This window comes from Ursus arctos, unplaced genomic scaffold (genome assembly GCF_023065955.2).
Source record: "Ursus arctos isolate Adak ecotype North America unplaced genomic scaffold, UrsArc2.0 scaffold_7, whole genome shotgun sequence".
Taxonomy (NCBI): Eukaryota; Metazoa; Chordata; class Mammalia; order Carnivora; family Ursidae; genus Ursus; species Ursus arctos.
In genome coordinates, this window is record NW_026623089.1 from 66,242,894 (window position 1) to 66,387,072 (window position 144,179).

The window sequence follows — 144,179 nt, forward strand, 5'->3', positions numbered from 1 at the left end:
AAAAACCCTGAATTTCTTTTTTAAACTGCTCAGGGGCATAGGATACTAAAAACAGTTCAAGATCACATGTACTAGATGAGAGAATAAGAAGTGGAGTCTTGAAATAGTAGCCCGTACTTTTGTCCCCGACGTTGGAAAGAAATTCACATGTTAACAAAGAATCAGCATCTAAATAGACTTTTATTTTTTCTTTTACTTATTTGGACAGAAAAGAAAATTCATCAGCTTTCATCAGAGTCTCCCCAAGTGTTGGAAACACATTAGACTCAGAAAGAGTGGACCTCGTAGAAAAGCGTCACAAATTAAAAATATATTTCTCCATGTGGTAAAAGTGCTTTCAATCCAATTAAAGGACACGGCGAAGGTGTTCTGAAACACAATTGAAAATGTGGCCTACAATCCGTGGCATCGAATTCAAACCACAGGGCGAGGGGGAGCCTCATGAACCTAGGGTACGGAAATGACGCGGAGGCGGGGAGCATGCTGCCAGCAACGCTTGGAATTAACTGAGTGTGAACAAGGAAGAAAGTCCCAAAGCCTGAGTAGAATAGATTTTGCACTTGTAAAAAAATGAGGGGGCTACATAAATTGGGGTGCAGGGGGATCGTGTAACTCCAGAAATCACTGTTTCTTGTCTGTGGGGGATGGTCAGACCAGTGGGCGAGCCGGGCCTCCCATCGAGACACGCAGACCTGGGTTCCCCAGGAGCCCTGGTGGGAAGTCAGCGGAGCCCTTGCTGCAGGCTGCTAGGGGCTCAGCCCTCTCAGTCCCCGGCTGAGCGAGCCCCCAACCCGCGGGACATCACACCCCACAGAGCTGGGGGGCCCTGTCCCATTGCAGGGCTGAGTGCTGTCCACAGGGCTCTGAGGGCAGACACCAGGACACCACTAAGTCACCGCACACGGGGGTAGGGAGGGTGCGGGGACAAGCAGCATGTGTCCTCCCCAGACCTTTTGTTGTTTGCTTCAGCGAAGCTACCGTTTTTTCGAAACAAGGAATTCTGCCAATGGTACCGTCTACGACAAAGCGTAAGGCCCACAGGCACCCCACCACCCCCGTGATCCTCGGAGGAGTGGAACCATGTGTGTTCTGGAAGCCAGCTGCCCCCTCTGGCCCTGGTACAGCCACAGGGCCCGAACGCCAAACTGCGCTCATGCAAGGAGTCATGGAGGGGCGGGGGGGGGGGTGCGGAAAAGAAGGGGGACATTTTCCTTTTACAGACGATCCTAAGCAACAGTAAGAAAATAACCTGAAGATATATTTAAAAATAAAAAATAGCATCACACATCATTGCGGTTCTGTTGGCATTTCCCCTTCCCCCCCACCCCCCGGGCCACCAGCCAGAGAAATGAAATGAGTAGGGACGCCTCATTTATTCACCAAAACGGGCAACCGCTCCCCCATTTCATCCCTGTGTTTTCACGGCACCCAGTCTGGGTTTCTTGTTCTAGGAGACCCGTTCTAAGCTGCTCGCACGCAGCAAGCCCAGGAGAACACGCTGGTCTCCTGCATGCGCCTGACCGCCTTAGCACGACCTGCTCGCCTCCAGTCACCTGTAGGCACGGCACGAGGTGGAACCAGGTCACAACTGTCTTTACGTTCTTACAGAGCAGGCCTTTCTGGCAGAACACGCTACGGCTCGTCCCATCCCCGGCGCCTCTGGTGGCTCCGCAGGTGTCACGACGACGTGGCGCCCCACGGGGCAAAGGCCACCGACAGCGCCTGGGCCCGCGTGCGGAGTCTGGGGGCGGCGGTGGCTTCTGGAGGGAGGATGTGCTCTTCTTGGAAGGGGAACGGGGATGGCAGCCCTCATCTGACCAGGTCCCCTGGGGCCCTGCAGAGGCCTGGGGCACCGCTCGGGGCTGGGCCCACCCCCCGGGGCCGCCCCGGGGGTCTGGCTGAGCAGGTCCGGACAGCAGGCTCTCCCCCGCCTCCGCCTCCCGGACCCGGTCCTCACCTAAGCCTGGCGGCGGTGGCATCAGTGGGCCGGGGAGGCCTCCTCCAGGCCCAGCAGCTCCCTCACCAGTCTCTCGCCGAACTGCGCCCGGCTGTACCTCTTTACGTGGTAGGCGTCGGACAGCTTGTAGAGAATGTAGGCGTTGTTGACGGCGATGCTGACGGCGAACCAGAACACCTGCTGCCAGGTCTTGTTTGGTTTGTGAGAAATGAAATACCTACGAGGACAGAGGAATAGGAGAGGCTGACCCAGGGGTTCACGGGCGCCCGGGTCAGGGGAGATGGTCCCAAAGGGCCTCCTCACGGTCGGTGCTACCGAGGAGCCGCAGGGCTGGGAAGCAGGCTGGGGGCCGGCCCCCGCTGGGGCTCTGTCACGGTGAACTGGACCCAAGACTAGGAAGACGAAAACCACTGCTATCAGAGGCCTGAGCAGGAGGGGGGTCGCTGGAGATGCTGGAACGGGGAGCCAGGCCTTCCAAGGCGAGGCTCAGAAGCTCCAAGGGAACAGGGCCCGAGGGGCGGCCCTCTAGGCCATGAGCCCTCCTCAGATGCTGTGTCCCGGGCACACTGAACTGCTTCCACGTCCCAAGGGCAAGTTCACCCTCAGCTGCAGGCGTCTGCAATGTGTCCCTGTCTCCTGAGTGCATGTCTCTTTGCCACCCCTGCCTTCCCTTCAGATCCAGGATGGCTGTCACCTCAGGGAGGCCCTTCCAGGGCCAAGCTAACTTAGGACTCATCCCTGCACTGTGTCCTCCATCGCACCCTTGTCTCTGCACCTAAGGGGTGTTTGAGGGTCGGTATCCTCACCACCACCAGCCCAGAGGGGTCCCTACGGTGTCTATTAAATCAGTGCGCATGTCTTTGTAGTAACCGCACGGAGCCGGGCAATAAACATTTGCTCAAGGACGCCCTATAGAGTGCGGCTCCCCTCCAAACCTAGGCTGAGTTTTCCAGGGAGATCTGGGTCCTCGGTTTTCTCTTTGCCACGAAGAAGCCCAGCAGATTCCCCTTGAAGCGGGCTGAGTAACGCCCACCTGTCTTTGGGGTTACTCCAACTCTGTTCTAGGTTGTGGGGCTCTACCCTAGCAATTAATGGGCACACTCAGGTTCATGAGCAATCGCTTCCTGAGTTCCCGCTACGGCGCTGCGGGCGTGCACCTGCTACGGGCATCTGGGGTGGAAAGAATTACGTAACCTGCACTGGAAAACAGAGCTCAGTGTGATGGGCCGCAACTGTGGGGGACGCAGGACGGGCAATCTGGCTGGGAGATGAGGGTGCAGGCTCAGGGCCCGATACTAAGAGACGGCTAGACCCAAGCGAGTGCAGGGAAGGGCACCTCAGGGCACGGGTGGTGGGGAAGGAGGCAGGGCGCCCGGGCAGGAGGGGGCCGAGCAGGCAAGCCCAGGCGGCCAGGACAAGGGCTCGGGATTTTGTCTCACAGGGCCTTGCTCCATTCGCTCTGCAACTGGGGGACTCCAGCAACCTGTATTCCGCGCTGGTGACACGGCAGGAGCCCTCCCATGGCTGCGAGCGGCCCGCTCACTCACTTGCTGTACTTGTCGTCATATTTGCAGATGTAGCTAAGGTGAGCAGCAAATGCCTCCACGGCCAACGGGCAGGGCGTCGCCCCACTCCTCCTCTTGATGATCACCCCTGCAGAGAAGAGAGAAGGTCACACCCCCTTCCGAACTGTCTCCTGCCTATCTCCACCATGCCTGGCCATCCTGCCATAGAACAGGGAGCTGAGGGGGAGGGGAGCTGGGGCGGGGGGGGGGGAGACGAAACAGAGGACACCAGTCCCTAAAACCTTCCAAGGACCTGAGGAGAACATAAAGTCAGGTGATGTGCAGGGGTGCTGTGGGCACACGGGGCAATGAGGGGCCCAAAGTGGCTTTGGGGAGGGCGCTGCATCCGACCTGGCTGGGCCTTCAGAGAGCAAAGGGGAGATGCAGAACTCACTCCCCCCACTCCCCGACAAGAAGGCCGCCAAGGTCAGGGAGCACTGGAGTCCTTTCCACCTGTCTGCCTGCCTCCATCACAGCACAAGGGTGGAGTTACAGAGCCAGAAGAACGAGGAGCCGCGCCCCCAATACACACCCCAGGTTCCTCCTTTCATGCACCCCGGGACTTCCGGGGGGCCCTGTGGACTAAGGGAGGGAAAGCACCTTTTGCATCTGGCCACTCCTGAAACTCTGCCCCACCCCCCACCCCCATGCCTTCAAACACCTTTCCTCTACTAAATGCAAATGGGCCTGTGTTCAGGGGCACTGCCCACAGATGGGCAGGTGTGAGGAGCAGAAAGAGATCAGTGAGCCCTCCCCATCCTGCTGCCCAAACCGCTGTAGGACAACCTCGTCTCCAAGACCTGCCCCGTGGGCCCGCAGCTGCCCTCCGGAGATGATGCAGAAGACGTGGAAGAACGTTCTTCTGAGGAGCCGCGTGCGCTCAGGTGTGCCGGGATTTGCTACCATGTCTTCTGACCACAGCATCACGTGATTATGAGAACAAGGCCATTTGGGTGTGTGTGTGTGGGGGGGGTGTGTGTGTGTATTAAAGGGGTCAGCCTAAAGGACTGTGAGGTTTCGGTGCTACCTGAATGGATACGGTTGACGTACAAGAGGGGTGTCCCCTGCAGGCACAAGGGGCTCCACCTAGCGCACCTCCTGCCCTCTCACCGAGGAACCTGCCGGAGACAGGAGTGCAGGGATCCATTTGCACAGACTGAGCCCTGAGCCGGGATCTTTCTGTTTCTTTTGGTCCCTGTCCCCCAGCCATGCCCCCAGATACTGGTTTTTCATACCAAGAATTCCCTGGAGAACTTGAGGTTGGCAGGACCCCACCCCTAGAGATGTGGTCTCGGGAGGCCTGGAGTGGAGTCCAGGCAATGTATTTCCTAAAGCTCTTTGAGAGTCAGAGGACCCCGAGGCCCAGGCTGGGGGCTTTCTCCTGTCTAGAGGGTTCTGGGGCCCTGCTTACAAATCCCCTCTCCACAGAGATGCTCTGTTGTCTGGTCCAGCCACACAGGTGTGGTGGGCACGTCCTGCAGCTTCCAAGGAGGGCTGTCCCTCTCCAACGGTCCCCCTGAGCATGCCTGTTGCCGGTCCCTTATCTCAGCCACCCCCACCCCCGCCCAAGACTGATCAGGGGAGCATTCTAGTCTCACACAGGCCTGGGCAGGTGTCCCAGCTCCATTTTAATTTGTCCGAAATTACAGCTTCTTGTGAGTCTAAAGAGGCTTGGGCCCCATTAGGGCTCCAGGGAGTGCACGTGGATATGGGCACATCCGATCATCCCTATACAGAAACCGAGTCGCCTCCATTCTTTCCCCAGAGGCAGAGGTGACTTGCTCTGAGTCACCGGGTTTCCAGTGAGTCGGGCTCACGCGCCAAGGACCTCGGGGTCGACCTCATCCCTGGAGCTCCAGCAGCCTGCAGCTCTGGCCTTCTGGGGAACTGCCAGGGCCACAGTTCCTGGACTGCCCTGTCCCCGTCTCCCCCACCACAGGGGACCTGCTCCAGCCCTTGCTTCCCTTCCCATCCTCCTCAGAGTTGTCAACTTACACCGACGCTTTCTGCTGGAAATCTCAGCGGAGCGGCTTCAAACCCCAGGTCTGCGCTCACCTGCTTGAACACTGCCCCCATTTTTATAAATCACCCTCGTCCCTGGTGATATTTTGGATTTTGAGATACTATTCTGGCTAGAAAGGGTACGTGTGTGTGTGTGTGTGTAATATCCTTTTCTGAGGACCAAAAAGCTGGGACATTGGGCATGTTGACAAGAGGCTGTCTGACATCTACTGGCTTTGCTGACGTCGCCGGTCCGCGGCCCACAGGCGCCCTGGGCGGACCCTACGCATGCACAGCCACGTGCGAATCTCCGTGCACGGCTGTGCTCTGTGTACGCACCCCTGCGGCACCACGGGATCGATATGACCCGGCTGGGGGAAACACGCGAGCTCACGCGCAGCGGCAGTCCTGCCCACCGGCTCCCTAGGCTATTCGCGGTGGGGCTGACGTTCTTTCCGCCGTTCCCTGAGGCTGAACGAATGAGTCAAGCCCTGACTCAGTCCTACATGCATACATTCTGTATGCACGTCGGTCCCATGAAGCCTGAACCCCGAGTGGGCAAAGACTCTGGTAGGGAGAGGTCAGATCCAGAAGGGATTTCAGAAGGAAAGCAGAAGGGCTGGATGTCCCTGGATATGTGACTTTTAAGAAGCCTGTGCACATGCTCACGATCTCTCAAAGAAGGGACGTTTTTCCTTAGAATCCAAAAGAAATAATACACCGATGCCTCAAATGTTCCTAGCTAGTTATATATTTTCTAAAATTGGAACTTCTGCTCAACTTTTAGAAGAGCGTGTGTATATATATACATACATATATATATATATATATATATATATATATATATAATCACAGCAGGAGAGACTATAAAGCTGAAAGGCAGTCTTTACAATATTTGAGACCTCATCCTCTGTGTGATATTTTCAAAAAGTAGAAAACGAGAGTTTTTCTATAAACGGTTCAGGCACAGAGGCAGGGCTGCTTGGTCAGCCAACCCTTGCCACTTAATTAAAAAAATAGTAAGAACCCAACTGATGCCAGGGGGTTACTGTAAAGAGCACACAATCGCACTATAAAAACAACCAGGTGCTCTTACACTCACCCGGCCTTGGCGCGGGGCAGGGACTTTCCAAGCTCTTGTAAGAACAAAGAACGTGATCAACAGATCTGCCCGTGCAGAAGAAAAAACGATTTTAGGTTAAAAAATACTAATCATAAAAAAAGCAAAAGTAAAACAAATGCAGAAAAGTACTTGGCTGTACATAAAATTCGCTTTCAACAAGACAAGCGCCTCAAAGGACACACTGAAGAGAACACGAAGAAATCACTGAACATTGGCCAACAAGTACACAAAGAGATGGTGAACCTCACCGGTAGCCATGCAAGTCGGATTTTCACCCCCAGACTGACAAATTCAGGGGAAAAATGTGCTGGTACACTCAGGATGAGTGTCGGTCCCCTCACAGCCCGTCACAGTGCTAAGTACGGTCTTTCGGTGACACGTCATCAAAAGCCCTCAAAACGTTCAGGCCCTCTGAGCCAGCTATTTATTTTGAGAAAATGATCAGAGATGTACCCAAATGAATGGAGATATTCACTACATCATTATTCATATTTTAAAAATGGACCATTAATGGGGGGAGGCAGAAAAATGATGACGTCTAAAAAAAATGAAAAACCAAGTGGTTTTTTTAAATCATGCTTTTCAAGTACATTGAAAGGATAATATCTCCCTTCATTAAAAAACAAAACAAAACAAAAAACCCAAACACTCTAAGGTGTGGACTAGTAGAAGGATTTCCCGTGGGGAGGAGGGGCGGGCCACCCACCTGGGCTCTCCACGCCGCCTCCCTGCCTCTGGGTGCTCCTGTTCCCGAGCAGGCCTGGCTCACGGGCACCCACGCCACCCACCCTGGGGGTGCTGCCAGAGCGCCCAGAGCATACTTGCTGGCATTTTTAAGGGAGTCTAAGATTTGGGAATTTGTGATTTTTTTTTTTTAAAGATTTTATTTATTTGAGAGAGCATGAGAGAGAAAGAGAGCATGAGGCGAGGGCGAGGGAGGAGGGAGAAGCAGACTCCCCGCTGAGCAGATAGCCCGATGTGGGGCTCCATCCCAGGACCCCGGGATCACGACCTGAGCCCAAGGCAGACGCTTCCGACTGAGCCACCCAGGCGCCCCAGGACTTTGTGCTGTAGAGTACTTTAGAAATGGAGACTAACTGGAGGAAACACAAATACTAAATTTTGGCATATTTAAAAACCAACCCTACTGATTTTCTCTTCTTCCCCAACAATATTCTCTTTGCTGGTTCCCATGGTGACAGATTTAAGTCTCCCAACCCTTGAGATTGGGGTTTCAAGGTTTTGTCATCTTAAATCCTACTGCATAATTTATAATTTGTTATGCATAATTTGCTGGGAGGCCGCTCCTACACCCTCTGCCCGAACATTTTCCCCGTGAACACTCTTGCCCCATCAGGAGAGTATAGAAGTCCAATTCAAAGTCTCACCTCCGGCCTGCAAGGTCCATTCCAAACATTTCCTCTAAGTGCCCTTCACACAACCCTGAAGAAACTGGCAGCTTTCCACTGCTCTCTACGCGTAAGTCCCACAGGCTTGCGTCCCCGGATTCTAATCTCCACCGAAAGGTAACGTGACAGGTGTGTGTGCAGGGGCGAAGGATGGGACTAAATGAACGGCAGTTAACTAAGCACGGTCCCCCACAAACGTACACATCACACAGATACACGCCACACACACACACACATCATAGATACACACCACACACACATATCACACACACACACGTACACACCACACCCACACATCACACAGATACACACCACACACACACATCACAATCACACACGTACACACCACACACATCACACAGATACACACCACACACACACACACACATCATAGATACACACCACACACACATATCACACACACAATCACACACGTACACACCACACCCACACATCACACAGATACACACCACACACACATCACACACACAATCACACACGTACACACCACACACACATCACACAGATACACGCCACACACATCACACAGATACACACCACACACACAATCACACAATCACACACGTACACACCACACACATCATACACAATCACACACGTACACACCACATACACACACATCACATACACACCATGCACACACATCACACACACAATCACACATGTACACACCACACACACAATCACACAATCACACACGTACACACCACACACACACATCACACAGATACACACCACACAGATACACACCACACACACACACACACAATCACACACGTACACACCACACACACATCACACAGATACACACCACACACATCACACAGATACACACCACACACACACATATCACACACACAATCACACGTACACACCACACACACATCACACACAATCACACACGTACACACCATACATCACACAGATACACACCACACACACACATCACACAATCACACACGTACACACCACACACACATCACACAGATACACACCACACACACCACACAGATACACACCACACACACACATATCACACACACGTACACACCACACACACATCACACACACAATCACACACGTACACACCACACACACACATCACACAGATACACACCACACACACCACAGATACACACCACACACACATATCACACGCACAATCACACACGTACACATTACACACACATCACACACAATCACACACGTACACACCACACACACATCACACAGATACACACCACACACATCACACAGATACACACCACACACACAATCACACAATCACACACGTACACACCACACACATCATACACAATCACACACGTACACACCACACACACATCACACAGATACACACCACATACACACACATCACATACACACCATGCACACACATCACACACACAATCACACATGTACACACCACACACACAATCACACAATCACACATGTACACACCACACACACACATCATACATACCACACACACATATCACACACACAATCACACACGTACACACCACACCCACACATCACACAGAAACACACCACACACACATCACACACACAATCACACATGTACACACACACCACACAGATACACACCACACACACATCACACATACATATCACACACACAGTTACACATGTACACACCACACACACACATCACACACGTACACACCACACATCAGATACACACACACACATCACAGATACACACCACACAGACATCACATACACAATCACACATGTACACACCACACACACAATCACACCTGTATACACCACTCACACACACATCAATTACACATGTACACACCACACACACACATCATAGATACATACCACACACACACACACCACACAGTTACACACATACACACCACACACACATCACACAGATACACACCACATACACATCACATACACACCATGCACACACATCACACACATAATCACACACGTACACACCACTCACACATCACAGATACACACACCACACAGATACACACCACACACGCACCACATACATATGTATCTCTCTCTCACACACACGCGCACACACACACGTGCCCCACGTACATGCCCCCCACGCCCCTCCCACACAACTGAGCTCCCTGCGGAGTTCCTTCAGAAGTAAAGAGGAAAGACGTCTCAATATAAAGGAATATAAGAGATTTTCAAATACACTATGTAACAGGAAATATTTTTGTAAAGCGCCCCGCTGTCATTTCCAGTTCCCTTTCCAGCAGTTTAAGTGTTTTGGCTGTAGGTACTTTAACTACAGACTCCTTGTTAAATAAATCCCTTTGTTACGAATGGATTTTAAAGCCCAAGGAAAACTAACGACAGAACGTCCCAAAAAACCGGCGGTCAACCTCTAAAGAAGACACTGAAGCGACAGAACAGTTGATATTCTCCCCTCGCATCAGAGCAGATTTTTCACAGAATCCTAGATGGTCAAGTGATCGGGTAAATGCCTTTCGAACACGGCCACTCTCTGTGGCCACGCACAAGCCGGGGGACCCGCGTGTCCCGCCCTCGTGGCTTCTCTCCAGCTGACGAGCCCCGGCGAGCGGGGGCCTGAGGGCCCAGGTAGCTCTTGTCCCCATCCCCCCACAGTCAGACGCAGCGTGGTTAGTGCCGGGCCCAGTCGCTGCTGGGGACCGGGGCTCCCCCACCCCAGAGCCGCAGAGCCCCCGCGGGCCCACCTTGCTGCACTGGCGAGTAGGCGTTGGTCAGGAAGCGGAAGTGCCCTTTGTTGTACCAGCAAATCAGAGACATGTTCCCCTTCATCTTGATGCGGTGCTGGCCCCGGGCTGGAGGGGTGGCCGGGTTGGTCAGCATGGACGGGGGCAGGCCGGTGCAGTCACTCTTCCTGGAGCTGAGCAGGCCGCAGCAGTAAATCTCTGTGGGGAGAGGGACACAAAACCACGTCCACGTGACCACGGACAACCCGCACACATTGGCGCGAAGGACAGGACTGCCCTGTTCTGAGCTGACGCTTGGGAGACAGGTCCCTAGGAGTCCTTGTAGAAGAGACCGCCAGCATTCGGGGACTTCTATCCCAGAGGTACTGTCTCTCCCAGGACTTCTGTAAGTACCTCTAAGATGACACGTGAGACAATCGCGTGAACAGTGAGTGGGCAGTACCAACAGGAGTCCCGTCGTTACAGTGCTCACTATGCACCAGGCACGGGGCTGAACGCGTGCTCAGCATGTGCACCTGTCATCGCTTCTAGAAACTTCTGGTTATCATACCCGCATTACAGAAGAGGAACTGCAGCTCCAAGAGGCCCCCAGGCTCCCAGCTGGGAGGGCGAAGGCAGGGATTAAGCACAGGTCCGTCTGCTGTCCAAGCCTGACCATACTTATGACCCCCAACACTCTGGCCAAGACTCGACCAGCCACGGGCCCAGCCCTGTGCTTGTCTGCACGGCACCCAGAGGCAGCGTGCAGGACGGAGCTCCCGTCCCCTTGCAGTTAAGTTAAATGCAGAGAAAAGAATCATCAAGCAATACACACCAAGGCAGAGTCCTGCCTCTGAACATAGAGCCTCTCAAAGGAGGAGCGACACTGTGGCCTTCAATGTACAGAAGGTTCCACAGGAGCAGGAGGGATTGTGAGCACAGGCCAGTGTGGACAAGGAGGCCTTGCTAAATTCCGCCCTGGGCTCAAGGCCTTTCCTGGCCCTCCCCATGCACGGGCCTGCCCCACACCATAGGGAGCCCGCTCCTTCCTGCAGCCAGCTCCCGTCTGGATGTCTGCAGGGGGCGTGAAGCGGCCCTTTGGACGGAGATCACTGGGGAAGTGTTCCAGGTACCCCAGGGCCATGCACACACCCTGGGACTGGAGCGAGCAGGTGACCGGGGGAGCAGCCCTGGCTCTCACCACACCCTCTAACATGGGAAGGAACCCATCATTCTTCCAATGTGGCTGGTAACATGCATGAGGGCCGATTTTCTCCAACTTCACACAGTCTGACCGGAGTTCCCCCCACAGGTAAACCCCGAGCCCTGTCAGGGACTGGGCCTTGCACAGGAGGAAGACCCAGCAGGGCCAGCAGAGCACAGAGTTGAGGGGCCGCGTGGGCATCGCCGTGGCTGAGGTCAAAGTCGCAGGCCGCTGGCTCCCCCTGACTTGAGAGGATTTGTTTTAAGGCCAGAAGTCTGATCCGTTGCTAAGCAATAGGTCTGCAATTCCCGTGGCCGCCATAGCAGAACAGAGGCTTTTTATGTTTCTCCCGAGTGGACTAGATAGAAATCCCCAAAATGTGGGACAAAGCAAAGGAGAAGCAGCTTGCTCTCGGGCTCCCTGACTCGGTCCAGATCTTTTTCTACAGCCCTCACTCTGCCAGAGCCACGAAGGCTTCCCAATCTTTCAGCCGATGAACAAAGCATCTCAGCACCAAGGGACAGGAAGACTGTTCTCAGGTCCACTGCCCGGCAGCCCGTATTAATCTACATAATTCTCTGCGACATCCTTGTCAATCAGAGGGCCCACACTGTGGGGGGGGGGGGAGCCCAGACTTCAGAGCCTTCGTAGGAGCAGATCTACGCTACAGAGGCAATGTGTGTGTTCCCCCCAAATTCCTCTGCGGAAAGCCTAATGCCCAAGGGGAGGGTGTTAGGAGGTGGGCTTCTGGGAGGGGCCTGGGTCATGAGGGTGGAGCCGTCGTGAATGGGAGGAGTGCCTTTACGAAAAGGGACCCCAGAGAGCTTCCTTGTCGCTTCTGTCATGTGAGGTCTGCCACCTGGAAGAGGCCCCCACCTGGGCGCGCCCTGATCTCGGACTTCCAGCCTCTAGAACTGCAAGGAATGAGCCGTCCCACCTGAGCTGTTTTGCTGGAGCAGCCCGAATGGACTAGGACACCCCTTGAATGGCCACGGTCTCACAAGAAAGGACACAAACGTGCCCTGGACAGACCACGAGCCTGTGGCAGGTGCCCCTTCAGATCCCCGGTGCCCGCCCGGGTCGCAGCAGGCCGAAGCCCGTGCTCCCTCCTGGCCGGAGCGGCCTATGGGCTGTGCTGGTCGCTACGCACCTGCACCCCCAGGCCTCCCCACCACTCCTCCAGGCAGCAGGGGCCTCCCTGGGACCGGCTCGTCGCACAACAAACCTTGCTTTTCCAGCTCCTCGAACAAGGTCAGGCTGGTGATGCTGGGCCCTGTGAAGATGATGTAGTTCTTGCCGGCCGCGTTCCGGCACAGGCTTCGGGCCACCGTGCCGTGCAGCTGCGGCTTGTTCTTCAGCGCGTCCAGCCCGTCGGGGCCGCCGCCTTCCTTCAGGTGGACGTAGATCTTGAACGGAAACACACAGGCGTCAGCGAGCTCACAGAGTGTCAGGCGGGGGCCCGAAGCTTCGGGAAGCACAAACCGCCCTCCCTGGGCCCAAAATGGGTGGGAAAGCCACCTCTCCCTTGAGCCCCTGGTTCCGCAGGCCCTACCACCCCGTCACCTCCTCAGCCTGCAGAGGCCCCAGGTCACTCCCAAGGCCACCCCATGGCCTAGGCAGCTGGTGGCTCCGCCCAGGACTGTTGGTTTGGAAATGTCAAGGTGGAGAAGAAAAGGGTCAAACTATTACAAGTAATGAGGTCAATGCAAACACATCCCCCAGTTCGGAAGCACGGGAGGGACTTCAGTTTACAATAAATAAAAGTTTAAGACTACCTCACCTGTAAGGATAAACTTGTCCGTGTACTTTCCATTTGAATACAGTTGGGTTTTTTGGGGGGGGGGGCGGGGCAGGGGGAGAGGGAGAGAGAGAATCTTAACCAGGCTCCAAGCTCAGCACAGAGCCGGACAGGGCTCAATCCCATGACCCTGGGATCACGACCTGAGCTGAAACCAAGAGTCAGGTGCTTAACCGACTAAGCCACGCAGATGCCCCTGAATACAGTTTTGTAAATCACAAAGCACGTCTGTATTTACTGTTGGCTTATTCTTTACAGTAGCCACCGCACAGGCAGAAGAGGAGTCGGGATCAGGGATTAAAAACTCACTTGAGGTGCCAGGACCAGCAAAGAGGACGTGCAAGGATTAGCAAGCAATATTTACACTCTCTGTCCTGTGCACATCTTCCAGGAACATCACCAAAGGGGAAATCCCAGGAAATGGGAATGGATTCAAAAAGGGTATGGTCCACCCAATGATAGACCAAGTCATGAAGAGTTTATCATACAGGTACCAACTACTGTTCTCCTTAAGGGAAAAGAGTTCTTGTGGAATGTTCTAGGTGCCTTTACTGGCAGCACCCCAAGAGCTAATGGTGCTCGCCTGTGTCTGTCAGGTGCCCTGGGGACAAGACACTCGGCCAGCAATGAGGCTAGCCCTGACCGTCCCCTGAGACACAGAAGTGCCCAGTGCAGGCCTGTCCCTGCAGACAGCCAATGATGCTCTACTGTGAAAAACCAACATGGCCCCAGGGAGGAGCCAGGCCTGTCCACAATACCCGGCCTCGGTCAGATGACTCGGATCACATGCAGAATACAGGGTCTGATGATCCTGAGGCAGATGAAGGGCTGGTGGATGTCAGTCTAATTCCAAAACTAGCCCATCTCCTGAGGGCGAACCCTGTCCCCTACACTCCCCCCGAAGATGTCCCCAGGGACGACCCTACTTTCCTGCAGCTTGATGACACAGAACATCTTTTTAGATAACTCGGCAGGACTCCGACATTTCATTTTGGGATCTCTATGCCTTTCCCACCTCAATTCCCATTAGAAATCTCTTTGATAGAGAAGAAAACACAGGGACAGGGAAGCCAAGCTCTGCCTCTGTCACACGTCACCTGTTACTCTGGCTGAGCCAGGACATTCCTCAGAACCTGTCTTCCCTCCTCCAGCAAAGCCCAATTCTTGTGGCCACTACCATGGGTTTCTGCACCTAAGGCTCGGATTCCTACCTCTCTCTCCCAGATATCCTATCTGAAGTCCCATGGCACCCACGCCGGGCACTGTGTATCCTGAAAGCTGCCTTATAGGGACACTTAGTTTTGTCCCATGTGTCATTCCAAAGGAAATCCTTTCTCTAAACCCTGGATTCTCACCTGGAATGGGATGCGTATTGTAGGGACCTCTGAGGCCCAACCCTGAGGACACCCCACATGGTTTCCTTTGGACATATGGGAGGCAGTCACCGGCTCCCTCAGCACAGGTCAGGCAAAGTTTAACAGAACTACATGTAAAAGCCTACAACCAAGTTCAAAAAACAACTGCACTGAGTACAGGATGCAAAACACATGAGTAAGAACAGTTTTAGAAAACCAGCACGAAAGCCTTTGGAGATGGTCACTGGGTACCAGGACCAGCCACGTTCATGGGATCTTGGCTTGTTAATAACGTGCGTGCTGACCATCTTCTTCCTCTCTGGCCAAATCAGAACCAGTTCTTCTGGATGCCACTCCTTCCAAGGCGTAAGGAGGGGGTGGTGGGCTGCTGGATTAGTTTGCCGGGCGGCCGTCACAAAGTACCAGAGACCACACAGCTTGAACAACAGAAACGCACCTTCTCCCAGTGCTGGAGGCTGGAAGTCTGCGATCAAGGTGCTGGCAGAGGCCTGTCTCCTTGGCTTGCGGATGGCCGTCTTCTCCCCATGTCTTCACATGTCTGTGTCCTAATCTCCCCTTCTTGGAAGGACACCAGTCATGTTAGATGAGGGCCCATCCCCAATGACATCTTTTTAACATTAATTAGTTACCTCTTTAAAGGCCCTATCTCCAAATATGGTTACATTCTGCAGGACTAAGGGTTAGGACTAAAACACGGATTTGAGGGGCACGACGGATTTGAGGGGCACAATTTGGCCCATAACAGAGGGGGCGGCACTAAACTTGGAGAAGGAACCCAGAAGTCCAAGAACCACTTCTGGCCAGAGAGCTGTCTTGTAAAGTGACGATTAAGATCTAAGGCAGAACCTGGGTGACGACATACAAATGGCTAGAAAACACTCCGTTCAAGCATCAGAGCCCCCACGAACCCTCAGAGCTACCCACACACTGAACGGGCGGCTCAGAGAGGCTCCAGGCCAGGCCAGGCGGGAGGCTGGCACAGCGCACTGGGGCTGGGCTCGAGAACTGCCGAGGTCCCTCCCAACACCGAGATTTTGAGATTTCCTTCACACCCTTAGCGTTTAGCTGGGTCTGAGCTTCAGATGCACGGAAACGTGTCGGCATCAGAGAGAACAGAGCCACACACATGCCGACCTCAGGCGCCCCCACAAAGCTGCACAGCAGACAAGGGCCTCCCCTCATAAACACCAGCCCTTCATTCGTGACAGGATGAAAGACTGGCATGAGAAGGTCTGAACCCCACGTCAGAACAACACTGCCCTGCTTGAGACCTGACGGCAAAGAAAACACTGATTCTATCCTGGGTCTTTTTTTTTTTTTTTTTAAGATTTTATTTATTTATTTATTTATTTATTTATTTATTTATTTGACAGATATAGAGACAGCCAGCGAGAGGGGGAACACAAGCAGGGGAGTGGGAGAGGAAGAAGCAGGCTCATAGCGGAGGAACCTGATGTGGGGCTCGATCCCATAACGCCGGGATCACGCCCTGAGCCGAAGGCAGACGCTTAACCGCTGTGCCACCCAGGCGCCCCTCTATCCTGGGTCTTATGATCACCTGGAGAGGACCACATCTTCCTAATGGCTTCTTGTGGGGCACTGACCTGGCTGGGGCACTGGGGGAGCCCGAGACTCAGCTATGCATTTGCAGCTCGAAGGTCAGCCCTTTGGAACATTATCATCCGGTGCCTGGCTTACAGGCTTCAAAGCGTGGTGCCCCTTCCAAATGTCATCTCTTTGACTCCCAGACTAGATTCGCTTGCTCAGACTGCTGTGCTCTCCCTTGCTCTCTGCATTCTGGAAGCGTGCACATCCTTGGCGTGAGGCAGTGGGGTGGCACACAGGGGCTGCATAGACCTGCCCCAGTCCCGCCCGGGGTGATGCTCGGAACGGAACCGGAGGGCCTGACCAGGGAACAGAGAATCACTCACACACGCTCAAGGAACTGGCCACTTCTACTCATCACAAGACAGGTATGGAAGTACGAGGCACGTCGCTGAAGGCGGGGGAGATGCTTCCCAGCTCAGCCCAGGCCAAGGCGGCCAAGGCAGCTGCTCCGAATCCCCAGCAGTTTGCAAGCCTTCCCAGTAACCAAAGCTGGAAGCCATCCATCCATTGAGATCACGTCAAAAAGCACCTCCCCCCACTATGGACCCTGGGAAACAAACTGAGGGCTTCCGAGGGGAGGCGGGTGGGGGGATGGGCTAGCCCGGTGATGGGTATTAAGGAGGGCACGTATTGCATGGAGCACTGGGTGTTATATGCAAACAATGAATCATTGAACACTACATCAAAAACTAAGGATGTACTGTATGGTGACTAACAGAATAAAAAATTTTAAAAAAGGAAAAAAAGCACCTCCCCACTTCCAGGGCCGCGGGTAAGGTGACACGTGCCCCCGTTGGTACAGACGCCCACTTGTCTAGCAACAAGGCTGTGTCGCGGCTCTGCTGTGACTTTCCTGGGCCCTCTGCTTCCGTGGGCCCCTCTGCCTCCATACGAATGTTGCATTTTATGGCTGCACTGGTGTAAAGACAAGTACATTGATAGGATATGTTAAAGCACTTTCCTCAGCTTGAAAGGTTGTCTTTTTTCCTTTCTGATTTGAGGGAAGCAGAAACGCTTTCACGTTTTCCCTGGAAGTGTTCCGGAAGTAACTGGGGGAAGGTGTGTGCGTACCAGGGACGGGAATCCTTGGAGTGTTCTAGAGTCCTGCCTGCTACCCACGTGCTGCTTCCACGGCAGCCATTCTCCGGACCTGAAGGACTCCCGCACCACAGCTGACGGACGGAGTGCCGCTCCCCCTCATTCGGCCAGCGCAGTGGTGATGTCAGCGGTATTCCCTGGAAGCAGCCTGATTTCAACGTACAGTGCGTGTGGACCAACGGCAGCCCCATCTTCCCTACACCCGAACCCCCCGTATTGGTGAGAGACCACTCGCCACCGCTGGTACAAGCCTTCTGTAGGGCAATTCTGTAGTACAAACGAAAAACCTGAAACACACTCATGCTATTTCACTGATAAGTCCCACTTCAGGGATTAAAGCGCAGGTAACAATCAGAAATGCGCCCAAGGCCTCGTACATATATATAACCGTGTATCTCTGAGTTTTGTATAACGGCAAAAAAATTAGCAACAACCTGGGGCGCCTCGGTGGCTTAGTCGGTTAAGGGTCTGACTCTTGATTTTGGCTCAAGTCATGATGTCAGGGTCGTGAGATCGAGCCCTGCGTTGGGCTCTGTGCTTAGTGGACTCTGCTTCTCTCCTTCTCCCTCTGTCCCTCCCTGTGCTGCTTTTTTTTTTCTTTCTCTCAAATAAATGAATCAATCTTTAAAAAAATTAGCAATAACCTAACTACCTCACCTGAAAAGGAGGCCGATTGAAATTATTATACATAGGTATAACGGAATACAGTGCAATTTTTTAAAAATCATGATCTAGAAAAATTATTTAATAACATAAAAGGTTCACAATATCCTCCTAAGCAAAGTAACGAGATTATAAAATGGGGTGTGTATGTGTGGGGGTGTTATATAGATATATTGACTCTATCTCAAGTGGCTGTCTCTCTACGTTGGAATTATAGATATTTTGAAAAGTTTTATGTTTTTAGATGCTAAACATATAATACAATTTCATCACAAAATGACCAAACATAATTAAAAAGGAACTTTCCTATCAGGATTACTCAAGCACAGGTGCATTTGAGAGTATTTGTTCCCCAAGACCACCCCGACCGAAGTTACTGGCTGTTAACAGACCCTGTGCTAAGCACACGCGTGCAGAGGGTGACCGCTCTCAGTCGGGGCCAGCCTCTTGCTCTCCTGGGAGATACATGCTTCCCCAAAAGCCAGGGACACGCAGTCCCATCATGGGGCCATCCTGGAGTTGCGGAACTTAGTCTGTGCACACAGGCCCATCTGGACCCTGGCATTTCCCCACGTTCTGGCCAGTCTTCTCCCAAGGAGCAGGCGCTCGGCCGTTCCGTCACAGGGGCAGGGGAGAGGTATGGAATCAAAGGTCTTTGCGTTCCTATCAGGAAATCTGCAGGAAGACTGAGGCCCCCAAGTGACAGTCCCAAATTTGGGGCACTCACTGCTATAAAATAATGAGATTTATTTGTTTGCTAGGTGTAATTTCTTAAAATATTTAATTGAAGTATAGTTGGCATATAATACTATAATATTATATATGTAACATACAATATATATGTATATGTGTTACATATATCATTATATATAGTAAGTTACATAATTATATATATAATATTACATGTAACATACTATACATAATAATATGTTAATTTCAGGTGTAATGACCATCACAAGAAGTGTAGTCACCACCTGTCACCACACACAGTTCTTACAGTATCTCTGACTATATTCCCTACACTGTACTTTTTTCATCCCCACGACTTACTTATTTTATATCTGGAAGTTTGTACCTTTTAATCCCCCTCACCTATTGCTCCTATCCCCCCACCCTCCTCCCCACTGGTGTGAGTTTATTTTTAAAGTGAATAAAAAATAGGATCTACATTTAAATAAGTAACATAAAAAGTTGTAGCTTCCAAAGTCCCCATCAAGGGGCATAACGCAGAAGGAACGGTTAGCTGGACAGTCCAAACCTGGCCACGAAAGGGCTAAGCTGGACAGGTGCAGCTCGTCTGATGGTCCCTCTGGCCCAGCATCCCACTGGTCTGGGTGTGCTTTGACTGAATTCCTTCAGCTGGTTGAAGATGTCAATTTGCACTCCTTAGCTGAATGAATAAATCTCTAATTCTATGTAAAAACCATCGCCTTCAACGGAATCTTACCCCAACTCCACCATCGCTACAACTGCCGCAGACACACAAATGAATCGTGTCCGGGTTTGGAAGTCTGCCCTAAAGACCAGTAACGGGAGCTTCGCTGGACATCCACACACGTGCTCAGACACCGTGCTGGCCGCTCTCTGTAAGAGCCTCCGAAAGTGCTGAAGGAAACACCCCTCCCTGAGACGTGTCATTGCTGGCTGGCACCTCCCCGAAAGTCCTGTCTCACCTCACACGCATCTGGAGAGAGCATCCTTACGCTAAAACAGTCCCACCGGCCGGAGAGGCAGAGGGCATCATCCACCCCCGGGGAACACGGAATTTGCTGCTGAAACTTTACTATCCGAGCCATGAGCTTGTTTGACAAGGGTCTTCAGGGCAGAAAAATTTATCTTTCAATCGCCAAGCTTTTCCTTTAAAAAGGTTTTTCTTGCTCCAATGGTTTATTAACTTTTAGATATATAGATTTATTTTTTAAAAAAAAGGAAAGAAAATTAATATGCAGCATTACTCTTTGCCCCAGAACGTTACTACTAATGTCGCATATTTATAGAGACATCACAACAGAAAGGATCTTAGGAAATATGGATTGTAGTAGTAACACCTGGGGGGACACAGGCAACACAGGACTATCTCAGCCCACTTCTGTGATGCTCCAAGACCTAGAGAGGTGGGGCCTAGTTCCTGTACCCCTCCCCCACCCTGCCCTCTCAAGGGAACACTGGTGACAGCTGCAGAAACTGATGGATTGAGAGCTCATTAACATGCATCCATGGAGCTGTCACGGGGGTTTCGGCACTCTCCCCGTCTCAGGGAAAACCTGGTTTAGCGATGCTGGTCTTAACCATCAGAACAGAAGAGAACCCGGTTTCCCTGTGGGTGTTGTGCACCGGTCGGAGCAGGGCACACCTGGGGATGGGGAAGTCGCTCATCATGAGGGCCTGTGATCGTTTGTTCCAACCTTTTATTCTCTAGCTGAGCAGGAAGCAGGTGGAGGGGGGCATCCTCACAGTGGGGAAGCAAGGTGGGCGTGCACGGTCTGTGCTCCCTGAAATTGGGTAGAATGAGCTCCTGGTGACGTGGGAGGCTGTCGACTGGGGCATCTCGGGGGCGGCCACTTGTGAGAGCTGTAAGATGTTAAGTAATGTTCACTCGCCATGAGAGGAATGGAGTCTGCCACGAGGAGACAGGGAAGGCATCAGCGCTGGGCTCCGTGGGCACGGGTTCTGCTGTCGCTGGCTTGTGGGATTTGGGACACGTTACTTAATTGCTCTGAGCCATGGTTTCCTCGTTTGGAAGGATCATTTATACTCTCTGAACCTCACAAGGCCACTGTCTGTAAGTGAAAGCTGTGTGTGTAAAGGTGATTTTTTTTTTAAAGAGCAAAGTTCTATACCCACGCTGTCACTTCTAGACACGCATGTGGCTGTTTTATCGTAACCAAAATTAAGTAAAACGAAAAACCTAACTCCTCAGTCATACGAGTTACATATCAAGTACTCGCCAGTCACATGGGTTGGTTATTGCTATAATGGAAAGTTCTACTGGACAGTACCGCTTTATGCCACCCTTGGTTTATTAGCCTGGTTATTTTCCAGCAAAGTCTGCAAACCGCCACCTGATCGCTGACTCCTGCCACCAATTTTCTCTCACGTTGCCTCTTACCTTGACCATGGCCAAGGCTGTCCTCTTGTCTAGCTGGACTGACCCTTGCAAGAACCTTGCTTGGTTTCATTCCAAAGCTCAAACCTTGGTGAGGCGTGGAGGAGGGATGGGTGCTAGCATTCTGTGGGCTCTCTGCACCCACTCACGTCAGCGCCATCGTAGAGTCTAGGTTCTGGGCAGAAGGCCAGGGTTCGATCTGGTCCAATCAGCGCCTGACCCACTACTACAGGCACTTAATGCTTTATCATCACCTCTGAATCCTGGCATGGTGCGTGTGCAGAGGGCTGGGCAAAGGAACCCCACCCAAAAGACTAAAGAAGAAATAAATTCTCAGCTACTTGCTCCAGGACACACAGAGATGATACGACAGATGTCTTGTTCCCCAGCCAACTCCCTCCCGATTAAACAGATGGACGAACGCCCCATCCCGCCCAGTTTTTCATTCCCTAAGCAAAATCCACTCTGGTTAATTAACTCCACTCTGATCCTCCTTGCATTTCAAGCTAATCCAGTTAGTGATAGGTCAGAAGCAAAAGATTTCATTCACTTAGAACATAAAAAAGATTAAAAATCAAATAAGGACAAAAACCAGTACAAATTCCTCAAGTTCTTTCCCTATAAAAAGTAGGTCTCAAAATAAGGGGCATCGGTGACAGCTGATGCTAAGACGTCAATCAAACGACAATCAAGTTGGGTAAGAAACAGATGCACGGTTTTTGTCTACGGCGAGGACAATTCTCTCAAACAGCCTGGTGCTTAAGAGGGTGGGCTCTGGGGCTGGAAAGGCTGCGTTTAATGCTAGCTCTACAGCTTTACGGCTGGCACTTCGGCAAGGCAGCCGCCCTCTCTGTGCCTCAGTTCCTCGCTGCGGGCCGGCCAGGCGCGCTACCTGCATCGCAAGCGTCTGGTGAGGAGAAGATGAGTAATGCACAGAAAGCCGCTGAGCAGAGCCCGGCACGTAGCAGGCACCCCACCGATGCCAACCATCCTCTTCTGGACCCCAGAAGAGGCTGTCGGGACTCCACAGATGAGGCTGAAAGGAAGAGAGAGGCTTCCAGATCAGCTAGCCCCCCACAACACGGGGTGCAGGGACCTCATCTACAGCACCCTCCCAGATGCACATCTGGGCTCTGCCTGGACGTGGTGTGTGACACGCAGGGGGTGGGAATGGGGGTCCTTTGGCCTGGGAGTTTCCATCTTGAATTTTGGCCTCTGAAGCCCAACCACCTCCAGTGAATGTGAGTTCACTGAGCAGGAAAGCACGGCTTTTCATTTAGAATAGCTCTGTCCCTGCTCAACACGGCAGCCACTCAAAGCCCTAGAGACTGCGCAGGCTGTCTGTTTTGGGGGGCAGAGCTCAAACGTCCCTTAAAGCCCAGGCACAGGGCACTCACTCGGCACGTGCTCCTCTGTCACCCCCTTCTTGGGGCTCTGCCACTTGCCAGCATCCCTCGCTGGGAACCCTGGGTCTCACTGCAGAGGCAGGTGGCCTAGTTTAACACATTCAAAGAGGAGAAATCTGCTTTTTTTTACTTTACTAGTTTGGTTTTTTTTCCCTCAAAGAATCTCAGGGCTCTATAGTCACTGTGGGTCAATATAACATTAATCAAACCGTTGGCCAATTTTTCTCCACTGGATTCTTAATTTTTCTGACATAGTAGAGACAGAACAAAAGTCTCTGCAGAGATAGTCTCCTTCTGACCCCACAGAAAGGTCACAAGGCTTTCAAGATGAGCAAACTTAAGGTCTCAGACTAAGGAATTCCAACTTGTCAATGACAGGACTTTCCCTTGAAACTGAAAGTCTCGTCTTCTGTATAAATCTCTCCTTTCAGCCCTCCCCAGCTCCCAAGGGAGGCTGCGCACGAGGGGCCAGGCGAGGCTGTCCCCTTGGCGAGCTCCCTTTCTCAGAGACCCTCTGCAAACGGCATGAACTGGAGGGTTTGTTGGGGCTGGGGACGGTTCTCGGCAGACCTGTGACACGGGACCCAGAGGGTACACTCTACAGCACACCGTAAGTCTCTAATCTGGAAATGGCAGTGGTTCTACCAAAAAAGAAGACATTAGCTCTGGTCTCACAGGGTACAGAGAGTTTAGAACCCAAGGAGCGACGACGTCTCAGGATTTTCAGAGCCTCCACTATGTGACTCCCTGCCTGCTCATTCCACCACTATGAAAGCCTGGAGTCAAAAAGCCTAAAGCTCTTCCATGAGTCTACACCAGGGTGTGGGCACGGGAGGGATAAAAGGGGCCTCCATTAGCCGGGATGGTTTTCTACCGTAGATATAAATATGCCACAGATCCCCCTGACTCTCCCTAAATGGACATTTGAAAGGTGAGTGACAGAAACACGTTCCATGTGGACACCCAAGTCTGAGAGAAGAGAATGCGCGGAGCCGGGTTATTTCTTCCTCCCTTCCTGAGAGGGCCCTGGCGAGCAGGACGTGGGCTGCACAGAGACCGCAGAACAGGGAGCCCGCCAGCCCTTTGGCTTCTGTTTCTGCTCCACGGCCTCTCAGCCTTGAGTCTTGGGGTGAGTGACTAACTCTCGGGGAGCGTCCACCTTCCCTGGTGTAAAGTAAGGACGGCAGTACGCTGCCTCCGCGCCGGGCCTGCAGGGGCCCCACAGAGCAACGTGAATGACCCGAGCACCGCAGGCCGGCGTCTCCACATGCGGGTTCACGGTCAAGTGTGTGGCGCGTGGCGGAACACCAAGATCCGTCCGTTTTGGATGGAAGGACTTTCAAGGTAAGTGGACCTGCAGGACAGCCCCACAGATGCCAGGCGGGAGCCCGGGGCCAGCAGTGTGAGCCAGGCCTGTAAGAGCTGCCGGAGGAAGGCTCGGGAGAGAGCTCCGGGGGCAAATTCGCCATTGTACAGCACGGGATGCCGCAGACACGAGGGTCCCACTCGCTCTCTGCAGCTCCCAGAGCTCGGCGGCCTCAACTGCTGCTTCTTCCTCCTGAAGACTTTTTACCCCCTCCTCCTGCGCTCTCAGAAATGAAGAATATGAACCCCTTAACTTCCAGAGTGAGTCCATTTATGCTCCCCTTCTACCTCCCTCCTATCACATCCCTCCCGACAGTCCTTTCCTGGGAAAATACTGAAAAATAACAGAGTTCTTCTAAACATCCATCACCGTTAGGGTTATTATTATTATTTTTAAAGATTTTATTTATTTTAGAGATGGAGAGAAAGTGAGCACACAAGTGGGAGTGACAGAGGGAAAGAGAATCTCAAGCAAATTCCCTGCTGAAGGTGGAGCCCAACCAGGGGCTCGATCCCACGACCCTGAGATCCCAACCTGAGCGGAAACCAAGAGTCGGATGCTCAAACGACTGTCCCACCCAGGTGGCCCAGTATTATTATTTTTGTCTAGCTGTTGGCTCCCCTCCTCAGCCAGATGCCCCTGTGGGGAGAAACAGCCCACACATGAGGCAGGATGAGCTGGCTGCACTGAGCTCCTGATTCTTTCCGACTAACCCTTCCTGAGCCACCAGAGAAATCATTAACCAACGTGGGACTTTCTTCCCCTCACTTATCCCTTTACCTAGAACGTTTCAAGCAGAGCTAATCCTCAGCCTGACCGTGCTTCAGAAGGGTGCAGTCCAGCCAGCGAAAGCTGAGTTTTGGCAGAATGAAACAGCAAAGCCGAAGCAAGACCTTGGTTTCTCCTAGAAACCCACCTCTACGTCCACTGGGCCCTGGGTCATTTACGTCAACGTGTGATCAACCACCAGGGAAGCCACAGCATGTGGAAAAGTCCCACAGCTCGTGCGTTTCAGACCTCAGGGATGTAGCCTGGACACTCTCACGGGCAGAGCAGAGAACCCGAGGAGAATCACGCACAGGTCTGCTCTGATTTCTTTCTGCATCTACCCCAGCTTGCATCCCACCGGCCGCAGCAAAACATGCAGCCAACCTCAGAAAGGCATGGGTGGGTAGACTGCTACCGAGGGAAAGCAGCAGAACGGCAAAGGGCCTTTCACGCCAGAGGCTGGCCTCGGTCTCCCGAAGGCTCAGCAACTGGACTTCTCTGCTGTAAAGTCACGTAGGAGAAGAACGTATTTGACAAACGAAATGAAGACAGCCTTCTTGTGCATACAACCCCACACGACGTTCACCAGGAGGGGACCCACAGGATCCTGCAGCAGCAGGGGCCTCGCTAATTAGTGACCCCACCCCGTCCCTCTGTGGGGAGGACACTGGGATCCAGAGCCATGCTGGGAACTGGCTGAGTTCCTTCTGGAACCAGGAGGGCAGAGGGAGCCTCGGATCACAGGAGAGAAGCAGCAGAAAGTGCCGGCTCTGCTCAGACCAGCATGAACCTCAGCGGACACCCCGTCTGGGCACCAGGGATGAGGCCCCCCGGCCCTCCGGCCCTCTGCAGCGCACAGGCACAGGCTGTCGGGAGACGCGGGGGGATGGAGGCGTGCACACTCTTCCGGGAAAGGTGACTTCCACAACTCATCAAACCAGGCTTAGGATGTGGAGAACCACGGAAAGGGGAACTCAAGAGAAACCTGAAACTAAAGAGAACTGTCCCCAGGCCACACGGCTCCTCCTCCCTGAGCTCCGGCTCCTCACAGGCAAGGTGTCCCTTCCCCGCCTTGCTGCCTCCCCAGGCCCCTTAACCTGGACCCAGAAACAGAGAGAGGCACTGGGGAGGCTGAGAAAGTTCTCGCTCCAACGTGTCACAGGACAGCCTGTGGCTGAAGGGTGACCACTCGTGTTGCCCCGGCCACGGCGCAAAGCCCAACCGCTGCCCCAGTTCTGGCTTCTAAATACAGCCCCTCGCACACCAGCAACACCACCTAGGATCACAGAGCTCTAGAAACAAAGGAAACTTCAAGGTACACACCCAGTCATTTTATAGATGGGGATTTTACAGATTATACAGTTGGGAAGTTGGGAAGAACCTGTCCCGAGGGAGAGATCCGTGGCCTTGCCAGGTAACGGGCGTGATTTCTAGGCACGGAGTGCTTCCAGTCAAAAGGCAGTGGTGTAGGTGCACACAGAACCCACGTCTATTCACAAGCTACACAGGCAGATGTCCGAGGAGGCAGGACTGCTTCCGTGTCCCAGTGCCTGGCACAGCGCTGCGGGGGACAGGTGCTCGGAAAGTACTTACTCGAAGGAGGACTGATGCCTTAGGAGGGGTTATGTAAAGTGAACCTCACTCCCCTGTCTCCAGTGTCACTGCAAAGGACACTACTGAGGTGGCAAGAGCCGCTGGAGGCTGTGCAGGGACAAAAGGACCCAGGCTGCGAATCCAGAATGGTAGTCCTGCTCTGGGACAGGTCCGCTGTGGCAAGTGCCAGAAGCCTGTGCTCGAGCTGCCGCAAGTCTGGGGTCCAGCTGGGGACCTGGCCCCAGCCCAAGCCGAAGGTGCCCCGGGCCTGCAGGGGGACAATGGGATCGTCCTTCTTGGCAGACACGTTTCCCTGGAGCACATGCACTTTCCTTACTGTGGTGAGGAGACCCCCAACTGCATCTTCCCACGACTCCTTCTCTGGCTCACGGGAGAAGTGAGTGCGAAAGCCCTGTGCCTCGGGTCTGCGGCAGCAGCCAGGCCAGGGCGGTGAGGTGGGGCCGGCTGTGACCGCAGGGCTGGCACGCCTGACAGATGGGAGGGGGCGTCCCTCGCGGCATGGCAGGAGAAGCAGCCCGGGGCCAGGAGCTGTCACTGAGGTGCCGCATTCTGGTGTCGGCCAGCCCCCACCTTCTCCTTGTGTGCACACCGCACCCCGGCTGATCCCGGCAGCCGGACATCTGACACCTTCCCTGCAGGGGAGCTTGGCCCCCTCTCCTGTAAGCCATGGCCACGTCTGCCTGGAGCAGAGCAGAGCCCGTGAGCAGGTGGCCATGCCGGCTCAGAGGCCGTGCTCTTGGCAGAGGCTAACTTAACCAGCTGGCTGTCAGTGGCTTGTGAAGAAGGCTTCCTCAGTATAGGATGGGGGGACAGAGACCTGGCAGGTCAGGGATCCGGGGCCACCACACAGCATGTTCTCAAGAGAGATGGTAGTCACCTCTCGTGACAGACTCTTTTGGGGAAGCCTCTGGCCAACACGGTTAGGGCCTAAGCTTTGATCAGTGTTTACTGTTGTTATTGAACCAGAAGGGTCGGACAGGATGGGAAGTACAGGCGGGACAGTGTCGGCTGCCCCAGCGCCCCCATGAGGAGCTCCCAGCCTCAGTCTCCACGGCAGCTCCTGGGGAAAGCCCGGGAAAAGGGTGAGTAAGCCAGCTCATCAGTTACGGAATGAGTCCCCTCGACGGGCCTCCCTGGTCCCATCCCCAGGCCTCCCTGGACCCATCCCTGGGCTCACCTGGATAATGAAGCCAGTGGAAGAACACTGCCTGACCCAGAGACTGAATTTCCGCTTTTTCCTCTTCCGGAGTTCCCGCTCCGTGCATGTGGCAATGAACACAGGGTCCTCGTCAATCAGGGGTTCGTGTAGCACCTGTCAGGAATGAAACAGCAGAGATGCCCACGGAAGGTGGAGTGAGCTCAGGGGGGTCATCAGATCTGTGTTCAAATCGAGTCTGTGCCTTTGACCAGCTGGGTGACCTAAGTCACCTTACCTCTCTGATCCGGAGTCTCCTTATCGGTAAAAGGGTAACATCTACACCAGTGTTTCGGGGAGGACAAAGTAAGAAACCGTATGCAAGGGACTCAGACGGGCCCTGACTTACAGCAAGCATTTAGTAAATGGAAATTTAAAAAGTAATTTTGTTTTTATTTTACATATTTATAAAACAATACATACTTAATGTATATATTTATATATTTTTAACATATTTATAATTATTGTATTACAATTTATAATAATTATTAGTGGCCTAAGGTCCCCCATGCAAACTCTTACTTGCTAGAGGGATCTCCAGGGGTCCTGACTCCTAGCTGGGCATGCCCCACATAACCTTCCTGCTGGACATCTCCAACTGTTAAAGTCCTTTCCCTCAGAGATTCAAAATTAATCTACATTTAATCTGAGCCTATTGATCTGACTTCTGTCCCTGTAGGAAACAAAGAAAAATACATACTCTTTCTTTAGGTATTCAAGACCGCTCACACACTGGCCCACAACCTTATTTTTTTTTAAATAATATTTTTTATTATATTATGTTAGTCACCATACAGTACATCCCTAGTTTTTTATGTAAAGTTCCACAACCTCTTTTTTCCCCTGGGGCTGAACCATCTCTTCTTAAAACCTGCCCTGAAATGAACTTGGTGTCTTGTGGCCTTGTCTCCATGACCCAGGCTCTGGCTTTCCTCCATCCACACTGTTGTGTCCTTCTGGACACGGCATTTCCAAGACAATTTTTAAACTTATTTCACCTATTTCCATTTCTTTATAACATGGTTATAAGATGTTTTCAGTGGCAAGACTATAAAGTAAAAAGAAATGGCCTAACAAAACCAGGCACCACAGGGTGGTCAAAGTTTTGTTTCTTCAAGCTAAAGCTTTTCTGGGGAGACTTTTGGGTAAATTTAGGAATCTGCTACACTTCTTCCCTCAGTCTTATTTCAAGCTCAATTAGAATTGGCATGTGTGTCTGAATTTCACTGAAATGAAGACCATGGGAAATGATAGGATTCCAAGACCTCTACCCCATACCCTAGATCGGGGGCCAGCAAACTATGGTAGAGTCTAGCTCACCGCCTGCTGTAAATAAAGTTTTATTGGGATCTGACGTATTGTCAATGGCTATTCCTGGACTACAGCAGCAAATTGGACAAGACACAGCAGAGACCATCTGGCCATTGACAGAAAAACTACCAACCCCTGCTCTCCCCCAGTGCTTTTGGAACTTTAATGAACAAACTAGTCACCCAGGGTCTCCCTAAAGGGGGAATTCTGATCTAGTCGGTTTGGGGCAGGGCCCGAGCTTCTGCATTCCCGACAAGCTCCCAGGTGATATCAGAACGCACTCTGACAAGGGCAGACTGGAGGACAATACTTACCAACTGAGACTCGGACAGTACCCTCCCACCCTTCCATTAAGGCTCCCCTGAATTCCTTCCAACAACAGACCTGCTGTGTTCAGTCTGGCCCCAGACTGTTCTGTTGCTGGAAGCATGCAGACGTAAAACCTGGCCTCCCTGTCTTGTGCTCACGAAGGGGAGGGCTGGAGAAGCTCCCCAGCCACAGTGCCTTCCCAGGCCCTCACGCCTTGCCGACTCCATGGGCTCATAAAACATTCAAAGCCCCATCTGGAACCACTGTAGCAAAATGGACAAGTCCCATACACTGTGAGGACACAGAATGGGGGGGGAGGGGCAGGGGAGATGGCAGAAAGAAGTCCTTTGGCTGCCTGCCTGTTCCCTACTCAACTACCCCAGCTCAAGAAGCAGGTCCTACTCATCCCTCCGCGAGGCCACAGTACCTAAAACTGCCCTCACTCCCACCTCTGGTCCGTGTGCATTTACACAAAATCAGCCGCGCATTTATGTCTCATCATATCCCTCAGCAAACACGCTGCATGAAAGATGCACGTGCCAGAAACCACTGCCTCCTCCTCCGGGCTGCTGGCCGGCCTGCAGCTCTGCCACCCAGCTATTGAGTCCCCTGCTCTGTGGGACAAGCTCATTCTGGGGAGTAGAGTGGTTACGGCAGACGAAAGACAAAGCATCCATTTACCTACTTGCATAATTGCTCCCCGAAAATGTTCTTCTAACGAATGTGTCCCCAGTTTTGAGGAAATGCAGCATCTCCCCTGCATCTGTGTATAAACATGCGTGTGGGCACGCGTGCACATGCACACAAACGCACGCACACACACACAACACATGGCCACGTGGGCTCCTGTTAGACCCTGAGAAGCATCGGATTTCTGAAGGCTCCATGAAAGGTCTAAACTCATCCCAGAGGGTCACATTTGCTGGAACAGAAAGGCTGCAGAGATGACAGGACAGAGGCCGTGTGTGGTTTGCGAGGTGAGTGTGCCTTCAAGGGTGGAGTGTGTGTGAGGGAGCGGGATGCGGAGCAATGTCCGGGAGCAGATCGACCCACACGTCTGATGGAGAACCGGGCCAACGGCCCTCGCCAGGCAGCGTGCAGACCCTCCACCGGGGCCCCGAGGCTCCAGGGCGGCAGAAGGCTACTCTCAACCAAACGCACTGCTCGGTCCCCTTCTACCTGAGCAAACGTTCCAGAGCCTAAACAGGCACTTTTCAGGGGAGAAAAAGTGGAAAACCAGGAAACCTTTAGAATTTCCAATCAAGGATCAGAACAGGAACCTTTTCTACGAGGCAGGGGCGTCTCTGAGAAGAGAGTGAGCGCAGGAACCAAGCCCAGTGTGGCCAATGCCAGGGGCTGAAGGAAAGCGCCCCATCCCTGGGGTAGCTCATGGGAGGCTACGGTCCTGTTCCACACAGAGAGGCTAGTGCTTTCAGGTTCACATGGGGTCAAGCTGCTTACCTCCAACGGAAGGGGTACAAGGACTTGTAGGAACCCCCGGCTAACAGGAAGGCCCAATCACGTTCAAACTCCATCACACACCGCAGCTCATGAGTGCATCTCATTGACCCCGCTCCTGCCTGTTCATCCAGGGCTGGCTCAGCGGGCCCACAGTCAGGGGGCAGACGGAAAAGGAGAATTCCACCTGATTATCAGCCCACTAGAAAACTGGTCCAAGGGATCTTTGCCTTTCCTGCTGCCTCGTGTTACTGTCTGTGGGGCGGAGTGTCCCGGGTATTCTATTTGCCCCCAAGATGCACTTTCCATCCTTCCCACCCTGTACTGCAGCCCGGAGGCCAACCTCTTATAAGCCACACCATCCAGGCCCCTGGCCCAGCGCTGGGTTTGTTTGGCCAAGTTGGAGGCAGGAGCAAGACCTAGGCCCCTGCCTGCCGGCGCCGTCACTTCTGTGTTCCTCTCTCCCCACTGGCCCACAGCTGATCTCGGAGTCCCACTGTTGCTACCAGCCTGGTCATGTCCCCGCACCCTGACCACATGGTGTCCATAGTCCCCACATCTAATCCTCTTCAACTGCCTGTCTAGAACACAGGATTTGCTTCCTGCTGAGGTCCTGACCAACAGAGCGCACTGAATACAAAATGGTAGCAAAAAGAAAACATAACTTCACAAATACAAAGGTAAAAATAAAAATCAAATACAAAGTCTATTAAAAAAAAAAAGAAGAAAAGTCTTTAGGAAAAAAAAAACCTAACATGACCAGGGACCACTTCTCCGAACTGAGACTTATCTTAGGACCTTTTCTCAGCCTTGTCAATTGGATGGAAAGAAAAGATGCAAGGGCAAGAATAAAGCAAGTGTGTCTCCAGGCTCTTGGTGGCTGTGGCCTCCTCGCGGTGCATCTGAGCCATCCAAGGGAGAGGGCAGAGCTGCCCATGGGAGCTGCAGTCCAGCTACTGCTGGCTTGGGAACGTGCTGGGCCCCCTGAGGGCTCCCATGTCTGGGGTGGGAAGGGACGGGCCCTTTTTTTTGCTAGCGGGCACTGCCGTGTGCCCACAAGCTACTCCAGGCTCCAGAGACACACACACACGCGTGGTGATCGCCCTGGGTAGGGGTCTCAGGTATCTGACACTGCAGTTTCCAAAGGCAGACAGCACGAGACCAGCTCACAGTAGCACACCACAAACAGGAGTATAACCCTGGATAAGCCTGGCCTAGTCTAGGGGCTAGAAGGGTCCCCAGCAACCTCATCTTTATGCTGTTAAGTATCAATCATCCAAGCAGCTGGTTGGTTGCTTCTTGAGAGATACTCAGCCAGAGCGAGCCCACAGCCTCTTCTAGTAGCTGTTCAAAAGTCTGGCCCCAAGGATGGTCAGAATATTGTCTTTTCCCATTGCATCCAGCACGCATGTCTCTGGTCTGGTTCATTTTCAACCAAGCGAAATAAAAAATAACGTGCCCAGCCCTGTATCTGGTCCTGCGGGGCCCGGGTAAGGCAGGACTTGTGTCCCCGAAAGATCCCACCTCCTGTTTGGAAGGTAAGAGGCACCACTGGGGATAAGAAAGAATGGCACTCAGCTGCCGTATAAATACTGCGGGAATTCAGGAAACCAGCATGGGAAGGTGGGCCTCGCACTGGGTCCTGGAGACTGGGTAAATCTGCTAAGGCAGAGAGAAGAGGGAAAAGCTTCCGGGAGTCAGAAAGAGCAGCGCCAACACCTGGAAATCATAACGAGCCCAGCATATTCACAGAACAGCAGGGGGAGTGCTTCCAGAGACTGTTAAAAGCTCCCACAGACCTGAAATAGGGCGACATCTTCCCCCACAAAAACCCTGTGATTTTCAGCTGTGCAGGGAAAAAGGCAAGATAGTCGGGGAAAGAGAGAAGATCAAAAAGAATTTGAGGTTTATGAAGAAGGCCCTTAAAGGAAAAGCACGAGGAAAAGTAGGTGGACCAATGGCTCTTTAAACGCACAAATAAAAATGATGTCGATTTTTATTTCCGCACTGAAGGGGTCAAATGGAATTGGGCTCCCGTGGGCCAAAAACTTCCCAAAGTTTTGGTTAGAGGCATCCCAGAAATAAGCCACCTCCTCGGTCTGCTAGACCACGACAGCAGTTTTGAGCACGTTTCTGAACCTGGTATCTCCCCGCAGCCAAGGGTAGTGGCCTCACGTCAACACCAGAAGGCAGGGGCTCAGGAGCTGAGAGCAAACAGAGCCTTCTAGAACCAGGGAGGGAAGCTGGGGAGGGGGGCCATAACAGCTAGGTGGGGGGCTCTATCAAACGCTGGCCCAAGGGCTCCGCCTGTGCCACGTGGACCCCAGCACCTGAGACTCCTGGTTACCTGAAGAGGGCGGGACATCCTGGCCTTCCCTTAGCCACCTACAAGGCTTCAGCCCCTTTCACTGCTAACAGGGGGTACGTACTCAGAGAACACAGGACAGTTACAATTAGAGGTTCTTCTCAATAGAAGAAAATTAACATTAGCCTGGAAACACGGAATCTGGAAAGCCAGCATCGTTAAGGGGAGGGAGGAGGATGCGGGGGAGGAGGAGGGAAACCGGGTCAGAGCAAATCCCTGCTTTCTGACCTCTCTGTGCCTCGGAGCTGCGAGTCTGGGGTTTGGGGGGAGAGCAAGGGCGCCCTGCGGCTAAAAGCGGGCTGGGGGGCTACCCTCCAGGAGGCCCAGGGGCAGTGGAGACCGGGCCACCCGCCCGCAGGCCTCACCTGGGTTTGGGAAGGCCTGAAGGCAGAGTCGAAGCCGTTCTGCAGGGAGTCGAGGAAGGGCTGGACCTTGTAGAGGCCGTGCGTGGTCTGGCTGGAGCGGAAGGCCACCACGTGGAAGTACTTGAGGATCTTCTCGAAGCGGGCCTGGCTCATGACGAGGGCGAGACTCCTGTTGCTGTAGAAGCCGCCGCTCCAGATGCTGAGGACCGACTCGCAGTGGGAGATGCTGGTGGAGATCATGTAGCCCAGGAACGCCTTCATCTCCGTCAGCGTCACCTCGGCCCAGGCGCCGTCGCTGCCGAAGCGCTCCTGGAACTTCTTGGCGTACATGTTCGTCTGCACCACCATGTTCTTGAGCACGTTGTCCGGGACAAAGAGCTGGAAGAAGTCCATGGCGCTAGCGCCGGGGGGCATCTTTCGCGTTGGACCTGAAACAGAGGCGGCCGGAGCGGGGGTTGGCGGCGGCAGGCACTGCACGCGGCCGGGCGGGCGCCGGGGCTCCGCGAGGTGCCCTTCCCCGGCCGCGCCCCCCTGCGAGCCCGGGTCCCGGGTCCTCCCCGCACCGCGCCCCCAGCGTTCTCGCCCAGCCCGCACGAACGCCGCCCCGCAGGAAAAGGGACGCGCGCGGCGGAAGGCCACCCACGCAAGACGCACCGAACCAGCCCCGAGGCCTGACCGTGACTTTCAAGCTTCACCTTTCTTGTAAAGGAAGGTGACTTCTCTAAGAATACTTTCACCCCTCGGGGCCCGAAATGCCCACCCAGGGGAGACTGCAATCTTTCTGTCCTGGAACTCCCCACGTGGCAACTTGAAATTTATTGCTGAATCACTCTGAAGGGGCATAAAAACCTCACAATTCTTGAGAATGCAGGGACAGCCACTTGAAATACACACACACACACACCCTTAAGAGATATGGCTTTCAATTCCATATAGTGACTTAAGCCAGGCTAACAGTATGTAGAGATTTGTAAGAAAAAAAATTTTTTTAATGATTTATTATATTATGTTAGTCACCATACAGTACATCCCCGGTTTCCGATGTAAAGTTCGATAATTCATTAGTTGCGTATAACACCCAGTGCACCATGCAATACGTGCCCTCCTTACTACCCATCACCGGTCTATCCCACCCCCCCCCCCAGGCCCTCAGTTTGTTTCTCATAGTCCATAGTCTCTCATGGTTCATTCCCCCTTCTGATTACCCCCCCTTTCTTTATCCCTTTCTTCCCCTACCGATCATCCTAGTTCTTATGTTCCATAGATGAGAGAAATCATATGATAATTGTCTTTCTCTGCTTGACTTATTTCACTTAGCATTATCTCCTCCAGTGCCGTCCATGTTGCAGCAAATGTTGAGAATTCATTCTTTCTGATAGCTGAGTAATTTTCCATTGTATATATGGACCACAACTTCTTAATCCAGTCATCTGTTGAAGGGCATCTCGGCTCCTTCCACGATTTAGCTATTGTGGACAATGCTGCTATGAACATTGGGGTGCATATGGCCCTTCTCTTCACTACGTCTGTATCTTTGGGGTAAACACCCAGTAGTGCAATGGCTGGGTCATGGGGTAGCTCAATTTTTAACTTTTTAAGGGACCTCCACACTGTTTTCCAGAGTGGCTGTACCAACTTGCATTCCTACCAACAATGTAGGAGAGATCCCCTTTCCCCACATCCTCTCCAACAATTGTTTCTTGCCTTGTCAATTTTTGCCATTCTAACTGGCGTAAGGTGGTATCTCAGTGTGGTTTTGATTTGAATTTCCCTGATGGCTAATGATTTTGAACATTTTTTCATGTGTCTGTTAGCCATTTGTATGTCTTCATTGGAAAAGTGTCTGTTCATATCTTCTGCCCATTTTTTGATTTATTTTTTTTTAATCTTTTTTAAGTAATCTCTATACCCAACTTGGGCCTCGAACTCACGACCCGAGACCCAGAGTGGCATGTTCCACCGACTGAGCCAGCCAGAGATAACTCTTCAGGAGACAGGCTTTGCAATTTCTTTCTTTTTTTTTTTTTTTTAATGATTTTTTATTATATTATGTTAGTCACCATACAGTACATCCCCGGTTTCCGATGTAAAGCTCGATGATTCATTAAGGCTTTGCAATTTCAAATAAAAGCTATGCACATTCTTCAAAATTTTAAACCCCCCCCTTTCTCTACTACTGATTTAGGCAGTCTCTGAAAAACAGGTTCACAGCAAAGTAAGACAATGACAAGACAGCCCACGTCTTAAATCAGATAGATTCAGGAGCCGAAACCCTGAATTTACTTGTAGCTAACTGCACAGTCTTAGAGAAGTATCTTCGTCTGCCCCACGTGGAAGATGGAACACCTGCTTTGCAAGGCTGCTGGGGAAATTTGGAAACCTTCACTGAGACATTATCAACAGAAATCCTGTGACTTGGGCTGAGGGCTTTCGATGCTCTGCCCTCATTTTACAGAAGAAAAAACTGAGGCCAGAGAGCCAAGTGGCCACCATAGTCACGGTCACAAACAATTTCCTGGTGCCACTGGCACCTAACTGCTCTTGGCCACGAGCTGCCGTGACACCGAGGCCCAGAGTCAGAGGGGCCCCGGGTAGCAAGGACAGCCTGCAGCCCCACACCCACTCTTAGTGGAAATCACTGTATTTCAGCGAAGACTTACAGACTCTGGTGGGTGAAGCCATAAATTATTCAGGGGTAGCTCTCCAAGAGGAGGAAAACCAGCATTTTAATTGCTCCATCATGCTGAGTAAGCAGAATGAAATTTTCTCTTCCAAAAGTTATCTTTCAAGTAATTTTGCCTCCCAGGCTATTGCAAAACGAATTCTCACAGCAAACTCTGCCCTGGCCAACTGCTCCAGGAAGCAAGTGGGAAGTAGCCGGCTCCCTCTCTTCTGTTTAGTTTGGACTTACAAACATCCTTCGCAGCCTCCTTCAGCTGCGTGATGCTGCATGTCTGAGAAGTGCTGGCACAGGCCAGTCACTGGGAAGGAAGGAGAGAGGAGGAGACGGAGGGGAGAGGGGGAGAAAATGCCATTCAGAAGATTCAATCCATATCACCAACTTTCTAATATGACCATTTCATGATACGGCCCTGGGGGTGGGCAGCACCCCCAGCCAAGATAAGCCTCTCTTACATTTGATTCATTTATAGGAGCTTTTGCAGATATTACCCCATGTGATCCTCCCGACATCCTCGTGAAGCATCATCCCCTTCTGCAGGTGAGGAACGAGATGCTCAGAAGTCTAGGGACACAGCCCCAGGTCACTCACTTCTAAGCGCCTTACAGTTAGGGTGACCTTCGTCCCAGCTGGCCCAGAGCCAGTCCAAGAGCACCAGCTGCCTGCTGTAATTATTCAACAGCGTCCCTTCTGCTCTCACCAGTGGGCAAGGAGGAATGTGGCTGTTCTTTGCACACACAACTTAAGCCAGGTGCGTGGTTTCAAACCCCACCAGCTCCCTCCCCCTCTGCCTTGCACACATTTCACAGTGGGTGATGTAGGTCTACAGTGCACAGCCAGAGGAACTCTGAAGGGAAAGGGGTACCTGCATTGCAAAAAATGCGAAGGCGGCATGGGACCGGGGGTGGGGATGGGGGCAGGGTGGTAGGGAGGACCCGGAGGAGGAAGAGCAGGTGTGCGTGCCCTTGGCGTCTGGGCTGGGGGTACAGGGCTCTGGAAGTTGATGGTGTCGATGATGCATTGCCAGGTCATAAACTCCTGTAATCGTCTCCCTCCTCTCCCCCTCTTCACTCCCCTCCCCACCCCACCACGTCACCTCTCAAAGCCCCATCACCATCGCCCGTCTGGATCCCTCAGCCTACAGGGGATCACCTGTCCCCTCACCCCCAGGATGCCCCAGCAGGCCCGCAGACCCAGAGTAGCATTAAGAATGGCTCAGTAAGGGGCGCCTGGGTGGCTCAGTTGGTTGAGCGTCAGGCTCTTGGTTTCAGCTCAGGTCATGATCTCAGGGTGGTGGGATGGAGCCCTCCATCGGGCTCTGTGCTCAATAGGGAGTCTGCTGGAGATTCTCTTTCTCCCTCTGCCTCCCCAGTCTCTCTCTCTCAAATAAATAAATAAATAAATAAAAACAACAACAACAAAAGAATGGTTCACTTATGCTCAGATCCCCCAAAGAGATTCCCCCATCACCCCAAGCTAGGAACTGACACCTCTTTTCAGGAGTGACTACAAAAGATGTCCTGTTTAGAAAGGGGACTGTAACACAAGGGCAGGTGAACAGTGAACACTCGAGTGTCGTATGATCCTGGGAACAGAAAGCAATAAGACCCGATACTTTCTCCCTGGGAGTTCTCAGTGTAATGACAGCAGCAGACAGCAGAGAGTGACCCAGTGACCACCCCCCCCCAAAAAGGGACCTGAATCCAGATCCTGGGGAGGTGAGGTCTGAGAGGCCCCCTGGAAGAGCCGCATAAGGTGGCTTTAAAGACTGGTGGCTGCACCACTCTGGAAAACCGTGTGGAGGTCCCTTAAAAAGTTAAAAATTGAGCTACCCTATGATCCAGCCATTGCACTACTGGGTGTTTACCCCAAAGATACAGACGTAGTGAAGAGAAGGGCCATATGCACCCCAATGTTCATAGCAGCAATGTCCACAATAGCTAAATCGTGGAAGGAGCCGAGATGCCCTTCAACAGATGACTGGATTAAGAAGTTGTGGTCCATATATACAATGGAATATTACTCAGCAATCAGAAAGAATGAGTTCTCAACATTTGCTACAACATGGACGGCACTGGAGGAGATAATGCTTAGTGAAATAAGTCAAGCAGAGAAAGACAACTATCATATGATTTCTCTCATCTATGGAACATAAGAACTAGAATGATCAGTAGGGGAAGAAAGGGATAAAGAAAGGGGGGGTAATCAGAAGGGGGAATGAAACATGAGAGACTATGGACTATGAGAAACAAACTGAGGGCTACAGAGGGGAGGGGGGTGGGGGAATGGGATAGACCGGTGATGGGTAGTAAGGAGGGCACATATTGCATGGTGCACTGGGTGTTATACACAACTAATGAATCATCGAGCCTTACATCGAAAACCGGGGATGTACTGTATGGTGACTAACATAATATAATAAAAAATCATTATTAATAAAAAAAAAAAAAAAAAAAAAAAAAAATAAAGACTGGTGGCTGCAAAGTCCTCAGCCCCCCCGTGGAGTGGGGGCAGGGAGATTACGGAGTATCTCAGGCAGTGAACATCTCCTGCAAAGGCTGTGTGACCACAGCAAACGTCCCGCATTTAGCGGACCGCACAAAAGAGAAGCCTGGCTGCAGACACGGAGGGGCACAGGACCAGGACCCCCACCCCCTCACAGGAGTGTGCAGGGCTGTAAGTGCCACAGATCACGCTCATGCTTTAGGAGGAACCGCCTGGACTGTTCCCGAAGCCACTGAGCTCAGGCAGGGACCTAACTGAGGGGTGACCACAGCAGCTTTCTCCTCCGGCTCCCTCAATCCCTAGGGCCAGAGCCTCCACCAGCCAGCGGCCTCATCGATGTATCGTTTCCATTTGTACCAGGACATGAGCTAGGCTGGTATCTTAAACCACACATGTCCAGACTGAAACTCCAGATCCCTCACTGTCCTCTCCCTTTTGGCTCCTCTCCACCAACCCCCTCCAGTTACTTCAGCCAAAAACCTGAACCACCATGGATTCCTCTCCTCCCCGCACCCCCACATCCGGCCCGCCAGCACGTCCCACCACCTCCACCTCTACAGTGCGTCATCAGCCACCCACTGCACCGCTCTGGCCCAGGCGGCCACTACCTCTGGCCTAGAAGACAAAAACGGCCTCCCCCAAATGATTCATAGCAACGAGAAAAAATTTTTTTAAAGAATATAAACCAGATCACAACACTCCCTGCTTAATTAAAACCCTCCTGTGACTTCCCACTGCGCTTAAGGCAAAGCACATTCCTTATCAAGGGCTCAGGGCCCTGCGTGCCAGGCCACTCTCCAAGGCCAGGCAAGCAGGTGTGCAGACAGAGCTGGGGGCAGGCCCGGGCCCTGGCAAGCCCCTTCCTCCCCAGGGCCTGCATCCATGCAGACCCATCTGTGGGATGCAAGCCGTCCTGGGGCTCCAGCTTCCCCCAGTGATGAAGCCCACCCAACCACAAGCAGACACCACTGCTGGTTCGTCACTCTCCATCCCAAGTAGGCTTCCTTCCTTGCATTTATCAGAGTCTTGGACAGTTTCATTAGGGACTTAAATACTTGTTCGGGTCTGCCTCCGCTATCCCACCCTCTGACCCAGCTGAAGTGTGATGGCCAAGGTAAAGGCTGTCATGTTGCTCCTAGCCCAGCTCACGGCATGTTGGACACACGCACTGTTAAGGTGAATAGAGAGTGGGTGAGTGGCAAGGGCAGATGCCACAGCCCATTCAGAAGGGCATCTTTGCTGAGCCCCATAGGAAGGATCTGGTTTCTGGGACAGCAGTCCATGTTAATGCCTGGTTAAAAAAAAAAAAAAAAAAAAAAGACAGCTAGAAACATCTGTGTGGAAGAGGAAGCTGATAGGGCTGGGGTGGGTGAGGCCAGAAGGAGTACAATACAGTGCAGCAGGGTTCACCTCTGCTAGCTGGGCAGGGAGCCCGGGCAGGTGCGGCAGGGGAAGGCAGGGGACCTGCCCACGCCCCTCTGAGAACACACGTGAGGTCTAGGGAGCCAAGAAGGGGCAGCACGGTAAGTCCTGGGGAGGGAGCCCACCTGGGAATTTGGAACACTTGATCAGTGGGCAGGACGTGGGAGGGAGAGCATCACAGAGACTTCCAGGTCCCCAGCTCAGGTGGGCTGGCTCTGGGTCTTGTTTTGTTCAATTTCCTCCCTCCCTGAACTGGTGGAAACCACTTCAGGACTTTTTCTGGACCTCCCTCTCTGTCCACAGCTGCTGGTTATGAGATCTTGGGCAGACCACACAACCTCTTTGCACCTTGGTTTCCTTGCCCATCAAATGGCAGTAAGAAGCATCGCGGAGTGAGTGAAAGCCACAGGACCTCAAACACAGGCCACGGCCCGTCCTGGCCGGTCCGCCATGAGTCCCGCTGGGTATGAGTAGGGTCCCGAGGGAGCGGCCCCCAACTGCCCTCCCTGTGCCCACTTCATGACCAAAGCCGCCCAGGGCCCTGATCCCCACCTTCATGCTCTCTGGGAAAAAAAGTGTGTCTTTCTAGAGTCCAACCCTCTAGACACAAAAGCATTCACTTTGAGAGGAGAATGGCATCTTGCATAAAATGGCATCTTAGGCCATCAGTTATCTGCAGTTTTGTGACATAGATAAGGATTGCTTAATATTCTGAATTCGGGATTTAAAATAATGAAATAATTATCTCCAGGCAAAATCAAGCAAATATAAAAATATAAAAGAACATCCCGCATTATCACAAAAATATTCCTCTCAGCTGAGACATACAAAAAAAAATGAGACGTTACATTCTATAAAAGGGTAACACGGAACATAGTCAAGCCATTGTCCTCAGTGCCGGCCGCAGCTGGGCTCTATCTTCCGCTAAATGAATCCTCATTTCTCTCCATTTCTTTCCTTCCCCACCCCACGGCTGACGGACGTGCAGGGTGAGCGGTCTGTCTGACGAACTGCGGAGGCCCTCCCTGGTCTCCGCTGCACAATCCAGCCACACGGCCACCTCAGAACTCCAAGGTTCCTTTCCTCGCTTAACCTCGTGCCCCACAGCTAGGGGACCAGTAACAAGTTCGATTCACAGCCAAATCAAGGAGTCTGCACACAGGGGTGGGAGCCTAGGGCCTGGGTCCTGGCCGTGCTCCTGACCTCCCTAGAGCTCAGCCCCTCATCTGCGTGGCCCGATGGGGCAGCCCACACCTGTCTCACTGGGCAGCTGTGAGCAGCCCAGCGCCCCATGCCCCTTCCTATTTCGGTCTGACCTGCAATGCTTACCAACCAACCAATGTAGGCTCAGATTACGGTCAGTCCTCTACACGGTGCCTTCCCATGGAAGACATATGAAGCTCTGAACCACTCTCGGGAGCCCTTAGAAAATGCGAGAAACTCGGCCAGAGAACCCCAAGGGCAGCACCAGGTGTGTGCCTGGTTGCAGGGCCTCCCTGTCGGGGACACAGAAGAGTACACTCTGTGAGTGCCCCTGTGTGGTCTTCCTCAAGGAACACAGCACAGTCGCTGGCGAGCTGGCAACCCAAAGAAACAATTCTGGAATCAGACCCCCCGAGTTGATGCTGTTCACAGGAAACATGGGCCCTAGAATGGTGGTATGCGGCTCTTCCAGAAGACGGCTATTTTGTTGGCTAATGCAGACAGCAAATCTACAACCTTGACTAGATGTCACGTGAAAAAGAGCTACTTTACAGAGAAGGGGTGACAGACACCTAAGCCTGACACGTGAAAACCTCCCAAGACAGCTCAGCTTCAAAACCATTCCCACACAAGGCACCTATACACGTACCAGAAATAGTCTATAACTTACATGAAACATACAATTCCATTCACGTGCGACAGCCAACTCAAGTACCTGCCACCTGTCGCTGACCACTCTAAAGCGTCTGGGGGGGTGCTCTGCTGGGCAGAGGTGACCCTGAGCACCCCCACATGCCATGAGCTAACGGGGAGCAGCTGAAACAGAAAGGGTGAGCTCTCACCGCCACACTCCTGGGCCCAAGGACCCTCCAGTGTCCTTTCTGTCTGGAGCAGTGGTACTCGACGTTCCAGACCAGGACTTTGTTAGTGAACAGAGATCAGCTCCCACGTGCTTAGACAGAACAAGGAACTTTCACCCCTCCCACCAGATCAGTTTCCATTTAAGTAGCAATCACAGACATAGCTACAGAGCGACAGCTCAGATGTCGAGTGAATGAATGCGGGCAGGTACAGAGCTTCATTGTGACTCTGACCCCCTTAGTGGCAGGAGCCTAAAGGCCAGGTGACAAGGCTATCCCATGAGCATTCATGAGTTTGTGAGTCTTCCCACAGCTAAGTGTGCCATAGTCTTCTTCAGTACTTGTGGCCTGAGAGAATGGCTGGTCTAGGCTCCGGCCTCATGCCCGGGACCACACTCATCCCCTGTGCCCTGGACCAGGCTCAGCCCCTCCACCTAAGACCACACTCACCCCTGTGCCCTGGACCAGCCCCTCTACCTAGAACCACACTCACCCCTGTGCCCTGGACCAGCCCCTCCACCTAGAACCACACTCACCCCTGTGCCCTGGACCAGCCCCTCCACCTAGAACCACACTCACCCCTGTGCCCTGGACCAGGCTCAGCCCCTCCACCTAAGACCACACTCACCCCTGTGCCCTGGACCAGCCCCTCCACCTAGGACCAGGCTTATCCACTGGGACGCTTCCCCCCTCAAATCACAGATTTCACTTTTCCTTAGAGCTAACAAAAACACAGTTGGGAGAGGTATCTATTAAAGATGAGAGGTGGAGTCACCTGCTGCTGGGGGTGAGGGTGGGGAGGGGCCGGAGCTTGTTCTGTTCCTGGTTTGTTCACTGTCTAATTGAACCACTGTGAAATTTAAGTTTCTCTGGGTTTTAGTTTTTCATTGATAACCTGCCTCATCTCCCTCCCAAGACTGATGAAACAGTAAAGACAATGACGAGAGTATTCTGAGGAATGTAAAGAATTATATGCAGGTCTCCTATCACCATGTTGAAATAGTTGCTGTCCAACAAAGTCAAGGACCTGGACTGGGCTCCCACTCCATAACTCATGAGGTGAGGGACCGGGGGCAAATTAATCTCCTAATCTTCATGTGTACGGGATGCCACAACAGAATGGCACAGGCTGGGAAGCTTGAACAACAGAAATTTATTACCCACAGTCCTGGAGATGAAGTCCAAGATCAAGGTGTTGACAGACTTGGTGTCTGGTGAAGGCCACTCTCTGGTTCACAAAGAGCTGTCTTCTTGCTGTGTTTCTACACAGAGGAGGGTCCAGGGAGATTCTGTCTTCTCTAAGACACTAATCCCATCAGGAGACCCCTACCCTCATAATGTAAGCACCTGCCGAAGGCCCAGCTCCTAATACTACCACCTTGGGGATTAGGTTGGAGCACATTAACTCTAGGGGGGACACAAACATTCACTCTCTAGGACTCGCTGAGCCACAGCATCCATGTTGCTAAAGCAAAGCTAACAATACCACAACATTCACAGTCCGGGTGCGGATGAAGTGGGAGGTGCCTCACACAGCGCCTGCTTCCAGGCGGGTGCCCAGTAACGGGGGTGAATCACATGCACACCAGCATCCGCCGGTCCAGTACCCCAGGCTCCTGTCCTACCTCCCAGAGCCGACTTAGCAGATGGCTATTACAGAACAGCAGCCTTAGCAACCACGGTTTATGTTGCATTTAGACACTCTGTCTCTTTCTCACAGGAGGCTGGATTTTTAAAGCCTCTGCTCAGACACAGGAAGGGCAGCAGGAACGTGCTTCCCACTTGGGAAGAAGATGATTGGGAAGGGATGCAGTGCTGAGGGGCTATTGGGCCACTGTCTGGGGCGAACCCACCCAAAGGTCCCATTTCGTGCACAGTGGCCAGTGGGGAGGGGCCACACAGATAATTTGCTCATTTCCCCCATGACTTCATAGCTTTTTCTCGCTTCCTTCTTGCTGCACCAAGCACGCCCACTGCAGCTCTTCATCCCTAACTAAACCAGGTTCATGTGCAGTTTCTATCTGGGGTGCTCCTTCTTCCTCAGGCTCCTCCCCCAGACCTACCTCCTCCTGAGCATTGGGCCTTAGCTGAGCCCACTGACTGAGCCCAACCCCAACTTGCTGCCAGCTCTGGCCAGTTCCACGTGGCATGGTGCTTGTTCCCCAGGACCACCCTACTCCGTCCTCCAAGAAAGGCAATGGAGAAAGGGACCATGTCCCAGGCACGCAGGGAGAGTGTGAACAATGAAAAGGATGGGCCGTCAACCTAGGCTTTAAGAGGTGCATTCCAAATATGCACCTGACCGAATAGAAAACTCTGGTGTGCCTGATGGAGGGTCGTCTTTGCATCAAGCACCACAACCAGCAATTAGCTGACCGCATTTAATTCTCACAGCAGCCAACCGAAGAGGTGCTGGGACACCCGCTTTGCAGCTGTGGAAGCACGTGCTCATGAAAACCTGCTCAAGGTCGCACGAGCTGGTGAATGGAGGAGCTGACATTCTCCTTCCCCCGCCAGGTGCATCCCACGCATGCAGGCATAAAGACTCCCCGGATGGCTGAGTCTTTCTAGCTTTGTGGTTGCTTCAGATTTTCCACGCGTGTGATGAAGGTCTGACCATCAGAACGGCTGTGAAGGAAGGCAGAGGGGAAGCATCAGAAGGAGGAGAGAGGCTTAAGGAGAGAAGACAAAAGTTGAAAACTGACTATTTAAATATATATGGACTTGGGAGTGTTTTCTTGACTGAAATAAATTCTTAGAAAGAATTCGGAGCTGAAGCACAATGGCGCTCCCTGAAAACGAGTCGGGATGGGGACCACGGGGGCCCACCAATAGGTCTGGCTGCTGGAGTGCAAATGGGAAATCCTGGATGATTCTGGAGGAAGTCAGTAGGGGCTTTTACCATTTATGGCGAATCCCTAGGAAGAGGTTACCAGAAGGGGTGCATGTGATTTTGTCTGTTGAGTTCCCTACTGTATCTTTACCACCTAGAACAGTGTCTGGCCCATTGAGGTGCTCGCAGAGGTATCTTGCTGAGTGGGTGAAAAGGGAAATGTATTCAAAGGCTAATGACTCTTCAGATTTCAGGGTCACTGACAGCATCCTGCAGCTCACGGAGGTGAGAGCACTGAGGGGCTCAGAGGAAAACCATGAGGGAGAGACAAAGAGACTGACAGGATCAGGTCCATGACGCCTGCACAGGGTCTGGGTCTAGGGACCCCTGCTGGCAGCCCAAGGCACCAGCAGGACCACACGGTGTGCACGTGCGCATGCATTGGGGGGGGGGGGGCATACGCATGCGCGCATGCGTGTGAGGGAGGGGTGCATGCGTATGCCTGAAGAAGGGACAGGGGTGTGGGTGGGACCCGCGCACCTACACTTCACATTCTTCGAGACCCTGGATTTAGACCTCTGTGTTTATCTACACGAGATTAAACACAGAGTTACAGAGATGCACAGGCAGGGTTGGGCATATAAAATGTGCCATTTTTGTAATCCAGTCTTAGCACTGAAAAAATACTAGCAGCCCAAGGAAGCAGACAGAAGGCAACTGGCACTGGCCCGTCGTGACCTCCACAACGCCTGGGCCCCAGGCCAGAGAGAATGACAGGGTCTGTGGAGAAGCCAGAAGGCTCTATGAGGCCCCAGGAGGAAAGGACTTGGCCCTTTCCAACCTGAAAGAGAATGTACAGGTCACACCGCCACCTGAACCCAGCTGGTGGCATCAGAAGGGCAAGCCTGGACTTCTGCTCCGGGGCCAAAGGCACCCTGCCGGAGAAAGGGCTCCTGTGTAGCGATGGCCAGTGTCTGTGCTGACGTGACGGTGGTTAGCTCAGCGATGCACAGGAGATCAAAGACGACTGCATGGAATTGGGCCTACGGGAGTGCGAGTAGGGACAGCTCCTCCTCCGCCGCCGGCCCCTGCAGTCCAGGGCGGCCGGGCTCCTGGGCTCTCCTCCCCACGCAGACAGCTGGTTCTGCCGGGTCGTGCGTGGAGGCAGGGGGATGGTACCGGACTCCCTCCCCAGAAAAACCTATTAGGACTTGGGTGGTGGCACCTCCCCTCGTGGTTGGCATCACCAGCACAGCCACTCCCGCCTTTCACGGCCCAGCCCTGGTCTGTGGACCCCACACCGTGCTCCTTCCCTCTGTTCATCAGGCCGTCGTATTTGCTGCGCGTCTGTGTGTGTGCTGGGGGCACCGGAAGAAGGGCACTGCAGGATCACCAAGGTCAGCAGGGAGAGCAAAGGGCGTGGCTTCCAGGGGAGTTCCCATTCCCCCTTCTACTGCCCTGAGCCACCCATGGCACCCTGTGCAGGGACAGATGGTACCAGGCCCTGAAGGCAAGCTGGAGGGGCTTTATCCCTGCACGCTAATTATATCCCTCTAATTCCCTGCACAGCCACCCACACCCTGGGAAAGGGAATGCGGAATGAGAGGAGGAGAAGTTAAGACAAAGGGGAGCTGGGATGGAGAAACAGATACCAGGGTGACAGGAAGAAAGAAGCGCATCCCGGTAATGACTGTCCCCAAGTGAGTGAGCAAGAAGCAGCCTAGGCGTTGATGTCATCGTAAAATGAAGGTAGGGCCGATGCCAGATAGGGCAAAGGACGAGGACAGAGCTGGCCAGTTAGCAAGAGAGTCTGCATTCACGCTACAACTCACGGAGTTAAGCCGGTGGGGGGAGCACTGGAGGCTGACCCCGTCCCACCAGTTACCCTGCAGCCTCCAGGACAGGTGGTACCTGCAGCCTCACCTTCCCAGGAGGAAATAAATCGGATGGGAGAGGGTCAATGCTATGGTGACTGAGTGGAGGCAATTCTGGCCTCCAGGCTCCTACCATCCCCTCCTTCCAGGAGCCTTTCCTTTCTCAGGGTCACACGTCCCAAGTCCAGCTCCACACGGGTTGCTGAGGTGGGGATTTCATTTATTTGTCAGTAAATACGGAAAAACGTTTATTTTATTTAGCATACACGTATACATCACTTATGTTTTATGTGTGTGCTGCTTTATAAATGATAACTTGGTTCACTTATTCCTTGATGACAGCTCTGAGAGATCTGTACCATCACTGACCCCCACTAATCCAAAGAGGAAACTGAGTCACCGACAGGTTAAGGGACTTGCCTGAAGTCACACAACTAGCAAGGGGCAGAACCAGAATCCACGCCCGATGGCCCAGCCTGAGTCCACGCCCTTGACCACCACGCTGTGGCCCATTTTCCTGGAAGATTCTCCCAGTTCCAATGCCCCCTACAACACGACCCAACACACATAGCTAACAGCAGTGGAGGCCTCTACAGAAATGAGGTAGAGGAAGCCAAGAGCCTCCCCCCAAACTGCCCATCTGCGATCTGACCCCATGTATTAGCGGGAATGCAAGCCCCACAGACACAGGGGTTCATTTTACTTCTTTTCCAGAATAGGTACTCCATAAATGCGGGCTGGCAGAATAACACTTGCTGGTGTATCACGGGGACCTCCTTTCCCTGTCTGGGTATGGATGGGACCAGGCGCTCAGAGACACTGTCCAGAGTCACAGCCCAGCTCAGATCAGCAAGACCGTCGGCTGTCTCAACAGCACATGCTCTGAGGCTCGCCGGTGTGTCTTCTGAACTGCGGCTGATACTTGGTAACACAAAAGCCATTCTATCTAATTGCCCTATCTCGTGGCAATGTTATTTTTCCTAAACTTCAAAGAATGCAGCTTCAGCATGAGGGTCTTACAAAAATGCAAGCATCAACAGAGAAAAATACCCCTGGATGAGACCCAACTCCAGGCCGAGAGCGGCAGCTTTCATTCGGGCCAATCAGGATGTCACTGAATCAGTCCTGGGGGCCTGCTTCTGGCCACTGGAAAGAACCGACTGGGACTCGAATTCTAAATAATTCAGGGGTGTTTAAGAAACACCTGCTCTTTGAGGATGACAGAGGTGACTGCCACCTAGCCCCGGGCCACTGCATCAAAGAACTTGAGAGCAGAAACCCAGCGTGCGTTGTGCCGTACCCAACAGATTTGTTCGAGCTGGACAAAAGGCAGATTATTCCTTCAGGAAGGAAGCCTCTGAGGTACATTCTTTAATTCCACGAGGTACTGAAGTTTGAGGTGTCCAGTGTGGGGAAAGGACTCTAACCTTAATTCAGAGGGGATGATGTGCCTATAGGGATTTATGTACATTGACACCACATTTCTAAGGGAAGTTTTGCAGATGTGAAAACAGGCACAGAGCTTGGGCCATTCGTTCAAGGTCTGAGCTTGGGTCCGAATCCAAGCTGCTTCCTTCCCCCATGTGGCTGCCTTGCTCTGGACGCACACCACCCAGTGCAGTTCCCCACGTGCCGATCACAGCTCCACACCGGCTGCCGAAGCACGGAGGATGAGGAGGGTGACAGGGTGGGGCAGGGAGGAGAGGTAAACGCTTCCTACTGGGAGGCAACCCTACCCCGCCAAGGCACAGGCACACGGACAGCAAGGAGGAGAACTGCCCACGAAACACAGGCAACTGCATTTCCAAGGTCGTAAGTCAGGAAAGAACAAGCTGAAGGCATTTATGATGGAACGAGCAGGGTCCTCAGCTGCTCAGCGCTCGCCTTCTGACAAATCAGATTACCCACATTAGATCACACTGTGACCGCGGTTAGACAGCAGTTTTGTAGCGCTTGGGTTTCTCCACATTCCCTTCCTGGGCAAGGCGACCCCACACCAGAAAGGTCAATTGCAAAGCACATACACGCCTGTTCCTAATCTTCATGCATAAAGACAAAAAAACTAGAGTGACTAATCAGAAGTGAAAGCTGTAAGGAGACACGGAACACTACACCGTACCTGGCAAATGGCGTAACATCTTCCCCGCCATCAGCCCACAAATGTGCTCTTAGTTGATAAAGAGGTTGCTCCTGGAGAGTAACCCATGGAAACGCTAATACCACCAAATTCTCCTCTCAACTGCAACCCCTCAGATCAGGGTGGATGCGGGAAGGCGGGCATGCTTCCATATAAACCCTAATTTCACATCTTCCCTAAAGAGGGATGCTCTCTGCAACGGACTGTTAGTGAAGTGGTGATGGAGACAAAGTTACCATCCCACCTCCCTCCGCTCGTACCACATTTGCTGGATGGGAGCCGATCAGCACACGTGATATGCGGGTCCCTTCCACAGAGCCTCATTGTGGCCAAACGGGGTGTCAACTGAGGTGGGGGCAAGGAGGTTTCAGGGCCCTGGAGGTGGCTTTGGTCCTCCTGCCACCTCCTGCTGGCCCACGCTTTCTCCAGGGTGCACCCCTGCCCAAGTGCTCCCTATGACCCAAACTGTGCAGCACTGCCAGGATCTTGACTGAGAACTGAAGTACCAGTGGGTCTGCCTTCACGTAGGACCCTTCCCAAGGGAGTTTTCATTTTAATAAAGGCATCAATGAATATCAAAGGCTTCAATTTCCTAAATCACTCCAGTGGTAGAGAGCAGGGTGGCTACCGAATGACAGTGACTGGGGTGAAGACTGGTAGATTTCGGTCTCGTCCAGATGCCTTTGGAAATATCACCCGTGGTGCTTCCCCACCCCCAGCTCCTGCACACACCCATGCACCTCTCCAAGAATGAGTAAAACCCAGGACCATGCACACCTCTTCAGAACAGGTGTCAATCCCTGATTCAGAGATGCCAAATAGGTATTGGCTCTGGTGTCGACTTGAATAGTCAGTAGCCACCTGTATACATGTTAAGGAGGACTGTGAAGTCTGTGGCCAGGGAAAGGATGGTGCTGGGGCTGATGAGCTGGGGCTGTGGGTGGCGGTGACCAGGGTGCAAGGGGCCACGTATCTGCCATGCTTAGTGGGGAAGGGCAAAACAAGATGACACCCTCTCCCCCAAACATTTGAGCATACTTCAAAGACCAGCCCCCAGTATTATTTAGAGCTCACAGAAACATACTGCTTATGCAAGTATAAAAAAGCATAACATTTTATTTATGTATTTATGTATCTGAGAGAGAGCGCATGCACACGCGTGCACACGTGCACAAGCAGGAGGGAGGGGCAGGAGGACAGGGAGAGAATCCTCAAGCAGACTTCCTACGGAGCGTGGAGTCCGACATGGGGCACAATTCCAGGACCCTGAGATCATGACCTGAGCCGAAATCAAGAGTCATCCAGGGCACTTCAAAGGCATAAAATTTCTAAGAAGAAATGTGCCTTTACAAAGCATTCACAAGCTTTGATGTTATTCTAAGGACATATTCAGAGACGTACGTGTGTTTTATAAAGGAAAAACAGTCCAGATAAACTAAATGTCCCCAAACAGGGAACATTCATGATATGCCATTCTCTAGACATTAAAAAAGGAATGTTCTTGAGGAATATTTAAGGGCATAAGAAAACTGTCATGAGACCATCTTTAAAAAGATTAGAAAGCAGTACAAATGGTATAGTCCAAACTCAAAAAAGTGTCTGTAAACTCTAAATGACTGAAAAGATTTCAGTCAAAGGTTCCCATGATCATCTTGGAGTATTAAGATTATAAGTAATTTCCATTTTTTTCTTTACGTTTTCCTGAATATGATTTCTGGAAACAAATGATGTAATTCAACATTATGGCCTTTAGACGTAGAGAAAGAACAGTGGGTGAGATCGTAAAGACGGGTACCCGAGGTCCTGATGTCCTTCTAACCACCCTTTCGACATCAAGGGAGGTTTCATTTGCAAAACTAGAAAGAAGGCCTCTTTCCAGAACCCTTCCTAGCAGTGATATCCTGTGTGCTGTGGCCTCGTTGGCTCAAGCATCACTCTCCAATCCTTACACAGGAGGCCACAAAAGTCCATGAGAAGAAGGAGGGATCTCCAGTCCCAGGTCACTCTTCCAGAGCCTGCAGCCCCAGTCCCATGCTCCCTGTTCAAGCCCCCGTGCTGAGGGGCCTGCAGTGAATTCTCTCCAGACAATTCCAAAGGCTTCCAGCCCCTTTTTCTTCTTTGGGATTTCCTCCTCCCCCTACGTACAATTTTAAGAAGGCCTAAGAGCAAACAGGCAAAAACACCCCAAACTTATGGTGACTGAAAGCAGTACAGACTTGGGGATGAATTTTTAATGAGGCTACAAAAAATAAAAGAATCCCCAAAATGTTAATATGGCAGTCAAATACATGTTTGTGCTTTCCACTGGTTATAAATACTCCTCTTTGTGACCAGGGGTATTGTTTGTCAAGACTCTGGAAGGAAATGCAGCTGTTAGCAGCTGCTGGCAAAAGGCAAGGAGAGGCCTGCCTGGAGGGCTGTGGGTGCTAATGAGCCAGCGGAAGGGAGGAGGGGGCAGCTGAATGCCAAAGAGGCAGAGACGCTCCTCCCACACTCTGTGCCAACTGTGAGTTGGTCCTAAACGCAGAGAGCAGGTGGGCAGGCTGAGATCTCCTCCCCGGATGCTTGAGATGTACCAAGGAAGATAACTCCCCCTCTTCTTAGTCCCTCACATGTGAGATAAATAGATGGCCAGGCCAGACTTCGAGTTTTCAAAGACACAAGCTCATCTGAGCTTTCTCTCTCTCTCTCAATAGAAGGAAGAACCTCACAATGACAGAAAAACATCCAGGAGGACGTGGGCAGATAGCAGGAAGGAGCGTCTCTCTTCCCTCCCCAAACATGTACCCGTGTTGGGAGCTGCTGTGGACACTTTCATATCACGTGTTTTGTTTGTTTGAATCCTGCCATCCTCCCATGACAGCTGGTCGTTGAGAGTGCGGATTCCAGCACCAAGAGCCTGGTTGTGAATCTGCTGCTTGTGAGCTGTGTGACCTTGAGCCTTGGGCTCCCTGCCTGGGAGCGCGGCTGGGAGGGCTGAGCGAGCTAGGGCACATCGGAGCGCACTCGGGGACGACGGGTATCCCTACTGCTTCCGCTCTTACTATTTCGTTGTTATGCACAGCCTTCTGGATTGACGTGGAATCAACGGAGCAGAGCGTGCGCAGAGCGCCACGAGCCGTCCAACCTGAGACGTGCAGATTCCTTCCTTTCTATACAGTCACCGTTCCAGAGGAACTTCAGAGAGGAGCAGCTTTGGGTCATTTTATTAGCACACTTCACTAAGGAGAGAATTCCAACTGCCCAGGAGGCGCTCCCTGTCTCCCACCAAACCTGGAGCGTGTCCAAAGTGTCCCCCTGGACTCTGCTTGCCTTACCTACTCAATCCACACTCTGGGGTTCTTCCAGAGAGGTCCAAAATGACTACAGAACACAGAGGGATCAGAAACCATGGACAAGTGGGCCAGCAGAGGCTCTGCCCCTGGTTTCCCCTGGGTGGCCCCTGCCCCCTGTGGAGCTGCCCCTGGGGCTGGCATGGTCCTCATTTAATCTGTTCACATGACCACGACTCAGATGTTGCATGCCAGCCCCGAGGATCCCTGTGAACACACACCGCAGGGCCAGGACCTGATACCGTGCCTGCAGCCGTGCTGCCCAGGTGGGGGCCAGAGGCGTGTGCGGACACCAGCGGGGCGGGGGAGGGGGGATGGAGACAGAAAGGCACCAGCCGGACTTCACCATGAATGAGCAGCCCAACGCAGGGCAAATGGCTTTCTCCCTGGTGGGCAGAATGAAGGGGGTTGGACTAAGGCCATCTAAGGTTCTTTCTTGCTCTTTAAAATACACAACAGTCCCCAGTCAAGAAACCAGCCCTAAGTTCACTGACTGCCACTGCCCTAAGAAGGGGCTAAAGCTCTCCTGCTCACAGGACGGTCAGATGAGGACTATGATGGCATCTGTGCAGTTCTTGTGAGCACCCTGCCTGGCGCACAGGAAGTGCCCAGTAACAGCAGCTGCAAGGACCAGCAGGTAGGAGGGAGAAGAGCCCTTAGCCGAAGGAAATCTCATTCCTTCGAAGTGAGGCGAAGAGCTGCCCTGCCTTTGGTGTGAAAGGGAAACCCCTTCATGACTCCAAGTGCAACCACCCCACAATGGGACAGAACCCTAAATGCACAGGGGCAAGGGGCTGGGTTTGATCCCCTTGCAGCAAATGCCTTGAGGCAACGGTGGGAATGGTGCTTTATCTGCAAAGGTACAGAGGGACAGAAGTCCCACAGATGACTCAGTCTTGATCCCGATGCTGGGCGCTGCTGGGGCTGCAGAATCAGAGAGGAGGGCGGAGACTGCAACAGGCACAAAGAAGAAACGGCATTCCAGTGGCATGCTGATGCCGCTCACACCAGGCATGTGATAAGAAGCCCAGCGGGGATGACAATGACGCCAACAACACAATGAACAGGACCTGGTTCCTGGACATGCAAGGGCCCCTCCGAGACAGCTCTGCCCAGGAACGCATCACTGGACCACAGAGCCCAGCTGGGCACGAAGCTGAGCCACGGCAAAGTCTCTAGAATGCTCTGCTCGAGGGAGCATGGGGGAGGCAGTCGGGCAGATCTGACCCATCCCACAGGTGCCCTGGACAAGGTCCACAACCCCAGGAAGCCTTGGTTGCCCCATCTGTAAATCAAAGAGCAACCCTGAGGATGAAATGAAACGCTGCACATGAAGCAGCGCGCAGCGCCCGTTCCCATTGTCGAGGCCGCCTGCCAGACGCCCACGCTCGCCATGTGCCGCCCAAAACAAACGCACTGATCAGACTTACAGCCTCTTCCTAAAGCCCGGCGAGGCCACGTCAGGGTGCACCTCTGGCTTGATTCTGAGTCTGAGGAGGGCGGAAGCTACACTGATAGAGACGAATAATAAAAAATGTAGCATCTTCATTCAGATCACTGTCTGGCTACTTCCCAAGTCCAAGTTCAAGGAGCACAGTCGGCTTAGCAAGACAGCACAGCACAGGTTAACAAACACCAAATGCACTTTTACTTTTGGAATTAAGACGGAGAGAATTATTTGGGGGACATGTTGTTCATGCACCTCCCACTTTTTTTTTTTTATTTGCGGGGAGGGGAGAGGGAGAGAGTGGAGGTGAGGGGCGGAGGGAGAAGGACAGAGAGAATCTGAAACAGACTCCCTGCTGAGTGCGGAGCCTGACGGGGCTCGATCTCACAACCCTGAGATCATGACCTGAGTCGAAATCACGAATTGGATGCTTAACCAACTGAACCACCCAGGGGCTCTGCGCCTCCCACTTCTGATTATGACTTCAATCCACCACATGGGACATGGCATTGCCTTCTGCTCCCGCCTTCCATTGCCTCTCTGTAGAGATAGGATCTAACACAGCACTAAGGAAACACATCAACTCCTTTACAGGGATTATAATAAAAGATGGCTCTTTCATTAATAAGATTTGCTGTCAAGTTGATGCTGAGTGCAAAGGAGGTGAAGTGTCCCTTCACTGCCCACCCTCCATGGTCACACCTGCCATTCCTTTTCTCTCTGCAGTCACAAAACTCCCAGCCACCTGGAGCCAAATGGCCAGTTCATACGTGCTCGCCTACATGCCCGCATGCATTCTCTAGAGTCCAGGAAGAGATAGCCCTGGGGATTATCGCTAGATTATCGGTATTTCCCGACTATGAGTGGTTCCCCACATGAAGGAGCTGTCTCTCTCTTTGCCTCCATTTGAACCACCCACCTGCTCCCTGCCTGCTCTGTATAAACCTTGCAGAGACAAATGTCCCCATAAAAGCTCTTCCTGAGCTGCCACACGCCCGGAGGCATCCCCTGCAGCCCGACAGATCTCGGCCTGACCCAGAACTCCGTGTAAACGAGGAGCCCTCTCACAGACCCGCATTCCCTTGGCCTTCTCTGTAACTCTGTGAGTCAGGCTGACTTTAGCCTCCTTTATGGATAAGGAGACTGCTGAGAATCGACCCAAGACAGCTGTTGTCCAGGTTCCTCGGTGACATAGCTAAGATGGGAGGGACCCGGCTGCCAAGCCACCTGGGGGTCCTTTTTCTGGTCCATAAAGCCACCAAAGGAGGAGCAGGACCCTGAAGGGCCCCACGTGCCTCACCACCTACCACAGTCCCCACTCCATGACGTCCACCTCTCGCCGCAGCTCCAGCCGCCCTCTGGACTGACCACCTACAGGTCCACCTCTGGGGAGCGCCTCACAGGCGACACACTCAACACTCGCTGCTCCTGCTCTCCCTGCAGGTGGCTAGCACCCCATCCCAGCCACCACCCCCCCGCGCCCTCCAATCAACCCGCCCGCCCCTCCAGCCCGCATCACCGGAATCCCACTCCCCAGTCCCAGATCGACGGCTCCTGCCACACTTCCCGGTATCTCCCCGGGCAGGCTCCTGAGTGCCATCAATCAGTCTCTCCTGCTCCACCCTCACCGCTGCCAGAGTTCATTTGTTACGACATGACCCTCATCATGCCACAGCCCTCCTGGAAATGCCCCTCAGCCCCACACGGCCTACAGAAGAAAGGTTGCTTTCCCTGGAAAGCTCTGCAGGTCTACTCTGGTCCTTCCTGCCGTCCTCCTACCTTCCCCCTCTGTACCTGTTATTCCAGGAGCCCTCCACACTAGCTGCTCCTGTTCGCCGACCTGCCGTGGCTTCAGGCCTCCTGCTCTTGCACGGCTAGCTTGCCGTCTTCCACGTATTCCTACTGTCCCTCCGTCCTTCAGCCCAGCCAGCCCCTCAGGACCACAGGTCAGTTCCTGCTCCATCTGCATTCCGCTCCTCTCCTGGGATCAAAAGAGCTAGCAGACGAGGTCAAAGGCACAAACCTCCAGTTACAAAATAAGGAGTCCTGGGGATGTAATGGACAGCATGGTGCCTACAGTTAGTAACACTGTATTACATACTACAAAGCTGCTAAGACAGGAGACATTAACAGTTCTCATGACAAGAAAAAAAATTGTAACTCTGTAGGGTGGATGTCAACTACACTTAAGCTGATCATTTCACAATATATGCAAATATCAAATCATTATCTTGTCCACCTGAAACTAATGTTAATGCCAATGACACCTTCATTTTTTAAAAAGCTAGCCGTTCCTTAGCATCTCCTAATAGTAGCTGGTGCTAAGCACTGATACACTTCAGCTCATTTAGTCTTCATCCTGCCCTTTAAGAACTTACTGTCCCCATTTTATAGATGCAAGAAATGCAAGAAAAAGCAGGAGACTCGGTGACTTGTTGAAATGGCTAGATCTGAACCCAGGAAGTCTGGCTCCCGCACACTTGACTGCAATTCCCAATTTCCTGTCCATCTGCTGCCGGTGCTGGCCGGTCCTCCAGGGCCTGGGGCACGTGCTACTGCTGATGCAGACCCAGGAGCCTCTCTCCCAGGGCAGACAGGAGCCCAGTGCCAGACAGGTGTGTGTACTTGATGCCTCCCAAGACAATTAAACCAAAGGGCCCTCCCTTGTAATTCAGGCACAGAAAACAAAGCCCAATGTGGGCGCTTGTGCTGGGTGCAGGAAACGAGCAGTACTTTCAAGCCATTATCCTGTACTTCATTATACAGAGAAATTAACCCCCATGCAAGTTCCTAATTCAGACCAAACCAGTGTCGTGGGCAGAGGCCAGGAGCTGCGCCTCCCTGAGCTGGGCCCTCAGGGCACACGTAGGCCAGGCCTGCACCCCGCAGCACCCCTCCAGGCCAGAGCTCCACCCAGCCCCCAACGCCACCCCTCCCTCTTCCCCTTGTTGCCAAGACTCTGCATCAGCCCTCTGTTTGTGCAAAGGGCTTAGCTGTTAGGAAGCAGAGAGAGTTGACATGGAACAAAGGTCAGAGCACTGAAGTGGCTCAAGAAAGCGATGGGCTGAATCGAGCCAGGACTAGAAGAAAGAAAAGAAAGAAAGAGCACCAGGCCCCAGAGACACAGATGGCTCTGTGCAGAGCTGCAGGTGGGTGGCTCAGGGGCGGGGGGGGGGGGGGTCTTCTGCCGGAACAGCTCCTGTGGGGCTCTCGCACAGAGCAGCAACAATTCCGAAAACACCCTCTGTGCGCACAGTGCTTTACAGTTTATAAACTGCTGCCACACACATTGCTCCCGTTTTCACACCGAACCTCTGAAACAGCTATTCCTCTGCCCACGTCACGGATAAGGAAACCAAAGGCTGAACGACATTGAGGAATTTACATGAACTATGAAGTCAGAACCACAACTAATCCCAAATGTTCTGTCTCCAAGCACCAAGACTGCTTCCCTTCTCAACTCATCCCGGTCGGGCTGTGAACACACTCAGCCACAGTATAATCCTGCCGCTCTCAAGCGCTCCTGAGACACCGCGGGGCCTGCAGGTGCCATTAGCCTCCCCACTGGGTGTCCCTGGGGAAAGGGGCCGATGCTGCCCCAGCCTGGAACCTGGAGCATCTCCCCTCCCTGTGTCTTTCCTGGGGCTGCTGAGGTCACTGCCAGTTTCCTGATGCCCGTTGCAGGGGGGTGGCCCTTCTCGGGCGCACCCAGTCTCTCATCTTAGCCAGGGGGCCGGCAGTGGGTATGGCGGGCACCTCCAGCCCCAAGCAGAGGCTGGCTCCCCGCAGCCTGGGCTCGCCCATCCCTGCGCGAGCACACCGCCTGGCTGGCCTGCACAGAGCCTGCCCTACAGCACTCCACAGAGTGTGGCAGGTGTCTCGACCACCCCTTACTTCTGCATCAGCAGCACCCGGACAGCCAGCCTGGGTGAATCCCTGGCTGTGTGATCCCAGGAGCCCTTCTGCACCAGTCCAAAACCCACCACCCTTCAAGCCCAGGCCCTCCTGGGGCCTCCCCCTCCACAGAGCCCGGCACCCGGTCCGGAGTGCCAGCCTCCCCTTCCTACCTATCTCACTGCCCATCTCTCCTTCACCTTCACCGACCCCAGTGTGAGGACTGACCCAGGTTTCCAGCCCTAAGCCCATGCCATTCCCTCAGGTGAGAGGGCCCTTTATGGCCCCCTCGGGCCCCATACACCATTCTCTACACTGCTTGCAAAATCTAGCTCAGCTGGGACTTTCCTCAGGCCGCTTTCCCTACTGTCTTTGTCTTTAAACAAAATGCACTCCTTCTTCTGGATTCCCAAGCGCTTTATACCTTCTCACACACATTTTAGCTTTTCACTACAGCCTACTCTTATTTACTCAGACAGTATCGGCCTCTGTCCTGCCCACTTCTTCCTTGGGAGTCCTCGGCATGTCACCAGGAAATGCTCAGAGCCAGCCCTGTATGTTTCGGTGCAGAATGACTCTCGGGTTGTTCAAGAAGGTGCTAGAAGCACATCCTGTTCACAGCCTCTGTGAGTTCCAGAGCAGGTGGAAAATACTGCTGAGAGCTCCTTGCCTGCCAAAAAGGTGGGCCTCTTTCTGTCCACCAGCCCCCGCTTCAGCCACCTGACCCAAGGGCCCAGCCGAGCATGCCGGCACAGCCTTCTGGCGGCCCTGCGTGCACCCCGCCAGCCTGCTGGGCTCTGTGAAGTTAGGGGTTCCTCCGCAAGTCCAAGGGCCATCTGGGGCCAGCTTGGATTCTGCTGTCTCGTCCTTTATTCTAATTCTGAATCTAAACCACACCGGCTCCTTAAAAAGCAACTAAATCAGGGTCAAGAGAGAAAGATACTTGCAGTAATTTATTGTTGGCTCAGAAATAATGAATCCTGGAAATGAGGTTATAAGAAAGGTCATTTAGAAACATGAATGTCTTCAGAGCACATTTCTGGTCCATGTCCCTACCTGCACTCTAGTTAGAAATTTTATGATTTTTGTAGAAATGACACTCTATACACAGACATATACTACCACCCGTTTGCTAGGATATAAGGTTTATTTAAAAAATTAAAAGTTCTTCCAGCTCCATGTTCTAAAATAATCTAGCATCAAGAAATAAAAGAAACTGGGAAATGCTCCTTAGCCAAATTCAGTGAGGTTCTCTGAGCCCCTAAGGCAGCAAGGACACACCGTCTTGGCTTAGATTTGTTCAGTGAGAACCCTGAACTCACTTTTTCCATAAACAATGATTTCCATATTGGTTGAAGAGGAAAGTTATATCGCACATACTCTCCCAATTCGGGCTTCCTTTCCCAATATCTCTTCCTACATTTGGAACATAATCAAATGCTGGTACAAAGCACCATGTTGGAAATTCGAACTAAATTTGTAACACATTTCAAAAACATAATATCTAACTATACCAAGAGATCTTACCAAATCAAGTGGAAAAATGACAAACCACCTTAAGGAAAAACAAACGACCTAAACAATTCACATAATCAAAACAAAAGGCTAATAATAAGTAAACGAATTCATGTTTAACCACACAAGCATCAAATTAACCACTGGTGATGAGATTCCATTTATTTTTATCAAACTATCAAACGTTTTTTATAGAGGATACCTGCTAGAATCAGCATGGGAAAATAAATACTCCTACTTCTGATAGGAGGGAAATTTGGCAACTTTCATCAAAGATCTTAAGAGGGGAGTCCTCTTCGACTAAATGTATCCCAGGAAGATAATCAGACAGGGAGACAAGGACATTTGATATAAGGATGTTCACCACAGTACTAATTATAAAAGTGAAAATTTGTATAAAATCTACATGTGCAGATAATAGGACATTAGTTATCTAAATTAGAACACGTTAAAAAGTGGAGTATTAGGCAGCTATTTAAAATGATGTGGTTCAGTATTCCCTAAGCTCAAAAGTACATAAACATCTCTGGGATCCTGTGAAAAATGCTGACTCTGGGGCCTGAGAATCTGCATTTCCAATAAGCTCCCAGGTGATGCTGTTGGGGACCACAGCTTTGAGGCGTGAGGATGGACCTATATATTTACTGAAAAACATTTTGTTACTATATGGTGTTAAATGGGGGGAAAATCAGCTTACAAAAACAGAGTACGAGCTCATCTTTAAATTAAACACACAGGGGCGCCTGGGTGGCACAGCGGTTAAGCGTCTGCCTTCGGCTCAGGGCGTGATCCCGGCGTTATGGGATCGAGCCCCACATCAGGCTCCTCCGCTATGAGCCTGCTTCTTCCTCTCCCACTCCCCCTGCTTGTGTTCCCTCTCTCGCTGGCTGTCTCTATCTCTGTCAAATAAATAAATAAAATCTTTAAAAAAAAATTAATTAATTAATTAATTAATTAAACACACACACAGAGACTCTAGAAAGATATTTACCAAAGTGCAAACAGAGCTTAGCTCAGAGTGGTGGGAAATTTGGATATTTTTCCTTTTGCTTATTTTTCTAACTTTCCCCACACACAAAAAAATGAGTCTTCCTTGTACACCCAGAAAGAGGTGGGGCAGAAGGGCAGGAACGGACTCTGACTCGGCACACTTGCAACACGAGGTGCCCATCCAAGATGGCCCTGAAAGGCGCTCGGGCCTTTCCTGTGCTGCCCTTCGTTTTAATAGAATCTCAGTCAAGCTTCCTTTTCCAAAATCCCTTTTGCCTCAGGAAGGGAGGTGGAAGTATTTCAAGGGCTCACTTCATTTCTCCTGTCATGTGAAAGCTGTGGGTCTGGCTCTTTAAAATGCTGCTTAAATTTCCCCCTTAAAAAACAAAGCAATTACTTGCCAATCCCCTACTGTAGGAAGGAAACCTTGTAATTACCAAGCATCTGTCTCTCTATTCAAAGTCAAGGCCCCACAGCCAGAAGACACTGTGATTCAGCAAACAGGAGGACAGAGTGAGCTATGGGGGAATCTGCAACCAAATCCTAAAGTCCCACGTGCAGGAGACTAAAATTTCCAGCCCAAAGCTGGCCATGAATACATCATGAGAAAAAAGAATTTTTTTCTCTTTTCACTTGCAATGCTAAGCTGATGGGCAAAATAAAACACAGCAATTTTAACTGTCACCTCTGCAAAGAGCAAAATTGAGTTAAGTGACTGAAAATATATTCACTTAACAATAGTCCTTTAACCAGGGTTCTGGCTATGGCTCAGGGAAGAGAACTAAGCCATGAACCTGGAAAGGCTCTGGACCAACACGGGTATTTCTGCAAACAGCTGTTTAAAACATTATTATTGAGGGATAACTGACACATAACATCGGATTCAGGTGTGTAATATAATGATTCTATATTTGTATACACTGTAAAATGATCACCACAATGGATCTAGCTTCCCATTACCATACACCATATAGTCACATAATGTACAATGTAATATCATCGACTATAGTCACCGTGATGGATATTACATCCCCATGACTTATTTATTTTATGACTGGAAGTTTGTACTTCTGGACTCCCTTTTCCCATTTTGCCAGCCCCCCCCATATCCCCTCCCTTTAGGGAACACCAATCACTTGTCTGAGTCTACAAGGCAGATTTTGTTTTGTTTTTTAGAATCCATGTATAAGAGAGATCATACCGTATTTGTCTTTCTGTGTCTGACTTATTTCACTCAGCATAATACCTTAAAGGTCCATCCACGTGGTTGCAAATGGCAAGATCTCATTGTTTCTGATGGCTGAGTGGTATTCCATTGTATATATACATATCTATACCACAACTTTATTCATTCATCCATCAGTGGACGCTTCCGTTGCTTCCCTGTCTTGGCTATTGTAAATAATGCTGCAATGAACATAGGGGTGGCATGTATTATCTCAAATTAGTGTTTTCATTTTCCTCAGAAAAATACCCAGAATTGAAATTGCTGGATCATACAGTAGTTGTATTTTTAGCTGTTTGAGGAACCTCCATACGGTTTCCCACAGTGGCTGCACCAATTTACATTCCCACCAACGGTGCACGAGGGTTCCCTTTGCTCCACACCCTCCCCAACACTTGTTATTTCTTGCTTTTCGATAATAGCCATGCTGGCAAGTGTGAGATGATATCTCACTGTGGTTTTGATTGGCATTTCCCTGATGATTAGAGATGTTGAGCGTCTTGTCTTATGCCTGTTGGTCATTTGTGTCTTTTTTGTGTGCCCGTTCAGATGCTCTGCCAGTTTCTATATGAGATCGGTTTTTGTTATTGATTACTAAGAGTTCTTTATATATTTTGAATGCTAACCCCTTATTGGATACATGATTTGCAAAGATCTTCTCCCATTCAGTAAGTTTTGTTGATGGTTTCCTTTGCTGTGCAGAAGCTTTATAGTTTCATACAGGCCACATGTTGGTGCTTGTCTCTGGAGTCAGACCCTAAAAAATACTGCCAAGGGGCACCTGGGTGGCTCAGATGGTTAAGCGTTTGCCTTCAGCTTAAGGTCCTCGGATTCAGTCCCACATCAGGCTCCCTGCTCAGTGGGAAGTCTGCTTCTCCCTCTCCCGCTGCTCATGTGCACACACTCTCTCTCTAATGAAGAAATAAAATATTTCATTTATTTTTTAAAAGATTTTACTTGTCAAAGACAGAGAGAGAGGGAGCACAAGAAGGGAGAGTGGCAGGGAGAGAGAGAAAGAGGCTCCCTGCTGAGCAAGTAGCCCGATGCGGGGCTCGATCCCAGAATCCTGAGATCATGACCTGAGCCACAGGCAGGTGCTTAAACAACTAAGCCACCCAGGTGCCCCTAAATAAAATCTTTTTAAAAATTTTTTTTAAAAATATTGCCAGGAGCAACATCAAGGAGCTAACTGCCTATGTTTTCTTCTAGGAGTTTTATGGTTTCTGGTACTATATTCAAATCTTTAATCCATTTTGAGTTATTTTTGTGGTTGGAATAAAATAGTGGCCCAGTCTTCCCAAATTCATTTATTGAAGGGACTGGCCTCTCCCCAGTGCATATTCTCAGCTTCTCTGTTGTAAATTAATTGACCATACACGCTTGGATTTATTTCTGGGCTCTCTACTCTGTTCCATTGATCTATGCATCTGATTTTATGTCAAAACCATACTGTTTTGATTACTATAGTTTTGTATTACAGTTGGAAATCAGAGTGTGATGCCTCTAGTTTTGCTGTTGTTTCTTAAAATCGCTTCCATTGTTTGGGATCTTTTGCAGTTCCATACAGATTTTAGATTTGTTCTATTTCTGTGAAACATGCCATTGGAATTTTGATAGGGACTGCATCAAATGTATAGATTGCTTTGGGTAATATGGACATTTTAACAACACGAATCTCCCAAGCCATGAGCATAACGTATCCTTCCATGTATTTGTAGCTTCAAGTTCTTTCATCAATGTCTTGTGGTTTACAAATGTATAGGTCTTTCCTGGTTAAATTTATTCACAGGTATTTTATTCTTTTCGATGCAATTGTAAATGGAATTGTTTTCTTAATTTCCCTTTCTGATAGTTCATTTTTATTGTATAAAAAAGTGCAACAGCTTTTTGTGGATTGATTTTGTATCCTCCAACTTCACTGAATTTATTAGTTCTAATGGTTTGCTGGTGGAGTCTTTAGGGTTTTCTCTATATAAAATCATGTCATCTACAAACACCAACGGTTTTACTTCCTCCTTTCCAATATGGGTGCTTTTCATTCCTTTTCTGACCTAAATGTTGTGGCTAAAACTTCCAATCTGATATTGAATAAAAGTGGCAAGAGTGGGCATCCTTGTCTTGTTCTTGCTCTTAGTGGAAAAGCTTTTAGCTTTTCACCACTGAATATAACGTTAGCTGTGGGCTTGTCACGTTTGGCTGTTGTTACGTTGAGGTACATTCCCTCTATACCTGTTTTGCTGACAGTTTTTATCATAAATGGTTACTGAACTTTGTCAGATGCTCTTTCTCTTTTCTTTTCTTCTCTTTTTTCTTTCTTTTTTGAGAGAGAGCAAGCAAGCATGAGTGGGCAGGCTGCGGAGGGAGGGGCAGAGGAAGAGGAAAAGAATCTTAAGCAGACTCCATGCTGAACATGGAGCCCAACACAGGGCTCACTGTCTCTCCCAGGCTCAAAAGGGTGGTCACAGAAAGACTGGGGTATGTTTCAGCTGGCTGTCTACGCAGTGTGCTGGGGGTGGCACCCTACCAAGAACTGCCTCTCCAATTGTTTCAGTTCTATGGGGCCCAGAAACACGAGCCCCCTGGGCACCAGAGCCACATGTTCAAGGGGGGGGGGGTCCCCTGTGTGGGTTGCATGTGCTCGCTGGCTTGGGCAGGGATGCAGGGAGCACTGGGCTGGGCACCCCTGCCTGACGGGTTTAGCAGCATGGGGCCATAGGGAAACAGTGGGCCAGGACAGGCCGCAGAAGCTAGAGGAAGAGTGCAAAGTGGTATTCACTAGCACCTCCATCCCTGGAGAGACTTACATCAGAGTCCTGCCCCCCCAGCAGATGCTTTAAAGTTAGTCAATGGATTTCCTTCACATATGGTCTAAGCACTTTTCAATGGGCTCCTTTTGCACTGCATCCCAGGGCGAGTGGGTTTGTGCACGGGCCCTTTAAGAGCAGAGTCTCAGTTTCCCACAGCCCTGTGGGTCTCCTGGGTAAGCCCCACTGGTTTTCAAAGCCAGAAGTTCTGGGGGCTCATCTTCCCAGTGCGGGTCCCAAGGGTTGGGGGGCCTGATGTGGGGCTTGAACCCTTCCTTCACTCCCCAGGGAAATGATCTATTGTCTGTGAGATCCCTCCTGCCTATGCGTCACTGTGCATAGGGGGTGAGGTTTTTGGCAAGACTGTGTCTTTGCCTCTCCTAGCCATCTTGATGTGGCCTCTTATCCTCTGTTGTGGGAGACCTGTTCAGCTAGCTTCCAAGCCTTTTTCAGAGGGAATGTTCCATACATAGCTGTAGATTTGGTATACTCATAAGAAGAGGTGGGTTCAGGGTCTTCTTATGCCTCCATTTTGAAATGCCCTCCTGGAAACAGCTTTTCAGAGGACTGATTAAGCACGAAAAGAACAAAGGGAGATGGGGAAGGGAGCCTCAGGGTTCTTCCTCCCCATGAATCACTTCTATTCTGAAGACAAAAATGATAAATGACCAACAGATGTGAGATCCTTGTTCTGCCCTTTACCACCTGTAAAATGCTGGATGAGTCACTTTTATCCTCTAAGTTTCTGTTTCTTTATTTGTAAAATGTACATAAGAGAACTACTTCCTGTACCTGTGAAGTTGAATTGAGGGCACATATGGTGATTTTCCAGCAGAGTGCCTAGCACACGTGGGTTCAGCAGCGGGAAAGCACTAATAGCAGGGGTTATACTTCGCCTGAGGACCCAACATCTGCCTGTCAGAGGCAGGATTTGAACCAGGACCCCTGTACACAATCTCACTGTATGATGCATACAAGCCTGGCCAAGTCTCCAAAACAGAGAGCCCTCAGAACCCCTCTCCTTCCCCCATCTTCCACACATGCAGTCGGAATCCTACATTTCACCCAACTATCCAAAGTCAAAATATCAAAGGTATTGACACACATTCCCTCCCATGACTACTCTGCTTCCTGTTTTTATTAACATGACATTCAGTAATAGCCTTACACTGGACCTAAGTGGTAGAAGTATGTGATCCAATACTTCCCCAGGGGTCATTTCTATTTCTCCCACCCTCTTTCCAAAAAGTATTCCCCAGAGAAATCAGGAATCTTCCTGCCCATAAAGCGAACTGGCTCCTTTTAAGTCAGGAAGCTTTTCAACTGCTGGATTGGACACAAAGGTACTTGTGCCTGGAATGGACAACTTTGCCGCCTTTCCCCGAGGTCTGTCGCCACCACTGCTTATTCCTGACCTCACAGGAGGCTGAGCCTACTCTGCCCATCTCCACCTTGGCTTCTCTCCCCGCTGGGCTTCCCCTCCCATCTCTGCTCACCCTGTCAGCCCACAAAGCCTCTTGTACACAAGGCAGGAGCATCGAGTGCCTCCCCCCAGAATATGTTTTGTCTGAGAAGCCAGGAATGGAAGCAAAAGCCAGGAAAAGCCCGCTGATGGAAGTGCCTGCCCCTTTGCCAGGCTCTGAACAGTGGCGCTCTCAAATACCCACCGAGCTCAGACCTCTTCAAAGGCGCACTGGCTCTGTGTCACTCTCAGGCTCAAACACTAGGAGTCGCCCCAGAGACAATGAGTGAGCCCAGAAGCGCAGGCCAGACAGCGCCCCCCCACACTGCCGTCGACCCAGTTTAAACGGAAGGCCAGCATCCTGGCAGTGAGGCGGTACCCACATCTGACGTTGAAAGGGCCCTTAACACTTTGCACATGTCTTCAAAACAGGCACATCTCTCACTTTCTGGTGACCAGCCATTCCACTCTGTCCACAACTGACCGAGTTTTAGTGCTGCAAGTCCTGCATCCCAGGAAACCCCCTAATCTCATGCGAACCCTCCAGACAACACATGAACGAACCAACTCTGTGAGATCAGGGGTGTCTGGATGACGAAGGCCAGAGCTTCACCTGGCCGTTGTCAGCCTGGCCTGTCCAGGCTTGTTCAGATGCCCACAGGTGGTAAACAATGAGTCTGGCACTCATAGCTCTTCTCTTTACCGTGGAAAGTTTCTCACTAATAGAAGTTCTAGAAATTCCATCATTAGAATTTCACTTCTTTGGGTCAAGACCCTTGTATCTGGTTAAAAATTAAAATACCCCAGAGAGCTCAGGTAGGGAAATAAATCATTAGCAGGAACACCTTGGCGTAATGACTTTATTAGATCTTTCTCTTAAGTATCAAGTTTTCGTAGGGAGAAATGGCTCGTAAGAGGGTGAGGTCAGTACGAGACCTGGGCTCCCAACACAAGCCCTACTTACCTCACAGTAACACAATTTTATGTACCACCGGCTTTAAGAGGAATGGCTAAGACATTCTTCCTTTATTTTTTGTATGCTGTCTTATCTTGAAGTGGCACCAGGAGAAATTTAGGACAGACAGTTCCTCTTTGCCAAGATGACCACCATTCCTCAGATCCACTCCCCTCACAACGCTCAAATGCAGTGTTCCTCAAACCCGTATGTGCCTGGAAACCTCTGTGGGACCTCACCATGCTGCTACTGACCCAGTGGGTGTGCGGTGGGCCCCAATCTGCCCCAGAGCTGGATTTCCAACCAGCCCCGGGGATTCACCCCCACCCGTTATAGAGAAGGGAACTGGTGTCCAGAGGAGGTGGGAGGGTGAGAAAAATTGAGCAGACCCCTGAAACTGCCAACAGCCAGGATGGGATATTCGCCCCTGAACTCAGGATGGCCTGGAATGTAACAAACATCAGATAAGGCCACCCCGTCATGTGCGGGGACGCCAGGCAGAGAGGCACTCTGCCACCATCAGAATAAGCACGCATCTCTCGTTCCGTCCCGCTGCTTTGCCCATGCCATTCCAGCCCCATGCCAATCCTCCACCTTCTAGATGAAATGACTGACGGGTCTGGACACCCCGCAATGCAGCACTGGCCTCGGCTTCCTCAAACCTGAGAATCGGCCAGCAGAAGCCCAATGCCCGTACAGGGCTCCTCTCAACGCCCTCCTCCAAGCCATCCAGTCTGGCGCATGTTCTCACTGCAGCAAACTCCATCACCCCTCATTTATTTGACAACAGTTGCGTTCCTGTCTGTCTTTGCTGCTGGGCTTCGATAAGTGTAAGGGTGAACCAAGTCTAAGGCTGGGGGGTATCTCACCCAGAGCGGGGATCTGGTCTCAGAACTGTCAGAGCATTTCCCAATCCCCCCCCCCCAACTGCCCACTCCAGGGAGCCCGGCTTGCACCTGCCACTCACAGGGCCAGGAAGCTGCTTCAGCGGGTGTGGGTTTTAGCAGGGGCTCGGGGCCAGCTTCCCCACCTCCACTTCCTACTGACTGGCCGGAGTGACCAGCTTAGGAGGCCACCAAGAAAGCAGGGGCTCGTTGCCAAAACAGGGTTTGCCGAAGTGTGTGTGTCGGGGGGGTGGAGTGGGGAGCTGTTGCCAGCCTGTCAGCCACTGACGGCAGACATCTGGAACAAAGCAGATGGGGGTTAATTCACAACAGCGCAAAGTGAGGGTCTCATACAGGGTCCTGACTCACTCTCTTATTTAGTCATCAAAACATTCAGGAAAGATTCAGAAGCTGCATACGGTACTACAATTTAGCAATTTCCCAATTCTGCCCCCTCGTTTTCTCTCCTAAAGAAATGTGCTGGCTCTGTCCTTCCCCCCAGGGATGTAATAGAGGGTTTACACAGCGACTTCTCAAATGGCATCATTATAAAATGGCACATTCGACGGCGCGACCCACATAGGACGCCGGCATCCGCGGAAAGGAGAACACGCTATACAAACGCACCGCCAGCCCCGTCCCCTCCAGGTCAACGCCCCACGCGCCACGTTACCACGTGCTTTTCTCTTTGTACTAGAACAGCTTCTAGGACCAAACCGTGTGCCCCCGTGAGGACGAAGAGCGGTATCCGGGCATCCACAGAGCACAGCCCCTGCAGTAGTGTCGGTGCAGTGAAGAGAGGGCGCTATTTTCAAGAGAAGAAAACCTCACCCTCACCATGTCTCATAGCCAACAAATAAAATGGGCCTCACAGTTATGAAGCAGCACGAAACGCCTGGCACCGACCCTCCTGATGCCATTAGATAAAAACGAAGCCACCAAGTGCACACCTTTCTTCCAGGCTCCGTGGCAGCCAGGGCCCGCCCTAGAGACGGGGCCACAGGGAGCCAGATGCAGGCGGCATGCTGGGCGTTCGCTCATTTAATGATGTGGTTAGAAAAGAGCAGAGATGAAATGAACTTTTTACGGGAAAAGGCAGGACTGATGCTTCCAAGGACTGTGAAGCTTCATACCCAGATCTCAAAACCCAAATGAAAATCTTACTTCCTTTGAATTTTTGCTCTTAAAGTGCCTTGGTGAACTTCCAAGGTGCTGATCCCAGGCGAGGAGCGGGCCCTCTGCAGGCTTCGGAGAAGCTCCCACGTGGGATGAGGCCAGGAGGCACTGAGCCTCCTGGGGACGGTGGGTGAGCACATTCCCGATGCTGGCCGAGAGGGGACCCTTCCCGATCAGCAGGAGGGAGGGGGCTGTTAAGGCATTCGTGTTCATGGGCTTTTCAATGTCACACATTGGTGACAATGTAAAAAACAGAAGGGAACCCAAAGGGCTCTAAAGATTATTTTGCCGTCAGTCCCCTCCCCCACCAAACCTCCATCATGATTTTAATCATTTTAACATTAAAAAAATAAAAAGAATGGAATTGCAATCAAAAACACATTTAGCCTTACGCAGCACCCCGAGGTCCTGACTTTTTCTCTTAACTGTGGACCAACAGTAACTTGACCACAGACCAGCAGCAGTTTGCTTGGGAATCCCCACAGGAAGCACCACGTGCCCCCTTCCCGCTACCCCGAGTGGCCTTCCAGAAAGTGTGTTCACACCCACACACGGATCCTGCAGGGAGCTGTGGCATCGGGCTCGGCTCTTCGCCTAGGGCTTAACCTCTCTGGGCCTCTGCTCCCTTCTATCTGCAAAATGAGGCGCTTCTATCTCTAATACAGTGAATGCTGGACACCTGATTCCAGGCTGAGCACGCAGGCAATAGCTCGTCGTCTTCTTCTTGGCAGTGTCCAAATCCCCCACCTGCTCCCTCACCTGGGAGTGCAGGGCAGCACCCTAGCTGGGGTCAACCAACAGATGACTTTCAGGTGCAGAGGACCACATCTGCATCCACATCGAACACTGTCTCTGCACCTGCCGCCTGCTCCCTTCACGTGCCCTAGGTCCTGAAAGCTGGAGCAGAGAAGGCAATCACCACTTAGATTTCTACCAGGACCTTCCACCGAAGGGCTCACTGAGAAACGTCTACACCCGCAGTGTGTGTTGACTGCAGCAAGACGGAGAGAAGAGACAACTCAGAAAGGAGAGAAGATACAACACTGGACTTGGTCTTGACACCTACTCCAGTTGGCCTCCTGGCCCTCATTCCACACAGGGGCTGCGCTGAGGGGTGTGGAGAGCCCCACATCACAGGGGGCTCGGCCCCGAGGAGGAAGCCCCAGGGTATCAGGATGCCTGGGCCCACGTCTGCTCGGCACTGGAGTCTCAGGCAGGGATGACTTTGCTGTCTGTCCCACCGGGTGGGGACAAGCGGCTGGGGAAGGCCAAAGCCTGGCCATTGAGGCAGAAGGCTTTGACGAAAGGCCACCATCTGAGCCTGTTTTAAGTTGAAGCTTCAAATGTCTTTTACTTCCAGGCAGCTCTTTCCCCATCCAAAGTTCGGTTACAAAGCACCCAGAGTTTTGTCATTGAATCTCTCACTCATAAGAGCCCTGGAGGCCAGTACCACGGCATGGCACGCAGGGCAGCCACCTCAGGACTCTGTCCCACCCTTTATCCTCTTGTCCAGCCTTTCAGAGCTCCTCGGAAACCCACCCTCTACCAGGATTATTACCAATCTACCTCTACTAGATTTCCAGCGCCAACACCACTGCTCTGTGGCCCCTAGGGCTTCACCTCCTACTGGGTCCACATGGCCCCTGCGTCCGTGAATGACCTTTGTTCCCAGCTTCTGTCCCCTGACCATGCTCCCATTCCAGCTTGGGATCTCATTCATGGAAATCCCCAACTGAGCCTTGCCATCCACCCCATGAAGCCTGGGGAGCAACACACCAGACTCCACAGATTTTAACCGAAGAGCCTGGAGCAGCAGGTGGGTGGTGAGACACAGCTGGACCCTCAGTTTGAAGGGGGGTGGCGAGGAGGGGAGGTGTGGCCAGGAGGGAGGTGGCAGGGGAGGAAGGTGGTGTTGGGGGATAAGAGAGGGGCTGGGGAAGAAAAGGGAGAAGGGGTGTATGTGCTCTGGGACAGGTGCAAGGCCAATGCTGTGACAGAGGACACCAGAACTCAGGAGACCGCAGGGTACACAGAAGGAAAGGAGGGACCCACTCTGTGACATCCCACCCAGGCAGGTCTGTCCATCTTACAGCATGGACCACATCAGCTCCGAGAGGCTCTGGCCCAATCCCAGCAACCATGACAGGCCAGGAACAGAGTTCAGAAAAGAGGAGCTATCCCCCTGGGGTCCCGCATAGTCCACACTCTGCTTAGCAACCCAGGCGGCTTTTAAAGAGTCTGCTCTGTCCCCCCCAAGCTCCCGGCTACAGAGCCCACTGCTGCAGCCCCCAGAGCCCACCCATGGCCCCCATCCCCACACCCCTGGCTTCCACCCGCTCCTTCCTCTCTTACTCATTCAGTCTCCCTGGCTGGAATGTAAATCTCCCATAATCCCAGAATTCTCTTATTCAAACCCTACCTGTGGCTCCTCAGAAGAACCAGTCCCATACGCTTTACCCAGGTTTTCAACAAAACATGCTACTCTCTTTTTATCTCCCTGGAGACCACCAACCCCTTGGTCGGGACTATTTCCTCAGCACAACAGGTAAGGTGCCCCCACCATCCCGTACCTGTGACCCGGGACTGCATGCCTGGTGAAGTGTGCCAATGGCCCTCACCACCCCCAACGTACTTTCCCATAACACTTCCACTGGGACTAAGGGACCCCGTCCCTCCACGGCATTCAGGAGTGGTGTTCCTGGGCGCCAGGCGGGCAGGGCTCCATCCTTCAGCTCCCATAGCTGCTTCTTCTCCTCACCTTCCCCCTCCTCCTCCTCCCAACTCCTCTGGTCTCCTCACTCCTCCCCTTCTCTCCCCAAGCTCCTCGTCCACACCCCAAGCTCCTGCCCCCATCAGGGTCTCCAGCCTGGGGCTTGCGGGACTGTTTTTACAATACGGGGTGCTAAGGGGCACCTGCGTGGCTCAGCCGGTTAAGCATTCGACTCTTGGTTTCTGCTCTGGTCATGATCTCAGGGTCATGGATCGAGCCCAAGCCCCACGTTGTCAAGGTCCCCACTCAGTGGGGAGTCTGCTTCCCCTCTCTTTCCGTCTGCCCCTCTCCCTGCTTGTGTACTCTCTCTCTCATAAATAAGTAAATCTTGAATAAAAATAGAGGGTGGTGAGCTGCCACAGCTAAGGCATGCTTGGGACGCGCACAGCGGTACACACCCATCGCACTGAGTTGGCAACCCTCCACGCGTACTCCAAGATGCTCCACGCAGGCGGAGGATGGCATGCACAATGGGCGTCACAGAAGACCCTGGGCTTCCGGGTGGCAAAACCCAGGGTGCACCTGACTTGCCCGTGGCCCGTAGGAGCCTCCACCTTTCAAACCAGGAGTAGAGCCTTCCCACGGCATGGCTGTGAGGATCAGACAGGTGAGTGTAACAAGCCTGTTTATAAGGTACTATGCAAAACAATCACTCAGGTTTCAAAATCAGTACATCAGAAGGGCATCTTGAAACTTCACGCACCTACAGACCATTTCTAAGGGTGTGGAGTCACGCTGCGGGGTCCTTTCTAAGACAATGGCTGGGAGGCCCGCTGGTGCTCCCGGACAGAGTTCCATTTATCCTCAGCTCTCTGTGGCCGAGAGAGGGAATCGAGACTCTACTGAGGTCTACAGCCACCCCCGCACGTGCACACACACGCACGTGCACGCCTGCATGCCCACACGAAACCTTCAACCTAGCCTCTGCGCATGAAAGCCCTCCTATCGTGCCGGCTCAGGCCCCAGTGAGGCCGGGGGTGGGGGGAGAGGACCAGGCTTCAAGCTGCACTGATGTGCTGAGCAGAACTACCATTTGGCTTCGCTAACCTCACCAGCTAACTTCTTCAACTTAAGTTCAGGACACTATTTCCCTAACTACAGAATCGAAAGCAAAAACTCCCCAATACCATTCACATGGAAAAAGTAGAAATTCTATAATCTGAAGTTCTAGAGCATAACAAAACCAATAACCTAGCATCAAGTTTTGCTGTCCCTACCTCCAATTAACCCAAGTCTTCAAATTCCTAGGTTTAAAAAAAAAAAAAAGATCTTATTTATTTATGAGAGAGAGAGAGAGAACGTGCATGAGAGAGGGAGGGGCAGAAGGAGAAGCAAACTCCCCGCTGGGCAAGGAGCCTGGTGTGGGACTCGATCCCAGGACCCTGGGATCACGACCTGAGCCAAAGGCAGATGCTTCACCAACTGAGCCACCCAGGAGCCCCTTAAATTCCTAGTTTTTGGGTGGGATGTATTTATGAATTATAATTCCTCAAAGATGTCACTGCCATAAAAATAGCTCTAGGATAATATTATTTTCAACACCTCCTTCAGGAACACATGGGCATATACATACGCAGAAATCCATCGAGCTGTGACTTAAGATCGTACACCCTTCTGCAGGGATGTTATGGCTGAAACACGTAAAGCACTTAGATCCCCTCAAGGAAGATGAACAGTCTCCTAGCTTCTGGGCTGGCTGGCATTTTCCTTCTGTGACTTGCCTTCTGGGGAGCTCACACGAAGCTGCTGCCAGCAAGAATGCAGCTCTCAAGCTGTGCGCCCGTGAAAACACAGAGCTGGCTCTGCGGGCAGAGTCCCCGGCATGGGCACCAGGCCCCTCCGGTCAGGAACCGCCAGTGCCCAGGCCCGGGGCAGCACTCTGGAGAGGAAGTCCTGCGCTCCCCTGGGTCACCTTCACATCTGACATGGCGCTTCTGGTCCCGGGAACTCTCACAGGCTCCTGTGAGTCCCAAATGGCAAAGGGCTGAATGGCACACAGAACTGAGACCGCCTCCCCTCAACCCCTGGAGTCCAGCCTGCCTGCCCTGATGACTCATGCGTCTGTCACACTTCCCCATAGAATGGTCTATGGTCTGCTGGAGCAGTTCTAACAAAGAGCCACGGGCCAGGGGGCTTAAACAGCAGGAATGTACTGTCCCTTAGTTCTGGAAGCTAGAAGTCTAAGATCAAGGTGTGGGCCAGGGTAGTTTCTCCTGAGGCCTCTTTCCTTGGCTTGTAGGTGGTTATCTTTTCCCTGTGTCTTCACGTAGTCTTCCTTCAGTGTGTCGCTGTGTCCTGATCTCTTCTTATAAAGACACCAGTTGTACTGGATTAGGGCCCACCCTAATGACTTCATTTAAACTTTATCGTCTCTTTAAAGACATCTCTTTAAAGACCCTATCTCCAAATACAGTCACATTCTGAGGTGCTGGGAATCGGGACTTCAACATACAAATTTAGGCGAGGGGGGCATAATCAGCTCATACAGATGGGAGGTGTTATCTAGCAGAGTAGATTCTCGGGATAGGACTAGAAGCAGAGGGCTCCCCAGAACAGACCATAAGCCCTCGGAGGGCAGAGCCAATCCAAGGCGTCCGCACTCCTGGCATCCGATTCCAGCCCTACAGTTCCCAGTCCTGGCTTTGCAGGTGCTGAAGACCTTCCTCGGGGCCAGCACTGTCACATCTGATACAACTTAAAACCCGGAAGTGCGCCCACACTTCATCCCCTGGAGCAACTCATCTGGGAAAAACAGAAGAGGAAGGGCAGGACACACAGGGGGCTCTGATCAGAGCTCAGGCCGAGGCCCTGACTCTCGGCCCAGACAATGGAGACTGACTGAGCCAGGAACCCGGCAGAACCTTTTCCCCACAAGATTAAATGGTTCTTCCAAAGTCAAGTCCTGTTACTTGGCAACCCTGACAGGTTACTAAGGTGGCAGACTCAGCCTCAGGTGCAGCCCATCAATTAGCAAGAACACGTCAAGAGAGGGCAGCCAGATTTCACAGAATGAAATACAGGATGCTTAGCTCAATGTGAATTTCCGATAAACAACAAATAGCTTTTCATATGGATATGCCCACTAAAACATTATTTATTATCTGAAATTCACATTGAATTGGCATCCTCTATTTTGGCAGCCCTAATCCCAAAAAAACATCCCTCCCCGTCTTGCTGATGCCCACTTGGGATCTCCTCAGGGAGCCAACTACTCAATGAGCAGAAGGTTCTGCCCGAGACGCCCAGGGGAGCCCTTCTTCTCAGGAGGGGTCCTTCAGCAGAGCTAACCCCTCTCCTTGGCCTCCCATCCAGAGCCCCTCCCACTGGCGCAGCGACTTCAGCATGTCCTCTCCTTATAGGACAAAGCGGTGAGGCCCAGCTCTTTGACGCCTAGGAACTCAGCCGGAACGGGCAACGTCCACCAGGCCTTCAACGCTGGCGCTCGGACAGCTGTTGTCAGGCCGCTATCACCGTCGCTGGCGATAATCATCTGCCGGAGGCAGAGGGGACGTGACTGCACGGGGTCAGGAAGATGCTGCTGACGGCATCTTCCCTCGATACTAATCTAACTTTCAGATTAATGGTGCCCGTTTCCTCTGTCAACGCTGGTGGAGAGCCCTCCAGCACTCGGCTCCCAAGGTCGCACATCCAATCCCTGGGAGTGCCCAGCTGGACCGGTTTCAACACACACCTGGAATCTGCACAGCTCACGGCGTCCACTGGTCCTCCGCCTCCCGTCAGACTGCGGCGGGGGCTGGGTCCTACGCTCGCCCCGCGTGCTCTGTGCTCCACCCTGCGCGCAGAGGAGCTCTTCCAAAGTTACACCGGGCCACGTCACCCTCTGCTAAAAAACACTCCAAAGGCTGCCATTTCACTCAAAGTAAAAAGCCATGTCCTTAAGATGGCCTAGAAGGGCCCCTGTGATCCACCTCCACCCTTTACCCCTGGGACCTCCTCCTCCTCCTCCTCCCTCCCCTCCTTCTCAGCAACCTGCCCCTCCAGGCACACTTCCACCAGGGGCCTTAGATGCTGGCCACTTGCGCACCTGGACGGGAGGAATACCCACTTCCCAGGTATCCAGTTGGCCAACTCCCTCACGCCCGGAAAGCCCTCACTCAGATCTCATCTTCTCAAAGGGGCCTATCTTGTCTGCCCTTTTGACTTCCATGACTGAGCCCCCTCCCTGCTCCATCATCCCCGAGCCCCCCAGTCCTATCTACTGTTCCCTTCCTCTGAAGCACCGCCATTCTAACAGGCCATCTGTGTGTCCTGGTTACTGCTCGCCGTCTCCTACCCCGTCTGGAAGGCGAGGATCGCTTTGCTCACTGACATGCCCGAACCGAGTACGAGCTCAATAAATAGTTGAGCTCCCCGTCCACCGCGTGGATACAGTACAATAGTAACAGAGAGAGCGTCAGCCCCCACCGAGGACCTCAACCGTGCCAGGCGCTGGGAAAGGGGCTTACAAACGTCAGACACGTTAATTCTCCTAACCGTCCTCTGAGTTCGGTTGATGTTTCTCCACTTTATGAGAAAATGGACTCAGACAGGTCACCCAGCGAGCAGGGCTCAGGGTCAGGATTCTGACACAGCCATTAAAGCCCCGGCGATTTTATCATGACCGAGAAACACATGTACCGTCTATAGTTACCTTGCAAGCGCCACTGTCCCCTTCAGCACTCTGTCCCTCCCATCCAACTCCTGGCATCTAGCAGGAGGGACTGCTCCACACAGACCGTCAGATAGGGACGGGCCGTGCTCACTTTTAGGGAGGTTGTGTGGTCTGAGGAAAGGACGTTGGCCTTGGCCCCTGAGTCACAGGAGCCCCCAGGGTGTGAGCATCCTTGTGGGTCACGGGTGCACATCTTGGCTCCCCCCCGCCCACTGTGGGGTGCACACAAGGCATGTTAGACGTGGCGACGCTCTCAGCCAGCAGGGGGAGGGGGGCGGTGAAGGCACGGGACAGCGCTCAGCCCGCAGACGCGCTTGGTGACTGCTGCTGACAGCGAGGTGGCTCTTCTCACAGGGAACTCCTGACCGCCCTTCGGAGGACCTCAGCACCAAAGGCCCACTGCTGGGCCAAGAGAGAAGGCCGAGCAGCAAAGGGCCCTGAGGAGGGCTCCGAAAAAGCCCCAAGAGCGGACCCCTGTCACCGCTGTCACTTGGCCAGTTCAACGGGCAGGGCGCAGCCGCAGCGCCTGAGGGGCTGGGTCAGAGCCAGCAGGGCCCACCACCGTCAGGGCGGGGAGCGAGCCCACGGCTGCAGCCCCGGACCCTTCCTTCTGAAGGTGGGGTGGCAGCCGGACCCAGAAGGAAAACATTGCATGAGATTTTCACTCTCCTCTCATTTCCAGAGGGTAAAAGAAACAGAAAACTTGCTGGCATTACTAAGTAATAGGGTTTCACACTTCCTCAGTCTTCCGACCTGGGATTTCTGCTGCCCAGCATCTCCCACGCTAGAGACCTCAGGCCTCCGGCCACATTTGCTGCCGCTAGTCACTGGCATTTCACCCTTACGGGCCCCCCCGTGTGTGGGCCTGTGTGGGGCCCACTGGTCGAGTGTGCTTGGGTCACCCCCACTGCACAGTGCTAACACCTGCCAGGCCCCAACAAGACAGGAGGTGACCTGGACAGGAACGTGGAGTAGAGAGAGCTGGGGTGGGGGGCCATGGGCTCCCAAACTGTCTCACATTGTAAGACAGCAGGACCCCAGCCCCAGAAGCCCCTGCCAGGAGCGATGGCCGACTGCTCATGGGGGGATCTGCTTTGGGTCCGGCTAAAATATCTGCTGTCTCAGATTTCCCCAGTCTTTCCTGGAAAAAAGAAATGATTAATGCCAACCATTACTAATCCCATTCTATAACCAAACATCATGAGCAAGACATTCCCTGAGAATTGATTCTAAGTGACACCGACATCCACATCTATCCATGAGTAATCACCTCAAAGGGAGTGAGCCTGGGGCGCTCACTGACCAAGCAGGCCCCGCACAAACTGTTTACATGGCCCAGCATCTCTCCTCTTCACTCTCAAGAAAAGCCCAGAAGGTTTCAAGCGGCAGACAGAGGGGCGGGAAAGGGACTCACATTCACGGAGGATTTGCTATGGGCTTGACATTACACGTGTTTATAAACATGTGATCCCTTCCAAAAAGGCAGTGAGGCAGCTACTTTTCCCCCATTTTACAGATTAGAAAACTGAGGCTCAGCTTAGGTTACTTTGCCAAACCAATCAGTAGAGACTAGGAAGTCAGAGAATCCAAGGATTTGGCTGGACTCAAAGGAGACTCAGGAATTTTGACTCAGAAGTCTACTGTTTTTTATATTCTCAAACTTAACCCTACATTACATCAGACACTGTCCAGGTTCCCTCAGATCTGGCTCTGGCTAAGCTCTTTGGCGGATGCTGCCATGGGCTGGGCAAAAGTTTTGGACCCTGGCTGAGCCCGCACCAGAAAATCGTACCCTCCTCCTCTTGGCTCTGGGGATCTGGTCTTTTAATCTCCAGGTAGAAAGTGAGGAAAATAGGTCAAGCTATCCTAAAAGACTAAACCCAAAGCCTTTTGTGATAGCAATAGCAACATTTTAATATGCCTCAATTATGTAATATTCATCCTAAGCAGAACACATGCAACCCCCTGCCAATGGCAGCTTCGAGCATCTGCTTACATGGTCATCGAATCTGGGATTCGAGAATAAGGTTTTTGGAGCGATTTCTGCCCTCAATGGCCTCTGGTATCCAACCAAGCAACTACCAGACCAAGTCCTTGTTAAAAAGTTCGAATGATGGAAGCTCTGAACACAAGTCCCATTGGAAAGGAATCCATCGCTCCAGCATTTTCCGCAAACCACCCACAGGTCTGTGACCGTGAGGACAGCGGGCGCCGCCCAGCAGCAACAGCTAACCTTAAGGACGTCCTGCAGCTCAAGCGCCTCCTGGTCTCTCCTCTCAGAAAGAGACGTGGGGAGAGCGGAAAACGCCCAGCGGGTTCGCCTCCTGGTTCCACCACTACGGCTTACTGGGTCAATCACTTCATCTCCCAGGCTGCTTCACTGGTATAATGGGGACAACAATACTTATTTACGTGTGAAATAAAGGAATTTCCGCATGTGTTGCCCAATAAACTCTTCTTCTTTTCCTTGAGAGCAACCTTTGACCTTTCTCTTTGAAAGAAGACGGTGACCCTAGCCTTGCCTTCTCCCCCTTGTGCCCCGACTCTGCCGTTGTAGCACCAAGAACCACGGGTGCCTGGGTGCACAGGCTGTGGCTCCAGGAAGGACGGCAGGCTTTTTCTGCCTCGAGCTGGAGGGACCGGCCCTGGAGCACCAGGACCAGGCGGCCCGAAGACACCCGTGGACCTAGCAGGAAGGTCAGCGCTGGCCTGCACGCTGCCTGGATCCCCAGGCTCCCGAGGTTGAGGAAGAGCTCCAAGAAGAGGCAGTGCTTCCTGCCCGAGCCCCAGAAAATGTGCGGGGCCGCCAGGAGGGTCCTGAAGGTGCCGGCTGTGGACACAGGGACAGCTGCCTTCTCTCTCGCCCTCACGTCCTCCACCAGCCCCAGCCCCCTGGGCCCACAAAGAAAGATAAGCCCCCTTCCAAGGGTTTAACGGCAGAGAGTAGGATGGCTCAGAAGAAAGAGAACACACACCCAAGAAGAGAGAGCTATGGACAATTTCAATTTCAATTAAATAAGAGGAATAGTACTCAAAGAGATTCAATTGCAACACTCAGGGAAAAAAAGATTTCCTGTAACTAAAAGAAACAAAAGAAAACCAGAAAAACCATGACTTCCAACAAACCTCTTCACACAAAGAGAAGGTGAAGGGAGTCACACATGATTCTTGAATCACTGACTCAGAAGATCAAGTCCAAGAAAGCACAAAGCAGAGATTACGAGTGTGAAGAGATGGAAATCTTAAAGGAGAAGATGTGAGACTCTAAGGCTGTGTTGAGACTGCGAGAGAAAAGGGACAGCTGAAGGGGGGCCACAAAGGGCACCAGCTCTGGACAGAAGCGGTAAGAACAGACACTCAGAGGCAAATGCCAGTAATGTTTCTGAACCTAAGTAGAAAGGGAGGGGGGGGAAGACAGCTCCTCGGGCAGAATGAACCGGACTCGAGATGGAAATGGACATAGGCTGTGGACGAGCATAGCTCCCCCAGGCAAGGTCTCACCCTGCTACCCAGAAAAAAAGAGAAGGTATTTGAAGAAAAGAATTCAGAGTAGCTACTACTAGGCACCTCACAACACAGCAGAGAAAACTAAGAAAGAAAAGGCTCTACGAAAAGATAGACCAAAACCAAGACCCCAGGGGCGCCTGGGTAGCGCAGTTGTTAAAGCGTCTGCCTTCGGCTCAGGGCGTGATCCCGGCGTTCCGGGATCGAGTCCCACATCGGGCTCCTCTGCTGGGAGCCTGCTTCTTCCTCTCCCACTCCCCCTGCTTGTGTTCCCTCTCTCGCTGGCTGTCTCTACCTCTGTCAAATAAATAAAATCTTTAAAAAAAAAAAAAAAAAAAAAACCAAGACCCCATGGAGAGAAAACAGATGGCCGCTGACCAAACCTTGGCCTTGGCAAGGCTGAGTGGCGGATGCCTACCTCAGCGTCATTCCTGATGCCCCTGAATTGATGGCTGATCACTGGCATCTGAGCGTGTCGATTCCCACCGTGCCTAAAAGCAGCAGCAGCTACCGTCAGTGACAGGCACAAGACCCGTAATTAGATTTGTCACGAATACCTAAGCACTCACTTCCACATTCAATTCTGCATTCTAGGTGTAACTCAGGCTGAAAATACAGCCTCATGCACTTTGCATGTTAACGTTCTAGAAGCTAAAATATAAATGTGTAATTATTATGGGAAGGGTAAAATGTTGCAATAAAGATTGGAAGAGCTGATAATTTTACAAACAGAAAGTAAGATTAAGAGCTTTCAAATACTTAAAACGAGAAAGAGAATGACAGTTAATCCAAATATTACAAATATTAAGAGTATGTTGTCCACAACGTTAGAAAGAATATTTCTCCTTTCAGAACTGACAGTTGCAGGCAGTCCAAGATGGAAGCATAGAAGGACCGTGAACTCAGCTCCTTCCATAGACACTCTGGATCTACAGGTAGGTATAAAAAACTCCCTCTGAGAAAGACTTGAAAACTAGCTCCACCACAGAGGAGAAAAGGCCACAGGGAGGTGGGTAGGAGAGGCAGAGGTGTGGTCTTGCCCAAAACCCCACCCCAGTGCAGTAACCCCCAATCACGAGCTCTCTGACAAAGCGGGAGCTTCTCCCTGGGGGCCAAGGGTGTGACCCCCCCCAGCAAGCACCCTAACCCTTGGGACATGCACCAGAGAGATGAGCCCCCAAAATGTCTGGCTTCGAAAAATAACAGGGCTTAAGTCCAGGACACCCGAAAGGCTGTAGAGAACAGAGACTGCACTTGTGAAGGGCTTATGCACAGACTCGCTCATCCTGGGGACCCGGGCAAAAGCAGCAGTTTGGAAAGTGCCTAGATTATTTGTGAAAAAGATCTGGGTGGTTGTTTTGTTTTTTGGGTTTTTTTTAAGGTTTTATGTATTTATTTGAGAGAGAGAGTGTGTGTGCATGCAAGCCGCCCGGGGAGGAGCAGAGGGGGAGAGACAAGCAGACTCCGTGCTGAGTGCAGAGCCTGATGCAGGGTTCAATCCCACGACCCTGAGATCACAACCTGAGCAGAAATCAAGAGTCAGACACCCAACGAACTGAGCCCCCCAGCACCCCGTGAAAAAGATCTGCTTGCTAAGATTCTGCCAGAGGGGCAGGGGCCTGTTGGGACTCTCTCCTGCACGGAGGCACTGGTGGGCACGGTTTTTGCACACTCCTTCTGCCCTGCGAGGGCTGCGAGTGCAGGCAGGTGTGTAGCACGTGCCATCTCCCGCTGCCCCACCAAAGCTGGGGGGCGTGCCCACCCCTGCACTCTCCAGCGGCTTCACTACAGCCAGTGAGCGAGCACAGGGGACCACACAGGGGACTCTCCCTGATGGCCTGGCTCTAGCAGCCGGTGGGGGCTTATATTCCTAACTCACACCAGACTGAAGCAATCAGAGAGACGGTTCTCAGCGGGCCCCCCACCCCAGGGCACTGCACGGACAGCCAACTGAAACACAGCCCCAGACTTCCTGTGAAAAAAAAGCCCATTTACTTGTCCTAGAGCTTCAGCCCGAGGCAGATTTCAGGTTTGCCACATGTCTAGAGGCTGTGAAGGTGCTTCCAGGGAACACAGGCCAGGAGACACCATCTTTGCACTCCCGCAGGCCTTGCTATGGCTCTCCAGTACCTCCCAGAAAGGAGCTGATACATCACCTGGGGCCCTGATTTTTGCCACTGCCGCCCAGGGTCTGTTTGCAGGTCCCAAGGGATGGGGTGCCTGCTGTGGACACAAACCCCTCACTCCTCAGGGAGAAGCTCCTGCTTTGTAAACCTCCACGTTGTCCAGTCTGGAAGCCAGGAGGGTTCACAACAGCAGTCCCATAGGACTGCTTGTATTTCCATACTTTTGAGCTACGGTCTGAGGTTCTAACGAGCCTGAAACTAGGAGCTGACTGAGCTCACCTCCAGCTTTGGAACACTAGCGGTCCTACCACACGGTCAACAACTGAGACCTATCAAGTACAAAACGGAGTGCTTAAGCAATCACAGAGGTTTGCTAGACAACCAAGAGCTAGGGCAAAGCTGACCCACAAGATTCATCTCCTACACAAGCCCCCCGCCTTCAAGACTAGGAGAGAGCTGTGTTGCCTAAGACATAAAAACAGCCAAGCGAATGAGGAAACAGAGGAATATGTTCCAAACAAAAAACAAGAAAAAAACCCAGAAAAAAAACCATAATAAAACTAAGATGAGTAATTTACCTGATAAAGAGTTCAAAGTCATGGTCATAAAGATGCTCACTGAACTCAGAAGAATGGATGAACATGGGGCCCCTGGGTGGCTCAGTTAAGCATCCACCCCTTGATTTCAGCTCAGGTTGTGATCTCAGGGTCATGAGATCAAGCCCCGAGTTGGGCTCCGTGCTCAGCAGGGAGTCTGCTTCTCTCCCTCTCCCCCTCCCCTGACTCACGCTCACTTGCTCTCTCTCCTCGTCTCTAAAATAAATGTTTAAAAAAAAAAAAAAGGATGAACACAGTCAGAACTTCAATAAGGTAGGAAACATAAATAGTACCAAATAGAAGTCACGAAATGAAGAATACAATAAGTCAACTGAAAAATGCACTAGAATGTTCAACAGCAGACTAGATGAAGCGGAAGGAAGGATCAGTGACCTGGAAGACAGGGCAGTGGAACTCACCCACAGAGCAGCAAGAAAAAGGAAAAATAATCTTAAAAAGTGAAGACAGGTTAATAGACCAATGGGACAACATCAAATGGGATGACGTTCACATTACAGGGTCTTAAAAGGAAAAGAGAGAGAAAAGGAGACAGAAAACTTATCTGAATAAATAATAGCTAAACACTTCCCTACCCTCAGGAACGAAACAGACATCCAGATTCAGGAAGCCTAGAGACTTCCAAAAAAGATGAACCCCAACGAAATCCACACCAAGATGTATTATAATTAAAACGTCAGAAATTAGAACTGACAGAAAACTTAAGTAATGATACAAGGCAGAATAAGAGAGTTTGGGTTATATCATAATTATATCTTTGTAGAATTACTTCACGTATGAGCTTTCATCATACTAAAGCAAATAGCCCTAAAGAATTTAATGTTATAATCACTTAATTCATGCTACGCATATTTTTTTAAAGATTTTAAAAATTTATTTGCTTGAGAGAGAGTGAGGAACAGCAAGAGAGCAGGAGAAGCAAACTCCCCGCTGAGCAGAGAGCGCAACGCGGGGCTTGATCCCAGGACCCTGAGATCATGACCACAGCCAAAGGCAGACACTTAACTGAATGAGCCACCCAGGCACGCCCAGGCTATGAGTATTTCAAGAAAAAGTCCTATTCGGGAATTCTTCCAACTACTGAAAATAAATTAAAATCAGAAAGTCAATTGTGTCACCTTAAAAATCCAGGAACAGAAAAAAAGTCCACAATCATGTATAACACCATCCACAATAAATCACTTTCAATCCAGCCCTGAAAACTAATATATAGAGGAGGAAGAAAGCATTACAGAAAAATTTTGTTTTCATTAATCAAGCTTGAAAATAACAGGCCGTACAAGAAGGTCCTTCAGGAGGACAATCCTTGTAGTTTTAAGTCTACAGAAACTAATGCTACACTCAAAATGCATGTGAAAACGATGATTGTAGACTAACTACCACTTGCAGTCGTCAGAAGATGAAAAGTTGTCAAGAGTCACCCAAACTGTGAATCCTGGTGACAATGTTCCTCCTGGAAAATGTGTTTCTGAAAAATTTTCCCCGTGAACTAGTGTGCTCTTTCTGTATGTTGTACAGCAGACATCTGGATGTACAAACACATCCAGAAGGCCTTTGAGCGCTGACAGCCTGCTGGAGTAATGAGGAATTCATCCGCGTTTCTGCTTTTTTGCTGGGCGCAGAGAATTCTGGGTAACCAAGCTGACGTGTCATGAGAATACAAGTGTTTTTTACACAGTATGTATCGTCTCCTCAGGAGAGACACCAAAATCCATGTTCATATACCAAAATCTGAGATGCATACAGAAATTAAGGAATGATTTTGTTATCTTGAAAGAAAAACACACTGTTCCAATGCCACATTCCTAGTTTTTCCTCAAGTGACTGCAGGAAGTAGCAACTGCAGTCAGAAAAATCAGAAATAAAAATTAAAGTGAGGGCAACATCTGAAGTTTACTCCTGAAAATATTTAGAGAACGTCTGTGAGCAATATACCAGGCTTTAGTTCATGGGACTGTGTCAACGAAATTACCTCATCCCATGTGCTGGTCAAACCCTCAAGTCTGGGAGATGGAGGGAAGTCTTCACCTTCCAAAGCTACTATTAAGGAAAAAGGAGGAGACAACACTGACAGAAGTCCCTACATTGGCAGGAAAGCCAAAAACACCTTGCCCCTCTGTAACCCCAACTGAAAGTAAACATCTCATTTCACAAATGTGCAGCAGAGTCACTCTTACCAATGCTGAAAAGAGAGGCAAACGCCAGGTTCTTATTAGGCCATGCGCCAAAGTCACTGTCCAGTTTCTCCCTGTGATGATGAAACATGATTACACCAGCAAATTTGAAATTACTGACGATCACAGAGCTGGGGAAATTGTGGTGAACCCCCCGGGCAGGTTAAACAAGTGCAGAGTGATCAGCCCCAGATTGGAGGCACAAGTGAAAGATCTAGAAAAATGGCAGAATAACCTGCTCCCGTCCCACCAGTTTGGTTTCACTGTACTGACCACCTCAGCTGGCATCGTGGACCATGAAGAAGCAAGACGAAAACACACAGGAGGGAAAATCCTGGGATTCCTTTTCTAGGAATGTAATACATACGTGAAAATAAAATGCCTCAAAGGACAAAAAAAGGGGGGGGGGGAATTACAGTCAATTGATGTTCGACAAGGGTGCCAAACAATTAAATGGGGAAAGAACAGAATTTTCAACAAGTGATGCTGAAACAACTCAACATCCATATCCAAATGAATGAAATTGGAGCCCTACCTCATACCATATAGAGGAAATAACTCAAAATGCACCAAAGACATAAATGTAAGAATTAAAGTGATAAAGTTCTTAGAAGAAAACACAGAGGTAAATGTTAGTGGTCTTGAACTTGTCAACGGCTCCTCAGCTATGACACCAAAGTACAAGCAATTATAAATAAATAGATAGATAGATAGATGGGACTCCCTCAAAATGTCCAAGTTTTGTGCTTCCAAGGACCCCATCAAAAAAGTCAAAAAACAATCCACTAAATGGGAGAAAATATTTGCAAATCATATATAAGCAACAGATATCCAGGCTGTATAAAGAATTCTTACAACTCAAATAAAAAGACACCACCACTAAGAAATGGGCAAAAGACTTGAATACACATTTCTCCAATATACAAATACATACATGTGGCCAATAAGCACATGAAAACATGCTCAACATCACTAGTCCCTAGGGAAATGCAAATCAAAACCACAATGAGATACCACCTCCCACTCATGGGGCTGGCTACTATCGAAAAACCCCAAAACAAGTATTGGCAGAGATGTGAAGGAATTGGAACTGCTGCACATTGCTGGTGGGCTTGTAAAATGGAGCGACCACACTAGAAACAGTTGAGTCGTTCCTGAAAATGTTGACCACAGCGTTACCATATGACACACCAATATCACTCCCGCGTATATACCCAAGAAAAATGAAAACTCTATCCACCCAAAAACTTCTACATGACGGGCTGGGATTTATTCATAATAGCAAAAAGGGGAGAACAACCCAAATGTTCATCAACTGATGAACAGATAAATAAAATGTGATCTATCCAGTCAATGGAATATTATGCAGCCTTAAAAAGGAACAGAATTTTGATACGTGCAACAACACAGATGAGCCCTGAAAACATTCTGCGAATTGAGAGAAGCTAGTCACAAAAGACCACAGGTTGCATAATTTAATTTATATGGAATTTCCAGAATAGATAAATCTACGGAGACCGAAAGTAGACTAGTGATTGCCTAGGGTGGGGGTGATGGCTAAAGGTTTCTTTTGGGGATGATGAAAATGTGCTAGTAGCTTAGCATAGTATAGTTAACTACACTAAAAGCCATTACACCGTACGCATTAGACGGGTGAGTGGTAGGGCCTGTGGATTATACCTCAATTAAGCTGTTATCCAAAAGATGCAAAGAATTCCTATATTTATCAAGTAGAAAAAGAATGAACTTGATTAAAAACATCAAAAATGGGGAAAAGAATAAAAGCAAAATAAAGTAAGATGGGAGGAATAAAATCATGCCTGTTTGTCACTACTTTAAATGTACAGACTGACTTCTCCAACTAAATTAAAGTGCCTGTCGGGGGTGGGGGGGGTACACACCCATGATGTTGAAGAAACGTACTTAAAATGGCAAAAGGGGTTGAAAAGAATGTACCAGGCGAGGAGATACCAGGCAAGAGAGGAAACAGGAGCAGCAAAATTAGTAGCAGACAAGTTGGATCTAAGATTACAGGTATGAAGATGAAGAGGGACATTATTAAAGGCACAGTTTGGAGAGAAGATATAAAACGTACACGTAGGTATACATAATACCTAGACTCTAAAAATGCAAGAACATGGTAAAATTTTAGTTCTTCCAATGGGACTATCTACTAGAGAGAGGGAAAAACAAGGACACACCGAAAATAGACACCCTTACTTCTCTCAAAAAACATTTTTTTCTTACACCTGTGAAATGCCACATTTGTAAAGATTAACTGCATACTTGGCAACAAAGAAAGCCTTTATAAGCCTTCCAAGTTAAAGATTTAAAGGACAGTTCTTTGATCACAATCCAGTAAAATCAGAATTAAATAACTAGATAACAAAAAATTGTAACTACAAAGAAATTAAGAAATATACTCTTCAAAGAAGAAATCAAAAAAAGGACTGAAGAAAATCTTGAAGGCAAAGGAAAGGAGACTATTTCATACCAAAACATACAGAAGCCACCAGACGTTATACTCTAAGGAGCTTTCAATGTTAAATGCTTTCAATTTCAAACATTTTTTTAAATAAAAGAAACTTTGTACTCATTTAAACCCATAAGAAAATGACAGCTCAATAAATCAAAAGAAAGGAAGTAATTATAATAAAGACAAAACTTTAACCTAATAAAAAATATAAGAGGGGCAAATAAACTCAAAGTTGTTTCTTTGAAAAGACTAATAAGACTTCACAGGCCCTATTAAGGATAAGAGAGAGGGAAGATGCAGGGTGGGGGGAGGTGGGGAGAGAGGGAAGGGGGAAGGGGAGAGGGAGGTTTCAGGAGGAGGGGAGAGAGAAAGAAAGAGAGAGAGATGCAAAACAGATAAGCACTGGGAACAGAAATAAAAAAGCAAATGCATAATATAAAAGCAAATAAAAGAATCATTAAATTGCAAGGCATTTTATGTTAACCAATTTGATAACCTAGGATAAATGATGATTTCCTAGTAAAACAAAATCATCAAAATGATTCAAGAAGTGGAAAATTCAGAAGAAAAGTACCAAGACCAGACGGGTTTGCAGCTGAATAACCCATCATTCTATTGTTAAATGGCAACAGGCAATTAAAAAATTATAAGCCAATTCATTTGATGAAGCTGAGCATAATTTTAATACCCAAACCTGAGAGGATGAGAGGGGAAACTATTAACGAATCTGGCTTATGACAGATTAGTTACAGAAACTGAACTACTGTTAGCAAATAACAGAAGTCAGCCATCTATCAAAGGGATATAACCTGAGACCAACTTGGATTTATTCCAGGAAAATGAAGGGAGCTCAAGACAAGAAAATCAATAAGATTTACCTCGTCACTAAATTAACTGTGAAAAAACTCTAAGACCATAGCAATAAATGCATTTTATAAAAAATAAAGGCATCTGATCAAAGTTTAGCAGCCATTCCTTATAAAAATTAAGAACAGAGGAAGTTATTCATTAAGTATTATTAAACAAGAATGCTTGATCAAGAGGTAGAGAAACGAGCCCATATTCGTTAAACAATGACAAACCCCATGCACGCATGGGTACGTACAGACGTGTTCACGGGTGAGCACCAAGTTGTCAACAGCAATCACAGGGACAAAGGCAACAGTGAGGAGAGGAGAATTTTAACAAACAGGGAAGAAGGTAAAGTAAGGATTGCAGTTAAAAATCGTGTATGATACCAACGCATGCAAATAAGACTGGATACTTTCACGTGTATAATTTTTAAAACACCGCACACATTATTAGAACTACCAAGAAAAAAGGTACTCTTGTTCTCAACTCCACAGCCTTTGTGTGTTTTCCCAGTACCAAGGTGCAGGTGAAGATACTCTGTTGGTGACATTACATTTCGTTATACTCCTTGTTGGAGATGGGAATCCGTGCATGGGCTGCAGGTCAGAATTCAAGCACGGCCATGCCCACCCCCTTCCAGAGCCACTCCGGCTTGCCCAGCTCCCCTTCCGTCTCTGACAGGGGCACTTGGAACTGTCAAGGAGCAGGGATTTGAGCAGTCCTTTGGTTTCCCCTGGAGCCATCTGCATCCATCATATTTACCATGGCTCTACAGAAGTGTTGGTGCTTGGCTCCCCCCACCCCCCAAGTGTTCCCTTAGCTCCTAGGACATCCTTCTTAGGATAGCACCTATTGCTCAGTGTCACGATGATCTGAGGGCCACCTGTGTTCATCACTAGACGCTATGCTGGCTGAGCTGGAACCCTTTCTTGTAAACTTCTCAAGTCAGAGTTTCTAACCCAGCACCAGGCACATCGTAAGCACTCTGTCAGTATCCGCCAAATGAATGAAATGTATTCAAAACATGGTATGCAGTCTGCATTCTGAAACTTCTTTTTGGAGCAATTTGCTTTAGTTTCCCGGGGAATTTAAAAATTTTCCAACCTTGCTGCCAATAACCTGATGGGCTGAAGGAATGTTGGCATACCCCATGAGACATGTGTCTCTGGTTGGTCCTTTGGCAGCAGGGATGTCAGGGACGTTGATACCGCTCGTCCAAACCCAGCAAGATGGTGGAGATGGTGGAAGGGGTACGTTGCTGAGTGGCTCCCATGTCTGACCCTGGGTGACGTCACCCAGTGCCTGCAGCCGCCCTCTGGGATGTGTTGCTTTAGAGGCAGAGCTGGGATGGGCACCAGGTGTCTGTCTCCAAAGCCCTGGGCACCACATCGCAATGCCTTCCGAAAAGCAGAATCAAAGACAGTGGCAGATCTTCATTCCTTCCCACCAAAGTATCTCACACACCAGCTTCAGAAGTTTGGGCCAGGGGGTGCCTGCGTGGCTCAGTCGGTTAAACGTCTGCCTTCGGCTCAGGTCATGATCCCAGGGTCCTGGGATGGAGCCCCGCATCGGACTCTCTGCTAAGCGGGGAGCCTGCTTCTCCTTCTCCCTCTGCCATTCCCCCCACTTGTACTCTCTGGCTCTCTCTGCCAAATAAATGAATAAAATCTTAAAAAAAAAAAAAAAAGGTGGGGCCATACTCTTTCGCCATTCCAGTTTCCCTGGGGTCATTTACCATCTCCCTGAATTTACCAATTTACCCGCATCTTTCCCAGAATCTGTTTATCTGCCAGCCTTCTTGAAGATAATGAGTTTATAAATTTTCGATAGACAGTGTGAACTTTCACTTGCTAATATTTGCATAACATGCACCTCTTTCAATCTTAAAAGCTTCTCACTGCAATGATCTCCAGTCTCCAATTAGGTTCCGTTCCAGGATCTCACTGAAACTCTGCGTGCATGTCCCCTAAGATGCCATAAATTGTGGTCCCGTTTCCCAGCCAGCCAAGGAAAACACATTGGAAATCCTGCTGAAATACTAGTAAGAGCCAACGAATGGCAACATGTTTACCTGCCTGGAATGCTGGGACCCGAGGAAAGCAAGTTTCATTAGAGGCAAAAGAAGGAGGTGAGGATTGTTTTTTACGTGACTCTGGAGTGGAGGTCTGCTCACTCACAGAAGCTCAGAATCTTCACGTAGGACCCCCGCCCCCCCAACTCAGCTGGGGATTCTTAGGAAATCTTAAATTGAAGATGTTACAGGTTCTCTACCTTCCCCAAATGCAGCAGGAACAACTGTAAGCAAGACTCTCACCACTCTTTAGACAATTTCAGTTATTTACATTTTTTCTTCCCAGAAAATCATCTTTTATGCCAATCCCTGATCTTCTCTTTGTAACAGTTTCCTAAACAAGATAACAGGAGTCCTCCCACTCCAATTCCATCCAAAATACTTCAATTTTTAATCGCTTTTGCTATAGACGCTTTTTGGCGGCTTTGAAACATCAGAATTTGATTGACCTATCAGTGTCCTCTCCACCATCTCAGAAAGGATGGGGCACTTCTCAGAGGCCTCGGTCACCTGCTCCCAGGGTCTCTCTCCCTTCTTGACCTGGGTCCCAGCCAAAGGCCCTTGATATTAGAGTGTGAGGTGGATTCTCAGATTGCGTCTGGTGATGCCTCAAAGGGCACCTCAGGAACCAAGGGGCTGCCAAGGGGGTGGAGGCACCCGGAGGTAGGGGTCGGGGGGGGGCTCTGGGACCCTCTCACTCCCAACTTCGAAGACAGTGCCTGCTTTCCACTGGCTCACATATGTACCTTGGGTTTGTCCTCTCTAAGGTTCCTGGTTGCTAAAAAGTTTTGAAAATCTTCTAAGTAGCACAATACCCATCGTGCATGTGCATTTTGGCCACACAGGACAAAGGAGTTTAAAGGAAGAAAGATAGAGCTACCTGTAATGACCACAGCTCTGTGCTTCCCCACACATCGTCACTGATTCCCAGAACTCTGGGCAGGAGCTCCTGCACAGATGACAGACTCTGCTGAGCCACTTGCCCAAAAATCACAGGGTGAGCACACAGCACAGCCCAGGCCTTCTGCCCCGGATCCTCCCCAGCCATAAACGGACCACCAAGCCCCTTTCAAACCATCTACAGCCTCAGAGCATCAAAGTGCAATCAAACACCTGCATGTAGAACCGTCTATGCCCAGTGCCTACCCGCATTCTTACCCGTCCGCTCCCAGAGTTCCCATGGGAACTTCCTTGAGAGAATACAAAGAAGTTATTTTTATTCTCTGGGATGTTTTCCATCATCTCCCCTCATGAATCCTCATGCAGGGATTCGGCATGGGGCCCTCCTGCTCTGAAGCCGCTTTTCCCTATCAATCCTCTTTTCTTCAGCGTCTGTGCCAGTTAAGCAGCTGTTTTAACAAACCCCCACCAAATGTAGGATGAATGGAACAGGAAAGAAGCTCATTCTTTCCTGACATAAATTTAGTCCACGATACATATGACTGAGGCGTGAGTGGCTTTTCTCCAAATGGTGATTTAGACACAAGGTCCTTTTGTCTGCTGGCCCCCAACATCTCTGACATGGGGCTCAGAGGAGCCTCCACGTGGCCAGGCCTAAGAGTGGGGTCCACACTTTGGCTCATATTTCACTGCCCTGAATCCAGGCAGCAGCCCCGCGTCACTGCAAGGGGTGCTGGGAAATGAGGGGCAGCCACTGCCCAGGAAGAGAGGCAACAGGCAAAACAGATTTGGAGAATGACGCTGGTCTTCAAGGGACCCTCGCATAGGTCTTATCATGAACTAGTTGATCCGACCAGCATACACTATGTTCCATACTCACGCTCTAAGTATGATGCTTCCTTGTCCCCTAATCAAAGGGACTAGTTCACCCGAGGCCACTTAACCTCTCTGCGACTCAGTTTCCTTATGTTAAAAATAGGGATAATAATCCCTCACGAGATTGTTTAGAGGATCACACACATTACGAAGTGCTTGGGGCAGCGGGGTGGCTCAGTCGGTGAAGCATCTGACTTCGGCTCAGGTCATGATCTCAGGGTCCTGGGATCGAGACCTGTGTCAGGCTCTGTGCTCAGCGGGGAGTCTGCTTCTCCCTCTCCCTCCTGCCCCTTCCCCTGCTCATGCCCTTTCTCTCCCTCTCCCTCTCTCTCAAATAAATAAATAAAATCTTTTTTAAAAAGTGCTTGGAACATTATCTGGCACATAGTACATGACATATAAGCACTTTTTGAACAAATAAAGGGCTACAAGAAGCTGGGTCTCCTGCAAGTTTCTAACAGACTCCTGTCGGGGGGTCTCTAGCTCTTAGGAGGTGGGCAGGCTGAAGACGCCCAAGGGTTGGAGAGTTCCTCAGAGGCCAAGTTCAGTTTTCTATGCAGGACAGAAAACCCCGTGAAATACATCCCAGACTTGCTTCGGTGCCTTCCTAGTAAGGAATCCGTTCCCTCAAGAGCTGCCCCAACCTCTCTCCCACTATTTGGGATGAAGAAAATGCTTAGCTCCTTGTAGACATTTCTGACTCCCATCCTCACTTCTAACACTCTAGTTCTGTGTCCATCTGTTCTTCTGTTCATTCCTTTATTCAACAAACATTGAGGAATTGTCATGTGCTAACTGTGACCAAGACATCCAAGGTCTCATCCCACATGGGAAATGTATTAGCTTATGTGGCTGCGAAGAGGGACAGGGGAATGTAGTGATTTTATATTCTTGGAGACAGTGACATTTGCACCAAGACCAAACTATCAAGCAAGGGCTGCCATGAAGAACATTCCAGATATAGGCCCCGCAGGCACAAAGGCTCTGAGATGAATAGATTTTGTGTTGATGACAGGACAGGGGACAAAAGGGGACACTGGAAAGGAAGGCTATGGAGCACCTGTGGGCATTGGAGGCCTTGCGAAGGACTCTGGAAATCCTGTTGGAACTGGAATTGGAAGCCACTTGTAGGTTTAAGCAGAAGAGTCAGTGGATGAGCTTGTGTTTGTAAAAGATCGCTCTTCTTTCACAGAAGAAATGGGGACGGGGTGGAGGTGTCAACAAGACTAGAAGCTAGAAATCGAAGCAGATGAAGTTTCCAATACCCTGGCCAAGGAGTGATGCTGTCCCAGTTAGAGTGTAAAGATTTGCAGTTCTAAACTTTTTAGTAAAGTGATTTATTAAACATACAACTAAATATGGCCCACGGTTCCCACTTCTGTAACAGTTCTTTCTGAAAGTCGCAAGGGGGAGACGGGCCCTCTGTGCCATGTGCCGGGCTAGGCAGAGCAGCATCTCCACATCACAGGACGTTTGGGGTAGCCTGTTACTCTTTCAGTACAACATCGCTCCCACCCCGAGGTAACACCGTGCTTCCTCCCGCCAATACAAGCTGAGTTGTCCCTTTCCCTCTTCCTTCCTTCAAGGGAAGACCTCAGACCTCAGATTCCATCCTCTGTAAGCTCGTATTTCTCACCCAACCTGCCAAATCCCCCTGCGTGGGCCGCAGCATTTGCAGGTAACATCTGTATCCACACCTGAACCTGGGAGCTCGTATTCCAGCTACAGTTACTTGCAATATGGTAACAATGACGTCATGTCCATTTCAGGACATTTTCACTGGGAAGGCCTCAGGTCAGGAGGCTCAGGTTAGGAAAAGAGTGGGGCTGCCCATGGGCCAAGCAGCATACCTTCTCCCCTCCCAGCCCTTGCCCAAGTTTGAGATGCCCTGTTTCTTCCTCTTCACCTAATCTTTATTTGTTCTTCAAGATGCAGCTTAGGCGCCGTGTCCATCCAAGGCGCCGCTCCTTCCCCCAGCCAGCTGGACCAGGTGCATCTCCGCAATCCCATATAAATCCATGTTTACCTTGATCGCACTGTTCGCCAGAGACTCTTCCTCCTTTCCTTCACGTTGTCTCTCCTGCTGGACCCCAGGAGACAGGTCTTAGTTATCGTTTTATCCCAGCAGGGTTCAATATGCTTGCTGAATTAATACATGGCACGTCTCGTACATCGCTGGTGGGTGTATAAACTGGAACACTGTTTGGCAGTATATGTACTAAAGCAGTGGTTCTTGGGGCATGGGGGGGGGGGTTCGGTCGGTGAAGCATCTGCCTTCAGCTCAGGTCATGATCCCAGGGTCCTGGGATTGAGTCTTGTGTCGGGCTCCCTGCTCAGCAGGGAGTCTGCTTCTCCCTTTCCCTCTGCCTCTCCCCTCTGCTCCTGCTTGCGCGCTCTCTCTCTCAAATAAATAAAATCTTTTCTAAACAAATAAATAAATAAAAATTAAGCAGTGGTTCTCAACTGCAGGCGATTTTGCTCCCCAGGGGACATATGGCAATGCCTGGAGAAATGTCTGGCTGTCGTAACTACAGGAAAGGGTGTCACTGGGCATCCAGTGGGGAGGGGCCAGGGATGCTGCTAACCATCCGGCAATGCACAACACAGGCCTCCTCAACAAAACACCATCCAACCCACAAGGTCAATACAGCCGAGGGTGAGACCCGCATCCAATCTATGACCCGGCAAACCTACTCCTGGGTTTATGTGCTCGAGGGAAATGACGTATACGTCCATCAAAAACACAAGAATTTGTGAAGCAGCTGTACCCACAGAAGCCCCAACTGGACACAAGGTAAAAGACCATTAATAGGATAACGGATAACCAACTAGAGCACTTATATGACGGAATACTGCACACGATACGAGATTAAAGGCTGCCCCACCCAACAGCGGGAATGAACCGCACAGACATACTGATAAATTGAGCCACCAGACCAAAGTAACAGGCAAACTTAATCGATGGTGATGGAATGGAAGTCGGAATAATGGTCACCCCTGGAGGGAGGGAGTGACTCACGGACTGGGGAGCAGGCGGGAATCTTTGGGGTGCTGGGAACATTCCTGATCTTCATCGGGGTAGTAGCTATCGCACCATGCTGTGTACTACAACTCGTGCGCTGTGGGTTACATCTCAACGAGCTTTATGAAATGCCCCAGTCCTCCAAGAGCGCCCTACCAGAAGGAATCGTGCACTGGAGTTCTGTCTTCTAAGCAAGATTTTCGAAGCCTCTCTGGAATACTGCTGGCAGGAGCGTAGCAGGTGCGCTTCTGGAAGGCTATTTCACCACAGACATCAAAAACCTTACAGTGCGTCCTTAATTCAATTCTGTTTTGATCATTTCATGCTAAGGAATGTGCTAAGGACATGCACAGAAACTTAAGCTTCAAGAATATTTATCGTAGCATAATAAATACAAGGGGGAAGGGGCAATGAACTCAACGCCCACTCAGAAGGAACTGCGTAATATCACGGACTCATTAAAACTGACATTTTAAAATGTAAATGGAAAACGTTTACAATATATTAATTACAATTAAAAAGCAGGTCACCCAACAAGATGCAACCTAAGACATCCGAAGGATATACTCAATATGATTAAGTATGATTATCTAGAGTAATGAGAGTTATGGGATTTCTTAAATGTACATATATTACTTGTTAATAAGAAAAAAATTTTCAATCACACTTCTTAAAAATAAAGGTAAGTTTTCAACTTTAAAACTGAGTACCAGGGGCGCCTGGGTGGCTCAGTTGTTAAGCGTCTGCCTTCGGCTCAGGGCGTGATCCCGGCATTCTGGGATCGAGCCCCATATCGGGCTCCTCCGCTGGGAGCCTGCTTCTTCCTCTCCTACTCCCCCTGCCTGTGTTCCCTCTCTCGCTGGCTGTCTCTCTCTCTCTGTCAAACAAATAAATAAATAAAATCTAAAAAAATAAAATAAATAAAACTGAGTACCAGACCCCACACAACCCCCAGATTGCCAATGTATCCAAAGCCCCATTACCCGCAGAAACACTCTAAACTCCCATCACAGTGGCTGAGGCATAGCAGGGATTACATAAAGAGATAAAATTCTAGATTTTCTGTCTCCTGTCCGACTGTGGGGATTGGTTACACAAATCCATCCACGCATTAAACCGCACAGAACTGCATATCCCCCGAAAAAGTTAAAAGCAATGCCATGTAAAAATATGAAAGTAAATATTTCTGACTGAAAAAGGTTTCAGATGGTGTAAAGAAGAAAAGAAAAAGGCATGACCTTCCTTAATGATCAAGTCTGCCTGGTCAGAAGGCTGCCACTTCACCAGGCGATCTCATCACCCCTGACCATGACTGTGTTTCTCTGCAAAGTGGCAGTGATACCGGCTCTCTCAGAGTATTCTCGAAGGTTCGGCATGCTACGAATGGGGACTGCTGGTTACGATCTGCGTCCTGGCCACCACCTGAACAAATCCTCTCTCCAGCAAGCTCCCTTCTCTGAGCTCTGGGTGGTGGTGGCCCATGCGTCGTTACCACATAGCACCACGTAAGATGTACCTTGGAGCTGCCCAGACTCCCAGGTCCTCCTGGAGCCACAGAATGTGGTACAGAGCTGAAGGTGGGAGCAGCTGCTTATCCTGGACTCCACTGACAGGGCCCCAGGTACCTCAGCAAACAAATCCATTATGAGAGTGTCCTTTGAATTCAGGTTGTAGGAGATTTTTCTCCTCTTTCTTGTTAGTCAAAAAAGACTTTAAGCCAAATCAACCCACAACAAACCCTAAGATAAAACATTGAATGATGTTAATTTTCAAAGCCCTCTGGTCCTCCCCAGCTACTCAAGGTCATATCTCCTCCCTACTGAATGATTACAGAGGGTTGCTGACATGGTACATGGAAAAAACACCCCTATGAAGTCCAACCTCTAACAGAAAGAGCAAAGAGCTCAGATCCCAGCCAGCCACGACAAAGCACCGACAAAGCCGAACACAGGGAGCCCCTGAGCGTCTGTGAATCTGCCTGCTCCTCTGCCTCCTTAGAGAGAAAGAATCACAAGACTGCTCAGAATAAGAAACCAAAAGGGCAGAAGCGCAAAAGCAGGCGGGCCTGGATTTCATGCTGTTTCCCAAGAGTGAGCTGGCATGCTCTGTCAGTTATTTGCACAGTGGGCAGGCGAGGCTGACAGCTTGAGGGGGCTAGTTTAGAGGGAGAGCTGCAAGTGTGATGAGAAGGTTCTGGGCCCTGTGCTCCCAGTAAGCATCTCCAGCTCCCAGGCTGACCCTCCATTCACACAGAGGTTAAGAGTCAGCCCTGCAAGCATGGTCTTTGTATTTAAATCATCTCAAGGGGACCCAAATCTCCAGGCACAACCAGAACCCAGAGAGGAGAGGAGAGGAAACAGGGGTGAGGGAGAGGACCCCTCCACCCGTAACTGCTGGCTGCACTTCTGGAAGACCCGATCCAGGAAGCTAGAAACATGGGCAAAACCGAAGGAAGAGTCTGGGAAGACAAGACCACCCTGAAAAGCAGCCAGCAGAGTCTCAACCTGAACCACAGAAATGGCCTCCCCGCCCCTCCTCCCCTCAGCTGGGCACCAAGTGTCTGCCTGCTGTGTACACGCCAAATGCAGATCAAAGCTCGTGGCGCCCGGTGCCCACACGTCCCTCGCGCACAGGGACTCTAGGTCGTCAGACGGCCCCCAGACAGCAATTGTGAGCTCTAATGTAAAAAAACAAAAAACACCCCAACCAGCCCAAACCAGCACAAGCAATACATATGTACGTACAAGACACAGTCGCACACATGCACACCCACTTATCTACACACATACACCTGTCTTTACAGCAGCAGGCAGGCGGGAAGCCTGGTCCCGAAGTCTAGAATCCTTTGCTTTCCTCATCTGACTCTAGCAGCAACAGCCATTTCTGCTACGGACTTTCTTTTATGAGGGCTGATTACAGATCCAAATGCCAGCCTCCTGCTTGCCTCCCTTTCCTACCCCACTACCCAAGGAGGCCTGTCAACAAACCAGGGGACACACATGGAAGAAAGGCCCAAGCTGCATTCCTTGCAAGTGGGGTTAGATTGTACACTTTGATAAACCCCAGAGCCTGAACCTCTTTGCTCTCAGAGTGGCCAGGGCGCAGCTCTCAGCCTCTTAATAAACATGTCCCTCTCTCGCCCCCCGCCCCCCCACCAGTAGGCACAAGGGTTTTCTCTGCTCAGGATCTATTTCCAGCCCCCATATATCATACCCCATAGTTTCAGGCAAACTGAACTCATGCTTAATAAACCATCAACCTCACCCCTCCACCACCACCCCAAATTTCCCTGAGGGAGAGACTGTTTCAAGGAGGAAAGGAAATTCTTCATTAGGGCTGGATTTTAAAAGCAAGCTTCCACACAGAACCGGAAAACAAAATCGGGTATAAAAACCATCAAATAACCACTAATATCTTTGGTTAAAGCGCTTGCCTGTGGTTCTCAGGTGCAGGTGTGAGCTCAGTGAACATCCGAAGGAAGCAGAATTTGACCCTCATGCTAAATGACACACGATCCTGCACTTCGTGACCGTTTAAGTGCTGCGGTGGCTAGATTAAACTGCTCGGATGCAGAATTTCTCCGAAGTACAGGTTACTAAGAAACATAATATTGCTTGAAAATGTATTTGGGTGTGTTCATCCTTCTCACACCAACACTCATGGATCTTATTCATAACCAGGCTGAAGCTAACACAATTCCCCTGTTTTCCCCGGAGAGGCAGGGAAACAAGAGGACATGTATCTCATGTACCAAGATCAAAACCTAGATCACAGCACTCACAGCAGCAAGTCTGCCAAACCAGAGCTCTGGGTACGTACAATTCTTAAAGAGCTAATTTAATGGAAAACAGCCGTCTGCAGCTGGAAACCCTTATGACATTCCGGAAAATGTAGGGGGTTTAAAAGGATTAGGCAGAGTGACAGGACTTTGAAGATTCCCAAACTCTTAACCAAAGCCTAAATGAGAACATGTGGTTAAATGTACCCATGCCAAACTGCACAGTGAACTTGGACCCTGCGAGCCCACTGTAGCTCAGGGTGTCCACACTGCAGCCTGCCTGTGGGAGGTCTGCAGACCACTCCCTGCTGAGAGAGTCCAGCCAGCCCAAGCAGCCAACCAGCAGGCTGCAGCACTCTGTCCAGATCCAAGCCCAGGCACCAGCCAGGGGTCCCTTGGGCCTGCCCTCCGATGGTTGAACAATAATCAGGGAAAGCCCCAGGAAAAGCCACATCATGCCCAGTACGGCCACTCCCTGGTCCTCAACAACACCGGCTGCACGCTCTTCCACACACGAAAATCGTGTGCAGAAACAAAGGCCTGCCCACAGAAGGCTGCTGAGCAAGGAAAAAGCATCAGGAGACAGGTGGAAACAGCTGGCTGGTCTCCACCTCTCCCAGAGGGCAGAGGCCGGAGAGCTCCTGCAGGATACCACCTCCCAAAAAAGGAGGCAGTAAAAGAGGGCCTGAAGCAGACACAGCTGCCTGCGCTCCTGCGACCTCCAGAAACCAGGGGTTTGACCATGACCATGGCGGTAAGCAGAACACACATGAAATTGCTTCCGGCGTAAGAGCATACACCTTAACGCTGCTAAACTTGTCCTTTCACTCTGCTCTTAGCAAGTGATCCTGAAAGGCACGGACAAAGTTTCTCAGATTAACTGGGGAAAACGAGAGCCAGTGAAGACGCCCCGGGAGGCCTCTCCCGAGGCTCTCATTGGGCCTCCCTCCAACCGCTACCTGCCCCACCCCTGGCACCTGGGTAAGGCTGCTCTGGGGCCATCAATACGAAATGATTTACGCCCCCCCCCCTCCCGGTAACACACACACAAGCCGCGTCAGGATTTTAAGAATCCCTTCAACTAGTAAAGCCTAACTCAAACGCACCCCTATGGGGTGACCCCACAGGTGTGACTGGCTTGGACACTCCCAGCAAGTGAGGGAAGGTTCCCCCCCCCCCCCCCCGCCGTCCAGGTCCTTGACAGCGGCAGGGTGCTGGCCCCGGCCTCCGGCCTCCGCCTCATCCTCTCCACCCGCGGGGAAGTCGGAGCCGCCCCCCCACAACCAGCACGCAATCAGAGCCCCCCACGCAGTCAGACTGATTCTCGCACTTCAAATACCCGCTGCCGCGGCCCCATTTGTGTCCTGCCAGGAACAGCTGCCCTCGCCCAGCCGGCCCACGGAGCGTCTGGAGTTCTCCCGGTCCCGCGCTCACGCCTCCCTGGGCCGCCCCCGCCCCCGGGGGCCGCGCCTTACCGCCGGTGTCCTCGAAGCGCGGGGGCGGGCGGTCCCGCAGCGTGGCACTCCAACCCGCGCCAGCCTCGTCCTCCTCCGACTCCTGCGCGTCGGGGGCGCCGGGCGGCGGCGGGGGCCCGGGGCGCTCGTGCTCGTCGTCCGAGGAGGCGGCCGAAGAGGAGCGCGAGGCGGCAGATGTGCTGTAGAAGGGGTTCCCGCCGCTGTCCGGACCCGACTCGCCGAACACGTCGTCCGAGATGTGCAGGCTCTCGTAGCGCGCGCGGGCCGCCTCGAGCAGCGCCGGCGCCCTCCTCCGCGCGCCCCCGCCGCCCTCGGCCATAGCCCCGGCCGCCGCCCGCGCGCCCGCCCCCCACAGCGCCTCCCAGCCGCACGCGCCGGGCCCCGGGCCCGCGCCGCGGCCCGCCGCCCCCCACCAGCGCAGCCCGCAGCACAGCGCCCGCCGCCCCGCGCCCGGCCGGCCCGCCGTCTTGGCCGCCTCGGGCCCAACGCCCGGGGAAGCGCCCTCGGAGCTCGGGCGCCGCAGGCTGCGGGCCGCGGCGGGACGCAGGGCGCGCGGGCGGGAGGCAGGGGCTGCAGCCGGGCCCAGGCGCCGCCGCTACTGCCACCGCTACGGCCGCCGCTGCGTCTCCTCGGCGCCTGCCGCGTACCCGCGCGCCCTCCCGCTGCACCCCGCGCTCCGCGGCCGACCTTCCCGGGCGCGAGCCGCCAGAGGCGGACCTCGCCTCCTCGCACCTCCGGCCCACCGGCCAATGACGAGCCAGGCCGGGGCGGGGCCGGCGCGAGGCACGCCCCACCTCCATCACCCGGGCGGGGCGAGGAGCGCGGCGGCGGCGGCGGCGGTGAGCGATCGCGAAGGGGGAGGGCGGCCGGTGGCTTCCCGGCCTGCCGGGACGTGCGGCCTGGGACAGCCACCCGCAGGCCCTGCGATGCCCCGCAGGGGGAAGGGAAGAACCGAGTGGGTGTCGGGAGGGGAGGGGACTCAGCAGGTTCTTCCTGCCGCCCGAGCCGGCTCACGGAGAGCGAACCCCGCGCTCACGATCCCCTGCCGCAGTTGGCGCCCAGCACCCGGGAGCTGTCCGCCCCGGTGGTTCTGAACCAGGCGCTGCGGAAACTCCAGGTAGGCCGCGGGCCCGAGGGTCACAATTCCTGCGGCTGTTGCTGCTGTTTTCCCTGGTCCACAGCCGGCTGCGCCGCGAGCTCCTATAAGCACAAGGGCCGTCTGGCTTCTTCTCTAATAAGGATCCGGCGACGCCGGTGCATTTCTGGGGTCAGATGTTAATTCAGTCTCACTTCAATTCCCCTGTAATTTGAGGGGGGCAGCATCTGGTCTTCAGTCATTCCTCTCGTCTTTGACGTTTGACATCTTTTAAACTCAAAATATTCATTACCTCCCAAACATTGATTACTCTAACACCACTATTACAACATCTTCACTCATGCATTTGACACACTCGTCTATGAAAATATATCACAATCACCCAGGCTTCAGTGCTCTGATAAACAATAGAACAGAAAGGTTTCATCCACCCTATTCCTTGGCCAAGAGTGTGTGGCACTCATTCTGTTGATGGCGATACATATGGTAAGTCTGTTTCTTGCTCCTCTCTCCCTCCCACAATAGTGCAATAAGTCACAATGATGGTAATTGGGCCATAAAGTCACTTGCACTCTGAAATAAAATAAATCCACAGAGATGCGAAGGGCTTACAAATCCTACTGGGTATTAACTAAATAATGATTACACGAAAGGGAAAGGCATGTTGCTATTTCTAAGCATGCATAAAGGAGGAAGAAGTTGGGACCACCAACTAAGGTCAGTTCTAACAGCAGGCGGGCAGCTTCTGCTCTTGCTCTCCCCTCTCAAGCCCCTGTTTCCTCCTCCCAAACCAGAGTCTCTGCATAGGCATGAATTCCTGACAATCACTGAAAGACAATATATAAAAAGGAAGGAATTCACATGACATTGCTTTCTGTATGGATTGGCTGATATATGTGAAATTGTTTGCAAAGCATTTCAACTCCGTTGGAAGAATTATGCCACAGAAAAGAACTGGTTTCCAGCATATCTATATACTGTACTAACCAGAGAAAGATTTTGAAGAGTGCATACAGGTAATCAGACTTAAAAAGGTCAATGACACCTAGATTGAAGATGCAAATTCTGCAATTAGGAATTCTGTAATACTCCTGTAAGATTTAATAATATCTATTAAAAAATAATTGAATGGGATCTAGAGAGTGAAATCCACAGGCAGGAATTCCTTCTCTTCTCCAGGTAGCCAATGAAAAAGTCAGCAGCTAAAGTGAGTATGTATTTTAAAAACAATGACTTGCTTTGCTACCCACAGGAAGCACAACGTAGAGCAATAACAGTTACAAGGATGGACACAGTCTTGCATTGTCCCAAATTTGCATTTGTATGATGCTAATCCCAAAGAAACCATAGAGCCTTTGTGCTTATGAGCTCACAAGTGCTTGTAGCTCACACAGCATGCGACATTGGGGAGAGGATTATATGGTCACAAAAGAAACAGACTGGGAAATCAAATTGTTATCCAAACCCTTGTGAAACAAAAATTAGATGGCTCTGTCAGTTTAGAATCAAGCGTTTAGCAACCAAGTGCTACTTTGTTTAAGCAAGTGTTTCCAACCAAGAACAGCAAAAATACTTCAGCCTTTTAAGAACAGGTGGCTGATTCTCCTTGTGGAAGGAGGGAAGGAAAGGGAAGAAAACAAGTGGAAAACAAAAACCAAAAAACTCCCATCTGCTTGGCAGCCTCCTACTTGATGCTACCATTATAGTTCTACGTCATTAACTTTATAACTAATATTATCTGTGAGGATAATTATAGAACCAGTACTATGCTGAGATCTTTTAACTTCGAGTCATTTAAATACATCTTCCAAATAATGTAACTTTGTAATATAATTAAATAATTTTAGATTAATATTGAGCTTTTGGTTCATATTCTGCACAAAAGGCTCCAGGGTAGTAAGAGCAATCCATGTCTATAGTAGATTCCTAGGTTTTGTTAAGCCAGAGGTTCATGCTTTTATGAAACTGGGGCTAATAGCCATATTTCGTTGAGTCTTGGCCTCATTTCCTGGTATGTTTTAATAAGAAAGAAAAAAATGCTACCATTCAAACTGTGATACAGTGTTTTCTTTTAATTAATATTTTAATTTAAATGTATTGAGAAAGCTCTTGGTAAGTATTTAGACAGATTTTTGTCATGTATCCCCTTAATGCATACGTAAAAATAAAAGTTAAAATAGTTGGTTAATGTTTTTCCAGAACTTCACCTTCAGAATCTCGCTATTCTTATTTTCTTTCTAACTGAGAGTTTTCAATGCTCAGATTTTTCCCACAATATGTTCCTCTGAGCCACACAGAACTTCTGTCATGCTACACTTAAAAATTTTTATTATTGACATATAGCTGACATTCAATGTTAAATTAGTTTCAGGTGTACAACATAGTGATTTGACAATTCTATACGTTACTCAGTGCTCACCACGGTAAATGTTTCATCGCATATCACCATACAAACTTATTACAGTATTATTGACTATATTCCCAATGCTGTATTTTTCATCTCCAGATGAGAACAGGAAATTATTTTATTTATTTTGTAACAGGAAATTTGTACCTCTTGATCCCCTTCACCTATTTCACCCATCCCCCTTCCACCTTCCTTCCCATAATCACCAGGGTTTTGTGTTTTTTTTTTTTTGTATTTAAGACTCTGTTCCTGGTTTTTTTTGTTTGTTCATTTGTTTCATTTTTTAGATTCCATATAGAAGTGAAATCATATGGTATTTGCCGTTCTCAGTCTGACTTATTTCACTTAGCATAATATCCTCTAGATCCACCCATGTTGTCACAAATGGCAAGATCTCATTCTTTTTATTAGCTGGGTAATATTCCATTGCATATATATACCATATCTTTACCCATTCATCCATTGATGGACACTTGAATTGCTTCCATATCTTGGCTATTGTAAATAATGCTGCAATAAACCTGGGAGTCCATATATCTTTTTGAATCAAGTGTTCTTATTTCCTTTGGGTAAATACCAAGTAGTAGAATTACTGAAGCATATGGTAATTCTATTTTTAATTTTTTGAGGAACCTCCATCCTGTTTTCCACAATGGTTGCACCAATGTACATTCCCACTAACAGTGCACAAGGGTTCCTTTTTCTCCACATCCTGGCCAACACTTGTTCTTTTTTGTCTTTTTAATACTAGCCATTCTGATAGGTATAAGGTGATAGATCACCCAGTGGTTCTGATTTTATTTTCCTGATAATTAGTGATATTGAGCAGCTTTTCATGTGTCTGTGGACATCTGTATGTTTTTGTGGGTTTTTTTTTGGGGGGGGGGATGTCTGTTTAGGTCTCCTGCCCATTTTTTAATTGGATTATATGTTGGGGGTTTGGGGGGGGTTGGTGTGTGTGTGTGTGTGTGTGTGTGTGTGTTCTTTACATATTTTGGCTATTAATCCTTTGTTAGATTTATCATTCACGGCTATCTTCTCCTATTCCGTAGGTTCCCTTTAGGTTTTGTTGTTGGTTTCCTTTACTGTGCAAAAGCTTTTTATTTTGATGTGGTCCTAATAGTTTATTTTTGCTTTTGTTTCCACGAATATGTTGTAAAGCCAATCTCCAAGAGATTACTATCTGTTCTCTTTTAGGAGTTTTATGGTTTCAGGTCTCACATTTTTTTTTTAAAGTAATCTCTACACTCAACGTGTAAGTTGGACTCACAATCTCAAGATCAAAAATCACATACTCTACGGACTGAGCCAGCCAGGTGCCCCTCAGATCTCATATTTAGATCTTTAATCCATTTTGAGTTGCTTTATGTGTATGGTAAAAGAATGTGGTCTAGTTTCATTCTTTTGCATGTAACTGTCCAGTTTCCCCAACACTGTTCTTGCAGAGACTTTTTCCCATTACATATTCTTGCCTCCTTTGTTGAAGATTAATTGGCCATATAATTGTGGATTTATTTCTGGGCTCTCTATCCTGTTTCCATTGATTTGTGTGTCTATTTTTCTGCCAGCACCCTACTGTTTTCATTACTATAGCTTTGTAGTATATCTTGAAATCTGAGCTAGTGATATCTCCAGCTTTGTTCTTCTTTCTCAAGATTGCTTTGCACACTATACTTCCTATAAAAGTACTCTGAAGTCATCCAAGTTGCTGCCCTTCCATTCCGCATGGTTTGATGCTGGTGGGGTTTTGTTTTTATTTTCTTGCGTTATCCAAGATTTTCATATAATAACCAGTTTATTTTCCTTCTTCAAATGGTTCTCAAAAGGCCTGTGGCCTGGCATGCCAAGGGATATAGACGTTCAGGCGTGCCTTAGGAATAGTAACCAAAAGGCACAGGCTCCAGCTGTGGTAACTTTCCAGGGACGTCCACCTGCTCAATACCAACTATAAGACAATTCCTGATGTTGGAGATGTGAAAGAAAATGGGAGGGGAGGGGCATCTTAGAATCCATAAAATATGGTATATTGCTTCCTGTTTGTACTTTTACAATTTTTGATTTTGTTATTGACCAAGCTACTGCAGGGAACAAAAATGAACAAAAGTCCTAATGTGGCAGAGACCGACCTGGCCAGCCCCACACTGCACAGGCTATGTGTTGCTGGATCACTGTGAATGGGGCAGGCAGGCGTGAGTCAGGACAGCTGCTGCTTCTCTCTACATTGCCTTCATCACCCACAAGGAGGGGGCCAGAGCCAAAGAGAATCTCCTGGAACTGATATGGGGGAAGGGAAAAGAAAGAGCTGAACCATGCAACAGCTGCTGAACCATGACCAACATATGGGGGAGGAGGTTGGAGGCAAACGTGCATGGCACAGTGTGACATTTGGAGTCCTATCTGACATAGAAGCTTAAGGATCCAACCTTGCTCAAACTGATTTTATATGATGAATTTATCTACTAGTCAACCCAGAGATGCAGAGAATGAAATAGGGCAATGCTATTGAAAACTCTTGGAAAAATCTCTCTTAGGCTTGAGATACCCTGATATTTCCATTAATTGACTGATTCATTCATTCATTCAACAATTGTGTACTGAGTACCTATTATGTGTCAAATCCTCTTCCGGGCACTAAGAATAAATCAGGAAAAAAACTCACAAATACCATTTTTATAGCACCTACATTCAAGTAGAGGAGAGAAAATAGACAATAAATAAATAAATATGTAATGTGTCAGCTGTTGATAAGGGGTAAAAAGTAGAGAGGGACAGAAACTATGTTGATTGTGATGGTGCTAGTGTTGTGTGTGCCGTCGGGGAAAGTTACTCTGATAAGAAGACATTGGCAGGGGCGCCTGGGTGGCACAGCGGTTAAGCGTCTGCCTTCAACTCAGGGCGTGATCCCGGCGTTCTGGGATCGAGCCCCACATCAGGCTCCTCCGCTATGAGCCTGCTTCTTCCTCTCCCACTCCCCCTGCTTGTGCTCCCTCTCTCGCTGGCTGTCTCTATCTCTGTCAAATAAATAAATAAAATCTTTAAAAAAAAAAAAAAAGACATTGGCAAATCCTTGAGCGGATTCAGAGTGCAAGACAGGTGCATTTAGGAAGAGCAAACGAGTGCACTCCCCCCCCCCCAGGGGAGGCAGCACTAGCTGTACTCTATTAAACACTGAAGAGACTGGTGAGCGGAAGCAGAGAGAGCCCAGTGAGGTGATAGGAGATGAATTGAGAAGGAAGTTGAGTGTTAAATTCTGTAAGACTGTATTTTATATTGAGTGAAGTGGGGAGCCACTGGAGATCTTAGAGCAGAGAAGTAACAAGATCTGACTTATGTCTTAAATGGATTGCTTTAACTGCTGAGTGGAAAATAAACTAGAACAGAGCAAAGATGGAATCCAGAAGACCAGATACGATACTATTACAATAACCCAGGCTGTAGAAGACGGTGTTTTGGACCAGCGTGGCAGTAACTGAGGTGATGAGAACTGGTCAGATTTAGAACATATTTTGAAGGTAGAATCCACAGCTTTTACCAAAGAATTAAATGTGGGCAGTGAGAAAAAGAGATGAATCAGGAATGATTCTATGGTTTTCTGTTTGAGCTGCCGCAAGAGCAGCAGAGCTGGAGAAGAATAAGACCTTGGTTTTGAATAGGTTGGGTTAACACATCTAAGTGGATCTGGAAAGAAGGCAGTGGAAGAAAGTTCAAGATCCAGGTCTAGATTGGAGGTAGAAATGTGGAGTCATCAGCAGATAGATGGTAGAAAATGGATAGTCACAAGGACTTAGGATAGATAGAGGAGAGGTCTGAGGATGCGTCCTGAAGCACATTCATATTTAGAGATCAGGGAAATGAGAAGAAACCCCAAGTGGAGGGGCTTGTCCTCACTCAGAAAGGATTGGAGTAAGGGGTCCATGCAGGAAAGTTTAGTGGGAGTCTGTGGGTCTTCTTTCCTTACCAATTTGATTTTCTTTCTTCTTTTAAAGATTTATTTGAGAGAGAGAGAGAGAGACAGCACGCCTAGCAGAGGGGAAAGGCAGAAGGAGAAGGAGTGAGAGAATCTCAAGCAGACTCCCCACTGAGCACGGAGCCTGACATAGGGCTCAATCCCATGACCCTGAGCTCATAACCTGAGCCAAGAGTCAGACGCTTAACCACTCAGACACCCAGGCGCCACCCCCCCTCCCACAATTTGCTTTTCTAGGTGAAGTCATCAGAAAGGTTATCAGCTGTATCTAAGGAAGGTATTCAGCTCTCACTCTGAACAAAATGGCTGTCCATTAGAATCACCTGGAGAATTTTAAAAGCACACTCATATCCAGGGCCTGTTCTACACCAATTAAATCAGATTCTCTGGAGGTGGGCCTGGCACTGCTGTGTTTTAAAGGCTTCCAGGTGATTCAGAAGTGTGGCCAGAGCTGAGAATCCCTGGCTTAAGGGTTTGAGGAAAGAAGATGTGAAATAGCCAAAATATTTCACGAGGAGAGTGAAGACTCCGTCCATTCGAGAAACATACTTAGGTTTGTGGTTGAGAATTTAATATGAAACCTGCCAGCATGGTTGCATTTTTCTCCAAGTACGTTCAGCTGCCAGGGGCAGACATGGGGTAGACGGAGGGTTGGGCTCTACCAAGGTGGGGTTTTATCAGGTGTGTATGACGGGGGTGAGAGTACCAGACAGTGATTATCGACAGGACTGGACTCTGTGCCAGCTAAGGAAGCATGTGAGAATTTGGGGGAAGGATTAAGGGCCATTGAAAAGGAAGTAGGTAAATGGCTTCTCCTGAGTGGCTTAGATAATTAATATTTCCTTGAAATAATTTAGTGCAGCCAGACCCTTGCAAAGCAGCACAAACAACTTTGATTAGTGCTTCAACCTTCCTTTTCTTCCCAGGGTTTAAATCAATTGCTTTCAACAAGTGAGATATTTAGAGCAAAGAAAAAAATACATATTGGAAGTTAGCTTTTTACATTCTTAGAAAACGGGATTTCATACATTTGTGTCCTTTTTCTGTCCCCTTGTGGACATTTTCCCTCTTGAAGTACACCCAACCCCCACTCCACTGTTCTCCAATAAAAGGAAGGGGTCTGGGTACCATCCCTAAAGTTCATTCGCATTTAAAGGAGAAACAGCCCAGGGCAGTTGATGTTTTACACTAAAGAATGGATTGTTCAGTGGTAGAAACTCAGGTATTTTAAAAAACTGGGAGAGATAATCCCTGCTAGAAGGGGACCTTCTCAGTGTTTCTAAATTGACATTCCTATAGCCGGCACTGACAGAAGTGAAAGTATCAATCAGACTTTCAGGATTGAAGTCTATGTAGATTATTGAATTGATATACTGTTGTAGGCTTAGTGTTAAAGTCACATCCGTCCCTCAGTTTCTTACAGTGACAATGATGGTTCTTCCAAGATTGTGAAAGGCTGGGCATCTCCAAAGCCATGCAGCATACTGAGCCATCACCTAAGTAGCATATAATCTGCCCCCTAATCGTAGGAGAAAAAAATAGAGAATCACAAAAAGAAACACTCATGTCAGGGCTTTCATCAAATTTAGTGCAACGTTTCACCATTTACCTTCATTTGCAGTAATTTTTTACAAACATTAATATTGAAATGCCCTGGGTTACAATGAGCAACTCAATTATCAGAAAAACATTAGTTTTTAACGTTTGTTCTAATTACTAAAGCAGAAGAGCAGATAGAGTTTAGAAAATTTGCAACAAGGCTTAAACAAGAAAGATTTTCCACTTTATTCTAATCAGGTCAACATAGATACCACTTTCCCATAACACTGTAAGTAGTTGGTATTTTTCAGAGATATCATTTGGTTCTTTAGAGAAGGCTAAAAGTTGGAGGTCCATAAAAATGATAATCAACTTTTATGTGTGGCTTCCCTATGCCAGGAACTGTACTAAATGGACAGTGTCTAATTTAATTCTCAAAACAAGCCCTGTGAGGTCAGTATTATTCATTGTTCTCACTCTAAGAGTGGCAAAGCAGATGCTTCAAGAGGTGAGCTCAGTTTTCCAAGTTCATACAGCTCGTAAATGATGGAATCAAGACTCGAACTCAGTCTAATGCTAGGTTGGTCCCTTAATGGCAGCTACTGTAGTTTTTTGACTATCACCTGCTCCCCCTCCCCTGCCCCCATCCCATACCCATTTAGGGATAATCAGCAATACCTACAGCACAGTGGCTGTGCAGAGGGTTTAATTATTTATATCCAGGGAAGAAGGGCTGCCTCATACATTCTGCTTTCCCCCGCCCAGGAAACTATCCATCCCTCAAACCATCAGTATTAATTGTTGTTCAGGGATGAATTAAGCTGTAGGGGTCACACACAGTTTACGATGTCATCCATATTTCTTTCAGAATACCTACGTACTGTTCACTTGGAGATAAGAAGAAATGATGGGAGGGATGTTAAAAGGGACTCCCATGACTTCAGGACTAGTCAGGATCACTAGCCCTTACGTTACTCTTGGAGTCATTTTATTGGTTCTTGAAATGTATGAATTTGCCCTGGGATGACTTGGCCCCTCGTAATAACCAAAAGCTCCTAGGATGGCTCAACATGTTACTTCATTTGCTGTAATTCTGCAGGTTGAATGTATTTATCAGCCATTTCCAGAGAATGCTATTATGGGGCAGGAGTTGGGGGATGACTAGTGGACAGAAACGTCTCAGGTGAGAGGGAGCCTGTGCCATTTGTATGAAGGAGAAGCCGGTCCTCCTTGCTGATGGGAGTTTTTCTTCTGCTCTCAGACTCCTGCCCAGCCAGGACCAATGGGGTGCTTCCTCCTTTGGGCAACAAGACTCTTTCTAAATCCTCTTTTTTGGGCCAGAAAGAAAGACTTAAAGACTAATCAAGACTTTCTTCAGCTTTCTCTTTTTTTTTTTTTTTGTCTTTCAGCTTTCTCACCCTGGCCAAAGACGCTAACCCCCTCTCCCCCATTTGGGTTGCTAGACTGTGGCAAGAGGCCACATGCTGCGGGTATAACCTCAGGCACGGTGATTGGACTTCACTGAACCTTAACTGTAACATCTGAAAGGGGGGTGGATGTTGTGAGGATTAATTAAGATAATGTTAAATTGTTATCATGGAGACGAGGAAAATCTGTTGATGGAAATGTGTTCCATCTTACCAAAATAGAGGGCAAAACAGCATTTTAAATAATATTTTTATTTTATATGTATATATATAAACATAGAATTCAATGTATACACATAAATATAATATATAAACACCTTTGATATATATTTATATTTATGCTAAGATGCAGCATTACCCTCCTGAGTAGAGCAAGAGGGGTGGGTTTTTACAGAGAATCACCAAACCGCTTGACCCCATTGAAAGGCCAGCCACGCACTGCTTTTTAAGAGAAAGCCTAGAGTTGGAAAGGGTTTGATAAATACTGAGAAAAACCAGTCAATTAATATTGAAAAAACACTATCCAACCACAGCTATAAACCAATTAGACGTACTTCTTTAATTTTGCCTTCAGTCTCCAAAGCCTAAAGGTCCCTGGGGAAAGGGAGCGGAGGGAGACATGGGTACCGCTTCGCTTTGGACCAGCCTTCCAGTCGCGCACAACCCTGGCTGCAGAGGGACCGCCTCCCTCCCGGGCCTTGCTCCCAGAAGGCCCCGCCCCCAGAAGGCCTCATCCCATAAGCCCTCCTTCAAAAGCCCCGCCCCCAGAAGCCTCCACCCTGAAGAAGAGCCCCCAGGTGAATTTAATGCTTTGCTGTTAATGTCTGGTAATTCTTCAATTTTAGTTTTGAACTTGTGTTTTGTGAGTGAAGTGGATGGAACAGTGAAGCACGTGCATGAGCAGAGGAGACAGCCTGCTGTGGGCCCACCATTCCTTGCCTCATTTTCATATACTCTTCATCCTGCCTGGTGAACACAGCGTTAAAGTGGACACCCCGTGTGTGCGTGGCGTTCAGCAAGACCAGCTGAACACGTGACATCTATGACTGAGTCATCAAGAGCACACTTTCCCTACGGACCAGAGCTTGCTTTGAGCACAGGCAGAAGGCAGTGGCCCCTTGTGAACAGCCCAGAACCCTGTCCTGTCCTTTCTCACTCATGTTACCTCCCTGGGTCAGCCAAGCCTTATAAGCGGTGACTTAGAAGGGAAGGGAAAGAAAAGCAGCCCGCTGCTCCTGGTCCTTTCAAGTTCCTTACTCATCAGTAAGCCGAGGACAGGAGTGTCGGTGGAACATGCGTGTGTCGCCAGTGAGGTAAAAACAGCGGAGCTGGTTTTGTGCAGGATTTCCACAGTTCTGATAAGAATGGGGCACATAGGCAGGCACCAGCTGGAGAGTCCATGTGTGAATTATTTCAAACTGGCATTGCACCATACAAAGATGAATGGCAAAATTCATGCTCATAATTACATTTACAAAGTTTTATTTGCTTAGAATGACATTAAATGCAAACAGAGTACAGCAGCCATGACACATCAAAAGAAAGACCATGGAGGAAATGAGCTTTCTAGTTCAGTATCTTTGACAATGCTTTGTCCATACTTTTGAACAAACGACTCTATATCTTCATTTTGCGCTGAGCAGGCAAATTATATAGGCAGCCCTGGGAACAGCTGTGTGGTGTCTCAGTGACCCAGTGGGGTGGATGCCATGAGCCTCCTGCCCTGACACAGTAGCATCACAGAAGCCCCTCAAGCTGAAACAGAACATTAGGATAAAGTTCGGGGGAGGTCCTCAAATTTCTGAATCATAAGTAGTCTGCTTGGGCTGCCATAAACAAAATATCAAATGCCGGGTGGCTTAGGCAACATAAATTTTATTGTCTCACAGATCTGGAGGCTGAAAGTCCAAGGTTAGGTTGTCATCAGGATTGGTTTCCTTCTAGGGCCTCTCTCCTTGGCTTGCAGGTGGCCGTCCTCTCCCTGTGTCCTCACATGGTCTTCCCTCTGTGTGCATCTGTGTCCTAATCTCTTCTTGTAAGCATACCAGTCATATTGGATTAGGGCCCACCCCCAAGGACCTCATTTTGTGTGTGTGATCACCTCTCTAAAAATCCTCTCTCTGAGTACTGTCACATTCTGAGGTGCTGGGTGTTAGGACTTCAACATAGGAATTTGGGGGCAGCCAACTGAGCCCATAACAATAGCCAAAACTGGATCCGAGACTGAAATTTAGACACATTTCAAAACACTAAAAGTGTATTTTTTTGTGGTAGCCTGAGATGTATTTGCCACCTTTGAGGGAAATATCTTTTGGAATGATCAAAGAGAGCTTCCATGTAATTCCACAAATCCACAATTAAACCCCAGAGCTTTCCAATTTGGAATTTGACCGTTTTGTGCTCAGTGGCAACCAAAACCTGCCTCGGGCTTTTCTTTTATTTTGGCAGAAAAGTACCAGGCAGAGGACTTGATCATTTAGACATCTTGCTGATGTTTGTTTTACTCATACTCTACTGAGTTGTCCAAACCTAATTAAGCTCTTCGCGCTGTAGAGGAGAGATGATGTTCATTACACGTCATTGGCCACAATGTGCCTTTTTATTATTGTTAGCATTTGTGTTACTTTTTAGTGTAAGAGATAAGCTTCATCTTAGTTTGGGCTGCTGTAACAAAAGCACTATAGACTGGATGCTTTAAACAAGAGATATTTATTTCTCATAGTTCTGGAGGCTGGGAAGTCTAAGATCAAGGCACTGGCAGATTCCGGGTCTGTTCCAGGGCCCACTTCCTGGGTCACAGGGGACCATCTTCTCCCTGTAACCTCACAAGGAGGCGAAGGATCTCTGTGGGGTCTTTTTTATGAAGACACTAATCTCACCCATGAGGGCTCCACCCTCATGACCTAAGCATCATCTCCCAAAGACCCCATCTCCTAGTAATGTCACTGTGGGCATTAGGTTTTCAACATATGACTTCTGGAGGGATACATTCTGTCTACAGCAGGCTTCACTGAGCATCTTCTGTGTCCAAGGCACTATTTTTTGGCAAAATTAATCATTTCCTACACATCCTTTGAAGCGAGAGTATTTCTGCACTTTGTCTTCCTTTAGAACTTTTCTCCAGGGAGGATCCAAAAACGTTCAGAAAAGATTCAGAAGAAACCCACTGGTTAATTCATTCTTCACAGTAGAGCAGAATTCATTTTGAAATAGGTCAATCTTGGAAATCCAAGCAAAGAGACCTTGCTTGAAAGTCATCTCAAATTATCAGTTTTGTTAGCATGAGTAATGGTAACTATAATATCAATAAAACAACTTTTTATGAAGGACCCACTATGTGCCGGTACCGCGGAGCATCTGAGTCAAATGATCTCGTGATCCTTACAACAGCCCGCTGAGGGTCACGCTATTTTCTCCTCCATGTTATGGATGAGCACTAAGTCTTGGTGAGAAGTCACACAACTCTCCCAAAGACATATTGCTACTGAGGGACCAGCTGGGATGTACGCCCACTTTGGTTCCAGAGCCTGTGATGGCAAACGGGGGCCACACTAGCTGTTCAGTACCAAGGACCGCTCATGACCGTGACACAGCAAACCCATGAGACTTACCTTTTAACCAAAGGTATTCCCAGTAGAGCCTGCAGTGACAGCCCGAGTTAAAGATGTGAGTTAAAGATGTGCACAGGGCGTATTTCAAGGAGCAGATGTGGTGGTAAAGGGGTCTAATGATGCCCAGAATGGACGGAAGGAAACAGGACTTGGGGGAAATATCTGGGTCCCTGGAGCAGCAATCGCCAAACATTTATTATTATGCGCCTGTCGCAAAAAAAAAAAAAAAAAAGTTTTGAGGACATACCACCAATGTAAGCAAATTTTTGATAAATTATACTCTACTACTCTACTAAGCTATTATGTGCATTATAAGTGATATACAAAAGGTAAACATTTAAATGGATGGCATGAAATACAAATAAAACTTCCAGTATTTTCTTCCTGACCCTTACTGGACTATTTCTCAAACTCACTTTGGAGAAGACTTTTTAAAGATTTATTTATTTGAGAGAGAGAGAGTTTGTGCGCATGCGTGAGCGGTCTGTCACTCAGAGGGCTTAAGGTAGAGAAAAAAACAAAAGGATGTAGTGACGCAAAATTGTCCGAATTGTGTGATTTGACCCAGGAGCTTCTGGGTGGAGAGGAAAGCATTGTGTGGGGGCAGAGAAGAGGGATTGAGAAGTCCATGCAAGTATGTGAGCAGCTCTTCTTCCATCTCCTGTGCGGGAGGAAAAGAGATCGGATTTACTCCAGTAAGCATGGCAGTGACTTGGTGAGGTCGGTTAAGTACCTGTCTGGACACCTGAAAAAGCCAGGGAAGGGGGCTTCCCAGCCATCTTGTCCGTGTCTTACTGAAAACTCGTCATGCGCAGGGCTCTCTTTTAATAGGCTGCCAAGTAAATTGACGTACAAATCAGACTACCAGTCGCCACTTGTCACTGTTCAGGTGGTCCATGCCACAATGCCCTTAAGGGGATGCCCTTAGCATTACAGACGTTTTTATATCTTTATGATTTTGAAAGGGCACATTGCATGGTGCACTGGGTGTTATACACAAGTAATGAATCATGGAACTTTACATCAAAATCTAGGGATGTACTGTATGGTGACTAACATTATATAATAAAAAATTATTATAAAAAAAACAAAAAAACCCCAAAAAACAAAAAAAAGAAAAAACATATATATTATTAATTTGTTGATTCCAAAGAGGCAACTTACTGCTTCTGAGGACAATTTTTTGATAGATGACATAAAACTGCCTTCTGTGTTATGAAAATCAGTATGTTATCCCAATTTTCTGAAAGATGGAAATGAAGTGCCTCCTCCGGCAGGGTCAGCACACGAGCAGACCCTAGGTATTGGGTCTGCAGTAGAGTCCAACTTTTATAGAGTGTACACGTTTCTCAATATATAAGACAGTCGCTCACGTTCACGTGGAGAACATTCCCCAACCTGGTCCAGGTTGAGGATGAAACTTTCCGCAAGGCATAGGAAAGAGTTTTTCTACACATGGTGTGTGGTCATGGAAGGAATCCGCACTGCAGTTTGTGGCTGACTTCAAAGGCTCTGAGAGCTGGTGGGTGCCCAGGCAAGGCTATGAGTCTTGCAGAGGAAGCAGGCTTGGAAGAGACAGCAAAGAAGTTAGAGAGCTCCCCAAAAATCTCCTGCTGTGCGATTATTGGCCCCTGAGCTTGAGAAAGACTGCGGTGAAGAACTGAAAGAGCATCAGACCAAACCCCTGGACGCTGGAGGGTGAAGGTGACATAAGCAGCACTATCCCTGTTCTTGGCCCGAGGCCAGAGCTTTGCTTTTTGAAAATGGCCTCATGTCTCTGTAGCGCCCTATAAAGAAATGCAGACAAATAAATGCTGAGAGTGTAAGCAGAGCTCTCCTCGGCAATTTTCTCAGCCTGCGGTGTCATCTACCTTCTCTGAAGACTTATCAGGAGCCAGGCGTGTCTACAGCAGAAGCTTGGTAAGTTTTGTCCCCTCCCAGTGTCCCCCTCCCTCCGTGAGTAGCACTGCAGGAAATTGCCCTAATTTATTGCCAACTTCTGTCTGCATTTTCTCTATTAGATTCATTTGTCGATGTCTGTTATTTGCTGTGTCGTACTGCAAATGTACTATTGCACGCAAAGTCTGCAAGCTGTTGAATCCAGAGCAGGCATGTTAATTGTTAGGTGATCAGGAAACAATGTTGTAAGCAATTTATATCCCCTCATGAGTTTGTTACTTACATGTGGGCATTTCACTGGGTTCTAGTTATGTCTTAGTAAGTTGTTTCTGTTGACATATAATATATAATAAGTTTTCCCATTGAAAATAATGGGACAAAAGACTATTTTTGTTGTTATTCAGAGCATCTGAGTTTCAAGAATGGATTAACTAATGTTAAGTGGGAGATGTCTGTGTATCGTTCTGCTTTGATTATGAAACAAACATACTTTGGATAAAGGAAAGACCTTTTTCCCAAACAATTTCTAAAATAAACTGCTTCTAGACAAAGAGCTGCTTTTCTGATTCATATACCAATTGTATCTTAAAATGAAAAATAAGACACCATTGATATTAGAGACTAGCTAAAATTGATTTCTTAACGTTGATTTGTTGATCATATCTTCTGAGAGTTGTTTGCTGAAAATAGAATGGCGTTTTGAGTTTCCAATTTATATGTGCTTTCCTAGTGTCACAATCATTTTTAAAGGCTGATAATTCATTAATCATTAATAAGCCACAAAATATCATCCAGAAATAAGTCAGGAATTACAGCAAGATGGTCCACTATTTGTACTGTAGCAGTTACTTTCAATGATATGGGGATTTAGTTGTTGTATAAATTACCTACCTGTTATGTACATATTACTTTACATGATATTTACTTATTACTTTAAAATTTTATTACATATTACTTTGCAAGTTTCCAAATTCTAAGTTAAAACACTTACAAAGTGTGCAAAACACAAATACTAAATTTAGTAAAAAATAATTTGGGCCAGGAATACAACTGTGCTGCAAATGTGCATAGAAAACACAGTAGATTAAAGGAAGTTACTTAAAACATATTTAGGACATTATATATTTCTCCTTATGCACATTATTATTTTTTATTTTGAAACAATCAAAAACTTAGATAACGAGGAGCTTCCCCCCCCAAACCATTTGAGAGTTCATTGATAACCTGAGTGCTCTATGACTCCTGCACACTTTACTGTGGATTTCCTACAAATGAGAATATTCTCCAAACATAACCACATTGCAAGCATCAAAATCAGGAAATTTACATGGATATATAACTATCATCACAGTCTGGCAATTGTCCCAATAACCCACGATGGATTCATGCATTAGTCGATCTTAGTCTCCTTCAGTCTGAAACAATTTTTCAATCATTTTTTGACCTTTGTAAACTTGACACTTTGGAAGATTACAGGTCATTCATGTTCTGGAGTTTGTCTTTTTGGGTTTGTCTGATGTTTCCTCATGATTAGATCCAAGTTATGTATCTTGACAGAAATAACACAGAAGTGACTGTTCTCATTGCATCCTACGTGGCATAGGATTTTGGTTTCTCCTATCACTCATAATGTTAATTTTGATCACCTGGTTAAGGTATACTGTTCCAGTCTTCACTATGAAGTCGTACTTTTTTTTTTAAAGATTTTATTTATTTATGTGACAGAGAGACAGCCAGCGAGAGAGGGAACACAGCAGGGGAGTGGGAGAGGAAGAAGCAGGCTCCCAGCGGAGGAGCCCGATGTGGGACTCGATCCCAGAATGCCAGGATCACGCCCTGAGCCGAAGGCAGATGCTTAATGACTGCACTACCCAGGCGCCCCTGAAGTCGTACTTTTTAACACTATTTAAATAGACCATTCCTCATCAAACTGTTGATTTATTACTTATTTTAATATTTGTATGGGCATACATTTTCCTATTTTTAAATGAATTATAATCTGTTACCATCATTACTTATTGTGATGATTATATTGTCTCCAGTCTGACCAGTAGGGACCCCTTCAAACTGACTTCTGTGTCCTTTTGACAAGTACTCATCACTCTTTGAGTACTTCAATATAACTAGATGTTCCAAGTTTAGTTTGTACCTTTCCTACCCAGCCCTAGAATCAGTTAACCAGAATCTCCTGGTTCTTTCAAGTGGGAAAAGGGAATTTAGAAGCCAAGATCTGAACCCTAGGTGTGCTCATTGCCATTGAGATGTCATTGTTTCCAAGCAAGTCAATGAACAGTATTAAATATGTGTGTGTGTGTGTGTGTGTGTGTGTACGTGTACACATACGTTTGTGAGCATACTTATACACATTTCCGTCTGTGTTTACTTCTATGTATCTGTATATTTTGGGCTTGAGTTCATACAATTATTTTCAATCCTAATCCAATATATAGGTCTAATTATAGCTCTTTTCCCCCTTCCATATTTGTAACTTACTCCAAATATAAGAAACCAGGATCCCATTAACCTTACTATACTTACACAATTTGATCAGTTCCCCTGTGTGTTCTCAAACTTGCACCTTCCCCACTGGATTCCCCCACTACCTCACACTGGCTCAGATTCTTTGTACTGCACTGCCCCTACTCATGTGGACACCCTTCTGCTCAGACTCTGATGACCAGCTGGGCTTCCCCTCTGTGGGGATTCCCTCTTTATCCCATGCAGGCTCTCACTCCCAACACTGGGCTGCTTCTCCTACCCCACCCCATGTGGGTACCCTCCTCATCTCTCTCCAGTCAGAGATTCCATGCCAGGCTGAGGTGACATAGGAACACTCTTTTCACTCTACTTGGGCTCTGATGCTTCATGTCAGGTTCTGCACATTCTTTAAACTTGGTGAGAAATGCAGAAAAAAAAAGTCTTTTGAACTACGAGTATTTTGTGTACTATCCAAAAACTATATAACTATTTTCAACTTCAATGAAATGTTGGAATGTATTGAAAACACGTTTACCAAACATAAATTTGAAATATTATTGGATACACAGTGGAAAGGTTGAATTGATATCCTCATGTTATGAAGAGTCAATTACATAATTTTGCTTTAGAAATTCTTAATGTTTAATAAAGATATAAATTCTAGATTTCAGCCAAAGATATACTTTTTTAAAATCCACTTTTAGACAACACAAACAAATGGAAAAACATTCCATGCTCATGGCTTGGAAGAAAAATATGGTTAAAATTTCCATACATCCAAAGCAATACACAGATTTAATGCAATCCCTATCAAAATGCCAACAGCATTTTCCACAGAACTACAACAAACGATCCTAAAAGTTTGTAGGGAACCACAAAAGCCCCTGAATAGCCAAAGCAATCTTGAAAAGAGAAAAATATCACAATTCCAGACTTCAAGTTATATTACAAAGCTGTACTTATAAAAACAGTATGGTACCAGTACAAAATAGACACATAGATCAATGGGATAGAATAGAGAGCCCAGAAATAAACCCATGATTATATGGTCAATCAATCTTCAACAAAGGAGGTAAGAATATGCAATGGGGAGAAGACAATCTCTTCAACAAAGGGTGTTGGGAAAACTGGACAGTTACATACCATAAACAAAAATAAACTCAAAATGGATTAAAGACCTAAATGAGAGACCTGAAACCACAAAAATCATAGAAGAGAGCACAGGCAGTAATGTCTCTGACATTGGCTGTAACAACATTTTTCTAGATATGTCTCCTAAGGCAAGGAAAACAAAAGCAAAAATAAACTACTGGGACTATATTGAAATAAAGAGCACCACACATCAGAGGAAATGATCAACAAAACTACAAGACAACTTACTGGAATGGGAGAAGATATTTGCAAATGACATATCTGATAAAGGGTTAGTATCCAAATTATATAAAAACGTATACAACTCAGCACACACAAAAAAACAAATAATCCAATTAAAAATGGGCAGAAGGCATGAACAGACATTTCTCCAAAGAAGATACACAGATGGCCAACAGACACATGAAAAGATGCTCAACATCACATTCCCATCATCAGGGAAATGCAAATCAAACCCACAGTGAGATATCACTCACACCTGTCAGAATGGCTAAAATTGAAAACACAAGAAATAACAAATATTGGTGAGGATGTGGAGGAAAAGGAACCCTCATGCACTGTTGGTGAGAATGTAAACTTGTGCAGCCACTGTGGAAAACAGCGTGGAGGTTCCTCAAAAATTAAAGATAGAACTACCCTACAATCTAGCAATCACACTATTGGATATTTACCCAAAGAAAACAAAAACACTAATTTGAAGGGATACATGCACCCCTATGTTTATAGCAGCATTATTCACAATAGCTAAACTAGAGAAGCAGTCCAAGTGTCCATCAACTGATAAATGGATAAAGAAGATGTGGTATATATATAGAGGTAGATATATAGATATAGATACAGATGACAGATGTAAATATAGATACATACCATGTGGTGTGTGTGTGTGTGTATGTATATATATATAGGTGTATGTATATGTGTGTGTGTATGTGTATATATGTGTATGTACCCACACACACACACATATAAAATGGAATATTACTCAGCCATAAAAAAGAATGAAATCTTGCCATTTGCAACAACATGGGTGGAACTAGAGAGTTTAATGCTAAGTGAAATACATCAATCAGGGAACGACAAATACAATATGATTTCATTCATATGTGGAATTTAAAAAACAGAACAATGAATAAAAGGGGGGGAATAAAAGAGAGACAACCCCCTCCCCCAAAAACCACAAAAAAACAAAACCCAGACTCTTAAATATAGAGAACAATCTAATGGTTACCAGATTGGGGAGGGATGTGGGGGGCGGGGAGTGGATGAGATAGGTGGAGGGGATTAAGAGTACATTCATCGTGATGAGCACTGGGTAACGCACGGAGGGGCTGAATTACTCTATCGTACACCTGGAACTAATATAACACTCCATGTTGACTACACTGGAATTAAAATAAAGTTTTTTAAAAATTAAAAAATCAAAAAACCCACTTTTAAATTTATTTGCTCAGGACTACTTTGGCATAGCATTTTAAGTAAAATTAATATCATTAGCAAAGAGTTATAAGAACCAAAATTCAATGTACATAATGATTACAAAAGCATTGAAGAGATTCAGAAATGTTTTGAAGAAAAACGAAGAGGCAATATTTATAAAATAAGTATTATTGGTGCTAAACAAATTACAGAGTCTCTTACACTGATGGCAATTTCTCCCATGTAGGAAAAAGGAGAGCAAGGATAATGAAAACCCATATAGTCTCTGAATCCCATGATCATCCTAACTATGATACAAAAATTCATTTTAAAAAGTTTTAAATTAAAATTTTTTATAAAAGATTATATTTACCATTTTTGAGAGAAAGAGAGAGAGAGCACAAGCAGGGGGGTGGGGAGGGGCAGAGGGAGAAGCAGACTCCCCGCTGACCAGGGAGTCCGACTTGGGATTCCATCCCAGGACCTTGGGATCATGACCTGAGCTGAAGACAGAGGCTTAACTGACTGAGCCACGCAGGTGCCCTGAAAATTTCTTTTTTTTTTTTTTAAGAATTTACATTCAATTAATTAACATATAATGTATTATTGGTTTCAGAGGTACAAGTCTGTGATTCATCAGTCTTATATTATACCCAGTGCTCATTACATCACATGCCCTCCTTAATATCCATCACCCAGTTACCCCATCCCTCCACTCCCTCCCCTCCAGCAACCCTCCATTTCTTTTCTATGATTAACAGTCTCTTATGGTTTGTCTCCCTCTCTGGTTTCATCTTGTTTTATTTTTTCCTCTCTTCCCCTATGATCCTCTGTTTTGTTTCTTAAATTCCACATATCAGTGAGATCATATGATAACTGTCTTTCTCTGATGGACTTACTTTGCTTAGCATAATACCCTCTAGTTCCATCCATGTCATTGCAAATGGCAAGATTTCATATTTTTGATGGTTGCATAATATTCCGTATGTATGTATATATATATATATATATATATATACCACATTTTCTTTATCCATTCATCTGTCGATGGATATCTGGGCTCTTTCCATAGTTTGTCTATTGTGGACATTGCTGCTATGAACATTGGGATGCAGGTGCCCCTTCGGATCATTACATCTGTATCTTTGGGGTAAATACCCAGTAGTGCAATTGCTGGGTCGTAGGATAGCTCTATTTTCAACTTTTTGAGGAATGTCCATACTGTTTCCCAGAGTGGCTGCACCAGCTTGCGTTCCCACCAACAGTGTAAGAGAGATCCCCTTTCTCCGAATCCTTGCCAACATCTGTCATTTCCTGGCTTGTTAAACTTTTAGCCATTCTGACTGGTGTGAGGTGGAATCTCATTGTGGTTGTGATCTGTGTTTCCCTGATGCCGAGTGATGTGGAGCATTTTTTCATGTGTCTCTTGTCCACCTGGATGTCTTCTTTGCCAAAAATTTCTTTTTAAAATATTTCTTATAACAATATCATTTTTCAGAGGCAGGTTTAGGGGTACCTGGGGGCTCAGTCGGTTAAGCGTCTGACTCTTGATTTTGGCTCAGGTCATGATCTCAGAGTCTTGAGTCTGAGCCCTGCCTCGGGCTCCGGGCTCAGCTCAGGGTCTGCTTGTCCTCTCCCTCTGCTCCTGCCCCTGCTCCTGTATGTGCCCTCTCTCTCTAAACTGAAAAAAAAGAGAGAGAGAGAGAGAAAGGTTTGATACTTGGCATCATGACCTTCTCAGTGATTTAGACGCCATGTATCTGAGAATTAGAATGACCGTGTAGTACTTTACAGGGGAATTTATGAAAGAGCTAGAGCGGACCTGTATAACAATGTGACACCACTGGTATAACACCAACATATGAGCTACAAGCCTCAGGCTACTTTCTGAAATCCAGTGTGTCATCTGTTAGTGTCTTTTAACGTATTTGCAACTATCCTTATCAGACGCCTTTCTGCATACTTCTGTAGTTCTCAGGATATATTTAACTTCGCCAGTGTAGTTTCTCAGGATTCAAACTTATTTTGAAAGACGTAAGGCCTAAAATACCACAAGTAAGGCTGTCAAATCTAGCAACGACTTTTACAGAAAGCAAGATATTGGGACAGCTAAGCCACGGAACTAGTGTGGCAATGTCGCCACGAAAGCAAAGGGTTCAGGTGCAATTGTTTTATAGTCTGGTGACCTTGAGCTTCTAATTATTTGTGATTAAGTTTTCCATTTCCTATACTTTTATATTTAATAAATGATTTATAAAATGTCTACAGGTTGGTGTTATTTTGGTAATTATTATTATTATCGAGAAACAGTATCTTAGTAATTCTGGCTTTTTCCTTATGGAAGGGACATTCTCCTTATTCCCTGCAAGCTGTCATGGGAGTCTATACTAGCCTTGTGTCCTGGGCGAGCCCTGCCAGCTATCCTTCACAGCAGAGGGGGAGCCCCTGCCAAACCTCTTACAGCCTTTTGGTCAGGAGGGGACTGTTTTTGACCCCTAGTCTCAGCCCTAGAGAGGCTTCCCTCACCCCATTAGCCTAGGAAAATACTACCTATTCCTGGGTCATGAATTTATGCCCTTCCCTTGGGCTCCTTCCAGGTTTTTCGGCCATTTCGGGGGACCCTGGTCTCTGCCCCCGATGACCTTATTCTTAGTTAGCAATTACACGAGAACATTCCTTACATGTGCTACAGGTCAGGGCTACGGCCTACGTGGCTGTCTCATCTCCAAGGAGGTTGCCTGGTTAAAAGTCAGTTTCAGATACGGGACCTACTTTACTAGAACATTATCTGTGGTTTATGTGGAATTCAAATTTAACGAGTCATCCTTTTTTTGCTACTGCCGGTTTGTTGAGAAATCTGGCAACCCTCTCTCCAGGGCAGAGCAGAGTATATGGATAGCAGGGAGGCTTTGGAAATTCTGGGTAAGCCTGCTAGATTCTGAGAGAGGCGATCTGGCACCTGGGCTGAAAAGATATGGGGAAACAATAAAGCAGTTGCCCACGGCTCTTAACAGTAGTCTTTCTTTAGGCATAACCATGTTTAAAGTAGTTTGGAAGAAACCCACCTGTTCTCTAAGGCCTCGGCTTCTTCATATGTAAACTCAGGAGGCTGGGACACGGATTCCTTGAGAAGCCATGAAAGTGGTAAACCGCTCTCCGAAAACACGCCTGTGTTTAAAGATTAGGTGCAGTTTCAGAGAGGCACAGCCCCTGCTCGAAGGCCTTCCTTGGCCCTCACAGGCCTCCAAAGACCAGATCTCTATGGACTCTTCCAGCAAAAAAAGGTCACCATTCCGTGGCGCTCATCCTACTTAAGGAATAAGAAAACAATGAGCAAAAGTAGAGAACCATGGAACACCTCACATGTACTATCTTGGAACATTTATGTCAGATGACTTCAAAAGATTTTACGAACGTTAACCTGTTGGTTCCCACATCTCTGCTCACCTGGTGGGTCCTAAGTGGTTCTGTATTTGCTGTTTATAAGGGGAAAGCACATCATAGGAGAAAAAGCTTTTCAGGATGGCAGAAGAATTCTCTAGGTGTCCTATCTTCTTGGTCCCCTCTTTCCCATCTCTATGGAAGGGAGAGGAGACCTGAGAAAAGATGAGATTCTCTGATATATCAGGTGCAGGAGTGTGTGGGCCAAACAAGCTGGGAGGGGTACCAACATGACCAACATGAGCTACCCAAGGCAGTAGTGAAGGCTGGAGATAATAGTAACTGGGGATTATCAGAAGGAGAGGGCAAGGTTTGAGGAGGTTGTTATAAAATTAATTATACTGAGCAATAGCTGCCATCAGTTGAGTGCTTCCCCTGTAGACACTGGGCCAGGAACTTTATTCTTTCTTCGTTCGATCCCCAGGACAGCCCTGTGAAGTGGCATCCCCACTTTAGAGAAAAGGAAATCAGGTTAGAAAGAAAAACTTGCCCAGGGCCACAGAGGCTTCGTACTATTCATCTCAATCCATAAAATACCCCATGTGGCACTGATGGGACGGGGAGAGGGTAGGGTCCCACGTTTCTGTTCCTTCTTCCAATGAAGTCCCATGATGCTGGTCTACAAGGAAAACCTGAAGGTAGAAGGCAGATCTTGGGGCTCTGGTTGGCAGATCTTGGGACTGCTGATTAGGTGGAAGGGGACACCAGCAGTCAAACTGGGAAGTGGTGGAGTTTAGCATTAGCTGTTTCCCGCTGGTTCCAGATGTGTGCAATGGCTCCCAGCCTCTGATCAAGTCTAATGGTGGAGAAAAACTAAAGCAGACAGTGTTGCTGTTCCAGGTGGACAGAAACCCTCCGGGAGATGGACAGGGATTTCCCGGCACAGGGAGGGTCAAAGTCTTGGAGGGTGGAGCTGTTTTGGTTTGTCACTTTCATATGCCCTCAAAAGCCAGGTTGTCAGGACACCTCGGGTCAGCCTGGGGGCCCCCAGATTCTGAACCTTCCCAGGGCCTCCCACCTCATAGATTCTGCAGGTTCTCAGATGTGGGCTTGAAGTCCTCAGATCTGCCTGCCCCCCTCCCCCGCCAGCCTCCCAGAGCCCTGCGGCTCATTGCAGGTCCTGCAGGGGGGAGGGGCCGTTCTCACCGCCAATGAATGAAGGAAACCCCATCAAAGATGTACCGATCACACAGGACCCCCGGAGCACGACTTCACAGTGACAGAAATCATTACACAGTCAATAATGCAAAATCAACCAACCATTACTTTTATTTTCCATGATAATAAGATGACAGCACCACCAAATTCATAACCTTTAGTAGACATTCACTTTGAGAATCAAAATGACCATTGTGAAAGGCTTTTGTCAACGAGCCCCTGCTATCGCTCACTGCCTTAAAAAAAAATCTGAAGTTTAGGGCATACTCTTCAGAAGTGACATTTAACCTTGCCATTATCTAAATTGATTGAATTTGACCCACTTTTGCTTTGTGTCAAGGTCAAAAGCACTTGTGGTCTTATGGACTGAATTTTTCAATTTCCAAAAGACAGAGGCATGCTCAGAAAATTGCCAGTGGGCTTAAAAGCTAGCCAAAACCTGGAACTGGTTGGAGCACAGCAATCAGGGTAAAGAATTGTCTTTTGTTTTTAATAGCAAGACGGAGGACTAAGATTTTTGGAGCGCTTACTTTGTGCCAGTTACTAAGATGCTGAGGGTACTATATATACCTTGTCTTGCTTCATCCTGACAAAAACTCTATCAGGCAAGCACTGTATTCGTCATATTACATGTGAGTGAACAGAGGCTAAGAAATCTCCCAGCTAGTAAATGCGATTCTATTTCACCAGATCCCACTGCTTTGCAAGAGGAGGGAAAAAACCTTTTTCGACTAATATTTTTTTTAAAAGTTTTTAAAAACTTGAAGTATAATTTACACCCATTAAATGCACATATGCATCTTAAGAGATCATTTGATACATTTTGGCACTTGGTTACATCTCTGTAACCAGAACTAAATTGAGAAAACCACTTTGGTAACTCCAGAAAGTTCCCTCTGACCCCTGCCAGTCAATGCCAGTACTTCCCATCTACTATCAGATTAGCTTTGCCTGCTCTTTAAAGTCATATAAAATGAAATAATACAGTCCATTACCTTTCTGTGTCTTTTTGTGTCTGGCATCTTTCACATAACATAAGTATTTAGAGATTTTGAGATTCACGCATATTGTTTTTTTTTTAAAAAAAGATTTTATTTATTTATTTGACAGAGAGAAAGAAAACACACAAGTGGGGGGAGGGGTAGAGGAAGAGGGAGAAGCAGGCTCCCCGCTGAGCAGGTAGCCCAATGTGATGCGGCTCGGTTCCAGGACCCTGAGATCATGACCTGAGCTGAAGGCAGACACATAAACGACTGATCCACCCAGGCCCCACATATTGCTTTTTATATCGGTGGTTTGTTTCTCTTCATTGCCGAGTGGTAGCTAGGTCACTTAAGGGCTATATCATAGTTTATCCATTCTTCTGTTGATGGACATTTGGGCTGTTCCCAGTTTCTGGCTGTTAGGAACAAGGTTGTTATGCACACTTTTTTGTTTCTAATATATTTATTTATTTTTTACTGAAGTATAATTAACGTACAAGGTTATATTAGTTTCAAGGGCACAGCAGAGTGATTCGACAACGCTCTACGTTTCTCGGTGCTCATTCTGATAAGTGTGGTCACCATCTGTCACCACACAACATTATTGCGGTATTACCGATTCTATTTCCTAGGCTTTACTTTTCATCTCTGTGACTCATTTATTTTATAAGTGAAAGTTTGTACCTCTTAATCCTCTTTATTTCTCCCATCCCCTCATCTACGTCTCCCTGGCAATCGCCAGTTCGTTCTCTGTAAGAGTGTGTTTCTGTTTGTTTGTTGAGTCCACATACAAGTGACATCATCTGATATTTGTCTTTCTCTGTCTGACTTGTTATGAACACTCTTACACAGGACTTCTTGGGGGGGGAGGGTCGGGGACACATATTTTCATTCCTTTTAGGTAAATGCCTAGGAGTAGAATTGCCAGGACATAGGGTAGATGCTTGTTTAACTTTTCAAAGAACTGCCAACACATCTCCGAAATGTGCTCTTGGTTCAATACTAAGGCTCATTGAACAAATATTGACTGAGTGCTAATAAAATGGAACAGAAGCATCTGCTGTTGGGACAGCTAGTTGAGGAGAACACAATGGACAAAGAAGTTAAATATAAAATGTCAAATACGGATGAGTGCTGTAGAGAAAAATAAAGATCCAAGGAGGGAGGAAGAAGCATCTGGTTTGGGCAAGATTCACATTAGCTGTTGTCATTGGGCGGGGGGGGGGGGGGGGGGGGGGGCAAAAACTGGATTCTGTTTCTTTTGTGACCCAGAAGTCAGCTCATTGGACTTAGTAACCGGAGGTGGTTTGGCGATCTTGATAAGAAGAGGTTGAGTGGATCACCAGGCCTCGTAGTTAACTGTGGATCATTCTTGTCCGTGGACCAGAAAAACAGCTTTAAACCATCGTAGGTGAGCTTTGGGCTCTGGAGTTGGGCAATCTGGGCTCAACTCCTGGCTTGGTCACTTGCTGAGTGCCCTTGGGCAAGTTATTACTTTCTCTAAGTCCCACTTTTCTTATTTGCAAATAAAGACAATGATAAGAGCCCTAACTTCATAGGGCTATAAGGTCAAAGGAGATAATGCTTGTAAATTGCAAAGACAGAAACAGGAGAAACAGGCAATTAATGTTGGTTGTTGTCATTTTTAAAGAGGAGACTTTTTTCTTTCTTACGTGACCTAGTTGAGCATTTGATCCTCATGTCCTATTTTTCTCCAAGATGTCTGCATATTCCCTGAAATTTGTATTCTTGTGGTCACGTCTGGCTTTGAATTGCTGCTTTGAGATCACTTGTGTTCTCCCTCCTAGAACTCTCTTCTCCGTGCTGACCCGGTGTGGAATTCAGCCTGCTTTCCTTGATTTCCACCCCCACCCCCAAACCTTCATTTCACAAAAGCAATGGAGTATAGCAGACACACTGATGAACGGGAAGATGAGGAAAGGTCAGTCTATGTGAGAGCACTCAAAACTCCTTGAAATGGCCCCAAACACCATGAAATCGGATATTCCATACCAGAGTCAAGTCCTTCTGACACCAAACCATACTGCTCAGTCATCCTCTCGTGTTTTCCTCACTATTGCTCTTCTCCTCTCTGTTCTCAGCTTTCCCTACACCCTAAAATTCCTGTTCATTTCTCCCGAGAACAGTTCAATTGTCTCCTTTGTTTTCTTGCTTTCTGAAAGCCCTTCTCTCACAGTCCAATCTCTGCCTCCGAGCTTCTTATCAAAAGACTCCTTCCTTTTCAGGAGAAAATCTTATAGCAGTCATACTTGATAAACAACATTTGACAAATGATATCTCTTTTGTCCTCGTTATCCTCACGTGTGAGAGGAGATGTCTAATTTTGGATAGGGATTGGCATTTCCCCATAGTCTGTCTGCGAGCCTGTGCTTTCTCCGAAGAGGTGATATCTCAGAAGCTTGACTTGGATTTCTGACCAGTGGAAGAGAGATTTGGGGGTCTGTTGGGCCCTGCTTGTGACTTTTTCTCTCTTCTTGTCTGGGTGAGATGAACTTCAGGTGTGGTGCAGGGCAGGGGCCGCTAAGAGCCTTGCTGGCTGGGGGTCATTTTCTCTGACCTGCAGAAAGCTGGCTTCATCCCCAAACTGTGTTCTTGGGTTCTCAGCTTGTTTTTTGCATCTTTGTTTCAGTAAAGAAGGCTTCAGGGCTTTCTTTATGCCTTTTAGCAAACTATGTTCTCTCCCTTTGGTATTTTGCATTTGGAATTATGCCCTGGATTGCAGCTTAATTGTTCTTCTTTTACTTTACTTCTCTGTAATTGCCAAGCTTTCTAATTTTATTTTCTTTTAAAAATACTTTTAAGGATCATCTTTCCTTACCACACACACACACACACACACACACACACACACACACACAAAATTAAGGTGTAAATCTAACAGACCATGTACAGGATAGATATGAGGAAAACTACAAAGCTCTGATGGAAGAAATCAAAGAAGAACTAAATCAATGGAGAGAGACTCCATGTACATAGATTGGAAGACTCCAACAGTGTCAAAATGTCAGTTCTTCCCAAGTTAATCAATAAATTCAATATAATCCCAATCAAAATCCCAGCAAGTTATTTTGTGGATATTGACAAACTAACTCTAAAGTTTCCAATTGATATGGGAGGGCAAAGACCCAGAATAGCAAGCACAATATTGAACCAAGTTGGAGAACTGACACTATCAGACTTTAAGACTTAATATAAGCTAAAGCAATCAAGACAGTATGGTACTGGCAAAAGAATAGACAAATAGATCCACGGATGAGAATAAAAAGCCCAGAGATAGAGCCACACAGAGTCAACTGATCTTTGACAAAGGAACAGAGACTATCCAGTGGAGAAAGGATAATCTTTTCAATGAATACTGCTAGAACAGCTAGACATGTCTATGCAAGTAGATGAATATAGACACAAATCTCACACTTCTCACAGAACTTAACTCAAAATGGATTTTAGACCTAAGTGTAAAATGCAAAACTATTCAAATCACAAAAGATAACACGAGAAAATCTAGTTGACCTTGGGGTTGGCAATGGCTTTTTAGATTCAAAAGCACAGTGAAAGAAAAAATTGATAAGTTGTGCTTCATTAAAATTAAAAGCTTCTGCTCTGCGAAAGACACTGTTTAACAAATGAAAGACAAGCTACAGAGTAGGAGAAAATATTTGCAAAACACATATCTGAAAAGGAATGGTATCCAAAACATACCAACTTAACAACAAGAAAACAAACAACCCAGCTTAAAAATAAGCAGAACATCAGAACTTCAAAAGATCTGAGCTTCATAGAGATGGCAGATAAGCGTATGAAAAGATGCGCCACATCCTATGACATCAGGGAATTGTGAATTAAAATGGCAACGACACACCGCTACATACCTACATACCAAGTTCTGGCAAGGATGCCGAGCAACAGAATTTCTCATTCACGCCGGTAGGAATTCAAAATGGTACAGCCACTTTGGAAGATGGCAGTTTCTCACAAACGAAACATAGTCTTACCATATGATCCAGCAATTACGCTCCTTGGCATTTGCCCCGCGAAGCTTAAAACTTATGTCCAAACAAAAAGCATAGCAGGTACTACGCAGGGAGTGAACCCTCGTGGATTTCAGTTCATAATAATGTATCAATGTTGGCTCATCAACTGTAACAAATGTATCAAGAGGTTAGTGATAGGGGAAACCCATGTTGGGAGAGGGCATGTTATGAGGGAACATATGGGATTTTCCGCTTTCTGATCCATTTTTCTGTAAACCTCAAATTGTCCTGTATCTAGTAGTTTCTTAGGGCAGTTGCGACCAAGGACCACAAACTGGGTGGCTCAAAGCAACAGATATTTATTGTGTCACTATTCTGAAGGCTGGAAGTCCAAAGTGAGGGTGTTGGTAGGGCCATGCTCCCTCTAAGACTCTGGGCGGACTCTTTCCTTGCCTTGTGCTAGCTTCTAGGAAGTCCTACTAGAGAGCTAGCTGTTCTTAGTGTTCTTAGCTTACACCTGCATCCGTACTACCTCTGCCTCCACCATCACATCCCTGGTCCCTATCGTCTTCTCTCTGTGCATGGGATGTTTGGGTCCCAAGTTCCCCTTTTTATAAGGACACCAGTCACATTGGATTCAGGCCCACCCTAAAGCCCTCATCTTATTTCTATTTCCAAATAAGTTCACATTCACAGATACGGGGGACTTCCACATATCTTTTTGGGGGACACAATGCAAAATGTAACGTGCCCTAAAAAATAAAGTGTGTTAATTTTTAAAAATCCTCTTTCCTTCTCTGGATAGAAGGAAGATAGGGAGAGAAAGGGAGAAGGAAGTTTCCTGGCTTTGGCTTAATTCTCTGGCATAGAAATTTGACTAGTAATGCCTACAGATTCCAAGACTTGATGGTATTAATACAATGATTTTATATCATCCTCAGTATTCTATTGAAGGAGAGGGAAAATAACTAAGTCAAAAGAAAAATGATCTAATTCTTCTTTTATGTAATGTATCTAAATATGAAAAATGCCCCCAAATATGAGCTATAATGGGTATCAATGTCTAGAAAGCAGCAAATAAAACTTGTAGTTTTTTAAAAAGATTTTATTTGTTTGAGAGAGAGAGAGAACATAAGGCAACAGGGGCAGAGCGAAAGGAAGAAGCAGTCTCCCCACTGAGCAGGGAGCCCCATGTGGGGCTCGATCCCAGGACTCCGGGGTCATGACCTGAGCCAAAGGCAGATGCTTAACCAACTGAGCCACCCAGGCATCCCCGGAACTTATAGAGTTTTTAAGATGATTCTTTATGTTTATGGCATTTGGGCAAAGAAGTCAGGATTGGGGGAAGAGAGGAGTCCAGTTTGTGATTGTGTACATTACTGCACAGTACATGGGCTGGTTAGCATTCGTAAGAACACATGTCACAAGTCAGAAGTGTCCCTCTGTTCCAAGCAGTGAGCTGGGATCTGGGCCCCCGCCATCTCTCTAATCTCATCAGATGAAGCAGTGTCTCCAGGACAACGCGAATCTATCTGTGCTAGGGACAAGTGGCCACCTTCTGCTCAGTACCCACTCCCCACCTCTTCCTAACTAGCCTAACCCCACTTTGCTTTGACACAATGCACCTAGTTAAAGCCAGTCATCTCTCCTAACTCCCTTGTAGCTGGGGATTCCAGGAGACCTAATTCTGCTTGAGTCCAGGTTGGACGTCCCTGAAAAGGGCTGCCCTTCCCAAATCAAAGAACGGCTCTCCAGAATTCTTCCTCCCTGCTTGTGGACACACTATCTGGAGGTTTGGCAATCATCTCTTGACCATGACCACGCAGCTGTCACTTGCAGGAGAGCAGAGCAGAGAGAAGAAATCCTGGACACGATAGATTGGTGGGGCTGCTGCTGCCCACCCCCTTTTTCTCCTCCCGGCTTTCTCTCGCAGTTTTATTTCTTGAAGAAACTAGATCGTTTGGCCTTTAGGATTGCCACATTTGAGATTTTGCTAATTGCATCTCTGTGCTAACAGTATGTTCTTCTCTCCCTGTTTCCTATAAATTGACAGCTCTAACGGCCTGCTCTGATTCTACTTTGATTCTTGGGCAGGGTGGGAGGAATTACTCCACAGTGAGTGGTGTTAACACTTCCATCATGAGACACACAGTATCCACATATCTGTCTCTGGGTGCTGTTAACAACCACTGATGATCATTACAGGTTCCAAACATATGATATTCTAATTTTATTATTCCTTCATTTATAAGTAGTGATAAAGGGAAAGTTTTTCTCATCAGCTATTTGTTTAGCCTGAGGAATAGTCCATACAAAAAAGATAATGTAAATTCTTGATTCTTTTTCATTATTCATTACTTTTAAAAAAAGAAGATTTTATTTATTTGAGAGAGAGAGCATTAGCAGGGGCCGGGGGAGGGAAAGGGGGGAAGGGGGTAGACTCCCTGTTGAGTGGTAAGCCCAACTGGGGCTTGATCCCAGGACTCTGGGATCACGACCTGAGCCGAACACAGACTCTTTTTTTTTTTTTTTTAAGATTTTATTTATTTATTTGACATAGAGAGACAGCCAGCGAGAGAGGGAACACAAGCAGGGGAAGTGGGAGAGGAAGAAGCAGGCTCCCAGTGGAGGAGCCTGATGTGGGGCTTGATCCCAGAATGCTGGGATCATGCCCTGAGCCAAAGGCAGACGCGTAACGACTGAGCCACCCAGGCGCCCCTATTCATTACTTTTCAAACTGAGGGGTTGGTTTCCTACTATATTTAAAGGCAACCAATTAAAAGATTTTTAAAGAAGATTTATTTATTTTAGGGAAAGAGACAGAGAGAAAATGCATGTGAGCAAGGGGAGGGGCAGAGGGAAAGGGAGAATCTCAAGCAGACTCCCTGCTGAGCATGGAGGCCCAGGACCTCAGGACCCGGAGATCATGAACTGAGCTGAAATCAAGAGTCAGCTGCTTCATCGACGGAGCCACCCAGGTGCCCCCAATTAAGAGATTTTTAAATATGTTCATTTGTTTGTTTTTATCGTGAATAACTCCTGGACTTACATATATATGATGTGTTTACATCCACAGCCAGTGTTATTTTTAGTAATATTCGAACCGTCCTAAACTTTGGCCCCTGGGAATCTCTTCCAGTGGCTTCTGACTCAACCCCATTAAGCATAGTGTTTGTTGTACATTTTCTTACGCCCTTCATTAGGCTGTGGAAGTTCCTTCCTCATTAGTTTGCTAAGAGATTTTGTTATGACTAGAAGTGAAATTTTATCAAATGTTCTTTCTGCATCTATGGAGACAATCACATGGTTTTTAATCCTTTATTATTGTGGTGAATTTCATAAATCACTTTCCTAATGTTAAACCAGCCTTTCTATAAATTCAAGGATAATTGATACATAATGTTCTATTAGTTTCAGGTGTACAATGTAGTGACTCAACAACTCCACTGTTGCCCACGCTCACCGCAGCTTGGTGTACTCTTAATCCCCTTTATCTATTTCACACAACCCCTCCTCCCCTCTGGAAACCACCGGTTTGTTCTCTGTATTTTAAGAGCCTTCTTTTTGTTTGCCTCTTTTTTCTTTGTTCATTTGTTTTGTTTCTTACATTACACACGTATATGTGTAAATGATATGGTATTTGCCTTTCTCTGTCTGACTTCATTCACTTAGCATTATATCCTCTAGGTCCATCCATGTCATTGTGAATGGCAAGATCTCATTCTTTTTTATGGCTGAGTAATATTCTAGACTGTATACATACTGCATCGTCTTTATCCATTCATCCGTTGATGGACACTTGGGTTGCTTCTGTATCTTGGCTGTAGTCAATAATGCTACAGTAAACATAAGGGTGCATGTATCTTTTCCAATTAGTGTTTTCATTTTCTTTGGGTAAATACCCAGTGGTGGAATTACTGTATTTTAGGATGATTCTATTTTTAATTTTTTGAGGAACCTCCATACTGTCTTCCCCAGTGGCTGCACCAATATTGCATTTCCACCAACAGGGCATGAGGGTTCCTTTCTAACCCTGACCCTTGTCAACACTTGTTGTTTCTTGTGGTTTTTTACTGTAGCCATTCTGACAGGTGTAAAGTGATATTTCACTGGGGTCTTAATTTGCCTTTCAATCTCAGGGCTAGACCTTCTTGGTCACGATACGTTAATCTTTTTATGTATTGCTGGCTTTCATTGTTCTGCTGAAGTGTTTTGCATTTATACTCACGAATGAGATTGACTTACAATTTTACTTTTTCATATTGTTCTTATCAGGTTTTTGGTATGCTAGTCATGCCAACCTCAAAAAGTGAATTGGGGATGTTTTTCCTTTTTTAAATATTATCTGGCAGTTATATTACTTATTTTTCCCTGAATGTTTGGTAAAACTGGTGGTAAAGCTAATTGGGACTCAATATTTCTTTGAGACAATATTTTGAAACTATTGAGTCAAACTCCCTAGTCATTTTAAGGCAGTTCCTCTTTTCTATGTTTTCTTGATAAATGGCATTTTAAAGGAATTTTTCCAATCTGTTAATTTTTCAAATGTGTTGGCATAAAGGTGTGTATCATATATTCTTACCCATTTGTCTCAGCAGGCATGTATTCTTTGCTTTTCCACTAGAATTCACTGGGGCCTTGTTCTGTTTTTCTTTCTTTCTTTTTTAAAGGATTTATTTGTTTGTTTGGGGGGGGGGAGAGGACAGGTGGGGGGAGGGGCAGAGGGAGAGGGAGAGAGAAAATCCCAAGTAGGCTCCACACTGATCACAGAGCCTGATGCAGGGCTTGATCTCATGACCCAGAGATCATGACCTGAACTGAAACCAAGAGTCTGATGCTCATCCCACAGCACCACCAAGGTGCCCCTGTCTTCTCTTTTTCTTCATCAATTTCAGCAAAGGTTTTCCATTCATTTAACTTTTTCAAAGAACCAACTTTGGTTTTGTTGATCTTTCTCTTTCTAAGGCAACTTTGTTTCCTTTATCATTAACACCTACTGCATCATTCCATCCTTCTACTTTTTCTGCATTAATTCTGCTGTGTTCTTTTTTTTTTTTTTTAAGATTTTATTTATTTATTCGACAGAGATAGAGACAGCCAGCGAGAGAGGGAACACAAGCAGGGGGAGTGGGAGAGGAAGAAGCAGGCTCATAGCGGAGCAGCCTGATGTGGGGCTCGATCCCGTAACGCCGGGATCACGCCCTGAGCCGAAGGCAGACGCTTAACCGCTGTGCCACCCAGGTGCCCCGATTCTGCTGTGTTCTTGAAGTGAAGTTGGTGCTTACCTCATTATTGCAGAGGTAATATTAATGCCTAACCTAATAGAGAATACTCTTTTGGCTGTCCTGTAAGTTTGGTATCTAATATTTTTATTATTTTTTATGTCCAACTCTTTTCCCATTTCCATTTTAATTCTTTCTGGACCAATGAGCAGTTTAAGAGTCTGTTTTTAATGTCTAGCTGTATGGTTTTCTCCAGGTTTTTGTAGTTGCTATTGTTTATGTGCTCCAGCATTATCGCGTTGTGGTTCGATATGTATGTGATGCCGATACTCCTAAATTTGATGTGGGAAGATTTATAACCTGGAAGATGGTCGATTTTTATGGGCATTCCATATGTGCCGGAAAAGGATGTGTTTTCTCTAATTTTGAGGTGTATCGTCTATATACTTATTAATATTTGACTTGCTTGATTTATCAATTATAGCTTGTCCACTGTGATTATCTATGGAGAAATATATTAAAATCTCCCACTAGTAACATGAATTTTTTTGTTTCTTCTTTCAATAGTCAATTTTTGATTAATGTATTTTGAAAGTAAATATGAATTTCCTACACATTCATTCTTTTTCTTTTTTTAAAGATTTATATTGTTTTTAGAGAGAGAGCAAGACAGAGAGCACCTGGGAGGAGGGGCAGAGGGAGAGAATCTTCAAGCAGATTCCCTGGCGAATGCAGAGCCCAACGTGGGGCTCCATCTCACAATCTCTGAGATCATGACCTGAGCTGAAACCAAGAGTCAGACACTTAACCCACTGAGCCACCTAGGAACCCACACATTCATTCTTATGCATTGAACCTTTCCTCATTATCTTTATCTTTAGTGAATCTCCAGTGAAACTTATTTTCTTTAAGTTCTTTATGTCAGCTTTTGGGGCAGGTTAATATTCGGCTGGTACATATTTTCCCATTCATTGACTTTTAATCACTTGAGATAGTATCTTATAGGTATACCTCTTGTAATCAGCCTATGCATAGGATTATATTAATTCAGTCTTGCACTTTCTGCTTCTAACTGTAGAGATTAGTCATTTTACATTTATTATAGTTACTGATATGCCAGATTTCTATTCATTACTATATTATATGCTTACATTTGTCCACTTTTTCTACTTATATTTTCTTCCCCTTTTTCTGCCTTTGTTTGGAGTGATTGGGAGTTTCCTACCCACTCATTTCATTTTTTTCTGTATGCTTTGTTTGGAAATTGTATTTTCATTCTTTTCATAGAACTCCCCTGCATGGATATATCATAGTTTATTCAACCAGTCCCCTACTGATGAACGTATGGGTTGTTTTCAGTCTTTTGCTATTATGCATAGCACTGCAATAAATAGCCTTTTACCATTTCTACATTTTTAGAGTAGTTTCTAGTATTATGAAAGCTACCTTAGATCTTTAAGTACATGTATGTTGCTTAGAAAGACTAAAAGTAGAAAACATCTTTAACCTCCTCTTGAAATATACAAGGGTTTTCAAAAACTTTAATGACCAATACCCTTTCAGCGTACATTTAATGTTGTCTAGAATTTTAATATTACACTGCTTTTTGACCTATAAGTCTAATATTATTAACGTTCTTTGTATTACAACTGTACATTAGATTTACCGACATATTCATCAATTTCTTTTCTTATATAACAGGTCTTCCACCTGCTAGAACTTTGGAATTCACCTAATTCCTTGGATCTGAAAATTGGTGTCCTTCCACTACTCTGGATAAATTTCCATCTGTAATTTTAAAAAATATGATCTATTCTCCCTACCTCATGCTGATAGTCTGTTAAGACATACATTACACCCTATCATTATAGCCTCCCTGTTTCCCATCTCCTTTTTCATGTTTTGTTTCCCTGTGTGTCACTAAGCTGCATTCTAGAACATGTTTTTGACCTATCTTCAAGTTTACTGAACTTCTCTTTAACTATCTCTAATCTGCTGGCTAATCCATCTATTGAATTTTCATTTCACCTATTGCTTTTTATTTTACTTGTTCTTTTTTTAAAAAATGCCTTCATAGTCATTTTGTGTGATCTGCTGTTCCTAGCTCATATTTTCAAGTTCTCTTTGAGAACTCATGTTTTGTTGTTGTTGTTGTTGTTGTTGTTTGTTTTGTTTTGTTTTTTCTGTCTGTTGATTGTGCTGGTTCTCACACATAGTGCTTTATTTCCTTATGGGTTTTGTGATTTGTGCCATGAGCAGCTTATTTCCTTGGACCGTTACCTCCGGAAATTCTTTGAGTGCTGGGCTAATGCTGCGTTCTTTCAAAGAGGATTCACATTTGCTTTTCACAGTAGCCTGGAGGTGCTACCAATTTATTTTACTTTAAATAAAATAATCTACTGGTGGTTTTTAGAGGCTACAGAGATTTTCTGAATTTAGTCTGAAAACTAGTACAATATCTTATTTATAGCTATGCATTCTCAGGGGAATGGTTTTCTTTTCCCAAGCAGTAAGTCTAGACAGGCAATCTCCTTGCTTTAATCATCCACAATTAGGGTTTATTTCTGGTTCACCCTAACGCCAGAAATTACAGCCCTTTGGCTTCCCAGTCTTATGCAGGTATCTTGCATCAGCTTCCTTACTTGAGGTGGTCTCTAAGATTTTCATCTGGCCTCTCACACTCACCTACTCATCAAGGCAGATGCTCAAGTTTTCCATTGTTCAACAGAAATCTTCTAAAGGAAAGCTAGCTTTCCACTTGCTTAACTCCCAAGGTTTGTGATTTTGCTTTGAGTCTATGGATTGCTTACTTTGATGCTATCCAACAGTGCATTTAAAAGGAACAACTTGAGATAGTCATTTCCATCTGAAGGGTTGGACAGGGTGCCCAAAGTGCCTGACTGCCAGCAGCAGAAGTTTGGCTTTTGGTTTTGACAGAAACTGTTTGGTGACCCAGTGACTAAACACCAACAATCCTGTAATGACCCATAGGAAACTGCATACGCTCCGTCTGTCCTCCATGACAGGTCCTTTAGATGAAAGTCAAAACAATAAATCACCAATGGTGGCATTTCTGGAATGTTCCCTGTCACAAGCAAAGGATATATTTTTCTAAGTGAGGAAAGAGTGGATCGCTCTTGTGTGAAGGTTAAGATAACCTGATACAACCCCTCTAGGTCAATGATGAACTTTTCAGGACCATTCAAAATGTTCCAAAGAGAATAATAGCCGGGTTTAGAATGAGTCCTCAAAGCAACACCTCAGCTGCCTAGAATAGCTCAGAGCATCTGGGAGCCTCCAGTGGCTCTCTCTCCTGAGACTCAGTTTTACCACCATTCACAACTTGGAGAGCATGATTTATTCACCCCTCAATATTATCAGAACCAAAATGGATTGAGTTCATTTGAAATGCAGATGTGACTGCACTTTAATTACAATTACCCCTGTGATTTTTACGGTGAAGCACAAGCTCTCAAGTGGAAATTAGAAAGATCTGGGCTCCCACAGCAACGAAACATTTTGGCCCAAGACCGAAGTGAGTTTTAAAATACACACAAAGAAAAGGGGGAAACATGCCTGGAGCAAACTTGGCTAACATAATTTTTTTCCCTCCCCTTTGATAAATACCTTGCTTCAGACCCCAGGAAGCTGCATTTCTCAGGACCACAGCTAGAGAAGGTAAAGGGGATGTAATAATTATCCTGCGGACAGTGTCTTGTTCAAGAAACTGGAGGAAGCTGGTGAATATTTCTGAAGGTGTCTCAGAGGCACAAAACTAGCTACGATTCATGGAAAATGGCATTTGCTTTAGTGATAATGCCACATCTCCTTTTTGGGAAACATGAGCTATTTCAATAAGATACCAAAGATGCGATTGCTTCCTGTGGCATTCTCAGTCCCCACATCCCCGTTCAGATCACATCTCACATTGCACACTTGTCAGAGATCATTTCTGAGACACACACAGGCCCCCACAGAAAACCAACACCCAAACCAAAGACACCAATTGCTAGCAGTACCTAGCAGGAGGCCATGATAGCACCACTTTTCCCTGGGACCTCCATAGCATGGTGGTTTAAATTTTGGTTTCACCTACCAGCTGTGACATCTTGCTCAAACTACTGAATTTTTCTCCTCGTTAGTTCACTCCTCTACACAATGGACATGTGATATCATAAGGTTGAGTGCATGTGAAAATAAAGCCTATACAAATGTCGGTTGAGATTATCATTAGGCATAAAGCTATATACACAGGAGAAGAGCGGAAATCCCGTGCACAGAGTGAATGGGCCCACAGTATACCCCTCCTCCTCTTTACTCTTGACCTCGCTGACAAGTTCTTTTGCAAGTTACAGTGTCCATGCTCCATCATGACCGAGAGTGGGAGGGCGGCAGTTGCATTATTGGATTCTGGGGTGGACTGTTGCCTTATGGCAGGGCCAGGTCCCCAGAGCAGAAGTTTATTCAGATTCAGGCGGCCTCCTTTAAGAACAACTTTAATTCAAATGTTTATGCGTTGGGGGAGGGGTGGGCATTTGTCAGCAGGGATGATGAGGAGGAGAGGTTGCCATCGGAGAGAATCTTATTACCAACTTTGCCCAAGAAAACCTGAATTAGATTGCATAAGCCCTGCCCCCTCCTTTCCTGAGAGTCAGGGAGCCCCCACTCTTATGTGTCCGTGTCTGATACATGTGATCCCAGAACCTCATTACAGGTAATTAGCCTGGGATGGGGCTGGGGTGGGGTGGATGGTGCCTTTCCCAAAGCCAATGTATAAGCTAGCCTGTGACCTATGAGATCAGGGGTATTAGCTCGATCCGCCTTGGACGATGGGCACTAACTGAATGAATCGTATCTTCTCTCAGGGCTTCTGAATGTGAGACAGACAGGAATAGCCCACTGTGGGCAGCAGCAGGAGAAGGAGAAGCGACGGAGAGGAGGTGATTCACAACCTGGAGGGAGAGAGGAAGGGAACAGTGGAAGCCTACGGGATCCCCAGGGCTGCTGGCAGCCTGCGGACGCCACTGCGGACTTGGAATAGCACATCAGTCTCGAACATTTGAAACCACTCTTCGATTCCTATGTTGTTTTCAGGAGAATTGCTTCTTCAGGGGAACTGCTGCCTGATGTTGGTTTTCCGTGGCTCTCAGACTGTGTGTGTCCTTTACGACCTTTGGTCATGGATGTCCGGTTTTCCTAATAACTTTGTCACTGTGCTGTGGAAGATTGAAACTTGGAGTATGTAGGATACATGGTAGTGAAATGTGAATTACCGAGACTTACGATGTAACAGCTTATCAGCCTCTGAAGATACTGTTACCTACTAACTTCTTAGGAAAAACTTGCCTGGAAATGTGAAGTGGGAGTGTCGCTAGAATACCTGTTCAGAAAAAAAACGACTCGGCTTCTTATATTTTTGGTACATGCGGTAAGAATCGTGCACAAATTATTCATAATATCTGTGTATTGATCCTCAGAACAACCAATAAAATCCCAATCACGAAAGAAAAAAAAGAGAGTTCTGAACAGACACTTCACCGAAGAAGATACACAGATGACAAAAGAGCACATGAAAAGATTCTCAGCATCGTTTGTTGTTAAGGTGCCGCAAATTCAAACAATGAGATACCTCGACCTACCAAGTAGAAGAGCTAAAAATCCAGAAAACCAACAGGACCAAATTCTAGCGAGGATGAGGAACTCTCACTCATTGCTGGTGGTGATGTTAAACATACTTTTATCATGCAATCCAGCAACCTCACTGCCAATTTATCCAACCGAGTTGACAACTTATGTCCACACAAAAACCTGCCCATGAATGTTTTCTAGCATCTTTATTCATAAACACTAAAAACTGGAAGCAACCAAGATATCCTATAAGATGAATAAACAAACCATGTCGTATCCAGACAATGCTGTATTATTCAAAGATAAAAAATGAGCTACGAAGCCCTGAAAAGACACAGAGGAAACTTAAATGCATATTACTGACAGGAGTCAGTCTGAAAAGGCTACGCACAGGCCTACCTCGAACCAAGCCCCTGTGAGATGGCGAACTTCATTGATAAATGGCATGTGTGTTCTGACTCCTCCAGCAACTGGCCGTGCGCTCTCTCCCTCTGAGACACAATACTGAAATCAGGCCAGTTAATAACCCTGCGATGGCCTCAGAGTGTTCAAGTGAAAGGAAGAGTCGCACGTGTCTCATTTTAAATCAAAAGCTACAGACAATTAAGCTTAGTGAAGAAGGCCCGTCTAAAGCCAGGCTAGGCCTGAAGCTAGGCCTCTTATGCCAAACCATTAGTCGAGGTGTCAGTGCAAAGGAAAAGTTCTTAAAGGAAATTCAAAGTGCTACTCTAGTGAACACACAACATAAGAAAGCAAAACAGCCTTATTGTCGATGTGAAGAAAGTTCTAGTGGTCTGGATAGAAGATCAAACCAGCCACACCATTCCCTTAAACCAAAGCCTAATCCAGAGCAAAGCCCCGAGTCTCTTCAATTCCAGGCAGGCTGAGAGAGGTGGGGAAGCTGCAGAAGAAAAGTCTGAAGCCAGCAGAGGTGGGTTCCTGAGGTTAAGGGAAGAAGCGTCTTCACAACAGAAAAGCGTGAGCTGAAGCAGCAGGTGCTGGTGTAGAAGCTGCAGCAAATTATCCACAAGATCCAGCTGAGATCGTTAACGAAGGAGGCTACATCAAGCAACAGATTTTCAGTGTAGACGAAACAGCCTTACCTGGAAGAAGAATTCATCGAAGACTTTCACAGCTACAGAGAAGACAACGCTTGGCTTCAAAGCTTCAAAGGGTAGACGGACTCTCTTGTTGGGAGCTGATGCAGCTGGTGGCTTGAAGTAGAAAGCAATGCTTATTACCATTCTTGAAAATCCCAAGGCCCTTAGGAATTATGCTAAATCTACTCTGCCTGTGCTCTGGAAATGGAACAACGAAGCCTGGATGACAGCACATCTGTTTACAACATGGTTTACTGAATATTTTAAGCCCACTGTTGAGAACTACTGCTCAGAAAAAGAGATTCATTTAAAAATACGACTGCTCACAGACAATGCACCTGGTCACCCAAGAGCTCTGATGGACGTGGACAGCGAGACTCATGCTGTTTTCATGCCTGTTAACACAGCATTCATTTTGCAACCCATGGATCAAGGAGTCATTTTGACTTTCAAGTCCGGTTATTTAAGAAATACATCTCACAAGGCTATAGTTGCCATGAACAGTGATTCCTCTGATGGATCTGGGCCGAGTAAATTGAAAACCTTCTGGAAAGGATTCACCATTCTAGATGCCCTTAAGGACATTCAGGACTCACGGGAAGAGGCGAAAACATCAACATTAACAGGATTCGGAAGAAGTTGATTCCAACCCTCATGGAGGACTATGAAGGGTTCAAGGCTTCAGTGGAGGCAGTCACCGCGGATGTGGTGACTGGAGAACTGGAATTAGGAGTGGGGCACGACGATGTGGCTGAATGGCTGCGATCTCACGATTAAACTTGAATGGATGAGGAGTTGCTTCTTATGGATGAGCAGAGAAAGTGGCTTCGTGAGCTGGAATCGCCTCCTGGCGAAGACGCTGTGAAGATTGTTGAAATGACAACAAAGGAGTTCGAATAGTCTATACACTTGGTTAATAAAGCAGCAGCAGGGTTTGAGGGGACTGACTTCAACTTTGAAAGAAGTTCTCCTGTGGGTGAAATGCTATCAAACAGCATCGCGTGCTACAGAGAAATGGTTCATGAAAGGAAGAGTCGAGCAACGCGGCAAACCTCATTGTTGTCTTAAGAAATGGCCACAGCGACCCCAGCCCTCGGCAACCGCCACCCTGATCAGTCAGTGGCCATCAACTTCGATGCAAGACCCTCCACCAGCAAAAAGATTACAACTCCCTGAAAGCTCAGGTGATGGTTAGCATTTTTCAGCAATAAAGTATTTTTTAAAGGAGCATGAGATGTGGATGTCAGTGGCACGGAGAGGTTCACATCCCCATGCAGACAGAGGGCATCTCAGGCCAGACTACACCCCTAATTCGGCTTGGCAGAGAACTTGCTCCCTGACCGTGTGGCTGACGGACGCTTCGGATTCCAGGT

At 48.4% G+C, this 144,179-nt stretch overlaps 1 protein-coding gene across 1 annotated transcript; it reads right to left on the reverse strand.

Annotated features, from left to right (window-relative positions):
• Positions 1–1,391: 1,391 nt before the first annotated feature.
• On the reverse strand, positions 1,392–100,609 carry PGBD5 (piggyBac transposable element derived 5). The gene is made up of 8 exons (XM_026504208.4): positions 100,291–100,609; positions 33,783–34,210; positions 27,957–28,091; positions 13,202–13,382; positions 10,794–10,991; positions 3,505–3,610; positions 1,958–2,174; positions 1,392–1,760 (listed from the first exon to the last, which is right to left on the reverse strand). The coding sequence occupies exons 1-7, from the start codon at positions 100,607–100,609 to the stop codon at positions 1,979–1,981; spliced, it is 1,563 nt and encodes a 520-aa protein (XP_026359993.1). The 3' UTR covers positions 1,392–1,760; positions 1,958–1,978.
• Positions 100,610–144,179: the final 43,570 nt, after the last annotated feature.

Coding starts and splice junctions, on each gene's coding strand:
- PGBD5 (XM_026504208.4), bottom strand. CDS start 100,609: ATGGCCGAGGGCGGCGGGGGCGCGCGGAGGAGGGCGCCGGCGCTGCTC. Junction 28,092..33,782: donor TCAGGCCTTCCCAAACCCAG/GTGAGGCCTGCG, acceptor CATTCCTGACAG/GTGCTACACGAACCCCTGAT. Junction 10,992..13,201: donor CGAGGAGCTGGAAAAGCAAG/GTTTGTTGTGCG, acceptor CTCTCCCCACAG/AGATTTACTGCTGCGGCCTG.